Source organism: Aquarana catesbeiana, linkage group LG10, assembly GCF_042186555.1.
Source record: "Aquarana catesbeiana isolate 2022-GZ linkage group LG10, ASM4218655v1, whole genome shotgun sequence".
In the NCBI taxonomy this organism is placed as follows: domain Eukaryota; kingdom Metazoa; phylum Chordata; class Amphibia; order Anura; family Ranidae; genus Aquarana; species Aquarana catesbeiana.
Window position 1 is genome coordinate 204,610,175 of NC_133333.1, and position 144,179 is coordinate 204,754,353.

General features: G+C 45.7%; 1 protein-coding gene across 2 annotated transcripts; it reads right to left on the reverse strand.

Moving 5' to 3' along the window:
- Nucleotides 1-351: 351 nt before the first annotated feature.
- On the reverse strand, nt 352-83,855 carry MTHFR (methylenetetrahydrofolate reductase). Of its 2 annotated transcripts, none has more exons than XM_073603171.1 (12): nt 83,690-83,855; nt 74,001-74,238; nt 45,397-45,635; nt 26,773-26,883; nt 26,491-26,684; nt 24,949-25,199; nt 24,702-24,836; nt 23,992-24,172; nt 15,523-15,705; nt 14,198-14,299; nt 13,936-14,055; nt 352-4,602 (listed from the first exon to the last, which is right to left on the reverse strand). In XM_073603171.1, the coding sequence occupies exons 2-12, from the start codon at nt 74,216-74,218 to the stop codon at nt 4,405-4,407; spliced, it is 1,932 nt and encodes a 643-aa protein (XP_073459272.1). In that variant the 5' UTR covers nt 74,219-74,238; nt 83,690-83,855; the 3' UTR covers nt 352-4,404. The 2 variants fall into 2 exon arrangements, with proteins under 2 accessions (XP_073459272.1, XP_073459273.1); XM_073603172.1 differs by lacking the exon at nt 83,690-83,855 and adding an exon at nt 80,961-81,113.
- Nucleotides 83,856-144,179: the final 60,324 nt, after the last annotated feature.

Below are 144,179 nucleotides of genomic sequence, written 5' to 3' on the forward strand. Positions count from 1 at the left end.
ACCAATCAATAAACGCTTATTGCGATTCTTTTTTAACCAAAAATATGTAGAAGAATACGTATCGGCCTAAACTGAGGAAAAATGGTGGAGACTACAAGCAGCTGTACAAAACAATGATGGCCAGCCAAAGCTGGAGAAAGGAATTGGTTGAAGGAGATCAGCAGCATGGAGACCCAACAAATGGAGAAGAGAAAAAAAAAAAACATGGAAATAGTTTGATACACAATGCTTTAGCAAACTAAATGCACACAATAAAAATAACATATCCTGTAGAAATTAGATTTTCTATGAAAGCTCAAATAAATTACAAATTTACAAATAATGGAGAAAAAAAGCGAGCACACAATCAAATCTCACAAAAAGATGTATTTTTTTTCCCACTGTAAATCACTTTACACAACATCTTAAAAATATATTTCAAAAGACTTCTCTTCAGAAAATCTGCTTAGAAAATGTAAGAATCATACAGGTTTTAACAGTATAAGGTCTTGTGTAGATGTGAGTTGTCAAATGTTTTGCATTTGAACACAGAGCTGCTAAAAACCATGCACACAAAAAAACACAGCAAAAAGCCACAGTCAGCGTGCTTTGCCAGCAAAACAAATCCCTCACTGGGACCTGCAACTTCCAGAGAAACGCAATTCTGGTCAAACACAGCTTCAGATCTGTCATCCACACTGCACCATAGAAATAAGTGGGACTTTGCTGGCCTGTGTTTGATGTGTGTTTCAGCACAGGAAAACAACACCCTTCTCCACCAGCCTTAAAGCCTAAGTGTAGCTAAAAATCATCACAAGTGACATAACCTACAGCTAGTATGATGTGAATCATATCAAAGCTACAAATGAAGGGGGCAGAGCTATCAACCATTTACTTGTCCCCCATTCAAGGATATTGTGCCATTTTTAGAAGCTGTAGTACAGCTTCTATGAATGGTGGATCTGGCAGGAAAGGGTGGGCATAGTCACACTTCTGCCATCCCCTTAGTTGTATCATCTCCTGCAATACTGGAAGATTACAGGGGAAGGGTGAAGTGCAAGGCAGAGGAAGATTTCTCCTAAAGGAAAAGTCAGCACAAGGGACACAGCCTACTAATTGTCAGCTATGTCCCTTATGTTGATTGTATGATTTTAAATTTAGCTAAACTTAGGCTTTAAGATCAGCTTGTGTAAAGGACGATCTGGTTTTCCTGTAAACAAATGAAAAGCTGCTATCTGGAGCACAGGGAAATGTACTATGTAGTGACATCACTCATGATTAATACTCCCAGTTCAGATAGAAGGAAATCCCTTTCCTGCGTGCCCCTCAGGCACAACCTATTATAAAGTAGTGTTAATTAATATCTTTACAATATTTTTTTAATATGTATTTCTAAGTATCGTTAGTAAGGTGGAAAAATCCAGAGTTCCATTCAGAATCCAGTCAGCTCAATCTGGGAGTTACAAAACAGGGTGCCTTTCCACAATTTTGTTTAGGCACTTCTCACCGGGAGGGCGTACATGGACATCCTCCCGTTTCAGTGGTTATACCGGGATGATGATTGCACCTACAGGCATCAACCTGGTATCGTTCTCTTCAGCTGGCGATTCTCTGCACCATAAAAACAATCATATCGGCAGTTCAGCTGCTTGATTGTTCGTACAGGTGGCGGGAGGGGATGTCCTCCCCCCCTCCGGTGCTTCTACCGGCTCACCCGTGTGAGCCGGAGAAGGAATCCACCGGCGCCAGAAGTTGACCATAGAGATTTCCGAGGAAAAGATGGTCCCCGGTCATCTCTATGACTCCGAGGCCTGGGCGCGACGTTATGACGTCACACCTGGCCTGGTAGTTGTAAATACTGCCAAATACTCGGCTAGAAAGCCGAGATAGTCCTTTTTCTAATCTCAGGCTTTTCAGCCTGGAGGAGAGATGTGGAATCTTTTTGACCCCACGTCTCTCCACAAAGAGGACCTGTCACGCACTATTCCTATTACAAGGGATGTTTACATTCCTTGTAACAGGAATAAAAGTGATCACATTTTTTTTTTTTTTAAAGGGAAAGTGTAAAAATCAAAAAATGAAAACAAAACAAAAAAAAATATATAATTTTTTTTTTTTTAATTCCTGAAACTTTTTTTCCCCCCAAAAAATGATGATTTTTACATGTAGGAGCGAAGTGGTTGAAATCCAACAAACGATATTGCGTGTAGTGTAAACCCGCAAAGCCAGACTGTGACACATTGCTCAGTGTCAGACCCTCTCCTATTCCTTAAGACAGGTTAAGTCACAAAGATGAAGTACTGGAGTAAGGTAGGGAGATTCATTTAGAGACACACACGCCACCTCCTACCCATGTGACTAAGGAGTATGAGAGGGCCTGGCACTGAACAATGTGAGAGTCGGGATTTGCAGGTTTGCACTAAATACAGCCTGCGGAAGAGCAGCCTATTTGTACCTGCATGCAGGAAGGAACATATCCCAGGATGTATGCAACTGCAGACAGCGGATAATCTGTGAGACCAACTGGAAAGGCAATGGGGTCGATTTACTAAAACTGGAGAGTGCAAAGTCTGGTGCAGCTCTGCATAGCAGTCAATTGGCTTCTAAATTCAGTTTGTTCGATTAAAGAATAGGTTCACCTTTCATAACATGTTACACCAATATTCGGGGTGTAACATGTTTTGAATGCATCGGCTCCCGCTCCCCCGCTGTACCAACTAGATTCCTTCTACCCAAGTCAAGGTCCGCGCCCCGGTCAGCTAGCCGCCGCAGGCGTGCATTCCGTGACAATTGGTTTCTATGCACAGCTGTACCAGATTTTACACTCTCCAGTTTTAGTAAATCAACCCCAATATCTTTATGCATGTCTGGGAGTTGTCAGACACACCTTTGTGGCCCAGGCTTTTGGGCCAGTAAGTAACAACAGGTAAAACATTTCAAGACAACAAATTAGCAGCTGTAATTATTTTTTAACTATATTACCGGGGATTTGTTAAGCACTGGTAGTAGTCTATTCCTTGATACAGAGTTCCACAAGTTAACTTGTTCACAGTCTAATAAATTTATAAAAAACAGATCGGAAAATAGTTCTGAAATGCATACTTGTAGTGTATTGTGATAAGATAGTTAATGTAGTCCATAGAGCAGTTTCTTTAGGTAGAATTTTGGTAAATATTGCACGGTTTCTGTATTAGAGTTGGTTTCTTAAAACCAGAAAGACATCCTATTTAAAAAAACAAACATACACACAGCGAAAAAAATTAACAGTTTGAAACTTCGAAAACACTATATGGCCAAAAGTATGTGGACACCCCTCCAAATGATTGAGTTCAGGTGATTTCAGTGAAGGGTACTACTAATACTACATCACGCAAAGATATTGTGCATTTTGAACCCTGTGGGGAAGACCCTTTCCTGTTCCGGTATGACTGTGTACAAAAGTCAGCTCCATAAAGCCATGGTTTAACCAGTTTGATTTAGAGGAACCTGAGTGACCTGCACAGAGCCCTGACCTCAATCCTACTGAACACCTTGGGGATCATTTGGCACATTTGCTTGTTAGGCAGGTCTCATCATCCAACCTGACCACACAAATGGGCACAAATCCCACAGACACTACAAAAATCTTGTGGGAAGCCTTCCCAGAAGAGTGGAGGTGGTAATAGCCACATAGTAGGGAATGCCCATGGTTTTAGAATTAGATGTCCAACAAGCTTATATAGGTGTGAGGGTCAAGTGTCCATAAACCTTTGGCCACATATCTGGCTCTTTCGAGCAGTCCTCTTTACATTCACCTTTGTATTAAAACACACTAATACAACGGTTGGGGAAATCGGCTTTTGGACTGTGGTTAAGCTTTGACATTCCATTACAGTCAACCATTAGTATATTTTCTTCCTAGATGCAGGATTTAGTTATATTGCACATTGCAGGGGAGGCTTTGTATCTATTGTTGGCTTTCTATAGCATGGGCCACACAACAATAGCAACAACAATGGCTCCAAATCTAAGAGCCATTTCTAAGCTTACTTTATAAGAATCAGTAACTTGGCTCTTGGGTAAAGTCAGTCTTGACGAAGCCATCTTGTTCACACCCCAAAAAAAAAAAAAAAAAAAAAAAATGCATTCATAGGAAGAGCTGGGAAAAAGGTTTGTAGTAGTGGTAAGTCAACCAACAACATGATCTGTTGCTCAGTTCCTTTGATTAGGATGTAGTGTTGCATAGTATATTGGGCTTTGTATCCCAAGACCAGGTGTAATCCTGTTGGACGGACCAGATCACAAAATAACAGGAGAGTTGCTTAAAGTAACCAGATGCAGACGTTTTCCATAGAAATGAGGAACAGGGCTGGGCATCCCTACCACTGGGCAGGGTTCTGCTCCATGCACTACGAGGTAGTAGTGGCAGCTACAGGATTCTCAGTATCACTGTTCTGTTGGGTTGTCATGTTCTTGAAATGTGTCCTCTATCACTTGCCACAGGCAGTTCTCCAAGGGGAAGTCATTGTCCACCAGGTTAACCAGGAAGTAGTTATCATGGATGTACTGGATGATCATTCGAGATGGTGATTCCTCCTCATAGAGCTTTGCCCATTGCTCGATCCACAAGGCAAAGGCTTCATCCTGTGCAAGAAAGGTTTCAACAGATACTTAGCTTAAATCCTAATTAAACCTCTTTTTTATACTAGAAAAAAAAAAAAAAAAAAAAAGTAGCCAGACTACAGATACAGTCATAAATATAGGGCATTTTTAGCTGCCGAATACTGAAGCAAGGGTTAAAAGGAGATGTCCATCCTGAGCTTTTTGGCAGGGCCTCTCCTATAGGTCACAGGAGTGACCCGTTTTCAGCAGAGAGCGGACTGAAGTTCGCTCTCTGCTGACGTCACCAGGATCAGTCCAGGCACTGCGTCATCACGACAATGAAGTCTGGATCCGCCAGGTGCCTGGACTGACACCCATCTCATCCTCTCAGTGAGCCGCTGAGAGGCTGGGACGGCCGATCCCCGCCCCTCCACAGCTCAGTGCTTCAGTGAGTGTGGAGAAGCAAAGAGGAGAACACTGATTGACAGTCAGCAGCTCTCTGCTTGGGGAGCTGTGAGAATTGAGCCATCGGCGGTGTTAGACGGCTTGGTTCTCAGTGTAGAGATGCCGGGGGACAGATGCAGCATCGGTCCCATGCTGCATCCACCTAGGTAAAAGTAAAGAAGGGGGAACCCTCCCTCCCCATTCTTCTCTTTTAACCACTTCAGCCCCAGAAGGATTTACCCCCTTCCTGACCAAAGCACTTTTTACAATTTGGCACTCGCTTTAACTGCTAATTGCGCGGTCATGCAATGCTGTAACAAAACAAAATTTGCGTCCTTTTTTTCCCACAAATAGAACTTTCTTTTGATGTTATTTGATCACCTCTGCGGTTTTCATTTTTTGCGCTATAAACGGAAAAAGACCGAAAATTTTTAAAAAAATTTATATTTTCTACTTTTTGTTCTAAAAAAAAAAAAATCCAACAAACTCAATTTTAGTCATACATTTAGGCCAAAATGTATTCGGCCACATGTCTTTGGTAAAAAAAAATGTCAATAAGTGTATATTTATTGGTTTGTGCAAAAATTATATCGTCTACAAACTAGGGTACATTTTCTGAAATTTACACTGCTTTTAGTTTATCTCATTTCTTAAGGTGCTAAAATGTCAGGGCAGTACAAAACCCCCCCAAATGACCCCATTTTGGAAAGTAGACACCCCAAGGAAATTGTTGAAAGGCATGTTGAGCCCAGTGAATATTACATTTTTTTGTCCCAAGTGATTGAATAATGATAAAAAAAAAAAAAATTACAAAAAGTTGTCCCTAAATGATATATTGCTCACACATGCCATGGTTATATGTGGAATTGCGCCCCAAAATACATTTAGCTGCTTCTCCTGAGTATGGGGATACCACATGAGTGGGACTTTTTGGGAGCCTAGCCACATACGGGGCCCCGAAAACCAAGCACCCCCCTTCAGGATTTCTAAGGGCGTAAATTTCTGATTTCACTCCTCACTGCCTATCACAGTTTTGAAGGCCATAAAATGCCAAGATGGCACAATGACCCCATTTTGGAAAGTAGACTCTGCAGCTGAATGGCGTACCTGAAAACAAAAAAAATGGTTAACAATAAAACACAGTAAAGTATAAAAAAAATTGCATACCTGAAAAGCAAACATGATAAAACATAACAATAAAACATTGCAGAATAGAATACAGTAAAAAAGAGCAGAACAATAGAGAGAGAATAGAGAGAGAACAATAGAACAACTATTTTTTGTTTTTTTTTTATATTTTTTTGGTTTTTTTATTACACTTTTTTTTGTAACTAACTTTTGTAACTGTAACCGGTTCCAGGTTCGGGTCTCTCAAAATGCGATGGCATCTTGGGAGACCCTGTGAAAGTGTGCCTAGTCTGTGCAATGCTGTACCCTACACTAATACTCAACTAGTGTATGGTAGCGTTCAAAACATTCACCAATGCAAAGACCAGGATTGTCAGGACAGGAGGGAAAATAATAGCGGGTGTCACGCCTATATCCGCGCTTGCTGCAGACACGACATCTTTTTTGGGGGGCTCGTTGGGTAGGGGTACTCGGAAGGACATAAAGAAAATGCCTCTCATGCAGCCGGCTTACTGCATTTGGTTGGGAAAGGTGAGGTGGAGCACTGTCTGGAAACAGAAGGGCTCCGACGATCTCTTCCTGGAATTTAAGGAAGGATTCAGTCCGTCCTGAAGCTCTGTACAGCACATGAGCGTTCAGCAAAGCCAATTGAAATAAACAGACACTTTCTTGTACCAGCGTCTGGCCTTAAGGGCAACTAGGTACGGCGCCAACAACTGGTCGTTGAGGTCCATCCCTCCCATATTTTGGTTATATTCGTGGACACAGAGGGGTTTCTCCACAACACCAGTCGCCGTAGTAATTTGGACCGTTGTGTCTGCATGAAGGGAGGTAAGAACGAAAACATTCTTATTATCCCTCCACTTCATAGCGAGCAAGTTATTACACTTGAAGCAGGCTCTCTCCCTCAGCCTAAGACAGGAATCTACAAGCCGCTGGGGAAAGCCCCGGCGATTAGGTCGCACGGTGCCACATGCTCCAATCTGCTGATCACACAATTGACTAAAAAGTGGCACGCTCGTGTAATAATTGTCCATGTACATGTGGTACCCCTTTCCGAATAAGGGTGACACACCAAGTCCCACACAATCTTGCCAGCGCTTCCTGTGTAGTCAGGGCAGTTTGTCGGCTCTACGTGACTATCTTTGCCCTCGTAAACCATAAAACTACATGTATAGCCTGTGGCCCTGTCACAGAGCTTATACATCTTGACCCCGTATCTGGCACACTTGCTGGGAAGGTACTGTTTGAATGACAAGTGGCCAAAAAACTTAATCAGGGACTCATCAACGCAAACAACTTGATGGGGAGTAAACAAGTCTGCAAAACATTGGTTGAAGTGGTTTACGAGGGGCCGAAATTTGTAGAGCCGATCGTATCCAGGGTCTCCACAAGGACGACAGAGTTCATTGTCATTGAAGTGCATGAACCGCAAGATTTGCTTGTATCATGCCCTGGTCATGGAATCAGAGAACAGGGGCATATGGTGAATTGGGTCAGTGGACCAATATGACCGCAACTCACTCTTTTTAGTTATGCCCATGTTGAGGGAAAGGCGCAGTATCAGCTTGAATTTGGAAACCATAATTGGTCTATAATCTGACAAGGGAGGACTGGGGAATAGTGGCGATGTGTTGACCAGTGTACAAATTGCTTTGGTCCACAATAGATCTATAGAGATCTTCGGTGAAAAACAGCGAATAAAAATCAAGTCATGTAAAATTAACTGTTTCCACCTGAATGCTGGGTTGGCCAGTGAATGGGGGAAGTACGGGTGCTGCAGAAGTGGTGGGTTCCCAATTAGGATTGGCGAATGGAGCAGGAAGGGCACGACGGGCCTGTTTTCGTCTTCTTGGTGGCAGCGGGACACTACTTGTGCTTGCCACTTCACCAGCTTGAACTGCACTTATGGGACTCGCCACGTGATACTGCAGTGCTGGATTGACTACGACCACGGTGTACTAGGCCGCTGGTGCTTGCCAGTTCACCAGAAGGAATAGTGGCACTAGTACTTCTCTGCTCCATACGAGGGACCTGCGGTTCTTGCACATCAACAACAAAAGAAGAAGTTCGGGGTCTGGTATGCCTGACCTTGGCAGTGACCACAACTCCGTCGTCAGAGCTATCTGTCATGGAGCTGCTGTGGTCTACAGGATCATATTCTGAGCCTGAATCTGACAGATGAGTGACTTCCTCTTCACTATCTGTCATGCTCAGAAACATGTAGGCCTCTTCACTAGTGTACCTTCGATTTGCCATTTTGGGCTCTAAATTTAGTGGTACACTAGTGAGACTCACAGGTAAAAAAGCTCCTGACTGTTAGCGACTGTATCAAAACGCTACCAAAAAAAACTGTTAGCAATCGCAGGGATCAGGCCTGACTCTGCGAACGCTGCAGCTATGCGCGTTTAGTGTTTTGTAAGTGACAGTGATCGATCGATACTGCACTTGGGTGGGCTGGGCAGAGGGGCAAAACACAGGTGCTAGATGGTATCTGGGCTGATCCCGCTAACACTGCGTTTTTGGGAACCCTAAACTGCTGGGGACGCTAGTATAGATCTGATCAGATCAGATATTGATCTGTTCAGATACTATACCACTAAGGGAGGTGTATGCTGCGTGCGTGGGTGTTACTGGCACTAACCTGACGCTGCCTAGGGCGACGTAGACCCTATCTGACCCTAAAACCCAACTTGTATCACCCGCCAGGTGATCAGAGGGTTAAACCTTTATTAGGTAATAAACGGCGGGTGCCCTGACACTATAAAAAAAAAAAAAAAAAAAAAACAGTGTCACCCGTAACAGTTATACAGTGATCACTGGTGAAAGGGTTAACTAGGGGGCAATCAGGGGGTAAAAACCTTTTATTAAGTAGTATATGGGGGTCCCTGACGCTATAAAACGCTGACGGCGAACCCAAATACTTACCTCCCTAACTAGCGTCACCTGTAAAACTAATACAGCGATCAGAAAAACGATCGCTTAGTGACGCTGGCGACGGGGGGTGATCATGGGGTTAAACCATTATTAGGTGGGGTTAGGGGGGTACCCTAGACCTAAAGGGGCCTACCACTAACTGCCCTACCACTTATAACGGTCACAAATTACAGAAAAAAAAAAAACTGCTATTGGTGTCACTGTGACAGGGGGTGAAAAGTGTGCCTAGAGTGTTCTACTGTTAGTGTAGTGTTGGTGCACTTACTTGGATGTCTTCTCTCCTCGGCGCTGGAACGAAAAGACCGTCACGAGGAGAGATAACATCACTTCCTCTGCCACTGTTTACATTACAGCAGCAGAGGAAGATTGTCATTCGTTGGGAGCGAATGAGTGGCCTCCCCCTCAGCATGGAACACTCCCCTAACGATGCCGACCGCCTCAGGCACCGGGGGGTAGCGAAGGTGCGTTGCGCCCGTGGGAGGCAAATCACGTGTCAGATATACGTGATTTTGCCTGCCCGTGCCATTCTGCCTCAGTATATCTGCGTTAAGCGGTCTGCAAGTGGTTAATATACCCCATCTTAGCAGCACATTGGAGAGTCTGACCACAGCTTATGTTTTTATACTCACACACAATACAGTTCTCCAGCATTTAACAGAAGCTTCCCCCAAACACAGCTCTAATCAACATCACCGCTCAAGAAGCACTGTTGATTAAAGCTTTTTTTCTAATGGATACTGGCTCCTACTCACTCCAATGGCAACTCCCTTGACCTTGTTTTCTCTTATCTATGCGCTCTGTGCAACCTCTCCAACTATCCTTTGCCATTCTCTGACCACCACCTGATTAGTTTCGCTCTCTCCTTCCAACCGCCTAACAGTTACCCATAGAAACCTTCACCACCTCAGCCCTTCTTCTCTTCTCTGCTAGTGATCACCTCCATGACAAAATCTCTCCCCTGTCCTGCCCCAATCTAGCCACTTCTGTCTACAACAGCTCACTGTCATCCTTCCTAGACAAGCTTGCCCCACCTCACTACATGAAGAATCAGGTCCCAATCTCTACAATGCTGGCAAACAGACGACACCCGAAGTTCTCAGAAAACGTAGTCGCACGTTTGGGCGCCTGTGGCATAAGACCCAGGAAGACTTCAATCAATATAAATCTGCTCTCCAAAAATACTATTCCCGCCACCTCACAGGCAAGCAGACCTATTTTATCACATTCTCATCCAGTCCCCTTCAACTCTTCTCTACCTTTAACTCTCTACTTCGTCCTCCACTGTCTCCACCCACTAACTCATTCACTGCCCAGAAGATCTCCAATCACTTCAAAAATAAGATTGATTCAATTCGTGAAGAGATCTCTAATGCGCAAACCTCCCCATTTAACACCCCCATGTCCACAGGTACAATCATTACTTCCCTCATTCAACCCTGCTATTAACCACTTAAGGATTGCCCCATGTACATTTACTGCGGCAATGCGCCCCTTAAGCACAAAATCACGTACCTGTACGTGATTCTCGTGCATGGCTGTGGGGCGCGCGCCCACGGAGCCGCGCTTCCTCTGTGATTGGATACAGCGGGAGCTGAATCAGTGGATCTGGCGGCCATCTGCGATTGCTCTCTGGAGAACAGCGGTTGGCCTATGTAAACAAGGCAGAGCCTCATTCTGTCAGACAGGAAAAGAGACATGCTAATCAGGAACACAGATGTCCCTCTTCCGAGTCAGTCCACCCCCCACACAGTAAGAAAACACTCCCAGGGAACAGTTAACCCCTTCCCTGCCAGTGTCACCAATCACTGTATTGGTGTCACTGGTCCCCAAAAAAAGTGTTTCAGATTCGTCCGCCGCAATGTCGCAGTCCTGCTAAAAACCGTTGATTGCCACCATTACTAGTAAAAATAATAATAACATTTTTTTTTTTAAAGTCTATCCCATAGTTTGTAGACGCTATAAAACTTTTGTGCAAACCAATCAATATACGCTTATTTTTTTACCAAAAATATGTAGCAGAATTCATTTTGGCCTAAATTGATGAAGAAATTAGATTATTTTTATTGAGAATGTATTATAGCAGAAAGTGAAATATATTTTTTTTTCTCAAAATTGTCTATTTTTTTTTGTTTATAGCGCAACAAATAAAAACCGCAGAGGTGATCAAATACCCCCAAAAGAAAGCTCTATTTGTGGGGGAAAAAAGGACATCAAATTTAATTTGCGTACAGCAACAAATGCGCAATTGTCAGTTAAAGCAACGCAGTATTGCAAAAAAATGGCCTGGTCATGGAAGGGGGTAAAACCTTCCAGAGCAGAAGTGGTTAAGGAGGTTGCTAATGCTCACCTAACCACCTGCCCCCTGGATCCTGTTACCTTGCAATTGCTATGCTCACCCTCTGACTCTCATTTTCAATTTCTCCCTCTCTTCTGGCATCTTCCACAACTCTCTAAAACATGCACTAGTCAGCCCCAGCCTTAAAGGGCCCTCACTGGACCCCACCAATCTTAACAACCTACGCCCCATCTCCTTACTCCCCTTATCCTCCAAACTCCTTGAACGACTGGTCTACAACCGACTAAGCAACCATCTGACTAACAAACCTCTTGATCCCCTTCGGTCCGGATTTCACCCTCAACACTTCAAGGAAACTGCTCTCCTTAAACTCACAAACTGCCTACTAAAGGCAAAAACCAACAGACACTAGTCTGTACTACTCCTCCTGGACCTCTCTGCTGTCTTTGATACTGTGGACCACCCCCCTCCTCAAAAAACGCCACTCCTTAGGTCTCCGTGACTGTACTCTTCGCTGGTTCTCAGCCTACCTATCCCACCGCACCTTCAGTGTCCCTTAGGCCCCTTTCACACGGACGGACTGTCTATCCGTTTTTCTTCCATCCGTCGACGGACGACAATGCATTCCTATTGGCAAACGGATGACCATCCGTTACCATCAGTTAACCTCCGCTTCCGTTTTTATCCGTTTTTTTTAATGTACAAAGCTACGTCCAGATCCGTCAAAACGGATATTAACTGACAATGTCCGTCAACGTACGATCAGTTAAGATCCATTTTAAAGAAATAATTCAAAGTTCATACTTTGACAAATGAAAAAACAAAGTGAAAAAACCTTTATTTTAAAAGGGTTATGCAGAATAATAAAACTAAAACTGTTTTGAACATATCATGCGCTTTTGTGTCTATGAGATTATATATATATATATATATATATATATATATATATATATATACACATACATACACACACACTGTATATATACATACTTATATACTTATATACTTCTCCTGATAGAGATAGAAAGTAGTTGGCAAATTGTTCACGCATGGCAATGTAGGATGGGTGGAGCAAGGCTTTCTGGGTAATTTCCTTAAATGCAAAGAAACTGCTGTAAACGGATGAAAACGGATACAAAAACGGATGAAAAAACGCATGTAAACGTGTACATTAACGGATGAGAACGGATATTAACGGAACGGAAGACGGATGAAAACGGAGATTAACGGGTGCCCGTGTGAAAGGGGCCTTACAAGTCTACTGCCTCCTCACCTCTTCCTTTCTCCTTCGGGGTCCCCCAAGGTTCTGTTCTTGGCTCTCTCCTTTTCTCAAGCTACTTCTCACTTGATCAGTTGATTGCCTCCCATGGCTTTCAATACCATTTCTATGCGTATGACACCCAAATCTATCTCTCTACCCCTCAGCTCACTCCATCTGTCTCCTCACGCATCACCTAACAGATATATCAGTCTGGATGTCACATGACTTCCTCAAACTCATCCTATCCAAAACCAAGCTGATGATATTCCCCCCCCCCCCCCCCCACATGCCTCTTCCCCTGATTTCTCTGTCAAAATCAACAGCTCAACTATCAACCCGTCCCCGCATGCCAAGGTTCTAGGTGTAATCCTGAACTATCCTTTCAGCCCCACATCCAATCACTGTCCAAAGCCTGCCGCCTAAACCTCAGCAACATCTTCAAGCTACACCCCTTCCTAACCAATGTCACCACAAAGCTTCTAACCCACTCCCTGGTTATCTCCCGCCTCAACTACTGCAACGCCCTTATCACTGGCTTACCTTTAAATAGGTTATTCCCCCTTCAGTCCATCATGAATGCTGCTGCCAGGCTCATCCACCTTACAAATCACTCTGGTGTCTGCTACCCCCTCTCCGCCAATCCCTCCATTGGCTGCCATCCAACAAATTAAATTCAAGATACTAGCAATAATTTACAAAGCCATCCACAACTCGGCCTCCAGCTACATCACTAACCTATTCTCAAAATACCAAAGAAATTGTTCTCTTTGTTCCTCCAAAGACCTCCTTCGCTCTAGCCCCCATGTCATCCCCTCCCATGCTCTCCTACAGGACTTCTCCTGAGCCTCTCCCATCCTCTGGATGGCTGTACCCTAATCTGTCCGACTATCTCCAACTTTGTCCACTTTTAGACGGTCTTTGAAAACTCATCTCTTCGGAGAAGCCTATCTGGCCCCCACCTAACTGTAAATTTATTTTCTACATCAGCACCTCCCCCACAGTTATTACCTCTTGACCTTCCCTCTTAGACTGCAAGCTTTAACGAGCAGCGCTCTCTGATTACTAATTTATTAAAGTGTATTGTAGTTGTACTGTCTACCCTCAAGTTGTAAAGAACTGAGTAAACTATCAACGCTAACTAAATCCTGTATAATAATTAATACTTCAGGTAATACTGCAGTCTGCCAAACTAAACTTTCCCTTTGAGTTTGCTTTGTGGCCGATTCTGAAGTATTTTATTCCCAAGGGCAAAAACAGGCACATCGGTTTTCATTTAGAAGTCCAGTAGAACTTCAGAATTGGTAGGTACCTTCCAGTACATGAAGCTGTCTGGGTCCACCACCGTAGGCTGGATAATTTCACGCCCAGGAAAGATGCCCCACGTCACAGCATTTGGTTGGAGGTCGGGGGCATTGGTGATGTTTTTACCCTGCGGGGAGAAAGAATAAAACTCATTTTATAAAATCATTTTCATAAACCGCTCTGAATGTCTTCATTTAGTTAACACACGCAACCCATGATGGAGGAGAGTCATGTTTTAATATACATGACAAGAGGACATATATACATACATGTACATCGACAATATGGTAGTTGACACGAGGTTCATATGTCTTCAGGACTTTGATCAGAGCCGTCACCATCTCGCTGGATGTAAAGAACTCCAGGTAGGCCTGTATACACAGAGAGCATTCAGTACCTCACATGATATTATTACTCTTATACGGAATTGAAACCAAAAGTTTGCTCATCGCTTTACAATATAAAAGGGAGACCGTACAGTTACAAATCAAGACAAAGACAAGGAGGACCCTGTTTGAGAAAGCTTAACATCTAAAAGAAAAGGCACGCGATACAAAAATAAATACTTTTGGGGCGAGATGGAAAAAATTCCATACAGGCTGGTGATGCTAATGTATGCCTTACAACGTTGGCAACGGAAGGGTTACAGAGCAATAATCCCCATTTCTGGATGAGCACACCTATCTATTACTGATGACAGGGGGCCTGTCACATTTAATGAAAGGCTCTGGTTTCCCTCAGCACAAGCTGGTCTGACTCTCCACTAAGAGCCAGGCCTACAGCGTCCAACTAAAACTATGCCTAACCACCAGCAATTAGTGTGTCAGGCACCTGAGGAGTGGTCTCTGATAACGAGCAGTGAAGGGAGAGGGTGGCTTTGCTAGAATGGATATGGGAATTAAAAATAAATAAAGGGACATATTAAGACAAAGACCTGCTGCATGACTGTCCTTACATAGATCCTGTGGGCCTGATTTATGTATAGGTTGTACAAATAAATTGGTTTAAAACATTTAACATGCTTCAAACCAAGGTTTCACAGCTGTTTAAAATGAAGTCCACATTTTAGACTATGCTTCATGTCACAGCCTTTTTAAGGGTGCAACATGAAGCATGGTCACATCCCAAAATTAAAGGGTACTACTTTTATCCAAAAAGTGTTACAATTTGAGGTTAGTATGGCTGCCAACAAGTCTGACTGCAAAGAGATGCCCATCAGGTCTGGAATTGTCTACACGGAAGCAGATAGTACCCATCTCTCACCAGCATCTTCTTCTGTGTGCCGGTCTTTGGCCATCTTCATTGGTTGGCGTGGGATGACCTCACTCCAGCGCATGACCAGGAGCCAGTAATCCCAGCACACAGGGATCAGCCTGGCACTGTAAACTGAGCTGCACATGCACAGCTCAGATTGCATGCCGGAGATTGCTGAGACCAGGCAGGTAGGTGCATATTATTGCACCCGCAAAACTATTTACAATTTTTTTTTTTTAACTCACACCGATCATGAGATTAAGGTTGTTGCATTTACTACTTTTTTTTTTTTTTTTTTGAAAAAGGTGGATTAACTCTCCTCCTTGTATTAACAAGATACCTTCTGGAACACATAGCCCTTGCTGGGGCCCCAGCCAACAATTGGATCCGTGGAGGGCTTCCCGTTCACATTAGGCTGCGAGTTAATGGTCAGGATTCCTCTTTTGTTGACCTTCTCAAGCTGTTCCTTCAGCAAGTTGGTTTCTGGGGCCAGCGGATCATCGTTCCAAGGCAAACAGGTCACCTGTGGAGGAGGAGGGAAAAATATGGTCAGTTACCTTCAAATCTCTAACACAAAGCTGGGGGATGGAGGGAGCAGAGTTTGGAAAAAAAGAACAACCAGACCACCCCGATTCATCAAGAGACAGTGGGATACAACACCTACTCCATTACTAGGACAATATGAGATAATACCACAGAGCACCTATATCAGTGGTGGTCAATTCAGTAAATATAGAAGGCTTCAAGTGCTGCACCCAACATATCACGAAGGTCGCACAATAACTTTTTTTTTTCTGTCATCGGTTTGGCATGAATAAGATAATTCATTAATTTTATTTTTTTCTGTATACTGCATATTGCTTTTAGGAGGTATTTAATAAAATCAGGAAAAAAAGGATCAAAGAGAGCTCCTTCACTTTAAAAACTGGGTGCATACTTCGGTTTGTGTACTTTTTACTTTTTGTGAAGAAAAACATTTCATAATAAACACTCCAAAAATATCACAAAAAAATTGAAAGGGACATACAGTGTGCGTGTGTGTGTGTACAAATCCATTCATAGTACTGGAGGTGTGAAGGGAGTACAGAGGTGAATTGCTATTGTTCTTACTTTATCTGCTGGCATTCATTCGTATAAATGGAGTATAAATACTGGAGTATCTGTACATAGGACGACAATAAGCCGTACGCTCCATAGAGTTATGCTTAATGGCAGAGTAGCCAGAAGAAATCCATTACTTTCAGCAAAAAACAAAATGGCATGTTTTGAGTTTGCGAAAAGGCATGTGGGAGACTCTCAAAATGTATGGAGGAAGGTGCTCTGGTCTGATGAGACTAAAATTTAACTTTTTGGCCATCAAAGAAAACGCTATGTCTGTCGCAAACCCAACCCATCACCCAAAGAACACCATCCCCACAGTGAAACAGTGTGGTGGCAGCATCATGCTGTTGGGATGTTTTTCAGCAGTTGGGACTGGGAAACTGGTCAGGGTTGAGGGAAAGATGGATGGTGTTAAATACAGAGATATTCTTGAGCAAAACCTGTACCACTCTGTGTGTGATTTGAGGCTAGGATGGAGGTTCACCTTTCAGCAGGACAATGACCCCAAGCACACTGCTAAAGCAACACTTGAGTGGTTTAAGGGGAAATATGTAAATGTGTTAGAATGGCCTAGTCAAAGCCCAGACCTCAATCCAATAGAAAATCTGTGGTCAGACTTAAAGATTGCCGTTCACAAGTGCAAACCATCCAACTTGCAGGAGCTGGAGCAGTTTTGCACGGTGGAATGGGCAAAAATCCCAGTGGTAAGATGTGGCAAGCTCATAGAGACTTATCCAAAGCGACTTGGAGCTGTGATAGCCACAAAAGGTGGGTACAAAGTATTGACTTTAGCGGTGTGAATAGTTATGCACATTGACTTTTTCTGTTATTTTGTCCCATTTGTTGTTTGTGTCACAATTAAAAAAAAAAAAATCATCTTCAAAGTTGTGGGCATGTTTTGTAAAGTAAACGATGCAAATCCAAAAACAATGCATGTTTATTTCAGGTTGTGAGGCAACAAAACACGAAAAATGCCAAGGCACTGTAAATAAAAAAAAAAAAAGAAGTGTACTCATATTGGCTCCTGTGTAAAAATAGGATTTTTATATCAGCTTACCTTTTAAAATCCTTTTCTTTGAAGTACATCACGGGACATAGAGCCATAGCAATTACTACGTGGATTATAGGCCACCTCCAGGTGATTGACACTGGCACACCCCAAGACAGGAAGTCCACTCCCTATATAACACCTTCCACTACTGGGAGTACCTCAGTTTTTGTAGCAAAGCAATACACATGTATACCAGAAAGAAGGGAGGGACCTCTCTGTGTCCCGTGATCTACTTCAAAGAAAAGGGTTTTACAGGTAAGCTGTTATAAAAATCCTATTGTCTTAATCGTACATCACGGTACACAGAGACATAGTAATTACTATGTGGGATGTCTCAGAGCAATGCCAACTGAAAGGGGGGGGGACACAACAAAGTTAGGGCACCAAGAGATTAGAGGATGTATACTGCAGTTTGCAGTACACTGCGCCCAAAGGCAATATCCTCATGACTTTTTACATCTACCTAGAATCTGGTAAATGTATGGTCTGAACCAAGGACCAAGTTGCGGCCTTCCAGATTTGAGCCATGGAGGCCTGGTGATACTGCCCATGAAGCACTAACAGCCCTTGCGGAGTGCGCTTTGATTTAAAAAGGTGGAATCTTCCTCTTTAAACCATAAGCTTGAACAATTACTTTTCAAATCCATTTAGAAATAGTAGATTTCGATGCTGCCTGAGTTCATTTTAGGACCTTCAGGCAATACAAACAAAACATTCATTTTCCGAATCTGAGCAGTCGCCTTCAAGTAGACTTTGACTGCTCTCACTACATCAAGAGAATGTACTGACTTTTCTTCCGTAGAACCGGGTTCTGGAAAAAATGAAGGTAGAACAATACCCTGGTTTAAATGAAAACTTGACACTACCTTCGGTAGAAAGTTAGGATGAGGACGCAAAACTACCTTGTCCTTATGAATGATTAAATATGGCTCTTTACAAGAAAGAGCAGCCAACTCTGATACCCTTCTTGCAGAAGATATGGCTACCAGAAAAACTAGTTTCCTTGTCAAAAGGACCAAGAGAATAGGTCGTATCAGCTCAAAAGGCTGTTTCTGTAATGCTGACATAACTAAATTCAAGCCCCAAGGGTTCAGGGGTGACCTAACCGGAGGATTAAGCCACGTTACCCCCTGAATAAAGCTACGAACCAAAGTGGTCGCTGAAATAATACTAAGGCCGAGACCTGGCCCTTGATAGTACTCAAGGCCAACTTCATTTCTAACTCCATTTGTAGAAAGTCAAGGATTCTACCTATGACATACTTCTTGGGGTGCCAACCCTTGCATTCACACCAGGATACATATGCCTTCCAGACTCTATAATATATGATTCTGGAGGCCGGCTTCCTTGCATTAACCAAGGTAGATACCACTGAACCTGACAGCCCAAGCTTCTTCAGAATGTGGGTCTCAATAGCCAAACCGTTAAATTTAGCGTTTGTAAGGTAGGATGCAATACCGGAACTTGCGAGAGACGGTCTGGACGTGGTAGTAGGGTCCATGGGTCCCCTACCGCCATCTTTATGATCTCTGCAAACCAAGATCTCCTGGGCCACAAGAATCACCGACTTCCCTTCCTGCTTGATCCTGCAAAGAAGTCGTGGAAGCAGCAGAGCAGGAGGGACTGCATAAATCAGTGAACTGATTCCACGGGAATACCAAAGCATCTGTTCCGCACGCTAACGGATCTTTTGTTCTTGACACAAAGTTGTCGATCTTTTTGTTGAACCTGGACGCAAACAGATCTACGTCCGGAATCCCCCATCTTTGACATATTGTCAGGAAGATATCGGGGTGAAGAGACCATTTTCCCGGAAACAACTGCTGGCGACTCAAGTAGTCTGCCTGCCAATTCTCTATTCCTGGAATGAAGACTGCCGATAGGCAAGGTACATTGTTTTCTGCCCAAGTTAGGATATGATTCACCTCTCTCTGGGCCACATGACTTCTCGTGCCCCCTCGGTGATTGATATAGGCCACTGCTGTGGCATTGTCGGATTTGATCCTGACAGGACGATTCCTTAACCTGAACGTCCAGGCCATCAGGGCCAAGCGCGCTGCCCACAAATCTAGAATATTGATGGGCAAGGTCATTTCTGATCTGGAACATTTCCCTTGGGCAGTCGCCTCTTCCAGGACTGCTCCCCAACCCGAAAGGCTGGCATCTGTTGTTACTAACTTCCAGGTAATTGGTAGGAAGGATTTTCCCTTCTGCAGATTCTTGGTTATCAACCACCAACTGAGGCTCCGGCGCACCTTTGGAGACAAACACATTGGAAAATCTAAAGCTTGGACCTTCTTGTTCCAAGCCGATATGATATGGTTTTGCAGCAGTCTCGAATGAAACTGAGCATAAGGAACGGCCTCGAATGAAGCCACCATCTTTCCCAACAACCTCATGCAAAGTTGAATAGAAGGATTCTTCTTTGCCTTGACTACCTGAATCAGCTCCTATATGGCACTGATCTTCGCCTGGGGTAAGAATACCCTCTTCTAGACTGTACTTATGATCAGACCCAAGTTTTCCAATCTCCTTGATGGTTTTAAGGAAGATTTCTCTAGGTTGATAATCCAAAGCGGGCTACCAACTGTTGTATCAAGAGCAGATTGTTTAGGTATGCTATAATCGTTATACCTTGGGCCCTTAACCTCTTCCCGCCGAGCGTATGCAGATGTGCGTACGCGGCTTTCCGGGGTTATACCGGGATGATGCCCGCAGCTGCAGGCATCATCTCGGTACAGTTTTTTACAGCGGGCGATCGGCTACCCGAGTATAACAACCGATGCGGCTAAAAGCCGCTCGGCTGTTATACCGGAGGACGCCCCCCCCCCCCGCCGCTCTTACCGTGCCATCGGAAGGCCCGGTGACCAATCGGATGCCTCCGGCGGCTGGGGGCGGGTTGGAACGAAGCTGTGGGCGGCTTCGTTCCAGCCTCCTAATCGTAAACCCGTTTACTTGGCTGCCAATGGCACCGGTTTTAAAAAAATACACAGTATTCAGAATCGCCGATCGGCGATCTGAATACTTTGAAGTGCAAAGTCAACAAAATTTTTTTTTTTTTTTTTTTTTTAAACACAATTTTTAAATATAAAAATAAATAAAATAAATAAGAAAACGCATACGGAAGTCGCGCCCGCATATGTAAACAGTGTTCAAATCACACAGGTGAGGTATTGCCGTGATCATCAGAGGGAGAGCAATAATTCTAGCACTAGACCTCCTCTTTAACTCTAACCTGGTAACCGTAAAAAAAAAAAAAATTTAAAGCGTCGCCTATGGAAATTCTTAGGTACCGTAGTTTGTCGCTATTCCATGAGTGCGTGCAATTATAAAGCATGACATGTTTGGTATCTATTTACTCGGCGTAACATCATCTTTCACATTATACAAAAAAATTGGGGTAACTTTACTGTTTGGATTTTTTAAAATTCATGAAAGTGTCCCTTTTCCCAATTTGCGTTTAAAACACCGCTGCACAAATACTGTGTGATATAAAATATTGCAACAATCTCCATTTTATTCTCTAGATTCTCTGCTTAAAAAAATATATATATAATGTTTGGGGTTTCTAAGTAATTTTCTAGCAAAAAATACGGATTTTAACTTGTAAACACCAAATTTCAAAAATAGGCTTAGTCATGAAAGGATTAATCTGGCTAGAGGAGGGGCCAGGACTTTTGTAAACACTTGAGGTGCAGTAGCTAGACCGAAAAGCAGAGCTACAAACTGAAAATTTAGATTTTCTACCTCGAAGCGCAGATATTTCTGGTGAGCGGGGAAAATCGGCAAGGTATGCATCCTTGATGTCGATTGACGCCAGAAGTTCTCCTCCTTGTAGGATGGAGACTACTGATCGAATTGACTCCATGCAAAAAGAGCGGATATTCAAAAACTGGTTTAGATCTTTGAGATCTAGAATGGGTCTCCATTTGGTACCATGAAAAGGTTTCAATAAAACCCCAATGCCTGCTCTTCTATGGGGACCACCGATATCACCTTTTGAGATAAAAGATGGTCCAATGCTTGAAAGAGAGACTTTTTTTTCTCTGGATCCCTGGGAATGTTTGATCTGAGAAAACGAGGAAACGGGGACTCTCGGAACTCTAGTTTGTACTCTAGAGTAATTGAGGAAGCCACCCATTTGTCTTGACACTCTTCCTGCCAGACCCTTGAGAACTGCAGAAGTCTTCCCCCCACTCAAGCGAGCGTGGGCGCCCCTTTATAAGGAGGCTTTAGTATTTTGTTTTATAAGTTTTCTTCCCCAGGACTTTGTCCCTGGGGTTGACCCTGAGGTTTACCTCATGAACTTGACGATGGAGGCCGTCGAGACTGCCTGGAGGCTGATCCTCCTGGCACTGGAGAAGAGGCTCATTTAAATGAAATACGCTTACTCCTTTTCCTAACTGGCAAATGGGTACTTTTCCCATTAGAAATTTTTTGGATGCACTTATCCAGATCATCCCCAAACAGTCGTTCACCACGAAAAGGAAAACTAGCCAGGAGCTTTTTGCAGGACCTTTCAGCTGACCAATTTTTCAACCATAGTATTCTACGCATATGCACCAGCCCAAGTGTAAGGCGCGAGGTCTGGAGAATAGAATCTCTCATAGCGTCTATTGCAAAACCTAACGCCCCCGTAGCTCGGCCAAATCTTGGGCCTGCTAATCAGGAATAATTTTTAGCACTTGTTTAAACTGGTCTCTCAAGGATTGACACACACCAATTGCTGCCAGCGCAGGCTGAGTTACTGAACCTGCCAGAGAAAAAGTGTTCTTTAATAGGAATTCCAACTTTTTATCCGTTGGATCCCTAAGCATTTGAGCATTGTCTATCGGACAAGTCAAACTTTTATTCACAGAGGATATAGCAGCGTCAATTGCTGGTATCTCTCATTTTTTATTAAACTTTTCCTCCATAGGATAAAGTGTTGCAAACTTTTTAGGAGGATAAAAATGCTTATCTGGGTGATCCCACTCACCCAGAATGCACAAGCTTTTCCAGCAAAGAATGGATAGGAAAGGCATACACAGCTTGGGGGGCTTTAGCGAACCCAAACAAGAAGTAGGTTTATCAACCGACTCAGTTAAGGGTAACATAAATGTGGAGTGGACCAATTCAGCAAGAGATTGTACCATTAATCTTTCAGATTGTGAACCTGATCCCTCCGTATCTGACCCCTCAGAGGAGGGGTCATCAGCCTCTTCCTGGTCCCCTGAGAAAAATGTATCATCTCCCGCCCCCGGTTCCTCGGTTTGAGGGTCCTGGGTAAAGGAAGGGGACCTATTGCACTTAGTCCCACTCTAGGTTGCGATTAAAGCCGCTAACCTCTGCTCCAAACCTAATATGGTTGAGGAAAAAAATTCTTCAGTAACAGACAGGGGCTGCAGTGTGTGTGTGTGTGTGTGTGTGTGTGTGTGTGTGTGTGTGTGTGTGTGTGTGTGTTGGTGGTGGTGGTGGTGGTGGTGGTAGGCGAGGAGGAGATCCGGTAATCCAACCGCCATGCAGGTGCGGTAAAAAACAGAGCTGCATCGCCAACCATTCTGGCTTCCCACTATTTAGAGAGAGGGGGAGAGCTTTATCTAGGGAGAGGGGGAGAGCTTTTTCCAGGTAGGGGGTGTTTTTGTAAGAAAATCCCTCCCCCCAATCTTACTGGAGTTCTGGGACTGCTCGCTGGAGGAATCTGCAGCTTCTACTGAGACAGCGTGACACAGCGTAGGAAGCATGACAAGGTACGTGCTCTATACAGCCCCTAGTGGTGACTTTTAGGCATGACAACATTTACTTTTTAAAGGAGGCAATTCATTAAAAACTTAAAAAAATTCCTAGAAATCTCCACTTACCTTTCCCACCGCAGGGTTTTCTGTGGTAAAACCAACAGACCCAATCTTCACCACTCACGGTGGGCTCAGTTAAAAAAACATTCAGGAACTGGGGCCCTTTAAACCAGATACCATTGAATTCGGCCAAAAAGACACTTTGAATGGATCCGGCTGCATAGCTTGCCCCAGCAAGGATTGCTCCAGTGGAACTCAGCACAGCACATCTTTACTTGTGACCAACACCACCCTAGACACTGGCGAAAAAACTGAGGTAATCCCAGTAGTAGGAGGGGGTTATATAAGGTTATATAAGTGGACTTCCTATCTTAGAGTGTGCCAGTGTCCACCCTATAACCCATATAGTAATTACTATGGCTCTATGTCCCATGATTTACGATTAAGAAACAATACGGGAGTACTATCAACACTCCTAAACCAGGGACTCAGCAGTCACTTGGATAGAAAATTTCAGGTGGCAATTGGAACTGTTCTGGGTGGATCACACAAAGTAACAGGGGGGCGAAGTACATCGGACAACATCTTGCGCATGGGTAGGATGAATGTAGCCCATGGGCCACGTGTTGGGCAACAGAGAATATGGCTGGTGATATAGCAGTTTATAGTTTGCAGACAATAAAACAGTCCCATCCTCAAATATCCTGTAAAAAAGGGTAAAGCTTGTGAATAATCATAGGTCATCCCCCTTTGCATTATTTCCTGCTACTGTGATACAACTCCCCCACCCCCCCTACTACCACCCCTTACCCTGGCCCTGTACTGTTCATTACCCAGGCAAGGAGAATTTGTGACTCGTTACTCCACCTCATGATGAACATACTTTGTGTGCGTTCTTGTTGGGGTTCCCGGATATATAGCTGGTGAAGACCTCATATACGCTCTCCTCACTGCTTAGCTCCTCCCCCCACATTTTCAGCAACTGATCTCGTGGGGACTTGCTCTTCAGGTAGAAAAGGTAGTAATCCTTCAATTCTCCAAAGGCCGGAGACGACGAGTTACCCCTATATAATCAAACAAAACATTATAAAAAGGAAATTATATAGGCATTTTAAATATCTTCAAGGTATGTTGCTAGGTAAAAAAAAAAAAAACAACAGCAAATGCAAAGTTTTTTAATTGATGCAATATTCCAAGCTTATACTTCAGTTCAAAGCTATCCCCCTCAGTACTACTTTTTTGCTATCCCATGTCTCTTTAGTCATCCAGGTTAAACGATAGCTAGATTTATTCACCCCACTTTCTCTAAGCCCAGGCCGTCATGGATCCACCCCTAGTCTTTGCCAGGACAGTGAAGAAGCATCATCATGTATTTCTCACAGTTTTCTACACTCATCAGCATGCTTCTTTTAAAAGTGCTGTGTAATAAATGTCACAATATAAAATACTGGAAATACCAAACCGTACAACACTGATATACAGGATATTATAGAATCCTCCCCCTGCCCTTTTAAATGGTCTCATTGCCTGCCCCAGAAATATACGCAAAGTAATTTCCTTCTACCAATCCAATCTTTTCACCCGTACACGTACCAGCGCCCGTTCGGGAAGTCATCCCACTCCTGTGTCCTATGAATGTAGCTCTTCGGTCTGGAGGCCCAGAAAATAGGACGAACATCCTCCACCCTCCTCTTTGGATGTGCGCTGACCGCCCACGGCAGAGGCCGTCTGATGTGTATTGGGAAGAAATGTTCAACAAGAAAAATCATAAAATGAACCCAGAGGCGGACATGAAAACAGGCACACTCATAACATATATAAGAATAGCAGCATCACCCACCTGGGGTCCTCCTGCCATAACCCCAGACGCCTCAAAACCTCTATGGTAGCCACCTCCCGGTTCAGAGTGTAGAAGTGCAGCCCATGCACCTCTCCGCTGTCTAGCAGCTCCCTGCACATAGACACCGCCAGGTCAATACCGTAATTCCTGATGGCAGCATCATTGTCCTTTATGGGTTCAATCACATCTGTGATTTCTTTGGGTACCTCGAGCTTGGAGAGTTTCACCAACTGCCGCAAAGAACAATAACCCTAAAGAAGGGCAGAGGAGGAGAGGTCAGATGACATCTTATTGACTATTAAAGACTATTTAAACTCTTACAGTTAACTTCTGTTATTTGCTGCCTTTTGGTCTGCTAAACCAGAACTCCAGCCTTCCCTTCAGTCTTGCACAGCTGTACATGCTCCTCTGTCCTGTACTGAAATTGCTTACTGCGATTTTATTGCACACATTGATGGAGTCTGCCCCATTTCCTGGCTGGAGAATTCCAGCATCATCTAGCCCTTTCCTCACTAGCCTGACTGTCCGTTGCCCACCTCTTCCATTCACCTTATATCAGTTCTTTCAATAGTGGAAACTTAGCAGCACATGTGGATGTTACCTAGGGGGATCTGCATGCAAATACATGGCGCTGAGGAATGCCCACTCTTCCAGACTGGTATCCACTCATCAAGGCATTTTAATATTTGTAACTCTCCTTCCAAGAGCCAGCCCACTGCTTACATTAGGGTCGAGAGCTCTGAGAGAGAAGGTCGAGAGAAGTCATAGTGCTGTGATATTTTCCGGAAGCTATGCACAGCAACCTGCCAGCCCCTCCCACAAACTATGGTCTGATGTATTGTAAATAGAAGCACAAAGACCCAATAACATCACTGGGTCAAAAATAAAACAACTGATATGTAATGAAAATGGAAAAATTTAAATAAAAAAAACTCTCACATGGAGGCATCTTTATAAAAAGCATAGTGAAGTCCAGTGGAACGTCAGTCTCCGTAATGGCTGGCAACATCAGTGTCTTCCTGTAGTGCCGTGTAGAGAAGAGCCAGCGTCCTGTGATGCAACGCGCTGAAGCGCGTTGCATCAAGTCCGTGACATCATCCTGCCATACGCTGCGTTGCAGCCCTCTTCCTAGGCCTGCTGACTACGCTCCAGACCTCATTCTGGTTCCCGCCAGAGAGCCAGAAGACACCTGGTGGACAGGATGCCGGCTCTGCTCTACATGAAGCCACTGATGTTGCTGGCCATTACAGAGACTGACGTTCCACTGGACTTCACTATGCCTTTATAAAGATAGCTCCATGTGAGAGTCTTTTAATGCATCTTGTGCATTAAAATTGTACAGTTTTACTTAAGTGGCACCTTTTCTCTTTGTTTCCTTTTTCACGTGTTAACAGACAAGTCAGTCGTAAGAACAGCAAGACAGCCACACGGGTGAAATATTTAGAAAGGGTTACACATAGCATTCGCAACACAGTTTTCCTTTAAAACTCATGCAGTGCAAAAAGGTGAAGACAGTCTGAGGATTTCCCATCACAGACGCACCTGGATGGGGAAGATTCCCGGCATGATGGGACAGGTTATCCCTATGGCTCTGCAGTCCTTCAGGAACTTTAGGAAAGTCTCTGCATGGAAGAAAAGCTGCGTGATGATGAAGTCGGCCCCAGCATCTATCTTCTCTTTCAGGTGCATCAGATCTTGTTCATAGCTTTTTGCCTCAGGGTGGCCTTTGGGGTAACCTAAACAAACAAACAAAAAAAAAAAATCTGCCGTCTTTACTGTCAACACAGAATCTCGATCATAAACTAAAGGGAGTGCTAAACTTACCAGCAACACAGATGTCAAAGTAATGGTCAAACTCCTGCCGGATGTGTTTTACCAGGTCAACTGCATAATTAAATCCTTCTGCCTCATCTTCCCATTCTTCTCCAACAGGATCTAGAAAAGAAATCTATACAATTACAACAATGAAGCCAATTCAATAGATTCAATGATTTTGTTTGGGTACTAGTGTACTATCAGCTCCAGGGGAACTATACGACTCAGCATGTCAAAACACCCATTAAAAAAAAATAAATAAATAAACTGAATTCCTTAGTCAAGTAGGACTTCTACTTAAAGTGGTTCTAAAACTCAAAATGTTTTTGTACCTTAATGCCTTCTCTGCATTAAGTTAAACAAAAACACCCAGTACTTGTTCTAGCCCCCCCCCCCCCCCCCGCCCAAATCCCTAAACACTTCACTGAAACCTGTCACCAATCGAGCACTGTCCTGGCTGCAGCACTGCTCTCCCGTCTCCCTGGTCTCACAGAAGAAACTGAGGGTAGGGGCAGCCTTAGGCCCCTGCTGCTGTCAAACTCCTGTGGGCGGGCGATGGTTTGCCAGCTCTGTGTGTCCATGGATGCATACAGTCCATCTTGGAAGGGAGCCTGCATGGATGCCCCCATAGCATAAATCGCAATCTTGCTAGGGGGCACTCAGAGGAAGGAGTGGACAGAGCCAGAAAGTAAATCACTGCTCTGCACAGAATCGTTGCACAGAGCAGATAAAATAAAAAGGAGGTTATACTTAACTAAAAAAATAGAATTTTTAATACAGCTTACCTGTAAAATCCTTTTCTTGGAGTACATCACGGGACACAGAGCAGCCATAGTAATTACTATGTGGGTTAAACGCCACCTATAGGTGAATGGACACTGGCACACCCAAAGACAGGAAGTCCCCCTCTATATAACCACTCCCATACAGGAAGTACCTCAGTTTTGTAGCAAAGCAATGTTTATTCCAGCAAGAGGGGAGGGACCTCTGTGTCCCGTGATGTACTCCAAGAAAAGGATTTTACAGGTAAGCTGTATTAAAAATCCTATTTTCTTTATCGTACATCACGGGACACAGAGCAGCCATAGTAATTACTATGTGGGGTGTCCCAAAGCAATGCCCTTGAGGGGAGGGAGACATATCAAAGCAGGCCGCCATCAGACGCAAGGACTTACGCTGCTGCCTGCAGTACACTGTTCCCAAAAGCGGCATCCTCTGGTAAAATTTAGTAAATGTATGTACTAACGACCAAGTCGCGGCCTTGCAAAGCTGAGCCATAGAGGCCTGGTGATGCACTGCCCATGAAGCACTTACTCCCCTGGTAGAGCGTGCTTTCTAATTTGAAAAGTTGGAACCCTCCATTTCAATCCATAAGCCTGAACTATAACCTGACAAATCCACTGGGAAATAGTCAATTTTGACACAGCCTGCCCTTTTCTGGGCCCATCTGGCAGCACAAATAAAGCATCAGTGTTCCTTATCTGAGCTGTCACCCTTAGATAGTTCCTGACAGCTCTCACCACATCGAGAGAATGCAACAATGTTTCTTCCGCAGAGCGAGGTTCTGGGAAAAATGAAGGCAGGGAGACATCTTGGTTCAAGTGAAAACTTGACACTACCTTGGGCAAAAATGTTGGGCGAGGAAGTATAGCTCTTTACAGGAAAAAGCTGCCAATTCTGGACACTCTCCCTGCCGAAGTTACTGCAACCAAGAAAACCAACTTCCTTGTCAAAAGGATCAAGGGAACATGGCGCAAAGGCTCAAAGGGTTGTCTTTGCAAGACCGATAAAACTAGATTCAAATCCCATGGGCACAATGGCTGCCTAACTGGCAGAGTTATACGAGTTACCCCTTGTATAAAGGCCCAAGTCAAAGAATGAAGCAAGCGGTCTTTGAAAAAATACTGCCAAGGCTGAGATCTAACCCTTGATGGTACTCAAGGCTAGCGTCATTTCTACTACCAATTGGAGAAAGGCAAGAATTCTCCCTATAAAACACATTTTCGAGGATGCCATCTTTTGACTTCACACCAGGAAACATGGGACCTCCAGATCCTATAATAAATGGCCCTAGAAGCCGGTTTTCTTGCATTAATCAGGGTACTTACCACTGAGCCTGAGAGCCTCCGATCCTTTAAAATGTGGGCTTTAATAGCCAAACCGTTAAATTCAGCGATTATAAGGCATGATGTTACACCGGTCCTTGCGAAAGCAAGTCTGGGTGGAATGCAAGAGTCCACGGTTTCCCTACTGCCAACCTTATGATCCCAGCATACCAGGCTCTTCTGGGCCACGCTGGGGCTACCAGTATCACCGGCTTCCCTTCCTCCTTGATCCTGCGTAAAAGCCACGGTAGGCGCTGAACTGGGAGGAATGCATAAATCAGTGAAAACTGATCCCAAAGGGGTCAATAGTGCATCTGTCCCAAATGCGAGTGGATCCCTTGTCCTTGACACAAAGCTGTCCAACTTATTGTTGAACCTGGATGCCAATAGATCTATGTCCGGAGTACCCCATCTTTGGCACATGGCTGAAAAAACCTTGGGATGCAGGGACTATTCCAACGGGGACAACTGTTGGCGGCTCAAGAAGTCCACCTGCCAATTCTCCTCCCCCGGAATGAAGATTGCTGACAGAAAAGGCACATGCTTCTCTGCCCATGTCAGAAAATGGTCCACCCCCCTTTGGGCCTGACTCCTGGTACCCCCTTGGTGGTTGATGCAAGCCACAGCTGTGGCATTGTCGGATTGTATCCTGACAGGACAACCCTGCAACCTGAAAGTCCATGATATTAGAGCCAGACGCACTGCTCAAATCTCTAGAATGTTGATGGGCAAGGCTTTTTCGGTCTCTGACCACTTCCCCTGGACAGTGGCCTCCTCCAGTCCGTTGTTACTACCTTCCAGGCTATCGGCATGAAGGATTTCCCCTTCTGCAAATTTCTGGTTATCAACCACCAATTAAGACTCTGGCGAACTTTTGGGGACAGATACATTGGGTAGTCCAAAGCTTGGACCCTTTTGTTCCAAGCAGACAGAATACTGTTTTGTAACAGTCTTGAATGAAACTGGGCATAGGAAATAGCTTTGAACAAAGCTACCATTTTCCCCAGCAACCTTGTGCAAAAGCGAATGGAGGGGACCCTTCTTTCTCTTGACCACACGGACCAGATCTCTTATAGCCCTGATCTTTGCCTGAGGCAAAAACTTTTTCTTGGACTGTGTCTATGACCAGATCCAGGTATTCTAGCCACCTTACTGGCCATAAGGCTGACTTCTCTAGGTTGAGAATCCAACCCAGGTTCTCCAAATACCTGACCGTGCTGGACACACTACAGTCTAGCCGCATGACTGACTGATCTATAACCCCTTCCCGCCGACCGTACGCACATATGCGTACTCGGCTTTCCGGGGTTATACCGGGATGATGCCCGCAGCTGCAGGCATCATCCCGGTACCGTTGTTTCCAGCGGGCGATCGGCTACCCGTGTATAACAACCGATGCGGCTAAAAGCCGCTCGGTTGTTATACCGGAGGAGCGGGAGGGGACATCCCCCCCCCCTCCCGCCGCTGTTACCGGGCCTCCCGTGCGATCGGGAGGCCCGGTGTCGAATCGTGCATCTTCGGCGGCTGGGGGCGGGCTGGAACGAAGCTGTGAGCAGCTTCGTTCCAGCCTTCTTGTTGTAAACGCGGAAGCGACGTCATGACGTCACTTCCCGTTTACTCGGCTGCCAATGGCGCCGAATTTAAAAAAGTACACAGTATTCAGAATCGCCGTTTTCGGCGATCTGAATACTTTGAAGTGTAAAGGAGGGATGGGGGGTCTTTTAGACCCCCCATCCCTCCATAAAGAGTACCTGTCACCACCTATTACTGTCACAAGGGATGTTTACATTCCTTGTGACAGCAATAAAAGTAAAAAAAAAAAAAAAAAAAAATTTTTTTTAAAACACAATTTTAAAGTAAAAAAATAAATAAATAAAAATTTTTTTTAAAGTGCCCCTGTCCCCGCGAGCTCGCGCAGCGAAGAAAACGCATACGGAAGTCGCGCCCGCATATGTAAACGGTGTTCAAACCACACATGAGGTATCGCCGCGATCGTCAGAGCGAGAGCAATGATTCTAGCACTAGACCTCCTCTGTAGCTCAAACCTGGTAACCGTAAAAAAAATTTTAAAGCGTCGCCTATGGAAATTCATAGGTACCGTAGTTTGTCGCCATTCCACGAGTGCGTGCAATTATAAAGGGTGACATGTTTGGTATCTATTTACTCGGCGTAACATCATCTTTCACATTATACAAAAAAATTGGGGTAACTTTACTGTTTGGATTTTTTAAAATTCATGAAAGTGTCCCTTTTCCAAAAATTTGCGTTTAAAACACCGCTGCACAAATACCGTGTGATAAAAAATATTGCAACAATCGCCATTTTATTCTCTAGATTCTCTGCTAAAAAAATATATATAATGTTTGGGAACTCTAAGTAATTTTCTAGCAAAAAATACGGATTTTAACTTGTAAACACCAAATTTCAAAAATAGGCTTAGTCATGAAAGGGTTAAGCTGCCGGTAGTCTAGGTATGCCATTACTGATATACCCTGGAACCTTAATCTTGCTAATACCAGGGCCAAAATCTTTCTGAACACCCAAGGGGCGGTGACTAACCCGAAGGGCAAGGCCACGAACTGAAAATTATGCTGTTCTACCTCAATCCACAGAAATTTCTGGTGAGCGGGGTAGATTGGCACATGCAGATATGCATCTTTGATGTCTATTGATGCTTGAAATCCTCTACCTCTCAGAGGACGCAACTGACCGGATTGACTCCATGCGAAAAGAGCGGATGGTTAGGAATCGATTTAGATCCTTGAGATCTAGAATGGGTCTGACATCTCCATTTGGTTTTTGCACCGTGAAGAGATTTGAATAAAACCCCATACCCTGCTCCTCTGTTGGAATTTCTGTAATCACAACTTGTGATGTCAACCAGTCCAGTGCTTAGAACAAAGAACTTCTTTTTAAACGGGTCTCTGGGAACATTCGATCTTAGAAACCGAAATGGTGAAAACTCCCGAAACTCTAGCTTGTAGCCTAGATATACTGTGGAGATAACCCATCTGTCCTGGATCTCTTCCCGCCAAGCTCCTGAAAACTGCAGAAGCCTTCCCCCACCTGACAGCGGAGGCCGTCAAAACTGCCTGGAGGCTGCACCTGGTGCTGGGGAAAGAACAACGTTTAAATGAAGGACGCTTACTACTCCTTTTAACCGGTAAAAGAGCACTCTTACCACCTGAAATTGCTTGGATATACTTATCCAAGTCATCACCGGAACAACCGTTCCCTATGAAAAGGAACACTCGCCAATAGCTTTTTGCACGGCAACTCAGCTGACCAACGCTTCAACCAGAGAATTCTGCGCATATGCACAAATAAGAGGGCAATGTGTGACACCTGTTAAATAGAATCTTTAAAGGCGTCCACCTCAAAACATAAGGCCCTTTGCAGCTCCGCTAAATCGCGGGCTGCTTCCCCTTGAGTAAGGACTTGCTTGAGTGGTCTTTTAAGGAATGACACACCCCTATCGCTGCTACGGCAAAGATACCAGCTTCTTGTCGGCTAGATCTTTGAATTCCTGCACATTGTCTACTGGACAAATTAGACTCCTATTTACAGAGGAAATAGCAGCATCCACTGCAAGCAAACTCCACTTTTTAGTGAATTTTTCCTTTGGATAAAGAAAAGAAAATCTACCAAGAGGGATAAAATGTGTATCTGGGTGATCCCAGTCTGCATATACTAGTTGTTCCAGTAGTGGGTGTAAAGGGAAAGCATGTGGGCCCTGTGAAGGCCTCAAAGAACCCAAAGAAGAAAAGGGGGCCTCAGCCTCCGCTGGGGGCAATTTATATGCCGAACGGACCAATTCCGTAAGGGATTGGACCAGCAGTTGTTGGGATTGCGAGGTTGAGAAGGGCTCCTCTGAGATTGAGCCCTCAGAAGAGGAGTCATCTGCCCCTCTTCCCGGTCACCCAAAGGCACCTCAATGTCATCTGCCCATTCCTGTTCCAAAACTGGAAGGTCAGGAGGAGAAGGGGACCTTTCGCATTTTTTCCCAGACTAGGAGACAGACGCGATCATGTTGGCTATTTTTCCCTCCAACCCAGCTAATGCTGAAGCCAAATCGTCCTTGGTGACGTATGCAGAGGCTGAAATGTTAGATGTAGCCACTATGCCTGATAGCCTCAATGGCTCAGACTGGACAGTTGCACCTGGCCTTTCAGGGAGGATAGTACTGTAGAAGCATGACTAGGATCCTCAGACCCTGACAGCGGCGCTCTTGGGCTCCTCCCTGCTGTATTCCTCCCACCTTTCTTTTGGAAAGACATAGTCCTAAGCACAAAATGCAGAGGTACTCACAATATGCATTCACTGCTGAGCTGTAGTTCAGCAAAAAAAAAAAAAATAGCACTATCACTGCTCAGCCTAATGGCCTGTAGACGTGCCTTTACATGTATATTGTAAAATGAAGCTTACATATACTTCAACAGCTCCATTTTTTTCCCACTGACCTGGTCACATGACTGCTCTGACGTTACATAGATGGTCATGTGACCGCTCTCCTCCTCCAAGCTAAAGCTCGGAGGCGAGCAGCCAGAAAAAACTGAGCTATTGAGATATTTACAGGCTTTGTTTCATAATGACACTGACACAGGAGGAGCGGTGTATGAGAAGGGGCGGGCAGGTGATTTTTTAAAATAAACTTTAGACTATGCAGGCAGCGCTGTCCCAGGGCCAGCTGAGGCGGGACGGCTCAATGGGTGGCTCCTGGGGCGGACCGCCTGATCCCTGCCCCCTGTTGGTAAAACATAGTATCGGTGTATAACACGCAGGCACCTTTTACCCTCTGTTTTATGGGGGGAAAAAAGTGTGTGTTATATGCCAATACGGTATTTTTCCTAACAAATTAATTCAAGAACATGTTGCAAAAATGATTACACCCCAATGAAAGTCTTAGGGGCAAAGCTACATTTTAGACAACAAAATCCTAACAAGAATTTAAATACAGGCGAGTCTGATTCATTAAACATGTGTCCAGCAGACAGGTGATTATAAAAGGACGTTACTTAAATAAAACCCCTTTTCAATTCATGCTGTCAGCAATGGCATCACATGGAAGAGAAACAACAAAGAAAATAATATTTTTTACACAAGAAAGGTGAAGGCTACAGGAAGATCAGCTTTACTTTTTAGACAGAATACTGTAGCAAAAGTAGAGCTGCACAATCTGTTGATTCACCCTCTCGGACAATCTCTCCTGCTGAGTTTGAGGATTCTTTCATATAAACAAGTGCAGAGATTATCCACTCACTCAGCTGTCAAAAGAAAGCATCTGGGCAGTCTGCCAAGTTTATAACTTGAAACACTGTAACAAAGCTTCCTTCTTAGTTCAAAGGGATTAAACTTCTGTGTAAATAAATAATCTGGGCAGTCTGCCAAGTCTTCAACAACCTGTAAATGCAGAAAGTTTAACCACTTAAAGTCAAAATCTTTTTCTGACACTTCTTTCTTAAGTTAAAATCAGTATTTTTTGCTAGAAAATTACTTGGAACCCACAAACATTATAAATATTTTAGCAGAGACCCTAGGGAATAAAAATAGGATTTTTTATTACAGCTTACCTGTAAAATCCTTTTCTTTCGACGGACATCACGGGACACAGAGCCACAGTAATTACTGATGGGTTATAGGGTATCACTAGGTATTGGACACTGGTCACACCCTAATCAGGAAGTTCAACCCCCTATATAACCCCTCCCCTTCCAGGGATACCTCAGTTTTGTAGCAAAGCAGTATAGGTGTATTAGAAGAGGGGCGGGACCTCTGTGTCCCGTGATGTCCGTCGAAAGAAAAGGATTTTACAGGTAAGCTGTAATAAAAAATCCTATTTTCTTTTCTCGGACATCACGGGACACAGAGCCACAGTAATTACTGATGGGATGTCCCAAAGCAATGCCAACTGAGGGGGGGGGAATCACAACCAAGTAGGGTGCTATCAGACCTGAGGACCTTGTACCGCTGTCTGCAGCACACTACGCCCAAAGGCGATATCCTCATGCCTTCTCACATCCACCTGATAGAATCTGGTGAATGTATGAACTGAAGACCAGGTTGCGGCCTTGCAGATCTGAGCCATAGAGGCCCGGTGATGCACTGCCCAAGAAGCACCAATAGCCCTTGTGGAATGTGCCTTGATCTGAAACGGGGGAACCTTCCGTTTCAAACCGTAAGCTTGAATAATCAACTGTCGAATCCATTTAGAAATGGTCGCTCTTGACGCTGCCTGTCCTCTATTGGGACCCTCCGGCAGCACGAACAAGACATCCGTCTTGCGAATCTGAGCAGTTGCCTCCAGATAGGTCTTGACTGCTCTTACTACATCCAAAGAATGTAATGACCTTTCTTCCGAAGAACAAGGTTCTGGAAAAAAGGAAGGTAGCACAATGTCTTGGTTTAGATGAAAATCTGAAACCACCTTCGGTAAAAAAAACTAGGATGAGGGCGCAGTACCACTCTATCCTTGTGTATAATCAAGTAAGGCTCTTTACAGGGAAGAGCTGCTATTTCTGATACTCTTCTAGCAGAAGAGATAGCTACCAGGAAAATTAGTTTCCTCGTCAGTAAGACCAAAGGAATCTGACGTATTGGTTCAAAAGGTTGTTTTTGTAACACCGATAGAACCAAGTTCAAGTCCCAGGGGTTTAGGGGCGCCTTAACCGGAGGATTAAGACGCATCACCCCCTGTATAAAGTTTCGGATCAGAGAATGCGAAGCAAGTGGCCGTTGAAACAACACTGATAAGGCCGACACCTGGCCCTTGATGGTACTCAAGGCCAGCTTCATCTCTAATCCTAATTGTAGAAAATGCAGAATTCTACCTATGACATATTTCCTGGGATGCCAACCCCTGGATTCACACCAGGATACATAAGCTTTCCAGACACTATGATAAATCATTCTGGAAGCTGGCTTCCTTGCCTTGATCAAGGTAGATATGACAGGACCTGAAAGCCCACGATTTTTCAGAACATGGGATTCAATAGCCCACCCGTCAAATCTAGCATTTGTGAGGCAGGCTGGAACACCGGACCTTGAGCTAACAGGTCTGGGTGTATCGGTAGGGTCCACCGGGAACCTACCATCATCCCTGCTATTTCTGCTTATCAGGTTCTTCTGGACCAAACGGGGGCCACCAGAAGTGCCGACTTCCCTTCTTGCCTGAGTCTGCGAAGGAGCCGTGGCAGTAGCAGAATGGGAGGGAATGCATAAATCGGTGAGAGCCGATGCCACGAAATCACCAACGCATCCGTCCTGCCTGCAAGAGGATCCCAGGCAACCGGTAGGAAGGATTTCCCCTTCTGTAGGTTTTCGGGTATGAGCCATCAACTGAGGCTCTGACGCATCGCATGCGATAGGTGCATTGGAAAGTTTAATGCCTGCACCTTCCTGTTCCAGGTCAACAGAATACTGTGTTACAACAGTTCTGCTTGGAACTGCGCATAGGGAACTGCTTCGAATGAAGCCACCATCTTCCCCTGCAGCCTTATACAAAGGCGGACAGAAAGACCCTTCTTGGCCCTGACTGTCAGAATCAGCTCCCTTAGAGCAGTGATCTTTACCTGCAGACACTTCAGTTAAGCAGGAAAACTGGGCACATATAGGCCTGCATCTCTGATGCCTATTGATATCAGAAATTCTCCTCCCTGCAGGACGGAGATTACTGTCTGAATTGATTCCAAACGAAAGGACTGCATCCTTGGGAATCGTTTCAGATCTCTCAAATCCAAAATGGGTCTGTCGTCCCCATTTGGTTTTCGGACCATAGAAAGATTGGAACAAAGTCTCAATCCTTGATCCTTTGTGGGAACCCCCACAATGACCTCTTGCGACAAAAGTCGCTTTATCGCTAGAAGGAGCGACTGCTTCTCTTCTGGCTTTCTGGGAACACCTGATCTGAGGAAACGAGGAGAGGGACATTCTTGGAACTCCAGTCTGTACCCTAAGGTTACCGTGGAGATCACCCATCTGTCCTGGAAGTCCTTCTGCCAGGGCCCTGAGAGCTGCAGCAGTCTTTCCCCCCACTCGAGCAAGCGGGGCGCCCCTTCATGAAGAGGTCTTAGTGTCTTGCTTAGAAGACCTTTTCCCCCAGGATTTCTTGTGTCCCTGGGGTTGACTCTTGTTTCTTGCCCCATACGGAGGAGACCCTCGTGACTGCCTGGAGGCTGATGCCCCTGGCGCTGGGGAAAGAGTCCGTTTAAAAGAGGGACACTTACTCTTCTTCTTATCAGGTAAGAGAGTGCTTTTCCCACAGGAGATCATCTTGATATAATTATCCAAGTCCTCTCCAAACAACCTTTCACCACGGAAGGGAAACCCAGCCAGTAGCTTCTTACATGGTGCTTCGGCTGACCAGTTTTTCAACCATAAGATTCTACGTATATGCACCAACCCAAGCAAGAGGCGAGAGGTTTGCACGATAGAATCTCTAATGGCATCAACAGCATAACATAAAGCCGCAGGAAGGTTAGCAAACCCCTGGGCCTGCTGTTCAGGTAATACTTTGATGACCTGTTTAACATGGTCTCTTAAGTATTGACAGACTCCAATCGCTGCTATTGCAGGTTGGGCCACTGATCCTGCTAAAGAGAACACATCTTTCAATAGGAAGTCCATCTTTTTATCCACAGGATCTTTGAGCATCTGAGCGTTGTCTACAGGACAAGTCAGATTACTATTTACAGAGGAAATGGCCGCATCAATGGCCGGTATTCCCCACCTCTTAATAAACTTTTCTTCCATAGGATAAAGTGTAGAAAACTTTTTCGGCGGAAGAAATCGCTTATCTGGGTGATCCCACTCAGAATAAAGCAGCTTTTCAAGTAAATTATGAACAGGAAAAGCATGTGCTGCTTGGAAAGGTTTCAGTGACCCCAAAGCAGAAGAGGTTTCTGTAGTAGTTTCAGGTAGGGACAACTTAAATGTGGAGCGGACCAAACCAGTGAGGATCTGCACTAAGACTTTCTCCTCTTGGGAAGTCGCAGAGGGTCGCTCTCCACCTGAATCCTCCGAAGAGGAATCATCTGTCCCATCCCGATCCTCTTAAAGGGATTCATCTCCTTTATCCCAGAGCTCCTCTGACTGAGGGTCTTGGGAAGCAGAGGAAGGCCTTGTGCGTTTTCTTTCACTGCGTGAAGATGTAATCGCGGCCATTAGCTTTTTCTCTAATCCAGAAATGGTTGAGGAAAAAACTTCTTGTGTAATATACACAGGGGCTGAAGTGCCGGCAGCAGATGTAGCCCCTAACCCCAATGGCTCTCCCTGTCCAGCTGCCCCTGGTCCCTCAGGAGGGGATGGTGTAGCAGACAGGGGGTCCTCAGAACCTGAACGAGACCCCCTAGTGCCTCTGGTTCTTGGGGTGCTTGAACCTCTTCTACCCATAGTGCAAAGCAACAAGGTGTGAGGTATCAAAAGCGAACACTGACTGCTGAGCGATGTAGTCTGGCTAAAAGCCTTGCTACCAAATGCCCAGTCCGGTGTTCTTTAGTAAATGCAGCCTAGGGGAATGCCTGTGTCCCACCTTACATGCGACTGTCAGCTCTGTGTCTCTCCAAAGCTCAGAGCACCTGTACAGTGTGCTTTAAATGGCCATGCTTTCTGGCACTGTGGGCGTCTGGGCACGCTGACGCTGTGCTGACGCCCCGCCCCCCCTCCCCCCCCCTCGTTTTTGAAAAACGAGCGCTTCCCGCACGAGCCGACCCTTTCTGACAAGCCTGAAGGGAGGCTGGGGTTGGGGGAATAAGGAGGAGGCCGGCAGTGATGGGCCCTGCATCGCAATGCGGCTTCGGTGGCGGCGGCGGCAGCGACAGTGCGGTCTCACCCGCCTTACAGCATACCTGAGCCTTTCCCTAGCCTGGGGGGACCATCCCAGCAGAGAAAACCCCCCACCATCTACCTTTGGAGCTGGAGGAAGAGCTAATGCAGCGGATGCTGAGACAGATCAAACATGAAAAGGTTAGTGCTCTTGGCAGCCCCCGGTGGTCACAATAGGCACAGCATGCATTCACCTTAAAGGAGAAAAGCCACTAGAATTAAAATTCTGTGGAATCTCCTCTTACCTTATCCAGGCCGCAGGGTTCAGTTTACACAGACCCAGCCTTCGCCTCTCACGGTGGGCTCCGTTTGTGGAAAAACCGTCAGAGACTGGGGCCCCCATCAGTAGGGGGATCCTTCAGTTCTGGGCCTGTAAAGCACCTCGCCAGAAATTAGGAAGTTTAAAGCCATTTTCTGATCCGCGGGTCCAGCTCTCTAAAAAGAGAAGCGTTACAGGTAAAACCTCGTTTCTTCGGACACGAGGCCCGGGTACCATCCAATTCGGCCATGAAAAGACACTTTGAATGGATCCGGTCGCCTGGCTTGCCCCAGTATAGGATCTTAGAATATTCCTTTTGGAGCTTCAGCACAGGACATCTTTACACGTCCAACACCTAAGACACTGGTGTAAAAACTGAGGTATCCCTGGAAGGGGAGGGGTTATATAGGGGGTTGAACTTCCTGATTAGGGTGTGACCAGTGTCCAATACCTAGTAATACCCTATAACCCATCAGTAATTACTGTGGCTCTGTGTCCCGTGATGTCCGAGAAAAGAAATGGCAATTGCTGCAATATTTTATGTCACACTGTATTTGCCCAGCGGTCTTTCAAATGCAATTTTTTTGGGAAAAAATACACTTCAATGAATAAAAAAAAAAAAAAAAAATGAAACAGTAAAGTTAGCCCAATTGTTTTTGTTTTAATGTGAAAGATGATGTTATGCTGAGAGAATCGTGGTCTATCTTCTAAGCAAAAAAATCGTGATTCTCATTTTAGCCAGAATTGTGCAGCTCTAAGCAAAAGTGATATAAAAATTTAACAAAGATGGAACTGCAACCATCTCACAGACATCCCGGCTGTACACGGAAGTTAACACCTCGAGAGGAGCATCTTCTAATGAGAAGGGTTGAAGAAAATCACCATGCAATTTCACTGCAGTTAGCCTGCCTCTTCTTGGGTCCTTTTGGTAAAACAAAAAAAGAAGGAGTCTGATCCTCGGATCTCTGCAGACAGACAAATAAACCTTGACTGCCCGGACAACGTCCGACGAGTGCAGTCATCTCTCTTCCGCCGAGCGAGGCTGAGAAAAAAGAAACCAAAATAATGTCCTGATTTAAATGAAAGGCTGACACCACTTTTGACAAAGAGGATGGAACAGATATGGTATGATCAAGTACTGCTCCCTGCACGAAAGGGCCCCCAACTCCGACACCCTTCTAGCCGAGGTGATGGCCATCATGAAGGCTAGCTTGCGTTAAAGCAAGTCTAATGGAATGTCCTTGATAGGTTCAAATGGTTGCTTCTGTAACACAGACAACACCAAGTTCAAGTCCCAAGGACACATAGGTGACCTAATGGGGGAAGCAAGCGAGTTACCCCCTGCATGAAGGTATGGATCAGTGAATGGGAGGCTAAAGGCCTTTGGAAGAATACTGATAGGGCTGAAACTTGACCTCTGTACTCAAAGCCAATTTGATTTTCACAGCTGACACTAGAAAAGAGAGAATTCTTCCAATCACGTATTTCCAAGGATGCCATTTTCTGGCTTCACACCAAGCAATATAAGTCTTCCAGACCTTATGATAAATTTTCCTAGTGACAGCATTCACTAGAGTAGACAATACTGGTCCTGAGATGCCACGGTCCTTTAGCACCCTGGCTTCAACAGCCATGCCTTCAAATTTAGAGACTGTAAATTGGGGTGAAATATATAAAATATTGAGACAGTAGTCTGGGGTGACGTGGAGGCGTCCATGGCCCGTCTATATATATATATATATATATATATATATATATATATATATATATATATATATATATATATATATATATAATCTAGAATAGCCGAATACAGATCGAACCTAGTTTTAGAACAATTGTGTTCAAAGAATATTTCAGTCAGTCACGCAATCTCCGGGAACCAGGGCCTTTTGGGCCAGGCTGGTGCCACCAGAATGACTGGAACCCCCTCTTTACGAATCCTGCGCAACAAATGTGGAAGGAGAGGGATCGGAGGGAAAGCATAAACCAGGGAGTACTGGCTCCATGGAACTATCAGAGCATCTGTTCCGATTGCCAGAGGATCCCTTGTTCGGGACACAAAATTGCTGTAGCTTGTTGAAACTGGATGCCAATAGGTCAACCTCTGGCCATCCCCAACGCTGGCAAATTTCCTAGAACACCCCTGGGTGTAGGGACCATTCCCCCGGGCAGATCTGCTGGCAGCTGAGATATCTGCCTTCCAGCTCTCTACTCCCGGGATATGGACTGCCAATATAAATCGGCACATGTCCCTTGCCCAGGCTAGTATGTGGTTCACCTCCTTCAGAGCTGAACGACTCCTGGTACCGCCTTGGTGGTTCATATAGGCCACTGTAGTGGCATTGTCGGACTAAACCCTGATAGGGCAGTTTTGAAGCTCCACCGTCCACCCAGATATGGTGAGATACACATCTCAGGCAGAACCAAAGTTTCAGAGCAGAAAGGAAATGTTACTTGCTTACATTGTAAGAAATGTGACCATGTACAGAAAGAATGTTTAAAATATAAATTAGATTCACAAAGAAACACTTTGGAATTAGAAAATGAGGAAATTTCTGAGCAATTAATTCATCCTTGTCCAAACAATAGATTGATTGATGTGCCTTATGCCAGAAGTACTGCCCGTAATTCTAGGTTGTTGATGGGCAGGATCTGTTCTGTCCCTGACCATTTCCCCTGAGCTGTGAGCCCTTCTAGGGTTGCTCCCTAGCCTGAGAAACTGGCATCTATAGTCAGTATTCTCCAAGTTACCGGGAGAATTTTCCCTTTCGCAGTTTCTGATCCTGCAACCACCAGTTTAGGCTTAAGCATACCTGAGGAGATAAGCAAATTGGATAATCCAGGCCAACAAGATGTCTTGATGTAATTGCCTAAAATGGAACTGGTCATAGGGCACTACCTCGAAGGAAGATACCATCCTCCCTAGAAGACTCATACAGAGCTGAATGGAGGGTTGTCTGGTGCCCCTTATCTGATGCACCTGAACCTTCAGGGCACAGATCCTTACAGGTGGCAAGAATACTCTAGCTTGAACCGTATTCTAGGATCAGACCTAAATATTTTAGACTTTGAGCTGGTTTTAAGGCTGACTTTTCAGCATTTATGATCCAGCCTAGAGCCTGTAGTGAGTGATCTCTGAGCAGGAGGTCGTCCAGATACCCGAGCACTAGGATCCCTTAAGGTCCTTAAAAGACCCAGTACTGGTGCTAGGACCTTTGTGAATACCCAGGGAGCTGTAGTAAGCCAGAAGGGTAGAGCCACAAACTGAAAATGACGTTCCTCTACTGCAAAACGTAGGAACCTTCGATGGGGATGAAAAATAAGTATGTGTAAATACGCATCTTTTATATCAGAGGCAAGAAAGTTTCCCCTCTGGAGTGAGGCTACTACTGAGCAGACAGATGCCATCCGAAAGGACCGTATCAGTAGATACTTGTTCGGGTATCTTAGGTCCAAAATGGGCCTTGTATACCCGTTTGGTTTCTGCACCGTAAACAGGTTTGAGTAAAACCCTGTGCCCCTTTCGGATACCAGAACCTCTACAATCACTCCTTGATGCACTAGATGATGTAGTGCCTGAAGCAATAAAGGTTTCTTTTTGGAGGATCCGAGAGAATGCTGGTTCTTAAAAACCTCTGAGGGGGAACCCCCCGCAACTCCAGCTTGTAACCGCGAGATATAATTGAGGTGACCCACTCGTCCTGAATTATTGTTCTCCAAATGTCCGCAAAGTGCAGCAGCCTTCCCCCTACTCAATGGAGTGGGGAGCGTCCCCTCACAAGGAGGGCTTGGTGCTGTGTTTAGAAGAATTTTGGATCCAGGGCTTCTCCTGGCCCTGCGGCTTGCCTCTGGCCCTAGCGTCTTGTTGGCGGCAGAACCGCCTTGACACTGAGACATTGGAGGAAGCAGTCCCTGAGGTTTTAAACGAGGGACGTCTGGTGCTTTTCTTCACAGGAAGTAGAGAACTCATCCCTCCAGAAATCTTTTGGATATATTTGTCCAAATGATCACCAAATAAACATTCCCCATGAAAAAATAAACCTGCTAATAACTTTTTACAAGGAAGCTCCACTGACCAGTTCTTAAGCCACAAGAGTCTGCGCATATGTACAGACGAGAGAGCCAAACGAGAAACCTGTATTGAATCCTTTAAGGCGTCAATAGCAAGACAGCGCTCGAGAAATATCTTACTTTCAGGCAGATCATCCTCCTGGTTAAGCCTATCAGGCCCTTTGACATGATCCTTTACGGACTGGCTGATACCAATTGCTGCAACAGCTGGCTGAATAGCTGAACTGGCCAAAAAAAAAGGAAGCCTTTAATAATGACTCCAATTTCTTGTCAACAGGGTCTTTCAAACCCTGTGAGTTATCTACTGGACAAGTTAAGTTCTTGTTTAAGGAAGAGACTGCTGCATGTACTGCGGGCATGCTCCATTTTTTAATGAACTTTTCATCCATGGGATATAAAAGGGAAAACCTGTTTAGGAACAAAAATCCTGTCAGGATGTTCCCAATCAGCATACACCACCTGTTCCAACAGGGGGTGTAGAGGGAAAGCCTGTGCGGCCTGAAGAGGCCTCAGGGATCCCAAAGAGGACCAGAGGGGCTCAGTCACCTCTGCAAGAGGCAACTTAAAGGCAGAACAAACCATTTCGTTCAGAGTGAGGATCAAAAGCCTCTGTGACTGAGAGGCAGACATCAACCAGATATCTTCTTGTCCTGATTGCTCGGAACCAGACTCATCTGCCGGGCCCTCCACAGAGCCCTGAGCTTTAAGCCCTTCCCCATCCCTGCTCCAGACTAGGTGACTCCGGGGAGGGGGATCTATCATGCTTCCTGCCACCCTGCGGGATGGAGGCAATCATGTGCTTGAACCCAGCTAGGGCAGAGGACATCCTTGGTGATAAAGGGTGAAGCAGCAGCGTTGACTATAGGCACAGCAGCCCCTGGTCTTTCAGGGGAAACAACACTAAGGATACGACTAGGTTCATCAGGAACTACTGGAGGAATTAGGTGTGCCCTTCCCTGTAGTGTTGATCCCGCTCCTCTTTTCTGAAGACATTTACCAGCTACAAAAAGAGTACTTGGGTGTAGTATTAAAAACACCTCAGAAGGGAGACCCCTTAATAGTGCTCGCCAAGCCCCTATGTAACAATCCTGCCAAGCACCTTTAGCCTGCCAAGCAACACTTGGTGACTCACATGAACCTGGGTAAGGAAAAATGAACCGCTGCAAGTGTCTGTTCAGAGCCTGCTCTGTGTCCCACAGCTGCCTTCTAGAAGCACCGCATGCTTGGCCTACACAGCTTAAATAAGCTAGGTGTGCGTTCTGGAATGTTCTGTGCGTGTGCACGCACGTGGTCCCGGCGAACAGGCATGGCTGTATTCACGTATGACACGAATCCTCGTGCGCCCAGATAAAGGCTACTGCACATGTGCGGTGAAGCCGAGAGCGCCAAGGCCACCAAAAAAAACATTGGCTAAGTCCAGCTGCGCTTTTGCGTATGCACATACGCCATGGCCAACAAATAACTGCTCAGCACAGTGGCACTCTTGCGAATGCACACATGCCATGGTGAACCAAGGCAAAATGGAGAACTGTCGTGCGCCTTCATACAGGTAAGAAACAGCCAGACACAAGCAAAGGTACACTTTGCAAACACCCACAGCTAGCCCAAACCCCCCCCCATATGTTCACTGCACACAGGTGTGCAGCCTCTAGCTAGCTTGACTGATTGTTACAATCACTGGGACAACCCACAATAACAAGTAAAGGGTTTTCACTTACCTGTCCTGGCGCAGGGCAGCTTAGAAACTAAGAGCCCAAACTTCACCCATCACGGCGGGTTCCTGTCACTTGAGGACCTTCAAGGACTGGGTACCCTTTTCATGTTTGGGGTCCACTCCCTTGGACCTGTACAGTACCCTGCAGGAATGCCTTAGCGCTGTGGTGTCCAGGATACCACTTTGCAGGGTCCAGCACCCGGAGGCTGCATTGCAGGCAAAACCTTGCAGAACCTCGAGTCTTCTTTGCAAGGCTCAGGTACCATTTATCTAAGCATACAAAGCCTATGTCAAATGGATCCAATCGGTCAAACCCTTGATTCATTTAAGAACCGTTTGTGGGACTAGAGACCTGGCGCTCAGAGAGCTCAAACAAACCATGCCATACACCTTGCAGACACTGGTAAAAAAAACTGAATTGCTTCCTGTGTGGGAGGGGTTATATAGGGGAACACTTTCTGTCTGAAGACCTTTGGTCTACTGTGTCCATTTACCTGGAGATGGAGTATAACCCAGTAGGTAATGAATATTAGCCCGACTCTTGTGTCCCATGATGTATGAAAAAGAAATGTATTTATTTTATTTAACCACCAAGAACTACAACCATTATCGTGTGCATCTACTAAAATCATCTTTCATTACTGCCAGTCACATCATCTCACCCCCTCGAAGAGCCATAATATTCTTCAATCCATGATGTTTGGCCTTCTGTAGGTGCCTTGTTATCTCCTCCTTGGTTTGTTGACAACAGGTCATGTGCAAAACTGTCTCAAGGCCACAAAATTTGACAGCCGTGCTTGCAATCATCATGGAAGAGGTGTCCTTATCAGAGCCAGGGTCCCCTGCAGGGTGCCAGGTCACATCGATAAAGAGGGGTCCACCAGAGCCCATTCGATCAAACCTGCAAAACAGGAGGAAATATTTAGCTAAATACACTAGAAAGTTTTACATTCAGTTTATCATTGACCTGCTACATTTATGGATTCTTCTGGAGGCTAGAAGGACACATGATAACTCTTAAAAGGTTTAAGTTGACCTCTTCTAACATTTTAAACCTGTATTCAGGTTTTTAATATGTAACATGTGATATATGATCCACTAGAGAGAATACTCAGTGTGAAAGTGATAGACAATAAAGTAGCAAGTATAAAAAAAAAAAAAAAAAAAAAAAAAAAAAAAAAGGGGAAGAAGGAGTGTCTTAATTTACATACATTTCAAAAAAACAAATGAATTGATGTGAAGTCCAAACAATGAAGTTAAAATCTCCGTGATCATAAATAATATTTAGTGCAAAAGTTCTCTCAGGCTTACAAGATTGGCTAATGTATGGCACAAAGGCAATGTGGGCTGCATGCACTAACAGTTGTTTTCCAATGGAAAGACCCACCAGTGAAAGGTGAAGTAAAAAAATCCTACTCATCAGACGTTGTTGACTCTCTTTGCCTTATGGCAAGAGTCGTCCAATAAGAAAGAAAACCCACCAAACAGTGTTCACACGCTCTCCTCACAGTAGTATGCGGTTCTGGGTTTAGGATCCCTTAGTAGTTCAACGGGTTTTCTTCCATGGTCGCAGAGACCATTAAGCCTTATTTGGCAAAGAGTCAACAACGTCTGATAAATAAAGCATTTTTACTTCACCTTTCACTGGTGGGTCTTTCCATTGGAAAACAACTGTTTGTGCCATACATCAACCAATGTGGGCTGCATGCACTAAGGCGACCTTGTAAGCCTGAGAGAACATTTGCACTGGATATCACTCATGATCATGGAGATTCTAATACTGCATTGTTTGGACTTTACATTTCAAAAACAAACAAATGAATTGATGTGTGTACATTAAGACACTTTTTTGAATGAATGATGAGCTGCCCAACTCAGCTGGAAATAGTGGAATGAGAAAATGGTGTCCCCTAACGGAACCCTCAAAAATGATAAAAATGGAATCTGGCTGCCTAAAAGAAACTGCAGTGGATAGAAAGACTCGAGCAGCATGTACTATGTCCAGCCAGTGGAAAGAAATAGTACTAGATTGTTCTGGAGCAATACATAGAAAGGCATGAAGGTAAAAAAAAAAAAAAAAAAAAAAAAAAGGAAGGATATCCCAGATAGGTCCAATGGATGGTTTCTGAAGGACTGACAAAACCGGGATGAGATCTCACAATGTCGCTGGCGAATGCATACGGGGAGCCGATTTGAAATGCTCGCAAAATACTTTGCAACATCACAGCCAGGGAAAGGATATGGTTCTCTTATCTTCAGGTCCCGAACACCTGAGGTCTGCACTGGTTCAACGGCTGGATGGGATTCTGGACGGGCCGGCTCTCAGGCTTTTACTTGTTTCTTATTTTCCTTCCTCTTAAATTTTTACTTTGACGCATTGCATTGTCAGCTCTACAGTTAGACTTTTATCCTCATTTTAAAAGGTTAAAGTGTTTGTTACACAAGAAAAAAAATTGATATATATTTTTTTATTATTATTATTACACACACAGTATCTCACAAAAGTGAGTACACCCCTCACATTTTTGTAAATATTTTATTCTATCATTTCATGTGACAACACTATAGAAATGACACTTTGCTACAATGTAAAGTAGTGAGTGTACAGCTTGTATAACAGTGTAAATTTGCTGTCCCCTCAAAATAACTCAAAGCACAGCCATTAATGTCTAAACCGCTGGCAACAAAAGTGAGTACACCCCAAAGTGAAAATTTCTAAATTGGGCCCAATTAGCCATTTTCCCTCCCCGGTGTCATGTGACTCGTTAGTGTTACAAGGTCTCAGGCATGAATGGGGAACAGATCGGTTAAATTTGTTACCACTCTCATACTGGTCACTGGAAGTTTAACATGGCACCTCATGGCAAAGAACTTTGAGAATCTGAAAAAAAGAATTGTTGCTCTACATAAAGATGGCCTAGGCTATAAGAAGATTGCCAAGACCCTGAAACTGAGCTGCAGCACAGTGGCCAAGACCATACAGCGGTTTAACAGGACAGGTTCCACTTATTACAGGCCTCTCTATGGTCGACCAAAGAAGTTGAGTGCACGTGCTCAGCGTCATATCCAGAGGTTGTTTTTGGGAAATGTATGTAGACATATGAGTGCTGCCAGCATTGCTGCAGAGGTTGAGGGGGTGGGGTCAGCCTGTCAGTGCTCAGACTATACGCCGCACACTGCATCAAATTGGTCTGCATGGCTGTTGTCCCAGAAGGAAGCCTCTTCTAAAGATGATACACAAGAAAGCCCACAGTTTGCTGAAGACAAGCAGACTAAGGACATGGATAACTGGAACCATGTCCTGTCGTCTGATGAGACCAAGATACATGTATTTGGTTCAGATGATGTCAAGCGTGTGTGGAGTACAAAGCATGGTGGTGGGAGTGTCATGGTCTGGGGGCTGCACGAGTGCTGCAGACACTGGGGACCTACAGTTTATTAAGGGAACTATAAATGCCAACATGTACTGTGACATACTGAAGCAGAGCATGATCCCCTCCCTTCGGAGACTGGGCCGCAGGGCAGTATTCCAACAGGATAACGACCTCAAACACACCAAGACTATCACTGCCTTGCTAAAGAAGCAGAGGGTAAAGGTGATGGACTGGCCAAGCATGTATCCAGACCTAAACCCTATTGAGCAACTGTGGGGCATCCTCAAACAGAAGGTGGAGGAGCACAAGGTTTCTAATATCCACCAGCTCTGTGATGTCGTCATGGAGGAGTGGAAGGAGGACTCCAGTGGCAACCTGTGAAGCTCTGGTGAACTCCATGCCCAAGAGGGTTAAGGCAGTGCTGGAAAATAATGGTGGCCACACAAATAATTGACACCTTGGGCCCAATTTGGACATTTTCATTCAGGAGTGTACACAGTTTTGTTGCCAGCGGTTTAGACATAAATGGCTGTGTGTTGAGTTATTTTGAAGGGACAGCTAATTTACACTGTTATACAAGCTGTACACTCACTACTTTACATTGTAGCAAAGTGTCATTTCTTCAGTGTTGTAACATGAAAAAAAATAATAAAATATTTACAAAAATGTGAGGGGTGTACTTACTTTCGTGAGATACTGTGCGCGATATCTATCTATCTATCTATACACACAGTGGGGACAGAAAGTATTCAGACCCCCTTAAATTTTTCACTCTTTGTTGTATTGCAGCCATTTGCTAAAATCAATCAAGTTCATTTTTTCCTCATTAATGTACACGCAGCACCCCATATTGACAGAAAAACACAGAATTGTTGACATTTTTGCAGATTTATTAAAAAAAAAGAAAAACTGAAATATCACATGGTCCTAAGTATTCAGACCCTTTGCTGTTACACTCATATATTTAACTCAGGTGCTGTCCATTTCTTCTGATCATCCTTGAGATGGTTCTACAACTTCATTTGAGTCCAGCTGTGTTTGATTATATTGATTGGACTTGATTAGGAAAGCCACACACTTGTCTGTAAATGAGGTCAAAGGAACTGCCTGAAGAGCTCAGAGACAGAGTTGTGGCAAGGCACAGATCTGGCCAAGGTTACAAAAAAATTCTGCTGCACTTAAGGTTCCTAAGAGCACAGTGGCCTCCATAATCCTTAAATGGAAGACGTTTGGGATGACCAGAACCCTTCCTAGAGCTGGCCGTCTGGCCAAATTGAGCTATCAGGGGAGAAGAGCCTTGACTAGAGAGGTAAAGAAGAACCCAAAGATCACTGTGGCTGAGCTCCAGAGATGCAGTCGGGAGAAAGTTGTAGAAAGTCAATGATCACTGCAGCCCTCTACTAGTCAGGGCTTTATGGCAGAGTCGCCCGACGGAAGCCTCTCCTCAGTGCAAGACACATGAAAGTCCGCATGGAGTTTGCTAAAAATACACCTTAAGGACTCCAAGATGGTGAGAAATAAGATTTTCTGGTCTGATGAGACCAAGATAGAACTTTTTGGCCTTAATTCTAAGTGGTATGTGTGGAGAAAACCAGGAACTACTCATCGCCTGTCCAATACAGTCCCAACAGTGAAGCATGGTGGTGGCGGCATCATGCTGTGGGGGTGTTTGTCAGCTGCAGGGACAGGACGACTAGTTGCAATCAACGGAAAGATGAATGCGGCCAAGTACAGGGATATCCTGGACGAAAACCTTCTCCAGAGTGCTCAGGATCTCAGACTGGGCCGAAGGTTTACCTTCCAACAAGACAATGACCCTAAGCACACAGCTAAAATAGCAAAGGTGTGGCTTCACAACAAATTTGTTACTGTTCTTGAATGGCCCAGCCAGAGCCCTGACTTAAACCCAATTGAGCATCTCTGGAGAGACCTAAAAATGGCTGTCCACCAACGTTTACCATCCAATCTGACAGAACTGGAGAGGATCTGCAAGGAGGAATGGCAGAGGATCCCCAAATCCAGGTGAGAAAAACTTGTTGCATCTTTCCCAAAAAGACTCATGGTTGTATTAGATCAAAAGGGTGCTTCTACTAAATACTGAGCAAAGGGTCTGAATACTTAGGACCATATATTTCAGTTGTTCTTTTTTAATAAATCTGCAAAAATGTCAACAACTCTGTGTTCTTCTGTCAATATGGGGTGCTGTGTGTACATTAATGAGGGAAAAAAATGAACTTAAATGATTTTAGCAAATGGCTGCAATATAACAAAGAGTGAAAAATTTAAGAGGGTCTGCATACTTCTCTCTCTCTCTCTCTCTTTTTTTTTTCTAGGTGGGACACCTCTGCTGTGTCTTTCAATTCCTTTAGGGATTCACATCCAATGTGGTGCTCCTGCTTCCACCACACCAGATATTTAACAAAAAATTGGAGATGCAATCTCAGTTTCTGTTCAAAAGAATTTTACTTCAATCTTCATGCATACTGAGGAAGGCCTGTGATTGGCCGATATGCGTCTAGAAGGGAGGAGCTGATAGTCACGTTCAGCCAGGCACTGTGTATGTGGACACGGCAGTGCTACTCTGGAGGTTTATATGTGATTTTAAAAGTTTTTATCTTGCAAGTGCAACTTGTCTGTTTGGGGGCTTTGAATAATGGAATCTTGAGCCAAGCTGGGAGATGATCTGTTTCTTTGGATATTAATGAGCTGAGTTACCATTAAGAAAAGAGCCATCTGGATTAAACACCATTGATTGGGAAGAGGAAGTGAGAGCAAGGAGCTCGTGGGGAGATCCGCATAGGAGTTTTGACTCATCTGGGAGGTTAGCGCACATTTATACTGGTGGTGGTGTGCACTCCTTTTGGAGGACGAACAATCACTGTGATGGAATTGTGTGGATACACTGATCACAAGAAGAGTTTTTCATGTTTTATATCTACATTTTTTCATTTTATGGACTATTGATTTAGATATAGGATTTATTTACATATATATATATATATATATATATATATATATATATATATATATATACATACACACACACATACATACATACATACACTCCCAAGCGACACAATCTAACCTGTGAAGATGTATAGGGAGTTCAGTGTTTGCATTGACCAGCACTATGGAGGAGGACAAAGAATCTTCCAAATGTGCAGATGAGCAAATTATAGGTTTCAGAAGTATAATCCATTAATACACAGGTGACAAGTTCCATGTGTTCCATTTAGCACCACAACTCACATTTAGGGATGCACCAATACCATTATTTTTTTTTTTTTTTTTAGAAAGCACTGATACTTTTTTTTTTTTTTTTAGTACTCGCCGATACCAATTACAGATACCTACCGCAACTGTTTTGTTTTCACTTCAGCTGTCAGCAATACAAAGCATTGGAAAAATATTTACAAATGAAATGATTTTTTTTTTTATTTTGCGCTTTTTTTTTTTGCAATGTGAAATGTGTAAATATATGTTAATATATATGTGTAAAAATATTCACTAACAAAGCAAACAAAAAAAGTTTTAATTGTTTATAAAACTGATGTGAAGAAAATAGGATTTTTATAACAGCTTACCTGTAAAATCCTTTTCTTTTGAGGTACATCACGGGACACAGAGCCTCAGTAATTACTGATGGGTTATAGGGTATCATTAGGTAATTGGACACTGGTCACACCCTAAACAGGAAGTTCAACTTCCCATATAACCCCTCCCCTTCCTGGGGATACCTCAGTTTTGTAGCAAAGCAATATAAGTGTATTAGAAGAGGGGCGGGACCTCTGTGTCCCGTGATGTGCCTCAAAAGAAAAGGATTTTACAGGTAAGCTGTTATAAAAATCCTATTTTCTTTCTCGTACATCATGGGACACAGAGCCTCAGTAATTACTGATGGGATGTCCCAGAGCAATGCTATTTGAGGGGAGGGGACCACTCAACGTAGGGTGTAATCAGACCTGTGGACCTCGTACTGCTGCCTGCAGCACACTACGCCCAAAGGCGATATCCTCATGCCTTCCCACATCCACCTGATAAAATCTAGTGAATGTATGGACTGAAGACCAGGTTGCGGCCCTGCAGATTTGAGCCATAGGGGCCTGGTGATGCACAGCCCAAGAAGCACTAATAGCCCTTGTGGAGTGTGCCTTGATTTGAAAAGGTGGAATTTTCGGTTTCAAACCGTAAGCTTGAATAATCATTTGTCAAATCTATTTTGAAATGGTAGACTTTGACGTTGCCTGTCCTCTATTGGGACCTTCTGGCAGTACGAACAAAACATCTGGAAAAAAGGAAGGCAGAACAATATCTTGGTTTAGATGAAAACCTGAAACCACTTTCGGTAGAAAGCTAGGATGAGGGCGCAACACCACTCTATCCTTGTGTATGATTAAATAAGGCTCTTTACAGGGAAGAGCTGCTAATTCTGATACTCTTCTAGCAGAAGAAATGGCTACCAGAAAAATTAACTCTTGTCAATAATACCAAGGGAATTTGATGTATTGGTTCAAAAGGCTGTTTCTGTAAAACTGACAGAACCAAATTCAAGTCCCAGGGGTTTAGGGGCGCCTTAACCGGAGGATTAAGACGCGTCACCCCCTGCATAAAGCTTTGAACCAAAGAATGTGGAGCAAGTGGCCGTTGAAATAATACTGATAAGGCTGAGACCTGGCCCTTGATGGTACTCAAGGCCAGCTTAATTTCTAATCCCATTTGTAGAAAGTCAAGAATTCTACTTATTACATATTTTCTGGGATGCCAACCCCTGGATTCACACCAGGATACATAAGCTTTCCAGACTCTATGATAAATCACTCTGGAAGCTGGCTTCCTTGCATTGATCAAGGTAGAGATCACCGGACCTGAAAGCCCACGACCCTTCAGAATGTGGGTTTCAATAGCCAAACCGTCAAATTTAGCGTTTGTAAGGCAGGATGGAACACTGGACCTTGAGATAACAGGTCTGAATGTGACAGTAGGGTCCACGGGGAACCTACTGTCATCCTTACTATTTCTGCATACCAAGCTTCTCCTGGGCCAAGCTGGGGCCACTAGAACTACCGACTTCTTTAACTGCCTGATCTTGCGAAGGAGTCGTGGCAGTAGCAGAATAGGAGGGAATGCATAAATCAGTGAGAACCGATGCCACGGAATCACCAACGCATCTGTCCCGTATGCAAGAGGATCCTTTGTTCTTGCCACAAACTTGTCGATCTTTTTGTTGAATCTGGATGCAAAGAGATCCACATCTGGAACCCCCCATCTTTGGCATATGGCCCAAAAGACGTCGGGGTGAAGAGACCATTCCCCTGGGACTAACCGCTGGCGACTCAAAATAGTCCGCCTGCCAGTTCTCAATCCCCGGAATGAAAACTGCCGAAATGCATGGCACATGCTTTTCTGCCCAGACTAAAATCTGGTTCACTTCCCTCTGAGCTGCCCAGCGGCATTGTCGGACTGGATCCTGACCAGGCAACCCTGTAGCCTGAGAGTCCAGGCCTTTAGGGCTAGATATGCCGCACGGATCTCCAGAATGTTGATGGGTAATGTCCTCTCGGTTTTGGACCATTCCCCTTGGACCGCAGACTGTTCCAGAACTGCTCCCCAACCCGAAAGACTGGCATCCGTTGTTACCACCGTCCAGGTAACCGGTAGAAAGGATTTCCCTTTCTGCAGGCTTTTGGGTATTAACCACCAACTGAGGCTCCGACGCACTGCATCGGAGAATCTAATGCCTGAACCTTCTTGTTCCAGGCTGACAGGATACTGTGTTGCAGTAGTCTTGAATGAAACTGAGCATAGGGAACTGCTTCAAATGAAGCTACCATCTTTCCCAGCAGCCTCATACAAAAGGCGGACAGAAGGACCCTTTTTGGTCCTGACTACCAGAATCAGCTCTCTTAAGGCAGTAATCTTTGTCTGAGGTAAAAATACCTTCTCTTGGCTTGTATCTATGACCAGGCCCAAATACTCCAGTCTTCTTACTGGTTTTAAGAAAGACTTTTCTAGGTTGAGAATCCAACCTAGGTGTTCCAGGTAATTGACTGTGGTCATCAAGTTTCCGCTCAAACAGGCTACCGACCGGTCTATCAAGAGTAGGTCGTCTAGGTATGCTATGACAGTTATACCTTGAGCCCTTAATCTGGCCATAGGAGAAGCCAAGATCTTTGTAAACACTCGAGGGGCAGTGGCTAGCCCGAAAGGCAGAGCCACAAACTGAAAATGGCGCCCTTCTATTTCGAAGCGCAAGTACTTTTGATGAGCTGGAAAAATGGGTACATGCAGATACGCATCTCTGATGTCTATTGATGCCAGAAATTCTCCTCCCTGTCGGATGGAGACCACTGACCGAATTGATTCCATGTGAAAGGATCGAATCCTTAGGAATCGATTCAGATCCTTTAGATCCAGAATGGGTCTCACATCTCCATTTGGTTTTTGTACCGTAAAAAGGTTGGAATAAAATCCCAATCCTTGATCTTTCGTGGGAACCACCATGATGACTTTTTGCGACAATAGTCGCTCTAACGCTAGAAGGAGCGACTGCTTTTTCTCTGGATCTCTGGGGACACTTGATCTGAGGAAACGAGGAGAGGGGATTTCTTGGAACTCCAGTTTGTAACCTAGAGTTACCGTGGAGATTACCCATCTGTCCTGGAAATCCTCCTGCCAGATCTTTGAGAACCGTAGCAGTCTTCCCACACCCGAGCGAGTAGGGGCGCTCCTTCATAAAGAGGCTTTAGCGTCTTGTATAGTAGGCTTCTTCCCCCAGGACTTCTTTTGTCCCTGGGGTCGACTCTGAAATTTATTTCTAGACCCTGATGGAGGAGGCCGTCGTGACTGCCTGGAGGCTGATGCTCCTGGCACTGGGGAAAGAGCCCGTTTGAAAGAGGGACGCTTACTCCTTTTCTTAACAGGTAAGAGAGTGCTTTTCCCACTAGAGATCTTTTGGATATAATTGTCCAAATCCTCTCCAAACAGCCTTGCGCCACGAAATGGAAATCCAGCCAGAAGTTTCTTACATGGTGCTTCGGCTGACCAGTTCTTCAACCATAAGATTCTACGCATATGCACCAACCCAAGTGAAAGATGAGAGGTTTGGATGATAGACTCTCTGATGGCGTCAACAGCAAAACATAAGGCCACTGGAAGGTTAGCCAACCCCTGGGCCTGCTGTTCAGGTAGAACTTTAAAGGACCTGCTTAACATGGTCTCTTAAGTATTGACAGACTCCGATCGCTGCCACTGCAGGTTGAGCTACTAAACCTGCTAAGGAGAAAATATCCTTCAACAGGGATTCCATTTTCTTATCAACAGGATCCCTGAGCATTGTCTACAGGACAAGTCAGACTTTTATTTACGGAGGAAATGGCGGCGTCAACGACCGGTATCCCCCACATCTTTATAAACTTTTCTTCCATAGGATAAAGTGTTGAAAACTTTTTAGGTGGAAAAAAACGTTTATCTGGGTGATCCCACTCAGAATAAATGAGCTTTTCTAGCAGATTATGAACAGGAAAAGCATGTCTTGTTGGAGGAGGCTTCAGCGACCCCAAAGAAGAAGAGGGTTCTTTAACTGACTCAGATACGGGTAAATGTGGAGCGGACCAATCCAGCAAGGATCTGTACTAAGACCTTCTCATCCTGAGAAGCTGAAGAGGGCCCTTCTCCACTTGATTCCTCAGAGGAGGAATCATCAGTCCCATCCCGATCCTCTGAAAGGGATTCTTCTCCTTTTTCCCCCAGAGTTCCTCTGCCTGGGGGTCCTGGGTAACAGAGAAAGACCTAGTGAGTTTTCTTCCACTGAGTGAAGATGCGATTAAGGCCATTAATCTTTCCTCTAATCCATTAATGGTTGAGGAAAAAACCTCCTGCGTAATGTATACAGGGGCTGAAGTGCCAGAAGCAGATGCAGCCCCCGACCCCAACGGCTCTCCCTGGCCGGCCATCCCAGGTCCTTCAGGGGGGAAGGCACTGCAGAAGGGGGGTCCTCAGAGCCTGAGGGAGATCCCCTAGAGCCTCTGGTTTTTGGGGTATTTGTACCTCTTCTACCCATAGTGCAAACAACAGGGTGGAGGTATCACACAAATGAAACACTGACTGCTGAGCAATGTTGTCCAGCAACTTGCTACTGCTACCAATGCCCAGTCAAGTGTTTCTTAGTAAATGCTGCCTGGGAGAATGCCTGTGTCCCACCTTCGATGCGACCGTCAGCTCTGTGTCCCTCCATAGGCTGTGTGCACCTGAAAAGTGTGCTTCTTATAGCCTGTGCAGCCGGCGATGTGGGCGTCTAAGCACGTCGGACGTCGCGCTGACGCTCCGCCCCCCCTCCTCTGACCACAACCCCCCCCGTTTTATTAAAAAAACGTGCGCTTTCCCGCGCGAGCCGACCCTCCGGGACCAGCATGGAGGGGAGGCTGGGGTGGAGGAGGAAGGAGAGAGGCCGGTAGATGATGGGGTCTGCCACATGGTAATGGCGGCGGTGGCGATAGTGCGGTATACTACCGCCTCACAGACCACTGTGGCTCCCCTAATCTTGGGGTGGGGGGGGGGGAATATCCCTGCAGGAAGAGCCCCCCATCCCATCCTACCTGGAGCTCGGCTGGAGGAGCTGTGCAGCTTGAAACACTGAGACAGACAATTAAGCATGTGAAGGTATGTGCTCTTGGCAGCCCCCGGTGGCGACAATAGGCATAGCATACATTTACTAGGAGAAACCTACTAGAATTAAAAAATTCTGTGGAATCTCCCTTCCCTTATCCAGCTGTTCTGTTATACAGACCCAATCTTCACCTCCCAAGGTGGGCTCCGTTTGGAAAACCTTCAGGAGACTGGGGCCCCCTATGAATAGAGGGATCCGAAGTTCTGGGCCTGTAAAGCACCCGGCCAAGAATAAGGCTAGAAAAAACAAATTCTGAAATGCGGGGTCCAGCTCTCTAAAAAGAGAAGCGTTACAGGTAAAACCTTGTTTCTTCGGACACGAGGCCCGGGTACCATCCAATTCAGCCTAAAAAGGACACTTTGAAATGGATCCGGTTCGCCTGGCTTGCCCCAGTATAGGATATAGGATATTCCCTTTGGAGCTCAGCACAGGACATCTTTACACGTCCAATACCTAAGACACTGGCGAAAAAACTGAGGTATCCCCAGGAAGGGGAGGGGTTATATGGGGAGTTGAACTTCCTGTTTAGGGTGTGACCAGTGTCCAATTACCTAATGATACCCTATAACCCATCAGTAATTACTGAGGCTCTGTACCCCGTGATGTACGAGAAAAAAAAAAAAAAGCATGGAGGAGAATAGGAAGTTAATTAAGGCTGATTAGAGTAAATTAAGGGTTTATAAGGGTTAAAACAGAGGAACAATTGTTCATCCCTTTGATCTGCAGGTGAAGAAACAGAAAGATTAAAAAATAAACAATGTTTCTTTTTATTTTAGTGTTTCAGGGCTGAGCAATGTTGTTAATAAACATTGCCAGCTGCTTTTTTTTTTTTTTACAGCCCCAATTACCGGACTTCTTTAACACTTCAGCTGTCAACAGGGGAGACTCACTGACAGCTCAAAGAACCGAGCCTGAAAGTATCGGTTTCAGGTATTGGTGCATTTGCACGAGTACCAATACTTGTGCAAATACTTGGTATCGGCACCGATACTAGTATCGGTGCAACCCTAGTCACATTATTTGGATCAAAAACACTTTAGCCAATTTACACAATGCTGCATAAATGGCTTAACGCACACCTAAACCTAAAAATTTAATAATTGCAGCTTACCAGTCCTTGGTATGGTGGCTGAACTTGCTTTCTTTTTTCAAGCTTCTTTTGTTTTACTTTCTCCTGGCAATCCTGCAAATAACACACTTTCTGTCCTTAGGTGTATCGATGGAGAAAGCCAAGTTTGTTACACTAGGCCAGGGATCTGCAATTAGCGGACCTCCAGCTGTTGCAAAACTACAAGTCCCATCATGCCTCTGCTTCTGGGTGTCATGCTTGTGGCTGTCAGAGTCTTGCTATGCCTCATGGGACTTGTAGTTCTGCAACAGCTGGAGGTCCGCTAATTGCATATCCCTGCACTAGGCTGTTCTTCTGATATGGACTACAGACTGTCCACATTTCATCATCTCCATCACATGTGGAGGCAGGACAACTGTTATATTACAGAACATAGCTAGGAGGGAAGATGTTCTACAGTACAACAACCACATCTAAGGACTGTAAACTACAACATTTTACATTTTTGTTCTTGGGTTTCATTAAAAGTGATACTAAAGTTCTTTTTTTTTTTTTTTTTTTTAGTTAAAAAACAAACAAGTCACACTTACCTGCTCTGTTCAAAACCGTTGCACAGAGCAGCCCAGAACCTCCTTTTCTCAGGTCCCAATTCGGTGGTCCTGGCCCTTCCTCCTGTTGAGTGGCCCCACAGCAAGCAGCTTGCTATGGGGGCACCTGAGCCGAGTTGCAGCTCCCTGTGTCCATTCAGATATGGAGCCACAGCCCAGCCCCCTTTCTCTCCTCTTTGGCTGGCTGACTTTGACAGCAGTGGGAGCCAATGGCGCCGCACTGCTGTCTCAGTCAATGAGGAGGGGAGTCCCGGGCAGCCGAGACACTCCTGCAACATTGCTGGATCTAGATGGGACTCAGGTAAGTATTAGGGGGACTGCTACACAGAGAAGGTTTTTTTAATCTTAATGCATAAAATGCTCTGTTTAAAACTGTTGCACAGAGCAGGTAAGTGTGACTTTTTTTTTTTTTTTTTATTTTAGTTAAAAACAAACAAGAAAAGAACTTTAGTAATCCTAATGTTGACATTGTTTGTCTTATTGAGCATGGTTGATTGGCCTGCAACATTTTCATCGCCTCTTGAATTTTTTGTACTTTCTCCCTGGGTAGAAACACTTTTTGTTGTGCTGAGTCTAGGACATACCCCAAGTATGTTATTTGCTGAGTGGGGTCTGGGTTGGATTTTTCTATGTTCACCAACCAACCTAGGTTTTCTAAAAAGGCCTGTGTGTACTTCAGGTTCTCTAGTAATTTCACGGGAGAAGTTGCAAATAGTAGATCATCTAGATAGGCGATGAGATATGCTCTTGATTCGAAGTGTAGCCAGGGCTTCCGCCAAAACTTTTGTAAAAATTTTGGGGCGATGAGGAGAGGCCGAAGGGAAGGGCCTGAAACTGAAGGCACATGGTTTCCTTCTTTGTTTTTATTGATAAACTTAGAAATTTTTGGTAGCTATGAGCTATCGGGATGTGCAAGTACGTACCTTTAGATCCAGGGAAGCCATATAGCAGTTTGGAGATAATAGTACCTTTACTGAATATATGCAGTCCATCCTGAATCTTTTGAAGGTTATGGATAGATTTAGAGGTTGAGTATCGGCCTGAACTTTCCTGAGGGTTTTTGTACCCCAAATATGTGGGAGTAGAAGCCCTGACCTCTTTCTTCTTGTGGTACCTTGGATATGACTTTCTGTTCGAGTTCTTTAATGCCTTTCATTAACCACTTCCGGACCGCCGCACGCCGATGTACGTCCAAACTTTTATGGTGGATATCGTTGTTATGGCAGCAGCTAGCTGCCATAACCCCGGCATCCCCGTTTTCGAGCGGCGGTCGGCTTTGATAAAAAGGGTCCCTGCGGCTGATTCGCTGCGAGATCACTTTTATCGGTGGCGGGAGAGAGCCCCCCCGCCGCGATCCGGTGCTCTCCGCCGCTTACCGGAGCCGTCAGTAGCGGCGGAGGCGATCGCATCTGTCTCCCTTCTGTGCCTGATGACGCGTGAGGATAAGATGACGCCCACTCGTCTCCATGACACTGCCAAGCGGAAGCGACGTCAAAACGTCACTTCCACCCACGCCTCGTAGCCTTCCTGACGGTTTTCCCGAGTGTGGCTCGGGGTTAAATTTCAGTCCCATTAGCGGTAACCCCGAGCCACACTCGGGATTACATTGCAGGATCCTGGCGCGGCATTACTTACCTTGTCCCCAGGATCCTGCGATGTCCCCCGCTGTGTCTGCGGGCTCTGTCTCCTCCAAAGCCTCTCCGTGCCAGGCTCCGTTCCTTGCGAGCGTCGCGACACACGGGGGCGGAGCCTGGCGGCAAATTTAAAAAAAAATGTACAAACCATAACACATACAGTACTGTAATCTTACAGATTACAGTACTGTATGAAATTATTTCACATGCCTTTTGTCCCCAGTGCTTTGGCTCATGCCCTGCATGCAGTTTTATGTTATATATACTGTTCTTTCTGCTTGGAAACTGGAGATTGTCCATAGCATCCAAAAAGTGTCCCTTTACGTCAAAAGTGGCTTTAGATCAGCTAGAAAACAGCGATAGTAAATTAGAACACTTGCAGAATTGAGCGTTAGTGAATCGTGGGAAAATTTATTTTATTATTATTATTTTTTTAAAATTATTTATATTTATTTATTATATTATAATTTATGTTTTTGTGTTTCAAACTTCATCACACCCGGGATATCTACTAGACTCTTGTTTGGACAGCTTTAAGTGTGTTATTGTTAAGAATTATAGTCCTACAATATAAAAACACCAAATTTCCATGCAAAATAATTGTACCGCTTTCAGCACCTAAAATCCGATATAATCATACCACCAGGGAGGTTAAAGGCATATTTTTTTTCAATGTCATTTTTTTGAATGACTTTTTTTTTTTTTTTTAATTGCATTTTAGTGTAAATATGAGATCTGAGGTCTTTTTGACCCCAGATCTCATATTTCATAGGGGTGCTGAAATTAATCATTGCATCGATGCATCGCGATTCGGGTGTCCCCGATGCGGCATCGATGCATAAGGACCGGAAAATCGATGTCCGGTGACGTCATTACTAGCATTTGACGGGCACAGTAAGGCTGCGCTTGACGGGCACAGTAAGGCTGCGCTTGACGGGCACAGTAAGGCTGCGCTTGACGGGCACAGTAAGGCTGCGCTTGACGGGCACAGTAAGGCTGCGCTTGATGGGCACAGTAAGGCTGCGCTTGACGGGCACAGTAAGGCTGCGAATGACGGGCACAGTAAGGCTGCATTTGACGGGCACAGTAAGGCTGCATTTGACGGGCACAGTAAGGCTGCATTTGATGGGGGAGGTTCAGTATTTTTCAGTTTGTTTGCACCCCCCAAAAAAATTTTGAGCACCAGCTGCCACTGGTCCAGCACAGAGACAGTACAGGGAACTTCACAGGGCTGTTTGTCATCTGTGGATTCTGTCCCTTCTGACTTCCAAGCAGCCGTGTGTGTGTGAATCTCTGTACCCTGTAGTGCACCGGATTAGTGCACTTTTTAGGGAGTGAGGTTATTTTTAATTCAAAGCAGAGTTCCAGTCAATTTTTTGTTTATTAGAAGTCAGCAGCTACAAAAAAAGTGCATCTTCTGACTATTAATAAAAAGACACTCACCTGTCCCACAATCCAGCGACGTGGCCACCCAAACCCTCCATTCTCTCCCCTGCCTGTCCACAGCGCTGGGAATACTACTGTGGGCATCAGGCTGTGACAGCTTGCAGCTTCACATCCGGGTGCGCATGTCTCACTGCGCTTTCCTGCATAGCCGGGCAATCTTTTGGGAACTGTGATGTGTCCCAGAAGATTGCAGGGTGGAAGGGCCGTCTAGGCGGCCCAAGCGGAAGTAGGAGCTCGTCAGTAATCGGGATGCATCATGATGCATCGCGGAATCGAACTGAATCGAATCCTTGACCAGATAATCGTAATCGAATCGAATCGAATCGTGAGACCAGTGAAGATGCGCACCCCTAATATTTAAGGGGTCCTGTCATGCTTTTTTCTATTACAAGGGATGTTTACATTCTTTATAATAGGAATAAAAGTGACACAATATTTTTTTTTTTTTTAACAGTATAAAAATAAAATAATGTAAAATAAATAATACAAATTTTTTTATTTTTAAAAAACCCCTGTCCCGACGAGCTTGTGCGCAGAAGTAAACGCATACGCGAGTAGCGCCCGCATATGAAAACGGTGGTCAAACCACACACGTGAGGTATCGCCGTCACCGGTAGAGCGAGAGCAATAATTCTAGCCTTAGACCTCCTCTGTAACGCAAAACATGCAACCTGTAGAATTTTTTAAACGTCGCCTATGGAGATTTTTGAGGGTAAACGTTTGACGCCATTCCATGAGCGGGCGCAATTTTGAAGCGTGACATGTTGGGTATCAATTTACTTGGCGTAACATTATATTTTTCACACAATTAAAAAAAAAATTGGGCTAACTTTACTGTTCTTTTTTATTAAAAAAAAAATATTTTTTTCCAAAAAAAGTGCGCTTATAAGACCGCTGCGCAAATACGGTGCAAAAAAAAGTATTGCAATGACCGCCATTTTATTCTCTAGGGTGTTAGAAAAAAAAAAAAAACATATATAATGTTTGGGGGTCCCAAGTAATTTTCTAGCAAAAAAACCTGTTTTAAACATGTAAACACCTAAAATTCAAAACGAGGCTGGTCCTTAAGTGGTTAATCCTCTGCCCTTTTTTGTTTTTCAGGAGTTCAGTGATGCAAAACCTGTTCAGGGGTGATCTTGAGAACTCCAAGTGATGCCCGTTCCCTATCATTCTCAATATGAACTAGCTGGAGGATATCTTTTTCCACTGTGGGAGGAAGGCCCCCAGTCTTCCCCCCACCATGACTGGTTTGCCATTGCTTGCTGCGGGCTTGCTCATGACGACAAAAAATTTCCCCTCCTTTGCCCAAGGTCTTTTTGGTTTTCTGCCTTGGGTGCTCGAAAGTGAGATATTGTGTCCCCTCTTTGTCTCTGTTTTGCTGTGGCTGTCCCCAGGCTGGTTTACGCTTCAGCGGAAATGTTTTTTTCTTATCCGCCGTGCGATCCAGTACTTTCTCCAGCCCTGGTCCAAATAGCAAGTCCCCTGTAAATGGAATCCCGCGAAGTTTCACTTTGGATGCACAGTCCCCCTGCCATGTCTTTAGCCACAGGGCTCTTCTTGCAGAATTGGATAAGGCCGAGGATCTAGCTGCCATCCGTACCGATTCCGCTGATGCATCTGCGATGAGTGATGCCCCGAAGTAGCATGGGGAAAGAGGACAGAATTTGCTCTTTTGGTGTTCCCTCCTTAATGTGGGCCTGTATCTGAGTCAGCCAGAACTCTACCTTTCGGGGCACTACAGTTAGTTACTGCCATAGCTGGTTTTAGGCTCCCCACTGTGAAGTCCCAAGACTTTTTAAGAGGGAGTCCATCCTTTTTGTCCATTGCTTTGGACAGGACCCCCATGTCCTCGAAGGCCAAGTCTGTGTGCCTCGAGACTTGGGAGAAAGCTGCGTCTAGCTTTGGGGTCTTTTTCCAAACCGACACCGGATCATCCGCAAATGGAATCCTTCTTTTCACTGCTTTCAAAAAGAGTTTCCTTTCCAGGTCCTGCCATTCTTTCTTTATTGCCTCTACTAAAACATCATGGACTGGAAACATTTTATTTACTTGTTCTTCCAGGCCCTCGTACATTTGGTCATGTAGAGATAGGGGTTTCTTCTCTGTTTGCATACCTAGTGTGGTATAAATCCCCCCCCCCGGGAGGGCCTGCACTAGTTGCTACCTGCTGCATTTGAAAAGAAGCAGTCGGAGGCTGCAGGATCTGAAACCCCGCAAAGAAGGTTTTAAGGGACTCAAACGTATTAGAAAACCCCAATTAGACTTACCGGTAACGGTATTTCCAGGAACCTTCCAGGACAGATACTTGAGAGATGATCGGCTCCGCCCTCTACAGGAAACACAAAATCACATAGAATTTAAAAGGCCCCTCCCTTTCCTCTGACCCTCAGTTGTTTAGAAGATCAAGTAACCTCCACCAAAAGGTGCACTCAGCAGAGGAAAAAAATAGAAACATAAAACACACCACCACCAGGAAAACATGGTTGACCAGTGAAAAAATAGAATAGGGTGGGAATATAAACGCTGTCCTGGAAGGATCCTGGAAATACCGTTACCGGTAAGTCCAATGGGGGTTTTCCCCCCCTCACCTTCCAGGACAGCTACTTGAGAGGATAAGCAAGATTTAATACCTTAGGGAGGGACGACAGCCTGAAGCACGTTCCTACCAAAGGAAAGGTCCTGGCTGGAAAGCATCTGAACTCTATAACGCATGACAAATACATGAGAGGACCATACGGCAGCTTTAGAGATATCTTCCCAGGAAGCTCCCGCTCTTTCTGCCCATGTTGTGGCCATGGATCTCGTTAAATGGGCCCTAATTCTAAAAGGAGGGGTGCGACCTGATGCTTTATATGCCTCACAGATAGCTCCCCTAATCCACCTAGCAATAGAACTTTTAGATGCTTTGGACCCCTTCTTGGGGCCACTGAACAAAACTAACAGTTGGGAGAAACTCCTAAACCCACTGGTCTTTTCTAGATAAAGCAGAAGACATCTCTTTACGTCTGAAAGACCAAACCTTTCCTCTTCCGCATTTTTGGGAGAGGTGCAGAAACTAGGGAGGACTACCTCCTGGGACCTATGAAAGTTGGAAGAAACTTTGGGTAAATACAGTGGATTGGGTTTAATCACCACCCTGTCCTCTAAAATCCTCAGGAAGGGATCTTTACAGGAAAGAGACTCTAGATCAGAAATCCTTCGCCCTGACGTAACAGCCAAAAGGAAGGACAACTTCAAAGAAATCATTTTCAGGGAAGCCTCATGCAAAGGCTCAAAAGGAGCCCTTGTTAGTGGATTTAATATCAATGACAGATCCCAGGGAGGAACATGTTTGAAGATCCTGGGAGTATATCTAGATCTGGCTAAAAGGAACCTCCTGACTAAGGGATCTTCTGCTAGTCTTCTCTCTGAAAATAAAGATAGGGCAGCAACCTGAACCCTAAGGGTGCTGACAGAGAGCCCCTTTTCCACTCCCTCCTGCAGAAAATCTAAAATACAGAGAGTGGAAAAAGAATCTAAACCAGATTTCCTTTGACAGGAAATAAAAGTTTTCCAAACTTTCCCATAGATTCTTCTTGTGACCAACTTACGGCTGTCCAGGACAGTATGAATAACCCTCTGTGAACACCCATTTAACTGTTGGATGCGCCGTTCAGCCTCCAGGCCGTCAAATGGAAGGTCTAAGGGTTTGGATGCAATACCGATCCCTGATGGAGTAGATCCTTCCGAACTGGTAGGGGCCAGGGAGGATACACATTAAGGGCCTTCAGAGAGGAGAACCAACTCCTCCTGGGCCACCAGGGGGCAATCAGAACAACTTCTGCTCTGTCCTGAATAATTTTCCGAACCACTAGGGGCAAAAGGGGAAAAGGAGAGAAGGCATAGGCCAGGCTGAAATCCCATGGGAAGGACAGTGGATCCGTCCAAGGACTCTGTTTCTCTCTCCAGAGAGAAGAACACCGGTAGTTTCTTGTTGAGACTGGAGGCAAAAAGATCCACTGTGGGGAGACCCCATCTTAGCACCACCTCCTGGAACGTGCTTTGATGTAGTTCCCAACCGCTGGAACTGATGCTCACCCTGCTCAGAAAGTCCGCCAGCACATTTTCTGACCCCTTGAAGTGGACTGCCCTTACTGAAGTGACATAGATCTCTGCCCAGGACAGAAAAAAATAAGTGCTTTCCTCACCGCCAGAAGCTCTCTGAAATTTGAGGAGCAACCTGCTTCCTCTGGCAACCAGACTCCTTGAGCTTGCCAGCCCTGTGAGTGAGCACCCCAACCCCACAGACTTGCGTCTGTGGTAATCTTGACCGGGCAATGTTGTGTCCAATCCTTCCCTCTCTGCAGATGTTCTCGCTGCTCCCATCAGGCGAGATCTAGAAAATTCCCTTCTGGTAGTTTTACCAGCTGATCCAGAGAATTTTTCCTGCGATCCCAATGGAGCAAAAGAAAAGCCTGAAGGGGTCTGGAGTGCAATTGGGCCCAAGGCACCCCTGAAATGGCCGCAGTCATTAGGCCCAGCAATTGCATGATCCGCCAAAGGGAGGTCTGAGGGAGCAGTTTGAAGGCCTGCACAGAGAGAAGAATTTTCACAATTCAGGAAAAGTATGCTCTGTGAGGGTACTAGGCAAGACTTCTGCTAGTTGACCTTCCACCCTAATTTTTGAAAGGTCCGCAAAACCAACTGTAGGTCTTGAATAAGGGACTCCTTGCCCTGAGAAAAAAAAAAAAAAAAATCAAAAAATCGTCTAGATATGGGACGATTGATACACCTTGAATCCGAAAAAAGGCCACGACTTCAGCCATGATTTTTGTAAAAATACTCGGTGCTGCAGAGATACCAAAAGGAAGGGCATTGAACTGCCAGTGAGACGGCTGGTTTCCCACGAGAACTGCAAACCTGAGGAACCTTCGGTGGCTCTGGCAGATTGGTACATGAAGATAAGCGTCCTGAAGGTCCAGGGTCACCATGAAGACCTTTGGTAACAACAGATTTCTTACCGAAAAAATGTTCTCCATACGGAAACGTCTGTAAACTATGTATTGGTTCAGGATGCTTAAATTTATGACCATACGAAAGCCGCCGGAAGCTTTCTTGACCAGAAAGACGTGAGAATAAAATCCCCAGAACTTCAGAATTTCTGGGACAGGAGAAATAACTTCCTCTGTTTCCCACACAGACACAGAGATCAAATTTAACATGGCTTGCCGTCTCTCGGCAGGTGGGTAAGAAAAAACTTCTGGGGGGAGGGGGATTTTTGAATTCCAATCTGTAACCCTTTTCCAGAGTTTAAAGGATAAAGGAATTGGTGGAAATCTCTGCCCATTCCTTGATGAAATGGCACAATCTTCCCCCTACCCCTAACCTGGCGTCACTGGGTATTTTTGGAAAGGGCTGAAGGAGCAAAGGGAGTTCCCCTTTTTGTTTGTCTTTGTTAAAGGACCATTTCTTTTGAGTCTGTTGCCTGTTGGCTTTAAAATTAGCCTTGTTTTGGAAGCCACGAAAAGGCCTCTTATTCTGGGGCTTATTCCTTTGGGAAGAAGGGAATCGTTTACCTTTCTCAGAGGAACGAGATAAGACTTCTTCTAAGGAAAAACCAAACAATAGTTTGCATTTGAAAGGAATGCCACAGAGCTTATTTTTGGAAGTAAGATCACCTTCCCAAGATTTAAGCCAGATAGCTTGCCTAGCTGAATTAATGAGAGCAGAAGCCCTGGCTGCGGATTTCACTAAATCTGCTGCTGTGTCAGCTAAGAAGGCAACTGACTTGGTAATTAGTGGGAGGGATTCTCTAATCTCTTCCTTGGGGATGTCAGATGCCAGAAGATCATCTAGACGCTGAACCCATACCTCTAAATTTCTAGCCACACAGGCGGATGCTATCGCTGGGCCTAAAGAAAAAGCTGAAGCATCCCAGGCCCTATGCAGCAATGAGTCAGCCTTCCTATCCATTTGATCCTTAAGGGCCCCAGAATCCTCAAAAGAAAGATCTGATATTTTGGACACCTGCAACATAGGCGCATCTAATCTAGGACACTTAAAGAAAACCTCCTCAAAATCAGGCTGAAAAGGAAATCATCTTTTGTGTCATCTGGATTGGAACAACCTTTTTTCAGGTTCTTTCCATTCCGACAGAATCATGTCTCTAAGAGACTGCTGTACCGGAAAGGTTTTAGATTTCCGTCCCTGAAGGCCCCTATACATTTTATCCTGTACAGACTGGGCTTGTTGTGGCATCTCAATCTGCTCTGAGGTATAAATTGCTTTTAATAGTTCATCAATATCCTCAACTGGAAAAAGATACTTAGATGAGCTACCTGTATCTCCCTCTGATGCAGACTTTTCATCAGATGAAGAGACTGGATTCTCACCTTCTTCCAGATCAGAGGTATCGCGTGAACTAATAGTCTCAGATACTAACAAGGGAAGGGACTTGGCAGAGGTTGAAGGATCTTGAACTATGGGTCTAGAAGAGGGAGGGCCTATGCTAGTAACCCTGTCATTTAGTGACTGAAAAGAGTCCTCAACCTCCTTCATAGAAGTCATTAACTCCCTAAGGGAGGAAGACTCTGAACTAGCTCTGGGTGGGATACAATCCTCACAAAATAGCTTTTTATAACTATCAGAGAGCCTGGCCCTACAGTTCCTGCATTTCTTCTTCACCGGTTTGGCCTAGAAAAAGAGTAGAAACAAGGACCATAAATTAAAAGGATCCATACAAAAGAAGTCCCTTGCTGTAGCTATCCACAGACAAGGGCTTACCTTGGGGGCAGTATGGGACCCAGATGCTGCTGCTGGTTCAATACGAACGGACGTTCCATCCTCAGACCTGTCCTCAAGCTCCATGAAGCAAGCGGAGAACGGTCGCAAAGACTGCACCTAGAATGGCGTTTTTAGCAGGCCATTCCCCTGCAGCATGTCCTCAATGTCTCCACACCATGCTCCTTATAAAAACTCGGCGTCCGGAAGTGCGTCACGTGACTTCCGGTTCCGGCGCCATCTTGCTGCATCACCAGAAGTCCTCCTGACGCCATCTTGGTACACCAAAATGAAGCATTTAGGAGGACACAGTTCCACACAGCAGCACTGGGGAAAAAAGGAAGGGAGTTGCACAGGAAAGTAACCCTTAGAAATAGGAAACCCTTCTGGTACAGACCATCATCCAGGACTTGGCCACAACTAGTCCTGGATGAAACCAGAGAAGGGGGGTCCACCAACCACAGTTACCAGACCTTAAGAAAACAAAAAAACGTGTCGGTGCTCCTGGAGGTTCTGGAAACACAAAACAACTGAGGGTCAGAGGAAAGGGATGGTCCTTTTAAATTCTATCCGATTTGTGTTTCCTGTAGAGGGCGGAGCTGATCATCTCTGAAGTAGCTGTCCTGGAAGGTGAGGGGGGAAAGTTCCTTTATTGATGCCACTAGCTCACCTCCCAGCTCAGTGGTATGTTCTGCACTAGTTTGTTAATACATTCTCCAGTTTGAGACCCCTGCTCTACATAGTTTTTCCCCAGGAGTCCCTAAGTGTAGCTTTACAGGAGGGGCACCTCTTCTTTGAGGGGTTCTGGGTTTGTCTATTTTGTTCTGAAAGGATTACTTTACACCCCCCCATCCCCCCGCAGTTAGCTGCAGGTGCACAGCCTTTCTCATGCAGGCTTGCCTCTTCAGGGGCCCCATGAACTTTCCCTCTTGCAACGGAAGGATTCTTTCACCCCTCCCGGCACTGGAAGGATTCTCTCCCCCCCCCCCCCACAGGGAGTCCCAAGGGGGGGGGGGGGGGGGTCTGGCAAGGGGAGCTCCACACTAGGTTTCCCTTACCTTGGCTAGAGCTGGAGCAGTCTGGTCCCTTCCTTCTGCCTCTGACATGTTGGTGCCGCCACCAGAACTTGTGCTGTCTCCACAGCAATTACAGCTCCTCTCCAGCCCAGGCCTGGCTGCTTTTCAGTGTCCCGCGGCCAGAACCGGAAGCCGTGGGGCAAACGGAAGTGGCCGCCCCTTACGCCGGACGTGGGGTCGCCCGCCACCCAGCTCCGTGCGGTCTCAGAGCCTGGCGTGGCTTCTCCACACTGCAGGATGCCGAGTCCATTGCTGGGGTCCGGAACCGCTGTATGGGGTCTGCACCCTCGTCTACTGAACTCAGTAGTGAAAAAGGAGCCCCCCCAACCTACAGCTGCCATCAGAGACGTGGGGGCAGCGATCTGCACCAGGTAACTTCCCTGGCCATGTCCAAGGAGCCTCTGCCCCCTTTCAGGACTTTCTGCCTGAGCCTCCCTGGCTTTCCTGGCTTGGTTCCAAGTGATGTCTCCCTTCTGGAGGAAACACAAATAACTGAGGAGCCAGCAGAGGAGGAAGAAATGTAAAGATGGCTGGCGCGGTGTTTTCTACAGAGGGGAGGAGCCAAGGTGTCTCAGGTGGCTGTCCTGAAAGACAATCTAAAACAGTTTTCCATTTAAGATACATTATTAATTTAGTTTATTCAGCATGAAATGGAGCTTAGTAACATAGCACAAGGCTGTACATGCTGCAATATTTACATTTTTGGGAAACTCATTCAATGAATCCAAGCTCTGCAAGCTGAGATACCGTGCACTGCATCAATGCACTCACACAGTGTCCCGGTAACAATGAGATAAACCAAAGGAATATTCCTTTATCCCATTGTTTTACAAATCTATGTACACAACAAACTGTATGATTAAATGGATTCTGATATCACTGTTTTACTAACCTGACAGCTTATTATTCTAAATCGGAAACCTTCATTTTGTTTGTAAATATTAAAGATTTTAACTAGCAGCAAGAATAAGTCCTTACATTTAAAGAGCACCTGTAATTTCAGATCCATCATGGCAGCGTCTGTTAACGGGTATCCACTCACCTGCTCCCGCCACGTCCCTCATCTTGTTGTGTAACTTCAGCATCACCAGACATCCCATTAAAGTGAATAGGACTGTCGGTGAGTCAACAGCGGGTCAGGAGGAGGAGCCACTGTGGGACAGAGATGACAGTTGCTCTTTAAAAATTATGATTTAAATCGACTTGATTTAAATCAAATCCACCCTGTGCAAGACCACGCAATGTTCAGTTAAAGCAGCGCAATATAGCAAAAAATGGTCTGGTCAGGAAGGTGGTAAAACCTTCCGGAGGTGAAATGGTTAAACTCTAGGTTCTCTGTTGAATATCATTTCAGAAGGTGGCAGTTGTGCATATTTACACAGCCTTCAACAGTAGGTGTGATAAGGAATTTGTTTTTCAAGGCGATTCACTTCAAGAAGGCTTGCCTTCAAAGGGTTAGGTGACATAGCTTTGCAACCCATGCATTATAGCCATAGATAATGTGGTAGCGTGGTACCCCACCAGTGTATGGACGCAGGATTCTCAACCAGGCAGGTTGAGGGGCTCCAGTTTATTTGCTTATTTGAGAGGAAACTGGCTTTTCAGTTTCCTCATTATTTACTAAAGTCTACTTTGGGACTTGGAGCCTGGGGATTTTGTAGAGATCCAGGTGGGGTGAAATCCCTAGACCTGCGTCCTGATTTTGAGACTCACAAGCTCTCTGACTGGTCAGGTGTGTGCTGGACTATTTGTAGACACCTGACCATGGTTCTGGGCTCCACCCTCCCGAGGAGTCCAGGCGAGCAAGGGAGAAGTGTGCATGTCTGCACAGTTCCGTCTGTCAGAGCAGAGGGTCCAAGCCGGTGGACTGGAACAGCAAGGAAGCTTGAGTGCTGAGGTACAGGAACTCTGTTATAGAGCCAAGAGGGCTGAAGCATAAGCCTGCGCAGCGGTGCTGCTCGAGAGCCAGGTGGCTTGGTATTTTTAGTTTATTACTGCTGTGAAGTTGAAACCCCTGTGTGGGAATTCTGGATGGACATTTTCTTTGTTTAATAAAAGTGGGCCTACAAGCCCTTAAACGGCATATCTAGTGTGGACTCCGCTCACTGGTAGGCTCTACACTGAGCTAAACAACCCCCAACTTTACAACATGTATGTGCCACACATTCAGAAGAAAATCATTTACTGTATATATTGTTGCAGCATCTGCACATAATATAAAGGCCTCTTTCACACAGGCGTACCCAAGCATACACCCGCGCGAGGGCCGTGTTTGCACAGCTGTAGGCAATGTAGGCACAGCTGTTTAGGTCTATTGGGAGCAGCGGCTGCACAGACACAGTCACTACTCCCAATTTGAAATCTGTGCAGGTGCGTGTGGGCATGTATCCCCGAACTCACAATATCTGCATTCGGGTACATGCACCCAACAGAAATAAAAAAGGGACTGCCTGCACACAGAACACCTATGCATCCCATGTGTGTAGGGTTGCAACTAACGATTATTTTCATAATCGATTAGTTGGCCGATTATTGTTTCGATTAATCGATTAATAACCTTAAAAAAAAGTGTAGTGTATAATTTAGTTAATATGTAAAGTTTAAAAAAATGACATTTATTCCTAAATATCTTATACACAGGGGTAAATATAAAATAACCAACTATATGGTTAGAGATAGAGGTTGACCGATATGGGTTTTTCTCTGGCCGATGCTGATATTTAGAAATCTCGGTGGCCGATGGCCGATATGTGATGCCGATTTTTTTGGGCCGATATATTAGGCCGATTTTTTTTTTTTTCCTTCATCTCATAAAATTTAACAAAATTTAACAGTTAGACCCCTTTCACACTGGGGTGTCTTTCAGGCGCTTTTGGGCTAAAAATAGCGCCCGTAAAACGGCTCCCCTGCAGTCTCAGTGTGAAAGCCCGAGTGCTTTCACACTGAGGCGATGTGCTGGCAGGATGTTAAAAAAAAGTCCTGCAAGCAGCATCTTTGGAGCAGTGTATACCGCTGCTCCACCACTCCTGCCCATTGAAATGAATGCGCACCGCTGCCAAAGCGCCTGCAAAAGCGTTTCGGCATCGGCGCTTCAGGGGCACATTTAACCCCTTCCTCGGCTGCTAGCTGGGTTATAAGCTCCCCGCTAGCAGCCGAATAGCGCCGCTAAAATGACCGTAAAGCGCCACTAAAACTAGCAGCGTTTTACCGTCAACGCATGCCCGCTGCAGTGTGAAAGCAACCTAAAGTGATACAGAAAATTTTTTACATTTAAACATTTATTAAACAAAACAAACCTCCAATCAGTTCACTTGTATGTAGAATTTAGATAAAAAAAAAATATATATATAAAAAAAACTATATCTTAAAAATAAATACACAAAAATAGGTAATCAAAACTTTTGGACGAAAAAAAATGGGCCATCTTTACTGCTTAGTTTTTTTTTTTAATTTATTAGTGTATTTTTTTTTTTTTTTTTAATTGCGTTTGAAAGACCGCTGCGCAAATACCGTGTGACATAAAATATTGCAACAACCACTATTTTATTCCCTAGGGTCTCTGCTAAAAAAAAATATATAATGTTTGGGGGTTCTAAGTGATTTTCTAGCAGAAAATACAGGATTTTTACTTGTAAGCAACAAGTGTCAGAAAAGATTTAGTCTTTAAATGGTTAAAATGAGAGCTTCTACACACAGAGTTCAGCTCATTCAGAAGTGTAAACATTGTATCAATTCAGGTTCTTTTTATCAGATTTGGCAGGCTGCCCAGAGAGGGGAGAGAAGTGCTTCACAGAAGAATACAGGCAACTTGTATTGACTTCAGAAGTCATTTGCAAGTCATGTTATATCGGCATTTTTTATCAGCACAATCGGCCGATGCCGATTAAGAAAAAAACGTCAAATATCGGTCAAATATCGGCCGATATATCGGTCGACCTCTAGTTAGGGAGTAAAATCTTTAATCCACTCTGAGAATAACAGACAGAAGAGATATACTCTATATACTATTAGAGGTTGAATCTTATAAATATCATCAGGCTCAGATCAAATTTTTTTATCTAAAGAAAAAAAAAAAAGTTCTAGACTGTTTTGCAGATTTTCAAACAGAACTGTAATATTACATGCTTTTCTGCAGCTTCTCCATTGAAGTATATTGAACCAAAAAAGCACAGTTTTGCATTGAAAAAGGTCCTTGACCCTTTCCAAATACACAGCAGCTGAAAAACATATTGATGTGAACGTTAAATAAACTGTAGTGCATTTCTGCAAAAAGCACCAAAAAAAAACACATGGGTGGGAACCAGGCCTAAGACATTTAGTAACATAATGGAGTTAAAAAAAAAAAAATTAGCCCTTCGTTTTTTTTTACTGTGCAACAGTGAAAGTAATGTTTACAGTAGAGATTATTTGCTCTTTTAGTACCTGTACTATAAAGGGCTAATTTTAGCTTTTTTAACCCCATTATGTTACTGGCCGATTAATCGATTATGAAAATAATCGATTAATTTCACAATCGATTAGTTGTCGATTAATTGATTAGTTGTTTTGGCCCTACATATGTGCGAACACGGCCCTTCACACCAGGTGTACGCCTAAGAAAAAACCTTTATGAGAGCACCTCATCAGTGTACGTACCTGGAGATGAGGTTGACGGCACCGCTGGCTGTGCGTGGAGGGAAAAACTCCAACGAGAACCACTTGTCTCCAGAGTCGATGCGCCTGCGCATTTTATCCCTGAGACGCTCATGCCGTTCAAGGTCGAGGATGGGGGTTGAACATCGCGAGCTTTCCTTGGAATCTGTGCTGCTGCTACAGCTAGCACTGCTGCTGTCAATGAGGCTGGCGTTCACCATGGCGAGGCCTGCAGATCAGTCTGAAGAGGGAAGAAACAATGGGAGTAAGAATTAGAATCATGGTGTTTTATAGACACATCCTTAAAGAGGCACTCCAGCAAAAAGTGATAGTTCAGTTTTTGGCAGCTGCTGAAACATTAAAAACCCAAACTTCAGCCAAAACTTTTTTTATTATTTTGTTTCGGATAGAACAAAGGAAAAGTTACAGTCAGTTAGGTTTTCATAGCAGTGTCCCCATGGGGATTACTTTGACGCAGTTGGTCAGCTTAAACATGTATTGCAATATATGCAAATTAAATATCCCCGTTTGTTTTTCATTGCATAGTTTGCTGGAAAGGGTGTACAGCAGTGTGCAGAGGGTCCACCCAGAATTTGTAGTGTTAATATGCGGTCACGCCCCTTTAGCGCCTGATAGTTTAAATACATGTACAAGCTATTGTATATCCTTTCCCATGGGGGAGATTTCACCCCATTTCCTCTCAGGACAGGAAGGAGGTGGAAAAACAACCACAGTGACAGGCAAATATAAAAAAAAAAAAAAAAAAATCTGTGGAAGGATCAGAACTGCAGACAACTGTCATTGCTGTCCATGGCTTATTGTCACAACAACAACCACCAATTTTTGAAAGGCTATCAAAGAAACAGGAAGTGACGAGCGAGATCTCATCACTGAAGTCCTCAGACACCAGACAGAAGCAATTGACTGCCCACCAACTTGACTCCACCTCTAGGTTATGCTGTACATGTAGTTTTCAAGGCCCACTTTGTTTCACCCTCAAAGAGGGAGGCAAGCCCAGGATTGTATCATGTGACAACACGCAATCATGTGACAAGATATCCGCTAAATGTGTCTGTAGTTGTATAAACACGTTTAAAATACTGTATATCTAAAGCCATTTTTTTCCCTTTTTTTTTTTTAAGTTCTGGATGGAGTGGTGAGGGATTAGAACCTGTCAGTTTGTATAGCTGTCTGTGTCCACACCAGGGAGATTTACTTTCTGAGTGCCCTGGCAATCACTGGGACTGAGAGTGAGGCAAAATGAAAAGTTTCCCAGGTGGAAAATTAATTATACCTCTATTCCTGTAAACTTGTTTGCATTTCAACAGTCAAAGACTTCCATTAATTTTAGAGATATTTCTCGTACGCTCTGTTGTGGCACCAAGAGAGGCCTGGGCAGGCACACAATGTCTTTTTTTCAGGGGCATGTAGAAGCAACACTGCAATAGGTTGTAACTGACCAGTCACTAGGCTGTAAAAGCCTGGCCTGGTCATCTGCTCATAGTCCATCCATCTCTCTTATGTCAATGACATTCAGGCTCGGTTCACACAGGGGCAACACGACTCTGGCCGCGACTTTGCGAGGCGACCTGGACACAACTTGAGCGCGCATCACAGCGTGACTTGGGGCAACTTACAAGGCGACTTCAAGTCGCCTCCAGGACAGGCGACTTTCCAGTGGCCAATCAAACCACAATCAGCTCTGTGGGAGGGAGGGGTTTGCCTGAGAAATCTATTTTCTCTTCCTGTATTGTTGCTTCAGTTAAGACACGATTCGACTTTGGAGGCGACTTCCATTGAAATCAATGGGTACAAGTCGCCTAGAAGTCGGATTTAAGTAGTACAGGAACCTTTTCTGAAGTGGGAGCGATTTCAGTAGCGTACATTAAGACGGCTCTCATTCACTTCAATGGAAATTCTGATGTCAAGCGACTTGAGGTCTGACAAGTCGGATCCCAAGTTGCGGTAGTGTGAACCGAGCCTCAGGAGCCTGCCTTTCTATCTGTACCAGCCTAGGCCTTCCGGTGGCTACAAACATCGGTGTGCATCACGAAGCCGCCCATTAGCCTATCCTCTTATTCATCTAAGTGGAACTGCCAGCTGCAGCAGGTACAGGTGCATCTCAAAAAATCAGAATATCAAAAAGCTAATTTCAGTAACTCAATTCAAAATGTAAAACCAATATTTTTTTTATAGATGCTTTACACAGAGTGATATATTTCAAGCATTTCTTTCTTTTAATTTTAATGATTATGGCTTACAGCTAGTGAAAACCCAAAATTCTGAATCTCAGAAAATTAGAATATTACATAAGACCAATAAAAAATAAAAAAAAAGATTTTCAATACAGAAATGTTGGCTTACTGAAAAGTATGTCCATGTATAGTATAGTTTGCACTCAATACTTGGTTGGGGCTCTTTTTGCATGAATTACTGCATCAATGCAGCGTGGCATGGAGACAATCAGCCTGTGGCACTGCTGAGGTGTTATAGAAGCCCAGGTAGCTTTGATAGCAGCCTTCAGCTCATCTGCATTGTTGGGTCTGATGTCTCATCTTCCTCTTGACAATACCCCACAGATATGGAGTTTAGGTCAGGCAAGCACAGTGATACCATGATCATTAAACCAGGTATTGGTACTTTTGGCAGTGTGGGCAGGTGCCAAGTCTTGCTGGAAAACAAAATCAGCTTCTCCATAAAGCTGGTCAGCAGAAAGCGGGAGCATGAAGTGCTCTAGAATTTCCTGGTAGAGGGCTGCGCTGACTTTGGACTTGATAAAACACAGTGGACCAACACCAGCAGAGGGCATGGCTCCCCGAGTCATCACAGACCGTAGAACATTTTGCATTTCATTTGGAAATCAAAGTCCAGAGTCTGGAGGAAGGGTGGAGAGGCACAGAATCCAAGTTGTATGAGGTCCAGTGTGAAGTTTCCAGAGTCGGAGATGTTCGGGAAGCCATGTCATCTGCTGGTGTTGGTCCACTGTGTTTTATCAAGTACATCATCAGTGCAGGATTTGGGTCTGATCTGAAGGTGCATGAATTTGGTCTGATCTGAGGGCTAAGGGTTTAGGAACAGGGGCTAATCCTGGGGTCTGAAGGTGAAAAAATTAGGGAAGTTTAACTTACCATTAGCAATAAAAACTGAGTGCAAAAAATTAAAACAAGGCATACAAATGCAATGCACTAAAGTTCACTGGCTGTCTAATGTGTGCAAATGAAAACTTAAAGTGGAAAAGGTTGCTGACGCCTGCCCTACTCTATCCAAAAACTACAGATAGCTAACTTTGAGCTGATTGGACTATCTGATGTTACACGACTGCAAGGTTTCCAGCCCAGCTGTTCACCGACTGATATTACTGGTCGCTCTTTAAATCACGCCAGACCGCTCTACTGCAATAAAACCACGAGTGTTCAAAAGGCAGTTACAGCAATTAGCATACTGCATGTTCTTGATGCCGGGTGGGAGTCACTAATCAAAGTTTATCTCTGACAGACAACAGTGCAAGTGATTCTGGGATAACAAACTATTATTAGCCTGATAGAAAGCTGGTCACATTAGACTTTACCCGCTGACTTGTCATTTTTCTGAGGTCCTTCAGTTCACATATATATATATAGGATTGGAGGGAAAAGGAAAAAAAAAAAAAAAATCAACCTTCACTAGAGGCCCAGTATAGTATCATCCTTCCTGAGAGGAAACCACGTGGAGATAAGGATGTCATTGATGATATGAACCAAGACAAAAAAAGTGTCCAGTGACTTGGAAAAGACTACGAGTCATGACAGCAAAGTGTTTTGCAATATAAAGAATTAAAAAAAAAGGGAGTGAAAATATTTGCAGTGCCCCTATCATTTAATATATTTTTCATGTTAAATACTAAATTTACCCTTGCAATGGGACACCCCCCCGTACAGCAAGGGTTAAATGCTCATTAGGTCGAGAGGGAGCAGAAAAGGCTGCTTTACTTACCTGACACCCTGCTCCAGCACTATCGTCCTATCCCCCGGCGTTCTGGGCTGTGAGCGGTTCCTACATGTCATCACGTACAATGCAGTGCTATTACCCCTGTATTGTACGTAGGGGAGGCAATAGTGTTTGGGCGCGCCTTATAGAGGTGGCTTTGTGTAACCCGTCGCACCGCTGGGAGGTACCCTACGGATGCAAAGAATGAGCATATATTAAATCTTATGCCACAACTTCTAGACTGAATGAGCAGCTAATCCTTACAGTGTAAGGGGGTAGGCACTGCAAGGACAGATTTTGTCTAATTACTGGAGTTGGGCTTTAAAGTGATTGTAAAGTCTCAATTTTTGCTATAAAAATAACAAACATGTAATACTTACAGTGGTTCTGCACAGAGCAGCCCAGATCCTCCTCTTCTCGGGTCCCTCTTTTGTGATCCTGGCCCCTCTCTCCTGCTCAGTGACCCCACATCAAAGCTTGCTATGGGGGCACCCCAGCCAAGTCACAGCTCCATGGCCAGACACAGAGCCCTGCCCCAGCTCCACCCCGTTTAAATGCATTATGTTCAGGCAATTTAGTCATTGTGAATGAACTGTCAGCCCACTACAAGAGTTGAAACAAACCTGCATGAACAATGCAGTGCACCTCAATGCACAGTATGTATGTTTGCTGTGGTGCGCTGTGGTGTGTTGTGCTCTTCTGTACAATGTGTCGGGGGGCCATTCACAATGAATAGCACTGCAATCACGTGTTGTGGCAGCATGCAATGTTTCACATGTGAATGGGTAAAAGATGCAGAATAAAAACAATGAAATGCACACATGATAAATGCCAGGAATAAAAAAAACAAAAAGAAAAGAACGAGTGTTCATGCTGAGGTAAGACTACAACGGGCTACAGAGCTCCCAACATGGAGAGGAGGTTTGGTTGCTATTTTCGTGTCAGGTGATATTTGATCCTGGTGAAGTCCTAACTTAGTTCTGTTTAAACATCTTATCAGTACAGAATTTTCTCAGAATTTCTAGTTCTTTTCTCAGGTATGCAGTATTAACCCTTCACATCCCCCTCCCCCTTTATCCCTTCAACTTGTAGCCTGCACAGACCCACCAACAGCAACCAGCACAGATCTCGGGGCTCGTTCACATAGCTGAGCAACGCAGCATTGCACTCGTACATAACATAGAAGTTTAAAAAAAAAAAAAGTGGAAAAAGTAATCACTACAATCCATTGCAGTGTGTGCTCAGGCTGAAATGCAGGTTTGTTGGGATGCCAATAAGAATTAAAGGCACCGCAGCACAATACCAAACACAATGCCAAAGTGTGAACTGAGCCTGAGCTCACACTTGCAGTGTCAATCGCATGCAATGTCTGTGCAATGAGATTTCAGCCATACAGTTGTATTGCTGAACTTGCATTGGATTTGCAGGAAAATAGTGCAGGGTTCTCACCCATGCGATCCGATTCCTGTGCGAGTTCACAGTTCGCACTGCGATCTGTGAATCGATCTGGGGGAGTCATTAACAATGTATGGACATCTACAGCGGTTCGCAGAGGGCAGTGTGAACCGCCTGCAGGAGAGATGCGATGCAGGAACCGGCGCTGTAACCGCTCTGGTTTCCGCATTAAAAGGCAAGTCTATCAAATCTCCTCAGATTGAAAACAGGGTCTCTGTGGCCAATTGATTTTATCTCAGCATGTATTTTGACCAGTCCTGTGTCCTTGGGGGCTTATTCCCATCATCTTTTTTTTTTTTTTTTTTACTTGGCTCAAGCCCACCTGAGCAGACTTCAGATCTCTGAGATTATCCACTGTGACCCAAACACCGCCCAACTGTTTTGCATATTGGGCCCTTTCACACAGGCAGCAAGGGGGTGGTAAAAACAGACAGTTGCACTGCATTTTTACTGCCTACCATACATCTGGAGGGGGTGTTTTCATACCTTGGCTGTGATGCTTTGCGTTGCAGCAAATTTAAACTCACACACTTAAGTCAATGAGACTGCGCAGGAACTGTGAGGCCCACACTTGTGGCACATTACTGCCATTGAAAATTGCAGTTTGTCTATCCAGCCAGAGATGGACACACCGATGCACTGTTTGGGAACCAATGTACAACAGTCCATGGTTTTTTTCTTCAGCGGGAACATAGGGGTACATAGTTCCGGCACCTCCAGCACTGAGTGGGGTGCGCTGGAGGGTCTATTGATTCCGGTTGCTGGGGGGGGGGGGAATCTATTGTCGCCGGGGGTGGGTCACTTGTTGCTGGAAGAAATCTATTGCTGCAGGGAGATCTACTGTATTATTACATTGGGGTCTATTGTTGCTGGGGGGGGGGAATCTATTGTCGCCGGGGGTGGGTCACTTGTTGCTGGAAGAAATCTATTGCTGCAGGGAGATCTACTGTATTATTACATTGGGGTCTATTGTTGCTGGGGGGGGGGGGGGGGGAATCTATTGTCGCCGGGAGTGGGTCACTTGTTGCTGGAAGAAATCTATTGCTGCAGGGAGATCTACTGTATTATTACATTGGGGTCTATTGTTGCTGGGGGGGGTATTGTATTGTTGTTGGGGTAATATCTTGTTGCATGGGATCTATTGTAGCTGGGGGGGTTGTATCTATTGTTCCCAACTGCAGGGGATCATGCTCGGAGGTGGGTAGGGGACGGAGACAAGCGGTGAGAAAAAGTGCCCTGCAACAGTCAAAATAGAAAAGACACAAAAAAAAAAAAAAAAAAAGGGAAGAAGGTGGTCCTGGTATGCGCAGTGAAAGTTCTGGGTGAATTTATTCTGGGTTCTTCTGTATGCGCAGAGACACGGTACTTGTGTATGAACAGGGGGGCACAGGGACTACTCTGGATTCCTCAGCTGTATGGCATGTGTATGGATGTGGAGCTGTATGGCACGTGAATGGAGCAAAGTTACGCTGTTTACCTGGCTCCTGAGGATCTTCCTGATCTGCAACAACACTGAACCACAGAGAAAGTCCCTATACTCACTTGCACCTGACGTTGACTGCAACAACAAACCCGCATGAGATCTCCAAATCGCTGCGAGGCACAATACAGCTCTGCTTTGGTTGTCCTCCCTCGGACACACGAGTGTTTCCAGCAGAGACTGCAGACATGGAACTAGGGCAAAAGTCAGCGCACCGTGCCAAGTATTGTGTGCTTACAGCGCTGGAGCATTCAAAGCAGCCAAATCCAACTATTTCAAGCACGTCCGAGCAACCTGCCTAAATCTCTAGGTGAAGGAGTTATCCTGCAGGCTGTAATGACAATCACTAGGGCTAAACACATAAAAGAAGCTCTATATCACAAGCAGCCAGAAAGAATAGTTCTCAGCTGACCATCCTGGTCCTACCACCGAGGGTAGCTGAGACGCTCAGGTCCTGCCATGTCAGCTGGCTATGTAAAAGTTCACATCCCTCCACTAATCTGGAGAAACCTTTTTTTGGTGTACAGCTTCCTGTCGCCCCCCCCCCCCCCCTCCCCCGATATTCCCGATCCCACCGTGGCATCTGTAGCACTCAGACCACCAACCTTTAGGCTACAGAATGGCTGAGGTACAGCTTTGACCCATGACATGGCAAGATTTAAAGCTGAACTCTGCCCGCAACACAAAGGTCAACTGCTTGTTTAAGTCTAAGGAATGACAAGAGCATTTGCTTACCTGATCCCCCGCTCCCCCGGTGGACCGTGGCTCCCCTACAATCTGGCGGTGGAATGTCCCGTGTCCCCATGTCCAATGCAGGGCTACGGTCCCTTCTTTATGATGTCAGAGGACCTTAGACTGCCGAACTTCAGGGGAGAAAAAGGCCGTAGGGAGTGGAGGATTGGGTAGAGCCCCTTTCACACTTGTGGGAACTTTCCTGCGACTTTGGAAATCAGAGTCAGATTGACAAGTGGTACCCCATGATTCCCAATGAGTATCATTAATATCTGTGCGACTTCAAGTCGCACTGACTCCAAAGTAGTTCCTGTAATACTTTGGTCCGATTTTGATGCAATTTAACACAGGCATTCCCTGAAAGTGTCAAAATCGCATCAAAATTGAGGCCACAAAATCCTGCAAATTTCAGGTCGCGGCGGTGTGAAAGGGGCCTAAGTAAAATATACTTTTCATGGTCCCCCTAGACGTAAGCGAGCAATCAACCCCTGCAGTGTAGGGCAGCCCCACTACAAGGGAGGACTTTTTAGTTTTCTGGAGTTCAACTTTAACTCTACAGATGTTATAAATGTGGACCTTGGGTGCTCCACGGTCCTGTGACAGCCCCTCCCCCGACCAAATGTCTATGAAACTGGTCATGTGACTTTATAATAGAGGATGGACAAATAGGACTCATTTATACAGGAAATTCAGCCGCACTTTGCAGAATCCATGGACCGGTCATATCAGTCAGTGGTTGTCCCAGTGCGGTCCGTGGTGATCCTATCATGGTAGTCCCTGGACCTCCTTAGAGTCTTTCTTCTGCTTTTTTGCCATATCTATGTAATTCAGATGTCTATAGCCACCTATTGATTCACATTTTTAATTGTTTATATTTCAATACATTTTCATTCATCCCAAAGGTCAGGACTCTGTGCAGGCCAGTCAAGTTACATAATTGGCAAGGTTGAAAAAAAAAACACAAGTCCAACCCGTGTGTGTGCTTTTATGTTAAAAAGGAGTAAACTCCGATGGTTTTACTTCCTCTTCTGCTCCCCTCCAGTGCCAGTACTACCCCCCCCCACCCCCAATGTGGCCCTTCCAGTGCCAGTACAACCCCCCCTAACCCCAGTGTGGCCCCTCCGGGGCCAGTACGACCCCCAGTGTGGCCCCTCCAGGGCCAGTACGACCCCCAGTGTGGCCCCTCCAGGGCCAGTACGACCCCCAGTGTGGCCCCTCCAGGGCCAGTACGGCCCCCAGTGTGGCCCCTCCGGGGCCAGTACAACCCCCGCCCCCAGTACGACCCCCGCCACCAGCGTTGCCCCTCCGGGGCCAGTACGACCCCCCCCCCCACCCCCAATGTGGCCCTTCCAGTGCCAGTACAACCCCCCCTAACCCCAGTGTGGCCCCTCCGGGGCCAGTACGACCCCAAGTGTGGCCCCTCAAGGGCCAGTACGACCCCCAGTGTGGCCCCTCCGGGGCCAGTACAACCCCTGCCCCCAGTACGACCCCCGCCACCAGCGTTGCCCCTCCGGGGCCAGTACGACCCCCCACCCCCAATGTGGCCCTTCCAGTGCCAGTACGACCCCCCCCCCAACCCCAGTGTGGCCCCTCCGGGGCCAGTACGACCCCCAACCCCCAGTGTGGCCCCTCCGGGGCCAGTACGACCCCCAGTGTCAGTACCCTCCATGTGTCCCCCCCATTATCAGTGTGTCCCCCTCAGTCACATTCCAGGTGTAGTCCCTCAACAGGACAGCCCCCCTCCCCCCCATGTGCTCCTGTTATGTAATCCCCATACATTATATATATCTTCATTCATTCTTTCCCTCACACATGTGGAGTCCTAGGGAGGACTACAATTCCCAGCATTACCCCCACATATGAAGAGCCGCTTTGCTGGGACTTGTGGTTCTCCATTATCTGCACCCCTTTAATATCACCACACGGTTCATTCAATGAATGGAGGAGCCGGGAACGGGCACAGATAAGGGGCCGTTTCCGGAACCCCCCCAACACCCGCTGTGCCCCGCACTCAGGGAATGACCCCTCATTAACCCCTCCAACGCCGGGTCCTCCTTACCTCCTCCACTCTCCTCACAACACTACTACACCAGGCTCGCTCCCGCAGCCACCATGTGCGCGCACTACCCCCGGGCCGCCCAGAACACACACACGTGACCATCACAAGTCCGTACAGCGACATGTCCGCCTCCTGTCCGTACACAGGGGGGTCATGTGACGCGCGGTGGGCGTAAATTAGCGGATTGTACGCAGAGATGGGAAGCTTGCGGGGAAGAATTCTGCGGCTCTGTGGTTACATGGTGACCTGCGGCTGAACCTGAAAGAGGAAACCCAGAAGCTGTTATTTTATTGTGTGAAATGATATCAACACACGTGTTTATCAAACACACATTTTCTTTTTCAAATCTTCTTTTCTATTCTTTTATTTTCTAGTCTGTTTTATTCTATTCTTTTATATCCTATGCTGTTCCTTTATGTTATATTCTATTTTTTTCTACTCTGTTTGTTTCTATTCTTTTTTCTATTCTATATTATTATTTTTTTATTCTGTTGTATTCTATTCTTTTATGCGCTATTCTATTCCATTGTTTTATTTTATTCTATTCATTTATGTTCTATTCTTTTATGCACAATTCTATTCTGTTTTATTCTATTACATAAAGCAGCCTAACTAGGAATCATCATCATATTTCACCTTTATACCTTACTGTATTTCTTGCAATATTTTTCCATTTTAAATTCAAATTCAAATGTGAAATGGAATGGGTGGCACAGTGGTGTAGTGGGTAGCACTCTCGCCTTGTAGTAAAAAGGGTTGCTGGTTCAAATCTCAACCACGACACAACCTGCCTGGAGTTTGCATGTTCTCCCACAGAGAAAACATATTTATTGTAGCCCTGCATTGCAGGGAAAGAAAATCCATCAGGTCCCTGCTGACAGAACAGAGCTCTGCCTTGTTTACATATGCAGAGCTCTGTTCTGTGACTCCCCTTGCTGATCGGTGGGTGCAGGTGGACATCCACTGGCCGGCACCCGCTGATTGGCTTGTGCTGTGTCTAATCACAGCCGCAGCGTGTGCGCCCCCTACCCGGAAGTGTTGGATCACATACTAGGTACATGATCCAGCACAGGAGAGTCGTCTTGCTGCCGTACATCTAAGTGATGCGGACAGCGAGCGGTTAATGTGTACTATCGCGCACTGGGGTCACTGGAAGACACAGGGTGCTCTGCACTGAATTCATGGGCACACAGTTGTCACTAGTAGACACATGAGGCTCTGCAATCTAGTCACAGATGCCCAGAGGTTGTAGACTGGCATGGATGCCAATGCAGTCATGATGATTACTAGGAGTACAGTAGCAGGAGGGGGTTCAGCAGAAGCATAGCAAGGTATTGCTTGACTACCAAGCCACGCATCACTTTGCAATTTAGAGTGACACTAAACAATATCCTTATTCTCCGAAAATAATCCATACACATCCATTACTTAACTGCTTGCTATCCGCCCACTATACATTTACTGTGGACGGGCGGCACAGCCATGCAAGGCAACGTACTGGTACGTCACTGCCTGTTTTCAGATGTGCATGCTTGAGACCCCTGCTGCCCCGTGCTATTATTGGCTACAGCATAAGTTTGTCTGCTGGTTTTCGCCCAATGATTTTGGGCATGAACCTGCTGATCCGCTGTAGCCAATCGGCTGTATCTTGTTTGTAAACAAAGACACAGGATCTGGACTGTTCTACTTTTCCTGAGCCCCTTCTGGTTCAGGAAGAGAAGAAAGCAAGACCACTGTGAGTAAAAGCAGCAGATTTACACTCGCATACACCTGTTAGGCACATTTAACCCTTTGATTGCCCTGTCAACCAGCTAGTGCCACTAGTATAGAGTCTGTGTATAGTATTTATCACTGATCACTGTATTAGTGTCACTAGCGAAGTCCGATAGTGTCAAAGTTAGTTAGCATTCCTCCATGCCAAGTGTCAGTTAGTGCTAGCTTGACCACCACACTATCGTAGTCACACTATAAGTCGCTGTTCACCGCCATTGCTAGCATAGTCTGTACGGGTCAGTATTTTGATCACAATCAGAACTATACTAGTGTCCTCAAAAATGCAGCGTTAGCAAGATCAGTCCTGATCATTGCAAGAACATGTGTAGCGCCCTCCTAGGTAGAGTGAGTGTAAATAGTTTTTGGTTTCTCTGCACAACAGGGAGACAGCTAGACAAATGTAAGTGTTGTCTGTTTAACAGAGGCTGTGATTGTTTAGCAGAGGCTGCTTAGTGTGCACTGGTACTGCTCATTCTATCTTGATGTTTAACACTGGTCTAGTAGCCATGTGAGGTACTGGGCAGTGGGTGGAAGCCTTACAGAAGAGAGCATAAATGTCCATACAGCTGTGGCCATTTAGAAGGGGATGTGCCCAATGCATGCTGGGTGACTGTATATATATTTGATGAACACGTGAGTTCTGGGCCTTCCTCTACAGAGAGAGGTCCAAGTGGGGTGGGGGCTGCTGCCTCTCCCCAGCACAGGCTGCCACACGGCCTCAGGTTTGTGACCTGGGAGCCTGAAACACTGAAGCTGCAACCCATGGTTCTCTTGCAAGCTGAGGGGGGATGTTCACGGATCCTGTCTGGTATCATGAAGGAAGGTGACCTGTGGCCAGGGCCTTGTGAGTACAAACCCCCTAAAGGAATCCTGGAGACTGTTGTTGCTAAAATCCCCCTCTTGGTCCTAGAAGTCAGTATACTGGGTGTAAGCTAAAGGGGACACTGGCTAGTGTCTTGAAGGAGCACATAGTTGCCAACAGTCCCGATTTTCCCGGGACAATCCCGATTTTGGGACCCTCGTCCCGATTGGAGGCTGTCCCAAATCGGGATTTTCCATAAGGAAAATCGGGAATGTTGTTTTTTTTGTTTTTTTGGAGCAGCGGGCTCCAGCAAAATGGCGGCCGGTGCCGCCGCTCTATCTTCCCCTAGTGTTGAGTGGAGAGAGGAAGGGGGCTCGATCCGTGCAGCCAATGAAGCGGCTTCTTTAGCTGCACAGCCCCTCCCCTCTCCACTGAAGCGAGCAGAAGACACGTCGCCGTCGCCGTGTCTTGCTGAAAGTTCCCCAGCCCCGTACTGCGCAAGCGCTGCGCCTGCGCAGTACAGGGGGTCCTCCATTACCGAAGGGAACTTTCTCGGCAGAACACCAGCCGCTCCTGCACTGAGCGGGGGCCGGGCTGCATTGAGGGGGGGCTGCACTGAGGGGGGGGCTGCACTATCTGAGGGGGGCTGCACTGAGGGGGGGCTGCACTAACTGAGGGGGGCTGCACTGAGGAGGAGGTCTGCACTAACAGAGGGGGGGGCTGCACTAACTGAGGGGGGGGTCTGCACTAATAGAGGGGGGTCTGCACTAATAGAGGGGGCTGCACTAATAGAGGGGGGCTGCACTGAGGGGGGCTGCACTAATAGAGGGGGGGCTGCACTGAGGGGGGGTCTGCACTAATAGAGGGGGCTGCACTAATAGAGGGGGGCTGCACTAATAGAGGGGGGCTGCACTGAGGGGGGGTCTGCACTAATAGAGGGGGGGCTGCACTGAGGGGGGGGGTCTGCACTAATAGAGGGGGGGTCTGCACTGATGGAGGGGATCTGCACTGATGGAGGGGGTCTGCACTGAGGGGGTCTATACAGACTCTGGCGGGGGCACCTGATGCAAGGACAGACTCTGGCGGGGGCACCTGATGCAAGGACAGACTCTGCTGGTGGCACCTGATGCAAGGACAGACTCTGCCGGGGGCGCCTGATGCAAGGACAGGCTCTGGCGGGGGCACCTGATGCAAGGACAGACTCTGCTGGTGGCACCTGATGCAAGGACAGACTCTGCCGGGGGCACCTGATGCAAGGACAGACTCTGGCGGGGGCACCTGATGCAAGGACAGACTCTGGCGGGGGCACCTGATGCAAGGGCAGACTCTGCTGGGGGCACCTGATGCAAGGACAGACTCTGCCGGGGGTACCTGATGCAAGGACAGACTCTGCCGCGGGCACCTGATGCAAGGACAGACTCTGCTGGTGGCAGGCAACGTGGCTAGTGACACGCTCAGGGATCCCACTGATTCGGCATTATGGTGAGTTGAATGATTTAATTTTATATTACAATGTAATAATAAAAATAATGCGCTTCAATCATCCTGACACCATAACAACCATGGTGCCAGGATGATTGAAGCGTTAACACCAGGCGTTTGTAGTATCTTTATCTGCTGATTGGTAAACTTTCTAGAATACACATATTTCTATTGTCTAGGATCTGGGGCTGCTGTCCCGTCATTTCCCTCTCCCCCTTTCCTTCTCCCCCTTTCCCTCTCCATCCCTCATTCATCTCAGACTCTAACCACACCCTCTTGAGCCACGCCGATTTAAGCCACACCCACTTTCACGTAAACCACGCCCACTTTCACATAAGCCATGCCCACTTTTGACATAAGCCATGCCCATTTTCGCCGCGGTGCGCTTCGCGCTCCGCACCTATACATTTTTGCTAAGCCAAGCCTACAAATGAATGCCCGCCCCCTAATTATTGTACGGCTCCGCCTACAGCCAAACAAGTGTCCCACATATTTTTTTTTCAATGTTGGCAACTATGGGAGCAAAGTCCACTAAATTCCTTCTGCTATAAAGGGACTTGCTTTATTCTGTACAGCCTGCTGTGCAGCCTGTGCTACTGACAGTCTGCTACACCAGCCTTTTTCAACCAGGGTGCCCAGGCACCCTGGGGTGCCTTGGGGCTTCTTCGGGGGTGCTTTGGCAAAATGCCTAAAAATGTATAAAAAATTGTATACAAGCCAGCAGGTGGATGAATCCTGATATTTAGTTGCACAAAGCCACAGGTTTCATTATGCACCATCACAATTTTCTAGACACTGGCATCCTAACAACCAATGATGTCACTAGTTAAGGAGGATGTCTGTCGCCTCCACAGCATCCTTGTTTGACCCTGCTGTGCCCCTCTCCCTCAGCACTGGGGTGACATTAGCTGACTGATGGATAGAGATAGAGGGAAAAGAGAAACATTGGAATACTAGTCAGTTCCAATGTGCAAAAGTGTATTTGCTTTGAAAGAAAAAACACCTCTAGCGTTTAGTGTCCTACATGTGTGGATGCTGCTGCATTATGTAAAACTATTAAAATAGTTTTTTTACATTTCAGAATGGGGTGCCTCAAAATTGTCCATAAGTTTAAAGGGTGCCTTGACTTAAAAAAGGTTGAGAAACACTATGCTACACAGTTCTATTGAGAAATCTGTCCTCGCTTGTGAATAGTTGATTTGGAGTATCCTACTAAATTCCTTTTCCTATCCAAGTTCTCCAAATAAAACATAAAAAGATCCCCTAGACTGGTCATTGGAGACAACGAGCGGAAGAGTGTGTGCACCTGGCTGTGTGAAAATACCCTGTAGCTGGCTGTGGATTAATCAGTGGGAGACTCGGGCACAAAAATTCAAGGGGCTCCTCCGGGGATAGCTCTAAACTTGCATTTAGCCCCCACCTCCGCAACAAGTGCAGTGTCAGTATGTCGTTCCCATGACGACGTGTATTAGGACGAAACGTACGTCAGAAGGCTGACGCACTGACGTCATTGTTTCTATCTCGTCTCGAACGGGTGCATGCAGGCCGGCCGGCCGGCTGCTTTTATCTTCGTTTTATGCTCTTATCCGTATTCCTTGATGTAAGTGCATTTACTCTTTTTTAATAAATATATATATGCTGATTTACATTATGGAGAATTCATTTTTTATCCCTCGGGGTCCTCTCTGCTGATTACGTGGATTCATTGGACGGAGGGTTCCTGTCTGCCTCTCTCTGTGAGGAGATCGAATGTGTTGTCCCCTAATGAGTTGATATTCTATACAAGCTAATATAGAGCTTGCCTCTGGTAAGCGTTTATTCTTACAGGTGGTGGATTCCTCACTGGGTGTGTGTCGATGATATTTTGAATAATCACCGTGTGAACATTGATTTTGCTTCAGGGATTTTTGTCTTTTCAATCATCATTTTTTATTTACACAGTTTTATGTTATCTATTGTTTTCTGTCATTTTTCACTCACCAACGATTTGGTTTTGGGACTTTTTTTCTTTGACATTATCACATAATGTTTCAAGCTTAATTTTTATTAGATTGATTTCTAATATTTTAATTTTTACTATATTTGATATTATATATATTTTTTTGGCCTTACTTTCAGTAGTTTAACAATTCAATCCTGAGCGCGGTTACTTAGATTATTTTTGCAGTGTCAGTATAGTTTTTCTAAACACTGCAACCTCTGATACATTGTCCACAAAATCGCAGTGTTAGCAAGATTAGGCCTGATCTCTGCTAGCAATAGCAGTTAATTATATTTCTAGCACACAAGGACCTGAAGCGCCAAACTGTATTTTGTCTACCGGGTGCTCGGGTTCGGCACATCACGGATCTGGTGGACAGATTACTGGGAGGGGCTGGGGAAGACCCGGCTGTCATGGTGCATGTTGGCACCAAAGACAAAGTCAGAGGAAGATGGAGTGTCCTAAAAAACTATTTTAGGGACTTAGGAACTAAATTCAGGAAAAGGACCTCCAAGGTAGTATTCTCAGAAATACTTCCGGTAACTCGAGCCACACCAGAAAGGCAGCAGGAGATTAGGAAAGTAAACAAGTGGCTGAGGAGCTGGTGTAGAATGGAGTGGTTGTGGTTCCTGGAGAACTGGGCCAACCTCTCAGTCGTTTACCAGCTCTTTGGCAGGGTCAGACTTCACCTAAATGGGGAAGGTGCAGATCGGCTGGTAGAGAAGATGGCCAACAAGTTAGAGGGGCTTTTAAACTAGGCGACGGGGGGAGGGTCCAGAGGTAGAGATAGTCAGCGCGGAACAAATTCCAGAGGGTAGTATTGGGGGCACTAGTGGTAGATTGACTAAAGCACCTAAATCCGAGGTAAATACAGTAACAAGTCCTATTTGCAACCTCAGAACACTCAATAAGGAGATAGTATGTGTCCGAACTAAACTACGTGGCATGTTCAACAATGCCAGGAGTCTGGCGGACAAGATGGGAGAACTAGAGCTGCTATTGTACGAGGAGGATTTTGATTTTGTGGGAATTTCTGAGACTTGGTTCAACAGCTCTCATGATTGTCTGGCAATCATTCAAGGGTATTCCCTATATCTCAGGGATTGGGAGGGTAAAAAAGGGGGAGGGGTATGCCTGTATATCAAAAATGATGAACAAGTGAATGTGAGGTACGACATCACTAATGGAGCAAGGGAGGAGGTGGAATCCTTATGGGTAGAGCTACAAGGGGAGGAAAATAAGGGGAAAGTATGCTATAGGCCCCCTAACCAGACAGAGGAGGTGGAGGCAGATTTCCTGTCACAGTGTGGAATGGCGGCAAGGATGGGAAGTGTTATTATAATGGGGGATTTTAATTATCCAGACATAGACTGGTTGGAAGGAACCGCAAATTCATCTAAAGCTCGCCATTTGCTAAATGTATTGCAGGACAATTTCATGGGTCAGATGTTAAATGCACCAACAAGAAACAAAGCATTACTAGACCTACTGATTACCAACAATACAGACGTGATCACAGATGTGGATGTACAGGGCAATTTAGGAAACAGCAATCACAGGTGTCAGAAACCATGAATCAGACCGAGACAGAAGTACAGTTAATCACACTTGTTTAATAATAATAAAAAGGTAAACAGAGTAAGCTTGGTCTATACATAGCCAGGATTCAGTAACCAGATCAGGTAGTGAGCCAATGCCAATGTCAGAGAGCCAGAGATCAGCGTAGTAGTACAGCAAGCAGGATCAAGAGCCAGAAAGGACGTCAGCCGAGAAAGTCTTCCACAGGAACACAGGAGAAAGTCTCTGAGATGTGACCAAAGGCGAAGGCAGAGATGAAGTGAGCTGGATGGCTTTAAGTAGCCAGGACTGACGAGCAGATCATCAACAGCTGTGGAGTCACTGTGGAGAGAAAGGAGCTGGCAATTAGCCGACAGCTGAGCGGCCAGCTCAGAGAAGGACGGGCTGAGCCCAGCCCTGACAACAGATCAATTTGTTTCAGTATAATCACACAAATAGAAAACATAAGGGTAATACTAAGACACTGAATTTAAAAAGAGCCAACTTCCCTAAACTACGCTCCTTGCTAGAAGTTTTTAAATGGGATAAAATCTTAGGAACAAAGAGAACAGAGGAAACATGGGTGTGCTTTAAGGGCATATTAAATAAGGGTATTAGCCAGTGCATCTCAATGGGAAATACAGTATCTCACAAAAGTGAGTACACCCCTCACATTTTTGTAAATATTTTATTCTACCTTTTCATGTAACAGTGAAGAAATTACACTTTGCTACAATTTAAAGTAGAGAGTGTACAGCTTGTATAAAAGTGTAAATTTGCCGTCCCCTCAAAATAACTCAACACACAGCCATTAATGTCCAAACCGCTGGCAACAAAAGTGAGTACACCCCTAAGTGAAAATGTCCAAATTGGGCCCAAATTGTCAATATTTTGTGTGGCCACCATTATTTTCCAGCACTGTCTTAACCCTCTTGGGCATGGAGTTCACCAGAGCTTCACAGGTTGCCACTGGAGGCCTCTTCCACTCCTCCTTGACGACATCACAGAGCTGGGGGATGTTAGAGACCTTGCACTCTTCCACCTTTCATTTGAGGATGCCCCACAGATGCTCAATAGGGTTTAGGTCTGGAGACATGCTTTGCCAGTCCATCACCTTTACCCCCAGCTTCTTTAGCAAGGCAGTGTTCGTCTCGGAGGTGTGTTTGGGGTCGTTACTATGTTGGAATACTGCCCTGCGACCCAGTCTCCGAAGTGGGTGGATCATGCTCTGCTTCAGTATGTCACAGTACATGTTGGCATTCATGGTTCCCTCAATGAACTGTAGTTCCCCAGTGCCGGCAGCACTCATGCAGCCCCAGACCATGACACTCCCACCACCATGCTTGAATGTAGACAGTCTTTGTACTCCTCACCTGGTTGCCACAACACACAGTTGACACCATTTGAACCAAATAAGTTTATCTTAGTCTCATTAGACCACAGGACATGGTTCCAGTAATCCATGTCCTTAGTCTGCTTATCTTCGGCAAACTGTTTGCAGGCTTTCTTGTGCATCATCTTTGGAAGAGGCTTCCTTCTGGGATGACAGCCATGCAGACCAATTTGTTGCAGTGTGCGGCGTATTGTCTGAGCACTGGCAGGCTGACCCCCCACCCCTTCAACCTCTGCAGCAATGCTGGCAGCACTCATACGTCTATTACCCAAAGACAACCTCTGGATATGATGCTGAGCATGTGCACTCAACTTCTTTGGTCGACCATGGCGAGGCCTGTTCTGAGTGGAACCTTTCCTGTTAAACCACTGTATGGTCTTGGCCACTATGCTGCAGCTCAGCTCAGTTTCAGGGTCTTGGCAATCTTCTTATAGCCTAGGCCATCTTTATGTAGAGCAACCATTCTTTTTTTCAGATCCTTAGATAGTTCTTTGACATGAGGTGCCATGTTGAACTTCCAGTGACCAGTATGAGATAGTGAGAGCGATAACACCAAATTTAACACACCTGCTCCCCATTCACACCTGAGACCTTGTAACACTAACGAGTCACATGACACCCTGGGGAGGAGAAAATGGCTAATTCGGCCCAATTTGGACATTTTCACTTAGGGGTGTACTCACTTTTGTTGCCAGCGGATTAGACATTAATGGCTGTGTGTTGAGATATTTTGAGGGGACGGCAAATTTACACTGTTATACAAGCTGTACACTCACTACTTTACATTGTAGCAAAGTGTCATTTCTTCAGTGTTATCACATGAAAAGATATAATAAAATATTTACAAAAATGTGAGGGGTGTACTCACTTTTGTGAGATACTGTAAATTTAAAAGAGCTAATAAAAGTCCTGGGTGGCTTAACTCCAATGTAAAAATGCATATAAAAGCAAAGGAGAAGGCCTTCAAAAAATACAAGGCTGAGGGGTCATCATCAGCATTCCAACTTTACAAAGTATGCAATAAGAAATGTAAGGATGCAATCAGGGCGGCTAAGATAGAACACAAAAGGCACATAGCGGAGGAGAGTAAAAAATCCCAAGAAATTCTTTAAGTATATACAATAGTAAAAAAGGGAGGTCATATCATATTGGCCCCATAAAGAATGATAAAGGGAATCTGGTTACAAAGGATGGAGAGATGGCGACGGTATTGAATGTATTTTTCTCCTCAGTCTTCTAGCGGGAAACAGGGGGCTTCAGTAACCAAAACTGCAAGGTTTATCCTCATGACACGTCACAGGAAGCACCCTCATGGCTAACAGAGGATAGAATTAGGAATAAATTTGAAAAACGTAACATTAATAAGTCACCAGGACCAGATGGCTTGCACCTGAGGGTCCTTAAGGAACTCAGTCAAGTAATTGCCAGAGCATTATTCCTAATTTTTGCAAACAGTTCACTGACTGGAATGGTACCAGCTGATTTGAGAAAAGCCAACATAGCACCAATATTTAAAAAGGGACCAAGACATATCCCTGGGAAATACAGACCAGTTAGCTTAATGTCAATAGTGTGTAAGCTCTTGAAGGGGATGATAAGGGAATATATACAAGATTTTAGTAATGAAAACGGTATCATTAGCAGAAATCAGCATGGATTCATGAAGAATTGTTCTTGCCAAACCAATCTATTTACCTTCTATGAGGAGGTAAGCAGTCATCTAGATAAAGGAAGGCCTGTAGACGTGGTGTATCTGGATTTTGCAAAAGCATTTGATACAGTTCCCTGTAAATGTTTACTGTACAAACTAAGGTCTGTCAGCATGGACCAAACAGTGAGTACATGGATTGAAAACTGGCTGCAGAGGTGAGTTCATAGTTACATAGTTACATAGTAGGTGAGGTCGAAAAAAGACACAAGTCCATCAAGTCCAACCTATGTGTGTGATTATATGTCAGTATTACATTGTATATCCCTGTATGTTGCGGTCGTTCAGGTGCTTATCTAATAGTTTCTTGAAACTATTGATGCCCCCCCGCTGAGACCACCACCTGTGGAAAGGAATTCCACATCCTTGCCACTCCTACAGTAAATAACCCTCCACGTAGTTTAAGGTTAAACCTCTTTTCTTCTAGTTTTAATGAGTGGCCAGGAGTCTTGTTAAACTCCCTTCCGCAAAAAAGTTTTATCCCTATTATGGGGTCACCAGTACGGTATTTGTATATTGAAATCATATCCCTTCTCAAGCGTCTCTTCTCCAGAGAGAATAAGTTCAGTGCTCGCAACCTTTCTTCATAACTAATAAGCACCAGACCCTTTATTAGCTTTGTTGCCCTAATTTGTACTCGCTCCATTTCCAGTACATCCTGAGGACTGGTGCCAAGAACTGGACAGCATACTCTAGGTGCGGGTAGTTCAAAGGGTATGAATGCATTTCAATCATTAGGGGGAGAACCTCTAGGGGAATCTAGGATGGAAAAGGACCTGGGGGTCTTAGTAGATGACAGGCTCAGCAATGGCATGCAATGCCAGGCTGCTGCAAGCAAAGCCAACAGAATATTGGCATGCATTAAAAAGGGGATTAACTCCAGAGATAAAACGATAATTCTCCCACTCTACAAGTCTCTGGTCCAGCAGCACCTGGAGTATGCCGTCCAGTTCTGGGCACCAGTCCTCAGGAAGGATGTGCTGGAACTGGAGGGAGTCCAGAGAAGAGCAACAAAGCTAATAAAGGGATTGGAGGACCTTAGTTATGGGTAAAGATTACGAGCATTGAACTTATTCTCTCTGGAGAGGAGATGCTTGAGAGGGGATATGATTTCAATTTACAAATGCTGTACTGGTGACCCCACAAAAGGGATAAAACTTTTCCGCAAAAAGGAAATAAAAAAGATGAGCGGCTATTCACTAAAATCAGAAGAGAAGCGGTTTAACCTTAAACTGCATAGAGGGTTCTTTACTGTAAGAGCGGTAAGAATGTTGAATTCTCTTCCACAAGCTGTGGTTTCAGCAAGGAGCATAGATAGTTTCAAAAAAACTATTAGATAGGCACCCAAACAACCTTAACATACAGGGATGTACAATGTAATACTGACATAAAAGCACACACACAGGTTATTATTATTATTATTATTATTAACGATTTATATAGCGCCAACAGTTTACGCAGCGCTTTACAATGTAGTGGGGGGGACAGCACAATTACAGTACAATACAGAAGGGTCAGGAGGGCCCTGCTCGTAGAGCTTACATTCTAAAGGGAGGGGGTGGTGGTACAAAAGGTAATAGATGCAGGGAATGATTTGATGGGGGGTGGCTCAGGGACAGTTGTTAGGTGGGTGTGGGATAGGCTTTCCTGAATAAGTGAGTTTTCAGGGATCTCCTAAAGGTGGACAGGTTAGGGGCTGATCTGGAGAAGTCCTGAAGGCGAGTATGGGAGGAGGTAACAAGGGAGCTAAAGAGCAGGAGGTCCTGGGAGGAGCGGACGGGACAATTTGGGCGATATCTGCAGATGAGGTTGGTGATGTAGCTGGGGGCGATGTTGTGAATGGCCTTGAATGTTGTGGTTAGAATTTTGAATTTTTTACAGTGGGGTAGGGGAAGCCAGTGAAGAGACTGACAGAGAGGGGCGGCAGTCACGGATCGATTAGTGAGGTGTATTAGTCTAGCAGCAGCATTCATAATAGACTGAAGGGGGGATAGCCTACATAAGGGTAGGCCATTGAGGAGAGAGTTGCAGTAGTCAAGGCGGGAAATAATCAAGGAGTGAATAAGTTGCTATCAGGAATTGGTAAGACCAGACTGTGTGGACTGCACAAAGAGAACCAAAAACGCATGTGAGTGAAATAAAAACGTTTATTAAAGTAAGTGAATAATATGAATACAACCACCTCCAATGTGACACAGTGCAATAAACCAACCAACAGAGACCCACAAATAACAACAGACAGATATGTACAATAAATGGCAAATACCAGGATCATAAACAAGGCCAGTCCAGGGTCGTCAACAGGAGATCAGCAGCTGGGGAAAAGGAAACAAACAAGACAAGGAGCAGATGGATGGATGGATGACAGGAGGGATGGGTACAGGTACAAGGCTCAGGGTTCAGGGTTCAGGTAACAGACAGGAACAGGATCAGGTACAGAGCTACTCAAGGTCAGGGCACAAGGAAAGATACCAAGGCGATGAGAGCAATCATCAGCTGGGTATTTATGTGAATGCCTGTGATTGACAGTGACACCTGAACGCTGGAGGTGTTGTCTGCTCCACACTGCCAGAATCCATCCGCTGGTGGACGCCAGTACTGCGGCCCAACGATGACATAACACCAGCAGGGAAAAGCTCCCCTGACAGTTCCAAACTGCCAGGAGACACCTGCTGGTGGACCTCAGTACTGCATGCCAAATGATAGATATTACCAGCGGATGGAACCTTTCCTGACAGTTGCTTTGTGGTGTAATTAGTCAGGAAGGGTTGAATTCTGGAGATGTTGCGGAGGTTAAAGTGATTGGATGTGGGGGCTGAAGGAGAGGTCAGAGACAAGGATTACACCCAGCACCCTGGCATGTGTGGAGGGACCAATGGTTGTGCTGTTGATCTTAATGGTAAAGTCATGGGGGGGGGGGACCGGGAAGGAGGAAATATTACAAGCTCAATTCATGGAGAAGTGGCGAGCACCAACAGTGCTAGTGAGGTGGCTAGCACTCATAGCGTAATGCAACCGCATCCACAAAGAATTTGAGCATAGGCCTATACATTCCATAGTAGCCTTCCAGAGGTGTTTGCAAACCCTAATTGGTTGCCTCCAAATTCAGCAGCACCCGTTATCCCCCAATTCACAGCCCAGCCGGGCAGGTGGAAACAACAAACTTAATTAAACACCTTGACTTTTTTGATCTGTTTTTCACCAAAGACCTCTATAATCTGATTGTGGACCAAAGTAATCTTTTTGCCCAACAGTATATTGCCGCCAACCCAAATTCATACCTTGCCAGGCCATTCGGGTTGAAACCTATCACGGTTTCCGAATTTAAAACTTTTTTTGGGCTTAACCCTTAACATGAGAATGAATTGTGGTCATATTGGTCCACATGCCCGATTCTTCATATGCCGTGTTCTCTGCTGCAATAACCAGGCAGAGATATGAGACAATAATTTTTTTTACGCATTTCAGTGACGATACCCTCTGTTGTCTCTGGGGTGACCCTTACTATGATTGGCTCTACAAAATTCCTCCCTCTCCTCAAAATTTGCACACTTGTATATGCCCAACAAAACATCTGCATAGACGAGTCCCTTGAACATTTTACTGGCAGGTTTGCAATAAAGCAATATCTCCTCAGCAAGCATGCCAGATATGGGGTCAAACTGTATAAGCTTTGTGAGAGGGCAGCAGGCTATACATATTGCTTTAGAATTTATGAAGGAAAGACAGTCAGCTGGATAGCAGTGGTAAGATAGTGTGGGCCTTATTGTCACGCTTGTTCCATAAGGGGTACTATTTGTACACGGACAACTTTTATGCGAGAGTGCCACTTTTTAGACATTTGTTCGTTAAGGAAATTGCCTGCTGAAGCACCATGCAATCTAATTGCAGGGGCTTCCCCCAACAGGTCGTTAAGACCCCGCTTACAAAGGTGGAGAAAGCCTGCTTGCGGAATGAAGAACTACTCTTTGTGAAATGGAAAGACAAACATGATCTATTCAATAGACACGATGGTCCACATTTACACGGCGTCTGGTGTAGTTGAAAAGCCTCTCTTTGTCCACGACTATAATCTTTATATGGGAGGGGTAGAATTCATGATCAGATGATTAAGCCATTTTCTTTATCTTACATCACGGGACACAGAGCCATAGTAATAACTATGTGGGTATATAGGCCACCTTTAGGTGATGGACACTGGCACGCCCAGTTTTTTTCGCCAGTGTCTTAGGTGTTGGTCACGAGTAAAGATGTGCTATGCAGAGGCTCCACTGGAGTATTCCTTGCTGGAGCAGGCCTTTACAATCGGATTCATCCAAAGTGCCATTGAGGCCAAAGTGGTTGGTATACGGGCTTCGTGGCGGAAGAAACGAGGTTTTGGCTGTAACGCTTCTCTTTGAGAGCTGAACCCTGGGATTCAGTGCCTTGGTCATATTACAGTGTCATAAAGCTTACTGACAGGGTGCTATACAGGTCCAAGGCAGTGGAACCCCGATAAAAAGGGACCCCAGTCCTTGAAGGTTTTTTAACGGAGCCTGCCGTGATGGGTGAAGATTGGGTCTGTTTGGTTTTACCACAGAATCCTGCAGTGGGATAAGGTAAGTGGAGATTCCTAAGGGGTTTAAAAGCTTTCTTTGGATTTCTCCTTGCAGTAAATGTTGTCATGCCTAAAGTCGCCACTAGAGGGTGTAAAGAGCACGTACCTGATCCATGCTTTCAGATCTCGCTATGTGTCAGCAGAAGCTGCAGGCTTCCTCCAGCTATTCGTTCCTGGCCACCGGTAAGAGATTTGGAGGGGTGCTTTTCGGTTGGAATTACCCCCACCTAGGCAGTGTTTCCTCTCCCCTCTCCAGGAGCAGGCAGGGGGAGGCTAAAGGGTCCGGCGGTCTGCCGCTCTGCTCCCCCTTCCACCGCCCTCAGCAGCGGCGGCTCTCCTCTCTTCCCCAGTGCTTTCCTCCTCCACCAGCCTCCCCACCCCAACACCGATCCGAATGGATTCCCATATGCTCGCGTGAGCGGGAATCACTTTTTTTTTTTTAAAAAGAGAAGGGGGAAGGCATCGTGAGGAAGTAGGGGGGCCTGGCTTAGCGCAGCGTTGGCGTCACAGAGTAGGACGGCATTGTTTATAAAACCTCCATTGCCAGACTCATTTGGCTGACGGAGGGACACAGAAGCAGACCTGGGCATGTGAGTGTGGGACACAGGCATTCCCCAAGGCACATTTACTCTGCATCAGGCTAAGTGTTTAATAGCAGTAACAATTACTGGACTATTGTTCAGCATTTATTTGTAAGTACCTCTGCATTTGTGCTTAGGACTATGCATTCCAGAAGGGGATGTATAAATTCCTCAAAAAGGGGGCCAAAGGTATCACCCTCAGGCTCTGAGGACCCTAGTCTCACCTCAGCAATGCCACCCCCCCTGAAGATCCAGGGGTAGCTGATCAGGGTGAACCATCAGGTTTGTCATGTGTTGCAACTGTTTCCAACACTTCAGCCCCTGTCTACATTACTGAGGATGTTTTCTCCTCACCCTTGGTGGGGTTGGAGGAAAGATTGACTGCTCTAATCGCATCTTCCCAGCATGGGAGAAAATGCAAAAGGTCTCCTTCTACCGCCCAGGACCCTCAAACAGAGGATCAGTGGGCGGGGAAGGATGGGTCCCCCTCAGGGGACTGTGGGGAGGCTAACTCCTCTTCCGATTAATCAATTGTGGAAGAACCTTTTTCAGCTTCACAAACTGAAAAATTGCTGGTACAATCGCTTACAGAAATGGTTAGTTCCACATTTAAGCTACCCTCAAATGAGTCAGCTAAAAGGCCCACTTCTGCTTTGGGTTCCCTAAAGCCTCCCCAAGCTATGCATGCTTTTCCTGTCCATTCATTGCTGGAACAGCTTATGTATTCTGAGTGGGATCACCCAGATAAACATTTTCTCCCTCCAAAAAGGTTTTCAACACTTTATCCTATGGAGGAAAGATTCACAAAAAGGTGGAATATACCGGCAATTGATGTTGCTATTTCCTCTGTGAATAAAAATTCAACTTGTCCAGTTGACAATGCTCAGATGCTTAGGGATCCAACTGATAAAAGATTGGAATTCCTGTTAAAAAGCTTGTTTTCTTTGGCAGGAACAGTTAGCCCCGGTTCACACAGGGGCGGCACGACTTGCAGGTCGCCTCACCGAGGCGACCTGCACGCGACTTCCACAGTGACTTGCAAAACGACTTCAGTATAGAAGTCTATGCAAGTCGCCCCCAAAGTAGTACAGGAACCTTTTTCTAAGTCGGAGCGACTTGCGCCGCTCCTACTAGAACGGTTCCATTGCACAGAACGGGAGGCGACTTGTCAGGCAGCTAGGTCGCCTGACAAGTCGACCCTTGTGAACCAGCACTAACTCAACCTGCAGTGGTGCCAACAGGTGTATGTCAGTCCCTAAAGGACTAGTTGAGACAGGTACTCAAGGTCATCCCTGATCAACAGACACAGGATTTAGCCAAGTTGCCAGAGGCATTATGTTTTGCTATTGATGCTATTAGAGATTCTATTCTTCAGGCTTCACGCCTTACGCTTGTACTTGTGCATATGCGTAGGATCTTGTGGTTGAAAAATTGGTCAGCCGAAGCGCCATGCAAAAAACTCCTGGCTGGGTTTCCTTTTTCACGGTGAACAACTGTTTGGAGATGATTTGGATAAATACATCCAGAAAATTTCAAGTGGAAAAAGTACCCTTTTGCCAATTAAGAAAAGGAATAAACGTCCTTCATTTAAACGGGCTCCTTCTCCAGGGTTAGGGGCATCAGCCTCTAGGAATTCGCGATGGCCTCCGCTGTCAGGTCAAGAGGTAAACCTCAGGGTCAACCCTTCTTCTGTCCCTGGGGAAGGAAACCTACAAAGCAGAATCCTAAGGCCTCTTTATGAAGGGGCGCCCCCTAAATATCTGCTTGTTTCCCATGGAATCAATCCGATCAGTAGTCTCCATCCTGCAAGGAGGAGAACTTCTGGCATCAGTTGGCATCAAGGATGCATACCTGCATTTTCCCTATTTTCCCCACTCACCAGAACTAACTACATTTCGAGGTAGAAAAACTAAATTTTCAGTTTGTAGCTTTGCCTTTCGGTCTAGCCACTGCACCCCGGGTGTTTACAAAAGTTCTGCCCCTTCTCTGGCCAAACTAAGGACTCAAGGTAAAACAGTTATTGCATACCTAGAGGACCTGCTCTTGATAGACAGGTCAGTAGCCCGCTTAGACAAAAGCGTGGTCACCACAGTCAACTACCTGGAAGACCTAGGGTGGATCCTCAATCTAGAGAAGTCTTCCTTAAAACCTTTAAGAAGGCTAGAATACTTAGGTCTGATCATAGATACAGACCAGAAAAGAGTATTTTTGCCCCAGGCAAAGATCAGCGCCATAAAGGAGTTGGTCCAGATCGTCAGGGCGAAGAAGGACCCTCCTATTTGCCTTTGCATGAGGTTGTTAGGGAAGATGGTGGCTTCGTTCAAAGCCATTTCCTATGCTCAGTTTCATTCGAGACTGCTGCAAAACAGAATCCTATCTGCTTGGAGCAAAAGGGTCCAAGCCGTAGACCTCCCAATGCATCTGTCCTCCCCAGAGCCTCAGTTGGGGGTGGTTAACCAAGAATCTGCAGAAAGGGAAATCCTTCATACCAGTTACATGGAAGGTGTTAACAACAGATGCCAGCCTTTCGGGTTGGGGTGCAGTCCTGGAAGAGGCGACTGCCCAAGGGAAATGGTCCAGAACGTCCAGGTTCAACAAGAAGATCGACAACTTTGTGTCAAGAACAAGGAATCCTCTAGCATGCGGAACAGATGCCTTGGTGACCCCGTGGGATCAGTTTTCACTGATTTATGCATTCTCTCCTATTCTGCTGCTTCCACGACTTCTTCGCAGGATCAAGCAGGAAAGGAAGTAGATGGTTCTTGTGGCCCTGGCGTGGCCCACAAGATCTTGGTATGCAGAGATTGTAAAGATGGCAGTAGGAGATCCATGGACCCTACTACCATGTCCGGACCTGCTGTCGTAGGGTCTGGTATTCCATCCTACCTTACAAACACTAAATTTAACGGTTTGGCTATTGAAACCCACATTCTGAGGAAGCATGGGTTGTCAGGATCAGTTGTGTCTACCTTGATTAATGCAAGGAAGCCGGCCTCCAGAGTCATATATTATAGAGTCTGGAAGGCATATGTTTCCTGGTGTGAATCCAGGGGTTGGCATCCTAGAAAGTATGTCATAAGTAGAATCCTTGCTTTTCTGTAAATAGGGTTAGAGATGAAGCTGGCCTTAAGTACTATCAAAGGCCAGGTCTCGATCTTATCGGTATTGTTTTAACGACCACTTGCTTCGCATTCCCTGGTCCGTAATTTTATACAGGGGTAACGCGGCTTAATCCACCGGTTAGGTCACCCCTGAATTATTGGGACTTGAATTTAGTTCTGTCGGTGTTACAGAAACAGCCTTTTGAGCCAATTCGACATATTCCCTTGGTCCTTTTGACAAGAAAATTTGTTTTTTCTGGTAGCCATATCTTCTGCAAGAAGAGTATCAGAGTTGGCGGCTCTTTCTTGTAAAGAGCCATATTTGATTGTTCACAAGTATAAGATAGTATTGCGTCCTCATCCTAACTTTTAGGTTTTCATCTAAACCAGGATATTGTCCTACCTTCATTTTTTCCTGAACCTTGTTCTACAAAGGAAAAGTCGCTACATTCGCTGGATGTAGTGAGAGCAGTCAAGGTCTACCTGAAAACGATTGCTCAGATTGGAAAAACAAATGTTTTGTTTGTGCTGCCTGAAGGTCCTGGGAAAGGACAGGCAGCAGCAAAATCTACTATTTCTAAGTGGATTCGGCAAGTAATTGTTCAAGCTTATGGTTTGAAGAGGAAGATTCCACCTTTTCAAATCAAAGCGCACTCCACCAGGGCTGTTAGTGCTTTATGGGCAGTGCATCACCAAGCCTCCATGCCTCACTCTGCAAGGCCGCAACTTGGTCTTCAGTCCATACATTCACTAGATTCTATTATGTGGATGTAAGAAGGCATGAGGATATTGCCTTTTGGGTGCAGTGTGCTGCAGGCTGCAGTAAAGGTCCTCAAGTCTGATGGCGCCCTGTTTTGTTTGTGTCTCCCTCCCCTCAGATAGCATTGCTCTGGGACATCCCACATAGTCATTACTATGGCTCTGTGTCCCGTGATGTCCTGTGATAAAGAAAATAGGATTTTCATAACAGCTTACCTGTGAAATCCTTTCCTTGGAGTACATCACGGGACACAGAGGTCCCTCCCTTCTTTGAATACACGTATATAGCTTTGCTACAAAAACTGAGGTACCCCAGGTAATGGGAGGGGTTATATAGAGAGGCAACTTCCTGTCTCAGGGCGTGCCAGTGTCCATCACCTAAAGGTTGCCTATTTAGCCACATAGTTATTACTATGGCTCTGTGTCCTGTGATATACTCCAAGAAAAGTATTTTACAGGTAAGCTGTTATAAAAATCCTATTTTTAGCCACCCGCAGAGCCAGACACTGGTACAAAAAAATGTCTATTTATTTATTCCAATTGGCCCTATATAATGCTCTTGTTATTTACTAAGCTAGTGGAAGAACTGGATCTTTCTTAAAATTTCAGGAAGAGATCATCACAGCCTTTTTGTATCCAGAAGGTGCTATGGCCCAAATCCCAAATCCAGATGTAGTCAGCCCCCTGCATGAGAGGCATTTCCCAGATGTCCTCCCAGGTTTCCCATGTTCTCCCAACACAAAGGTCACCCCAAAAAAGATGTTGTGTGACTCATGTCTGTGGGAGACAAAGAATAAGACGTGACACCTATTTTTATTTATTTTTTGTCCCTCTTGTCCTGGCCAACCTGGCTTTTGGATCAAGGACTGCTTCCATCACTACCGCACACTAGTGAACTATTAGTCTAGGGTACAGCACGACACAGTCTAAGGTACAGCATGGCACACAATTCTGCATAAGAATGGTCTCTAAAGATGTTAGATAGTCAGAAAACTGTCTATCAAATTTTGAGAAACCCTAAAATCAAAGGCTGGAAAGGTTATGGTTCTACAAAGTTAAGTTACAAAAAGGAAAAAAAAAAAGGAAAAAAATAAATAAAAGATATCTTATTTTATGCCATAAGTGTGTGGAAAATGAAAAAATTTTTTTTTATTTTTTTCACAAAGCTTTACTGAGATATTTCCCACACACATCATGGATATACAAGGCATTACCACATGTGTGAGACTTTTTGGGAGCCCAGCCGCGTACGGGGGCCCAAAATCCAATGACCACCTTCAGGCTTTCAAAGGGCATAACTTGCACATTTTATTTCCTGACTACCTATCACAGATTTGGAGGCTCTAAAATGCCTGGGTGGTACAATTATCCCCAAAATCACACCTTTTTGTAAAGTATACACTCTAAGGCTAGGCTGTCAAAAAGTCTCTTACATGTGGTACCCCAATACTAAGGAGAAGTAGCAGAGTGTGTTTTGGGGTATTATTCCACATACTGTATACCCATGGCATGTGTGAGAAATATTTCATTAAAGGGACACACGTTTGTGTAAAAAAAAATTTTTGCTTGGTCATTTTCCAAAAACTTGTGGCAAAAAATAAAATTTTCCATGGACTCAACATGCCTCTCAGCAAATACCTTGGGGTGTCTGCTTTCCAAAATTGGGTAATTTGGGGGGTGTTTGTACTGTCCTGGCATTTTTGCGCCTCAAGAAATGTGATAGGCAGTCAGAAAGTCAGAGCTGCGTACATTTCAGCGTATAGACCATATAAATATATACTTATTGGGATTTTTTTTACCACAGACATGTAGCAGAATACATTTTGGCCTAAATTTATGAAGACATTTGATTTTATTGGATATATTTTATAACAAAAAGTAGAAAATATATATTTTTTTATTTTTGGGGTTTTCTTGTTTATAAAATAAGAAATAAAAAACCCAGCAGTGATCAAATATCTCAATCAAATACTTGTGTGAAAAAAAATGACAGAAATTTAATTTGTGTACAATGTTGCATGACCATGCAATTGCCCGTTAAAATAGTGCAGAGTACAATAAAATGAGGATCGTTACAATTTTTTATGTGACACAGTATTTGCACAGCAGTTTTTCAAACACAATTTTTTGGGGAAAAATATACTGGCAAAACACAATACATAACCCAATTTTTTGTAAAATATGAAAGATGATGTTACGCCGAGTAAATAGATACCTAACATGTTACGCTTTAAAATTGCGCACGCTCGTGGAATGGTGACAAACTACGGTACTTAAAAATATCCATAGGTGATGCTTTAAATTTTTTTACAGGCTACCTGTTTAGACTTACAGAGGAGATATAGTACTAGATCTATTACTCTCCCTCTAATGTTCACCATGATACCTCACATGTGTGGTGCGAACACCGTTTACATATGCGTGCGCGACCTACGTATGCGTTCGTTCTGCGTGCAAGCACGTTGGGATGGGGGCACTTCCAATTTTATTTTTTTTTATTATTTATTTTACTTTTTATTTTTAAACCGTCCCTTTAATTTTTTTTTTTGATTACTTTTATTGCTATTGCAAGGAATGTAAACATCCCTTGTAATACAAATAAGGATGACATGTCCTCTTTATGGAGAGATCTGGGGTCAAAAAGACCACAAATCTGTCCTTTACCTTTAATAGCAAAAGATCCCGAAAAATGTTTTTTTTTTGATCTTTTGCTTTAAAAAAAAAAAATTTTGTTTACTTCCACCCTAGACTAGAAGTGACATCATGACGTGCTCCAGTCCCTCAAGGCCATAGAGGAATGAGAACGTCCCCTCCCGCCACTTCTAAAAGCGATCCAGCGGCTAATGAGCCACTGGAACCGCTTTCATAAATAAAATGTGTGATAGGGGAACAGTAGCTCCCTACCTGCGCAAATAATTACATTTATAAAAACAGCTGCCCGTTCAAAAAGTTGATAAAACCAAGAAGATAAATATGTATGTGGTGAACCGTGCTAATAATCTGATGATTATCTAATAATAAAGTGGAGCCAATACAGAAATAAAACTACAGAACCACCAGATTAATTGCAATGGGACATACACAACAATTCAGATAATAACCAATATATCATCAACTGTGCAAAGTGAAAAAATATATAAGTGAATAAAAGTGAATAAATGTCTTTATCAAAAAATCTTTATCAAAAATGCTCAAGTCCAAAAAACTAAAAAGGATCGTCCAATATTTCCAATTTCTAAAGTGACTTTTCCAATGCTTGAGTGAATAAAGAAATCCTCCACAAACACTGACCAAATAGCCTACTCACCGGATGGAGATGATCCCTATTACAGAGATCATAACAACCTCTAGGTTATCAAAATGCTTCCAGGAATCCATCACTGCAGATGCGAATGATTTCTCTAATAAAAGGAATGGCCACACATATCCAGGTTAGACATAGGGTAAAGAACAATCTCCCATGGTGAAGTATGTAAAAAAACGAGGTTTATTTGATAAAAAATGTCGCTAAACGCCACCCGGCATGGTAACAAATTAAAAAACAAACAAGTGGACGCGGGGACGCCGTGGTGCGCTCCACCTGCGTTCCACTATGGGCGGAAGTGACGTATCATGCTCGACCACCCCCTACGCGTTTCATCAGTGCGTCTGACATCTTCAGGAGTCACTGAAGACATCAGACGCACTGATGAAACACTAACAGGAAGTCAGGTCACAGCAGGAAAAAAAAAGGAACTTGGAGATGTGGATGAGGCTGAGAGCAATTGAAGGTCCTTTTTGAGTTAAGAATACATGAATATATATATATTTTTTTTTAAATCTGAGTTTAGTGTCACTTTAAAGTCACACCAGTCATGAGAGCTGACTTCTGATTGGACGCAGCTCTGATCAGAACTGTCTACTAAATGATCATGGTGCTGACACTCTGGGTGAAGCCTGGAAGTGTCAGTGGCTGGACAGAGGACCTGGTGCTGGATCCTGGAGGTGGTAAGTGTGACACAGGTGTTCTAAAAAGTCTGATCTTGATGTTGGATTCCCAACTCTGCCCATCAGGGTCTCTCCCTTTGTGTCTAACTACACACACCCCCTGAGTGTTTAGAAAGAAATTGTTGAAGCCCCACTTCCATTTCAGAATACAGAAAACATTACAATCAGTTAGATGTGGATCTGAGCGTGATTCCTCCATGTGTTTAGCAGATCTTCTTTTATATTTCATTCCAACATATTTATAAAGACTTTGCCACTTTGCCGTGAATGGGCAGAGTCTGAACCTGAATCACTTCCTGTATCCCCTGAACCACTGCCGCATTCCCTCGCCCCATTCCATTACAAGCTTGGAATCAAAGCTAACACAGGGTTGATAGTGTCAACCCCTCACTGCACCATGGGAGGGGGTCACATGCTCCCTCATACTTAAAAGTTCTGGGTATTTTTCAAAAGCACTGACGAAGGAAGGAGGGTCAGGAAAGCGTGGGGAGTCTAAGTGGGTTGAGGGCTGCACCCTCTATTCAAGTTCTGAGTTCTATATTCAAGTTCTCCCTACCTGGCTTACAGACTTCCCACTCCATACTGTATAAACATAGCCTGATCATTATACTGTTTGTTCCTGAGCACTCTGCCCTATATTTATCATTGTATTATAAAGACTGTATGCTGCCAGTGTGCACAGGTTAGTGGAGTTAAAGGTACGGTTCAGTCCAACGTGGTTTATGCATTTACAGCTGGAGGCCCTTTCATTGAATTGGATGGAGGTCATGCCACTTGTACATGTACCTCCCAACTTTGTGAGATGAGAAAGAAAGACACCTTTTTAGCACACCCCTGCCCACTCCCCATTAGCCCATAAACAATCAATAAGCAAAAAATAATTGGGTAAACCCACAAGTCTTTTTTTTTTTGTCACTCCTACTTTTACTTTACACTCGCTTTTCCACAAAACAAGTGCAACAATTTAGATACTTGTGAGGTAACCTTTTACTGCCACGACATATGTCAAAAGTTGGTGCCAGAGGGGTTTTTACACACATACTTCTCGGATGCTACAGCAGCCAGGAGTGCATGTAAATCGGATGAGCCAAGTGTTGGCTTGCAGGTGGAAGGGATACAGCAGCTGTACAACTTCCACAGACCTGGTACATTGGCTCTCTCCCTCTGCGCCATGTTTCCCAAACTTTGCTATTCCACCTGCGAGCCTGGTAGGTGGCATGGGGGTCACCAGGTAGAGGGGAGGGAGAGGCCAGCTGTTGATCTGCCCTTTTCATTATCTTGGTGGAATGCAGGGCAGACATATTGGTCCTCTATGTGGTAGCAAAAAAGGTAAAGTACACTAAACTCTGCTTCAAAAAAAATATATTCAAGAATGTATTCTTAGCTCAGAAAAGTACTTTCTATTGCTCTCAGCCTCATTGTCAGGAAAGAGGCAAGTACCAGTCTCGCCAGTATCGCTGCCTTCCTTCACACATGCGCGGTAGAGCCGCACTCTGGCGCATCCCTGGGCACAATACAGCTAAACGGCTAATGCGCGTGCGCAGTTTGACTAAACGGCTAATGTTTGTGTGCAATTCAGCGAAACGGCTAATGCGCGTGCGCGATTCAGCGCAATGGCGAACGCGCGGACGCAATAGCGCTCACAACATGAGCATCCCACTGGCCTATAAAAGCCACTCTGTGCCATGACCAGATTGCTGGTTTGTCTTTCACCTCCCCGTGTGTTTCCTGCTTTGTATCCTGATTCTTGATTACCTGTTGTGACCCGGATTGACCTTGACCTGCTCTGATCTCTACCTGCATCTGACCCTCGGCTTGCCTAACGGACTTCTCCACATGCTTACTGTGTTTGACCCTCGGCCTGTCTATGGATATTGCTTCCTGTCTCCAGTGATTGACCCTCAGCCTGCTCTTGGACTTTGCTATTGTCTTCAGTGCTCGGCCCCTGGCTTGCTCACAGACTTTGCTTCCAGTCACCTGTGTTTGACCCTCGGCCTGCCTACGGACTTTTACTATCAATCTTCAGTACTAGTCATCAGCCTGCTGACAGACCTGCTAACAGTCTTTGCACTAGACTGTTTTTGCCTATCCAGAGACTTTTACTAGTCAACGGTGTTTAACCCCCGGCCTGTTGTTGGATCAGCTGTTCATCCTCCTTCCTGAGCTTCAGCATCTTCCAGTCCTGCACAGCTCTATCCCTGCCGGTGAACTTCACGCAAGACCTGCCCAGCCTTGCTGGTGACTCGTGCCTTTTTGTGCCCTTCACCCCCTGTATCATCTCCAGGAGTGGAGTGCGCTTAGTCGCAAGAGGTTACCGCTCTCAGCATCTCGGCCTCGGTGAGTACCCTTATCTGACAGAACAAACCAGCCATGTCAGAGGCCGACAGAGCGGGTTCTCCTCTTGAGGCCCTGTGCCAGCAGGTTGCAGCCCTCACACAAGTCGTCCAGAAATTGCAGGAGGGTTATGTCCAAATGGAGGGTCGTCTCCAGCATCTGTCCGGGTCGCCTGCTCCAGCTGCTATGCCTTCTTCTGTGGTCACCTCGCCTCAGGCACAGACCAGTTCTACCATGGTAATGGCCCTCCCTGAACCCAGGGTTCCTACACCTGAGCGATTTGTTGGCGACCGGAAGAAATTCAGAGCTTTCAAGAACGCCTGCTCCTTGTACCTGGCCCTCCAACCCAGAACTTTTTCTACAGAAGTTGTAAGAGTAGGATTTGTAATCTCCTTATTATCCGAAGAGCCGCAGGCCTGGTCTCATAACCTTATGGAGCAAAGAAGCCCTATACTGAACTCACTGGACTCTTTCTTTGAATCTATGTCTCAATTGTATGACGACCCCCAGCGCACCGCCACAGCTGAAGCCATCCTACACACCCTCTCCCAAGGGAAAAGACCGGTAGAAGACTACACGGTAGACTTCCGAAAATGGTCGGCTGATACAGCATGGAACGAAGCTGCCCTAAAGTACCAATACCGTCAGGGCCTTTCTGAGACTCTTAAGGATGAGCTGGCTCGGGTCGAGACTCCAACTACTCTGGAGGAATTAATCCAACTGGCCATCAAACTGGACAGGCGCATGCGTGAACGGCGCTCCGAGCGCTTTCAGTCTTCCCGACCTACCTGGATGCTTCCCAAGCCTTCTTCAGCCTATCCTCCATTCTCAGCTCCTTCTGCTGTTTCTGCTCCAGAGAGTGAGCCCATGCAATTAGGACTGGTCCGATCTCCTCTCACTCCAGATGAAAGACAACGGAGGCGGCAAGCCAATTTGTGCCTATATTGTGGGGGTTCAGGACACTTCCTACGCAACTGCCCCGTGAGACCCAGTAAGTCACGCTCCCAGTTTACCATGAACTCTCATGTCACTGGTGCTGCTCAAACTCATGTCATCCTTCCTGTCTCCTTACAGGTGGCGGAAGAGGGAATCCGGCTTCTGGCCATCATTGATTCGGGGACTTGCAGTTGCTTCCTAGATGCATCTCTAGCACAAAGACTACGCATTCCTCTCTTGAACAAGAAGCAAAGCCTCCAGGTCCACCTGGCTGATGGGTCTCTACCTTGTTCAGGACCCGTCACTCAAGAGACTAGACCCATCCTCACCACCACAGATTCCGGACATCAAGAACTCTTGTGTTTTGACATTATCTGCTCCCCAATGTTCCCCATCATCTTGGGTCTTCCCTGGCTACAGGCCCACAATCCCCAGATTAATTGGAGCAAGAAAGAGATTTCTTTTTCCTCGGATTACTGTTCTCAACACTGTCTAAACCCAGTTCCAACTTCCTGTTTGACTGTGCAACCGGTACCCGACAACCTTCAACATGTTCCTCCAGTATACCTTGAATTCAGGGACGTTTTTGACAAGAAAAAAGCAGACAGTTTGCCACCTCACCGGTCTTACGACTGTCCTATTGAACTTTTACCCTGCTCTGAAATTCCTTATGAGCGCATATTTCCGCTATCCGAGACTGAATTGGAAGCCCTGCGGATTTACATCGATGAGAATCTGGAAAAGGGCTTCATCCGCCCATCCTCCTCGCCGGCTGGAGCCGGCATCTTTTTTGTCGAAAAAAAGGATGGTTCTCTAAGACCCTGTGTTGATTACAGGGAACTCAATAAAATAACAGTGAAGAACAGGTACCCGCTTCCACTTATTCCAGAGTTGTTCCAGCGGTTCCGAACTGCACAAATTTTTTCCAAATTAGACTTACGTGGTGCATACAACCTCATCTGGATTTGTGCTGGTGACGAGTGGAAGACCGCCTTCAGATCCAGATTCGGACATTTTGAGTACTTGGTGATGCCGTTTGGGTTATGCAATGCCCCGGCCACCTTTCAATACTTGGTAAATGACATTTTTCGAGAGTACCTTGATAATTTCATAATTGTGTACCTAGACGACATCCTTATTTTCTCTGCTACTATTGAACTACACCAGACTCATGTAAAGAAATTTCTTACTATCCTCAGAAAACATGGACTTTACCTTAAAGCAGAGAAATGTGAATTTGAAAAAACTGTTGTTCAATTTCTAGGATTCATTATTTCCACCGATGGGGTCGCAATGGACCCGGAAAAGGTTAAAGCAATTCAAGAATGGCCGGCCCCTGCAGATAAAAAAGGTGTCCAGCGGTTCATTGGCTTCGCTAATTTTATCGAAGGTTTATTAAAAATTTTTCTTCCATTGTCTCGCCCATCACCCGTCAACAAAATCATTTTCGGTGGTCCCAGGAAGCTCAAGAGGCTTTTGAGGAGTTGAAGGCCCTGTTTACTGCAGCATCCAGACCCCGCACTACCCTTCATATTGGAAGTAGACACTTCAGAGGCGGCTACAGGTGCTATTCTGTCTCAGAGATGGGGTCCCAAGTCCCTCCTTCATCCAGTAGCCTTTGCTTCACGGAAACTAAGCCCTCCTGAAAGAAATTACAGTGTTGGAGACCGTGGGTTATTAGCCATCAAGTTCGCCTTGGAGGAATGGAGATATCTGTTGGAGGGTGCGTCCCATTCTATAATGATTTTCACAGACCACAAGAACTTGGAATACCTCAGAACAGCCAAGCGCCTAAATCCCCAACAAGCCCGGTGGGCACTCTTCTTCTCCAGATTAAATTTTCACATTTCTTACAGACCTGAAAAAGCGGACGCACTCTCTCGAATGTTCCCAGAATCCCCTCAAATAACAGAACCTAGCACCATCCTTCCCCCGCAGAATTTTTGCCTCATCACCCAGTCTGACCTCAGAATCACCATTAAACAAGCTTCTACCCATTGTACTGAGCCAGAGGTGCCTTTTTTGAAGAAACGGGATGACTTACTTTGGGCCCGGAATAAAATTTTTGTCCCGCTTGAGGTAAGACCTCTGATCCTGGAGACTTTTCATGACCACAAACTGGCAGGTCATTTTGGAGCTCTAAAGACCACTGAACTAGTCTCTCCTTCCTTTTGGTGGCCTGGTTGGAGACGGGACTGCAAGGATTACGTCTCCTCATGTATCTCCTGTCAGCAAAAAAAGGGGCCAAATGCCAAGTCTTGGGGTCTACTGAAACCTCTGCCCATCCCGGAACGACCATGGAAGGAAGTGTCTATGGACTTTATTGTTAAATTACCACCCTCTGAAGGGTTCTCTACCATTTTTGTCATTATTGACCGCCTCTCTAAGATGGCACACTTTCTCCCCATGGTGGGCACTCCCTCTGCCCTGGATACAGCTAATATGTTCATCAAGGAAGTAGTAAGGCTTCACGGGGTACCCAATAATATTGTCTCAGATAGAGGTGTTCAATTCACCTCTAAGTTTTGGAGGGAGCTTTGCAAAGCTCTGGGAATTAAAGTCAGTCTGTCGTCAGCTTCAGATTGGTCCACTCTCCTGCCCTATGCGGAGTTTGCTTATAATAATTCCATCCACTCAGCTACTAACCAAATGCCTTTCTGGTCTAACTTCGGGTTTCATCCCTCCTTTCTTCCTAATTCCTTCCCTGAAATATCAGTTCCGGCTGTGCAAGACCGCATAACTTCCATCCAGTCAAATTTCCAAAAAATTCAGGAAACCATGCAGAAGGCCCAGGTCAGTTACAAAAGACACTATGACAAGGGAAGAAAGGAAAATCCAGCCTTCAAGGTAGGGGATGAAGTCTGGCTATCCGCCATCAACCTTAGGCTACCTTGTCCTTCTCGTAAATTAGGACCGAAATTCATCGGCCCTTTCAAAATCAAAAGAATTGTGAACCCTGTGGCTTTTGAATTAGCCTTACCCAGTTCCTACAGGATACATCCTGTGTTTCACGCATCCCTACTGAAACCGGTGATTCCTAGCCCTTTTTCAGGAAGAAAAAGACCACCTCCTCCTCCGGTTAAAATCAATGGCGAGAATGAGTTTGAGGTAGAAGCTATAATTGACTGCAGGAAGAAGGGCAAGCAGCTCCATTACTTGATTAAATGGAAGGGCTACCCCCCTGAGGATAATTCTTGGGAACCTGCAAGTAATTTACACGCTCCACGCTTAATCCAAGCCTTCCACAAGAAACACCCGGGCTTACTGTCCAGATTGGGCGTCCAGAGGCCGCCCGTTGGGGGGGGGAATGTCAGGAAAGAGGCAAGTACCAGTCTCGCCAATATCACTGCCTTCCTTCACACATGCGCGGTAGAGCGGCACTCCGGCGCATCCCTGGGCACAATACAGCTAAACGGCTAATGCGCGTGCGCAATTCGCTAAACGGCTAATGTTTGTGTGCAATTCAGCGAAACGGCTAACGCGCGTGCGCGATTCAGCGCAATGGCGAACGCGCGTATGCAATAGCGCGCACAACATGAGCATCCCACTGGCCTATAAAAGCCACTCTGTGCCATGACCAGATTGCTGGTTTGTCTTTCAGCTCCCCGTGTGTTTCCTGCTTTGTATCCTGATTCTTGATTACCTGTTGTGACCCGGATTGACTTTGACCTGCTCTGATCTCTACCTGCATCTGACCCTCGGCTTGCCTAACGGACTTCTCCACTTGCTTACTGTGTTTGACCCTCGGCCTGTCTATGGATATTGCTTCCTGTCTCCAGTGATTGACCCTCAGCCTGCTCTTGGACTTTGCTATTGTCTTCAGTGCTCGGCCCCTGGCTTGCTCACAGACTTTGCTTCCAGTCACCTGTGTTTGACCCTCGGCCTGCCTACGGACTTTTACTATCAATCTTCAGTACTAGTCATCAGCCTGCTGACAGACCTGCTAACAGTCTTTGCACTAGACTGTTTTTGCCTATCCAGAGACTTTTACTAGTCAATGGTGTTTAACCCCCGGCCTGTTGTTGGATCAGCTGTTCATCCTCCTTCCTGAGCTTCAGCATCTTCCAGTCCTGCACAGCTCTATCCCTGCCGGTGACCTTCACGCAAGACCTGCCCAGCCTGCTGGTGACTTGTGCCTCTTTGTGCCCTTCACCCCCTGTACCATCTCCAGGAGTGGAGTGCGCTTAGTCGCAAGAGGTTACCGCTCTCAGCATCTCGGCCTCGGTGAGTACCCTTATCTGACACTCATCCAAATTTTCATATTCCTTTTTCATTGCCGTTGTCCATTTTCTTTCTTTAAAAATTATGGTAAAGACTGCAAGATAATAAAAACAGAATAGTCATTTAGATAACTATTAACACATGAATACCATATGTCATGGAACCCCGTCGCACTCCGCTTGAGTGCTTCTGTCAGCATACAGCCTCCTTCAGTCTGAACATCAGATATCAGATATTACAGCCCATATATTGTAACTAAGAACCAGTCAAGACTAGCTCAGTTACACAGCTTGAACATGGAATAAATTATTGGACAAGTATACAGCCTTTTTATACACTTGAAAAGTATGTCAGTCCCCACATACACAATAACCCAAATATTTATCCAAGACATCACACAATGGTTTAGCTAATAAGGTAGGGCTGACCCATGGCTAATCCCATCACAGAGGGTCTTTAATTCCACCTGGATGTTTCACTGCAGACAATACACATTATCATAAGCATAAACACAGCAAACCTTCAAACAATAGCAGAAGATCTAATTACAATTAACAATACAAACAGTGACCTCCCCCCTCCACAGCCTAATAGGCAACAGACTATAGCAGGAGTAGACTGTTCGGCTCCTACACAGTTCTAGAGGCCTGTGATCAGCTCTTTCAATTAACATGTCGAGTTCATAATCAAACAAACCAGGAATAGTCTTTATATATATCCTGGGAGATATTGTGGATAAATATTACTGTTCCATTTTAAGTAACCACCTTCTCATTGTCCATTAAACAGCTGTCAATCATTTTCCCCGCCGTCCCTCTCTCCACAGGTTCCTGGCTCTTGATTGGATAGATTGATGGCAGCGCAGCTATTGGCTCCCGCTGCTGTCAATCAAATCCAATGACTCGGGGGGCGGGGCCGAGTCCTGCATTCGGCCTCTATGGACGCCGAATGCTGGACTCGGCAGCGCGCCCGCAAGGTAACCTCCTCGGGAGAACGCTTCTCCTAGGGGGTTATCCAATGCGGGGAGGAGCTGCAAGAGTCGCCGAGGGACCCCAGAAATGGATGTTCAGGGCCACTCTGTGCAAAACGAGCTGCACAGTGGAGGTAAGTATGACATGTTTGTTATTAAAAAAAAACAAAAAACGATCCTTTAGTATCACTTTAATGCAGATAGTGCATTAGGATACAAATCCCTAAGCCTTTAAGGATCCTGCTAGGGTTCCTTCCCGACAGCTTTCCAAACGAAAAGGGGACCAAGTTCAGCTCTTATTTCAGGAAGATGGCAGGTGTATCAAGGAAAAACACCATGATTGATGTGTTAAGTGCACAAATGCTTTTTTTAAACACAAAGCCAACACATTCCTAAGGGCTCCCTTCATCAGGGCTAACAGGGCAAATTATATGACAGAATTCATCATCAGTATGTCCTTGGGGAAATTTAAAGCCCAGCTCCAGTATTTTTTTATTTTAGAAGCACATGATTAGAGCCCGAGGCTCTAATTGGCTTAAAAAAAGGGTGGGCTCGGGGCGCAGAGCACTGAAGAAATGACACTTTTCTACAATGTAAAGTAGTGAGTGTACAGCTTGTATAATAGTGTAAATTTGCTGTCCCCTCAAAATAACTCAACACACAACCATTAGTCCTCATGCACACGGACGTTTTTACAGCTGCTTTTTTGAGCTTTTTTTGCAGCTTAAAAAGGCCTGTCTATGTTAGTCTATGGCTTCATGCCCACCTAGGCGTTTTTGAGCTGCAAGTGGCATAGGCGTTTTTAAGCTGTAAAAAAAACCCAGGACCAGTGGGTTCTGAGAGACGATGAAAAACGCTGAAAAACGCTCAAAAACATCATTCACCAACGTTTTTTAGCGTTTTTGATCCATTGAAAAAAAAAAAAAAAAATTTGAAAAAAAAAAAAACGCTCAAAAACGCTAACGCGGAAAAACGCTCAAAAACGCTATTGCAAAAACGCTGAAAAACGCTAAAAAGGTAAAAAAAATCACTGCAAAGATACTGGCATTTTCATAACGTTTTTTTAACAGCCTGTGTGCATGAGGGCTTAATGTCTAAACCGCTGGCAACAAAAGTGAGTACAACCCTAAGTGAAAATGTCCAAATTGGCAATATTTTGTGTGGCCACCATTATTTTTCAGCACTGCCTTAACCCTCTTGGGCATGGAGTTCACCAAAGCCTCACAGGTTCGCTCTGTAGTCCTCTTCTACTCCTCCATGATGACATCACAGAGCTGGATGTTAGGGACCTTGTGCTTCTCTACCTTCCATTTGAGGATGCCCCACAATCTGCTCAATAGGTTTAGGTCTGGAGACATGCTTGGCCAGTCCATGACCTTTACCCCCAGCTTCTTTAGCAAGGCAGTGGTCATCTTGGAGGTGTGTTTGGGGTCGTTCTGTTGGAATACTGCCCTGTGGCCCAGTCTCCGAAGGGAGGGGATCATGCTCTGCTTCAGTATGTCACAGTACATGTTGGCATTCATGGTTCCCTCAATGAACTGTAGTTGCCCAGTGCTGGTAGCACTCATGCAGCCCCAGACCATGACAATCCCACCACCATGCTTAACTGTGGGCAAGACACACTTGTCTTTGTACTCCTCACCTGGTTGCCGCCACACACGCTTGACACCATCTGAACCAAATAAGTTTATATTGGTCTCATCAGACCACAGGACATGGTTCCAGTAATCCGTGTCCTTAGTCTACTTGTCTTCAGCAAACTGTTTGCGGGCTTTCTTGTGTATCATCTTTATAAGAGGCTTCCTTCTGGAACGACAGCCATGCAGACCAATTTGATGCATTGTGCGACTTATGGTCTGAGCACTGACAGGGTGACCCCCCACCCCTTCAACCTCTGCAACAATGCTGGCAGCACTCATATGTCTATTTCCCAAAGACAACCTCTGGATATGACGCTGAGCACGTGCACGCAACTTTTTTGGTCGACCATGGCGAGGCCTGTTCTGAGTGGAACCTGTCCTGTTTAACCGCTGCATGGTCTTGGCCACTGTGCTGCAGCTCAGGGTTTCAGGGTCTTGTCAATCTTCTTATAGCCTAGGCCATCTTTATGTAGAGCAACAATTCTCTTTTTCAGATCGTCAGAGAGTTCTTTGCCATGAGGCGCTATTTTGAACTTCCAGTGACCAGTATGAGAGAGTGAGAGCAATAACACCAAATTTAACAAACCTGCTCCCCATTCACACCTGAGACCTTGTAACACTAACGAGTCACATGACATCGGGGAGGGAAAATGGCTAAATGGGCCCAATTTGGACATTTTCACTTAGGGGTGTACTCACTTTTGTTTGTTTCTATTACAAGGGATATTTACATTCCTTGAAATAGGAATAAAAGTGGCACCATTTTTTTAAAAGAACAGTTTAAAAAAAAATTAAAGGTTAAATAAATAAGAAAAAAAAGAAAAAATTTTAAACGCGCCCCGCCCCGCCTCGCCGAGCTCTCGTGCAGGAGCGAACGCATACGTGAGTAGCGGCCGCATATGAAAACAGTGTTCAAACCACACATGTGAGATCTTGCCATGATCGGTAGAGCGAGAGCAATAACTCTAGCCCTAGACCTCCACTGTCAACTCAAAACATGCAACCTGTAGAATTTTTTTTAAACGTCGCATATGGAGATTTTTAAGGGTAAACGTTTGTCGCCATTCCACGAGCGGGTGCAACTTTGAAGCGTGACATGCTGGGTATCAATTTACTCAGCGTAAGATTATTTTTCACACTATAAAAAAAATTGGGCTAACTTTACTGTTGTCTTATTTTTTATTTCAAAAAAGTGTATTTTTTCCAAAAAAAGTGTGCTTTACGGTGTGACTAAAAGTATTGCAATGACCGCCATTTTATTCTCTAGGGTGTTAGAAAAAAATATATATAATGTTTGGTGGTTCTAAGTAATTTTCTAGCAAAAAAAAAAAAATTATTTTAACTTGATTATTATTTTGAGGGGACAGCAAATTGACACTGTTATACAAGCTGTACACTCACTACTTTACATTGTATCAAAGTGTCATTTCTTCAGTGTTGTCACATGACAAGATATAATAAAATATTTACAAAAATGTGAGGGGTGTACTCACTTCTGTGAGATACTGTGTATTGCCTTGTTAGATTGTGACACAATTATTTGCATGGTGACAATTTTGCGTGACTTGTTTCAAATTTTTTAATTTTGATTTTCAACCTTTGCAAGATGGCGGCAGCACATGGTGACCAGACAAGGATTGGGAAGAATATCAGGGATACCAGTAAGGATGGGAGTGTAAGATTTCCTAGTTGCTGCGCTCCAATTACACTTTCTTGGAAGTAACATTCCTGACATACTGCAAAGAGGCCCCACTGCACAGCCAGGAAGCTTCCAGTGGTGCTAGGATACCAAAAAAACAGCAAAAACCAATTAGCGCAATCCAGAATGACCAAATCTTATAAGTGAGAAATTACATATAAAATATACTGTATTCCAATGTGCAATTCGTGATAATAACTCTACAGTTGACAGCCTGCACTAAATAAGTGATTCCATAACACTAATGCTGGCCATACACTATACGAAAAATCGGCCGAAAAATCGTTCGTATGGACACTTCGTTCGTTTTTCGGCAAGTTAGTGGGTACAAATCGATAATCGTTTGTGACGTTTTTGTGGAAAAAAAACGAACGGCATGTTTGGAAAATTTCTGCCGAACGTACGATAAATTGCAAGGTTAATGTGTTTCCCGTCCGAACTGCCTGCACTAGGTATATGTAAAAAAACGAACACAAAATTATTTATTCATGTCCACTGAACAGATTATCGGACATTATATGATGGCACGATCGTTTGCGGTCACGGTCGAACGTTCGTTTTTCGAAAATGGGTTCGGCCGATTTTCTGTATAGTGTATGGCCAGCATTAGGGGTTGATTAACTAAAACTGGAGAGTGCACAATCTGGTGCAGCTCTGCATGGAATTCAATCAGCTTCAGGGTTTTATTATCAAAGCTTAATTGAACAAGCTAACTATAGAAGCTGATTGGCCACCATTCACAGCTGCACCAGATTTTGCACTCTCCAGTTTTAGTAAATCAACCCCTTAGTGACTAAATATAAATATGAAAAACTAGTGCAGCGCAACTATGTACACGTATATTTGTATAGTTGCGCTGCACTTGTTTTTGGTATTTAATAATATTATTATTATTATACAGGATTTATATAGTGGCAACAGTTTGCGCAGCGCGTTACAATATAAATGGAGATAATCAATACAAGAGAATTAGGAGGGCCCTGCTGGAACAAAAGATAATTACTGTGAGCGATGAACTAAAGGTAGGATAGGCCTCCCTGAAGAGACTAGTTTTCAGGGATCACCTAAAAGTGGACAGAGTAGGAGATAATAGCTGGTCAGAATGGGGTAGTGAGTTCCAGAGGATAGGGGAGGCTCTGGAGAAGTCCCGGAGACGAGCATGGGAGGAGGAGACAAGGGAGCTAGAAAGCAGGAGGTCTTGAGAGGAGCGGAGAGCAGTGGCGGCTGTCGCAACCCCCCCCCCCGGTGGTCGGTCGGGTCTCCCACATCCCCCCCGTCGGTCAATCGAACTTACCCTATCTAGGTGAATTCGGCCCTGAAACTGAGCCAAAGACGCACAGCACTCCTGTGCAAGCCGCAACGGAGATATGTGAACCGGCTCCATAGGGAGATTTACTAGAACTATAGTGTTCAAGATCTGGTGCATCTGTGCAAAGTAACTAATCAGCATCCAGGTTTTAGCCTGCGTTCACATTGGGCCGATTTGGCCTGCGATTTGACATGTCAAATCGCAGGCCAAATCGGAGTCTATTGCCGGCGACGGCACCGTCCAAATCGGTGTGGCGCTGAACCGATTCCCAAAAGTAGTTCCTGCACTACTTTTGGTGACTTTGGGAGCAATTTCAATAGACATCTGAGCATGAACCCGCACAGATGTCTCTCAAATCGCCCCCAAAATGCCGGTTTGAAATTGTGCGAGTTTGAACCTGCCCTCAGTGTGAACGAGGCCTTATTGTCAAAACTTAAAAGCTGATTGGCTACAATGCACAGCTGCACCAGATTCTGAGTGCTCCGGTTTTAGTACCAATGTATCTATGGATATACCATACCTGGCTGATCCCCCTGAAAGCTCGAAATCACTGAGGTAGGCACCACTACTACCCCAGGTGTCAGTATATCGCTGTCCTGTGACCCCAGGTGTCAGTAGATTACTGTCCTGTGATCCCAGGTTTCAGTATATCGCTGAGCTGAAAACCCCCGGTGTCAGTATATGTGACGGGAGTCACTTTGGGTGGGGGGCCCATGAAACCCAGAATCCCTTGGAGAGGTTGGGAAACCCATTTTTCAGCTCCCCATGCACCTCCTATGTCTAAGTTACCCTGTGTCTATTAGGGCCACAGGGTGACTGAGAAAATGATGGAACATTGTAAGAGGTTTTTAGACTGTTGCCATGCCATCTGCAATCCCTGATTAATCAAAGCATTGCTTGGATATGAATTTCATGGTCTTCAATGTAGGAGCCAGTCCGTCTGCTACTGGGGACTCCTGCTATTGTGTGAAGGTGTTCTGTGTTTATACTTATGATAATGTGTATTGTGTCTTCTGAGTTAGAAGACGGCAAGTCTGTAAATCACCTAGACTGGTTAAATGACTAGTTAATTAGCTCATGTTAATTTATGTTTCTGGTTACAGTTTGTATTGTTAGGGGATTATAAGATCAGGAGGGGGAACCTCCTTCTCAAGTGTATAAAAGCCTGTATTCTTGTTCAAATGAACAGTTCCAGCTTTGCAGCCATATGAGTCCTGCCTAGTTCTTGGTTGTAATATGCGGTTATAATGTCTAATATCTATTGTCATTCTGGTATATGACGGAAGCACTCAAGTGGAGTGTGGGATTTTCCGTTACAGTATATCACTGGTGTCAGTATATCACCGTTCTGTAACTCCAGGTGTCAGTATATCATTGTCATGTGATCCCAGGTGTCAGTATATCACTGTCATGTGATCCCAGGTGTCAGTATATCACTGTCATGTGATCCCAGGTGTCAGTATATCACAGTCATGTGATCCCAGGTGTCAGTATATCACTGTCATGTGATCCCAGGTGTCAGTATATCACAGTCATGTGATCCCAGGTGTCAGTATATCACTGTCATGTGATCCCAGGTGTCAGTATATCACTGTGCTGTGACTCCAGGTGTCAGTATATCACTGTGCTGTAACTCCAGGTGTCAGTACATCGCTGTCATGTGATCCCAGGTGTCAGTATATCGCTGTCATGTGATCCCAGGTGTCAGTATATCGCTGTCCTGTGATCCCAGGTGTCAGTATATCACAGTCATGTGATCCCAGGTGTCAGTATATCACTGTCATGTGATCCCAGGTCTCAGTATATCTCTGTGCTGTAACTCCAGATGTCAGTATATCGCTGTCATGTGATCCCAGGTGTCAGTATATCGTTGTCATGTGATCCCAGGTGTCAGTATATCGCTGTCATGTGATCCCAGATGTCAGTATATCGCTGTCCTGTGATCCCAGGTGTCAGTATATCGTTGTCATGTGATCCCAGGTGTCAGTATATCGCTGTCATGTGATCCCAGGTGTCAGTATATCATTGTCCTGTGATCCCAGGTGTCGGTATATCGCTGTCTTGTTATCCCAGGTGTCAGTATATCGCTGTCCTGTGATCCCAGGTGTCAGTATATCGCTGTCCTGTGATCCCAGGTGTCGGTATATCGCTGTCTTGTTATCCCAGGTGTCAGTATATCGCTGTCCTGTGATCCCAGGTGTCGGTATATCGCTGTCTTGTTATCCCAGGTGTCAGTATATCGCTGTCTTGTTATCCCAGGTGTCAGTATATCGCTGTCCTGTGATCCCAGGTGTCGGTATATCGCTGTCATGTGATCCCAGGTGTCAGTATATCGCTGTGCTGTGATCCCAGGTGTCAGTATATCTCTGTCATGTGATCCCAGGTGTCAGTATATCACTGTCATGTGATCCCAGGTGTCAGTATATCTCTGTCATGTGATCCCAGGTGTCAGTATATCACTGTCATGTGATCCCAGGTGTCGGTATATCGCTGTCATGTGATCCCAGGTGTCAGTATATCGCTGTCATGTGATCCCAGGTGTCAGTATATCACTGTCCTGTGACCCCAGGTGTCAGTATATCGCTGTCATGTGTTCCCAGGTGTCAGTATATCGTTGTCCTGTGATCCCAGGTGTCAGTATATCGCTGTGCTGTGATCCCAGGTGTCAGTATATCGCTGTCATGTGATCCCAGGTGTCAGTATATCGCTGTCATGTGATCCCAGGTGTCAGTATATCGTTGTCCTGTGATCCCAGGTGTCAGTATATCATTGTCCTGTGATCCCAGGTGTCAGTATATCGTTGTCCTGTGATCCCAGGTGTCAGTATATCGCTGTGCTGTGATCCCAGGTGTCAGTATATCGCTGTCATGTGATCCCAGGTGTCAGTATATCGCTGTCATGTGATCCCAGGTGTCAGTATATAGTTGTCCTGTGATCCCAGGTGTCAGTATATCGCTGTGCTGTGATCCCAGGTGTCAGTATATCGCTGTCATGTGATCCCAGGTGTCAGTATATCGCTGTCATGTGATCCCAGGTGTCAGTATATCGTTGTCCCGTGATCCCAGGTGTCAGTATATCGCTGTGTTGTGATCCCAGGTGTCAGTATATCGCTGTCATGTGATCCCAGGTGTCAGTATATCGCTGTGATCCCAGGTGTCAGTATATCGTTGTCCTGTGATCCCAGGTGTCAGTATATCGCTGTGCTGTGATCCCAGGTGTCAGTATATCGTTGTCCTGTGATCCCAGGTGTCAGTATATCGCTGTGCTGTGATCCCAGGTGTCAGTATATCGATGTCACGTGATCCCAGGTGTCAGTATATCGCTGTCATGTGATCCCAGGTATCAGTATATCGTTGTCCTGTGATCCCAGGTGTCAGTATATCGCTGTGCTGTGATCCCAGGTGTCAGTATATCGCTGTCATGTGATCCCAGGTGTCAGTATATCGCTGTCATGTGATCCCAGGTGTCAGTATATCGTTGTCCTGTGATCCCAGGTGTCAGTATATCGCTGTGTTGTGATCCCAGGTGTCAGTATATCTCTGTCATGTGATCCCAGGTGTCAGTATATCGCTGTCATGTGATCCCAGGTGTCAGTATATCGCTATCATGTGTTCCCAGGTGTCAGTATATCGTTGTCCTGTGATCCCAGGTGTCAGTATATCGCTGTGCTGTGATCCCAGGTGTCAGTATATCGCTGTCATGTGATCCCAGGTGTCAGTATATCGCTGTCATGTGATCCCAGGTGTCAGTATATCGTTGTCCTGTGATCCCAGGTGTCAGTATATCGTTGTCCTGTGATCCCAGGTGTCAGTATATCGTTGTCCTGTGATCCCAGGTGTCAGTATATCGCTGTGCTGTGATCCCAGGTGTCAGTATATCGCTGTCATGTGATCCCAGGTGTCAGTATATCGCTGTCATGTGATCCCAGGTGTCAGTATATCGTTGTCCTGTGATCCCAGGTGTCAGTATATCGCTGTGCTGTGATCCCAGGTGTCAGTATATCGCTGTCATGTGATCCCAGGTGTCAGTATATCGCTGTCATGTGATCCCAGGTGTCAGTATATCGTTGTCCTGTGATCCCAGGTGTCAGTATATCGCTGTGTTGTGATCCCAGGTGTCAGTATATCGCTGTCATGTGATCCCAGGTGTCAGTATATCGTTGTCCTGTGATCCCAGGTGTCAGTATATCGCTGTCATGTGTTCCCAGGTGTCAGTATATCGTTGTCCTGTGATCCCAGGTGTCAGTATATCGCTGTGCTGTGATCCCAGGTGTCAGTATATCGCTGTCATGTGATCCCAGGTGTCAGTATATCGCTGTCATGTGATCACAGGTGTCAGTATATCGCTGTCATGTGATCCCAGGTGTCAGTATATCGCTGTCATGTGATCCCAGGTGTCAGTATATCGTTGTCCTGTGATCCCAGGTGTCAGTATATCGCTGTGCTGTGATCCCAGGTGTCACTATATCGCTGTCATGTGATCCCAGGTGTCAGTATATCGCTGTCATGTGATCCCAGGTGTCAGTATATCGTTGTCCCGTGATCCCAGGTGTCAGTATATCGCTGTGTTGTGATCCCAGGTGTCAGTATATCGCTGTCATGTGATCCCAGGTGTCAGTATATCGCTGTGATCCCAGGTGTCAGTATATCGTTGTCCTGTGATCCCAGGTGTCAGTATATCTCTGTGCTGTGATCCCAGGTGTCAGTATATCGTTGTCCTGTGATCCCAGGTGTCAGTATATCACTGTGCTGTGATCCCAGGTGTCAGTATATCGCTGTCACGTGATCCCAGGTGTCAGTATATCGCTGTCATGTGATCCCAGGTGTCAGTATATCGCTGTCATGTGATCCCAGGTGTCAGTATATCGCTGTCATGTGATCCCAGGTGTCAGTATATCGTTGTCCTGTGATCCCAGGTGTCAGTATATCGCTGTCATGTGATCCCAGGTGTCAGTATATCGCTGTCCTGTGATCCCAGGTGTCAGTATATCGCTGTCCTGTGATCCCAGGTGTCGGTATATCGCTGTCATGTGATCCCAGGTGTCAGTATATCGCTGTGCTGTGATCCCAGGTGTCAGTATATCTCTGTCATGTGATCCCAGGTGTCAGTATATCACTGTCATGTGATCCCAGGTGTCAGTATATCTCTGTCATGTGATCCCAGGTGTCAGTATATCACTGTCATGTGATCCCAGGTGTCGGTATATCGCTGTCATGTGATCCCAGGTGTCAGTATATCGCTGTCATGTGATCCCAGGTGTCAGTATATCACTGTCCTGTGACCCCAGGTGTCAGTATATCGCTGTCATGTGTTCCCAGGTGTCAGTATATCGTTGTCCTGTGATCCCAGGTGTCAGTATATCGCTGTGCTGTGATCCCAGGTGTCAGTATATCGCTGTCATGTGATCCCAGGTGTCAGTATATCGCTGTCATGTGATCCCAGGTGTCAGTATATCGTTGTCCTGTGATCCCAGGTGTCAGTATATCATTGTCCTGTGATCCCAGGTGTCAGTATATCGTTGTCCTGTGATCCCAGGTGTCAGTATATCGCTGTGCTGTGATCCCAGGTGTCAGTATATCGCTGTCATGTGATCCCAGGTGTCAGTATATCGCTGTCATGTGATCCCAGGTGTCAGTATATAGTTGTCCTGTGATCCCAGGTGTCAGTATATCGCTGTGCTGTGATCCCAGGTGTCAGTATATCGCTGTCATGTGATCCCAGGTGTCAGTATATCGCTGTCATGTGATCCCAGGTGTCAGTATATCGTTGTCCCGTGATCCCAGGTGTCAGTATATCGCTGTGTTGTGATCCCAGGTGTCAGTATATCGCTGTCATGTGATCCCAGGTGTCAGTATATCGCTGTGATCCCAGGTGTCAGTATATCGTTGTCCTGTGATCCCAGGTGTCAGTATATCGCTGTGCTGTGATCCCAGGTGTCAGTATATCGTTGTCCTGTGATCCCAGGTGTCAGTATATCGCTGTGCTGTGATCCCAGGTGTCAGTATATCGATGTCACGTGATCCCAGGTGTCAGTATATCGCTGTCATGTGATCCCAGGTATCAGTATATCGTTGTCCTGTGATCCCAGGTGTCAGTATATCGCTGTGCTGTGATCCCAGGTGTCAGTATATCGCTGTCATGTGATCCCAGGTGTCAGTATATCGCTGTCATGTGATCCCAGGTGTCAGTATATCGTTGTCCTGTGATCCCAGGTGTCAGTATATCGCTGTGTTGTGATCCCAGGTGTCAGTATATCTCTGTCATGTGATCCCAGGTGTCAGTATATCGCTGTCATGTGATCCCAGGTGTCAGTATATCGCTATCATGTGTTCCCAGGTGTCAGTATATCGTTGTCCTGTGATCCCAGGTGTCAGTATATCGCTGTGCTGTGATCCCAGGTGTCAGTATATCGCTGTCATGTGATCCCAGGTGTCAGTATATCGCTGTCATGTGATCCCAGGTGTCAGTATATCGTTGTCCTGTGATCCCAGGTGTCAGTATATCGTTGTCCTGTGATCCCAGGTGTCAGTATATCGTTGTCCTGTGATCCCAGGTGTCAGTATATCGCTGTGCTGTGATCCCAGGTGTCAGTATATCGCTGTCATGTGATCCCAGGTGTCAGTATATCGCTGTCATGTGATCCCAGGTGTCAGTATATCGTTGTCCTGTGATCCCAGGTGTCAGTATATCGCTGTGCTGTGATCCCAGGTGTCAGTATATCGCTGTCATGTGATCCCAGGTGTCAGTATATCGCTGTCATGTGATCCCAGGTGTCAGTATATCGTTGTCCTGTGATCCCAGGTGTCAGTATATCGCTGTGTTGTGATCCCAGGTGTCAGTATATCGCTGTCATGTGATCCCAGGTGTCAGTATATCGTTGTCCTGTGATCCCAGGTGTCAGTATATCGCTGTCATGTGTTCCCAGGTGTCAGTATATCGTTGTCCTGTGATCCCAGGTGTCAGTATATCGCTGTGCTGTGATCCCAGGTGTCAGTATATCGCTGTCATGTGATCCCAGGTGTCAGTATATCGCTGTCATGTGATCACAGGTGTCAGTATATCGCTGTCATGTGATCCCAGGTGTCAGTATATCGCTGTCATGTGATCCCAGGTGTCAGTATATCGTTGTCCTGTGATCCCAGGTGTCAGTATATCGCTGTGCTGTGATCCCAGGTGTCACTATATCGCTGTCATGTGATCCCAGGTGTCAGTATATCGCTGTCATGTGATCCCAGGTGTCAGTATATCGTTGTCCCGTGATCCCAGGTGTCAGTATATCGCTGTGTTGTGATCCCAGGTGTCAGTATATCGCTGTCATGTGATCCCAGGTGTCAGTATATCGCTGTGATCCCAGGTGTCAGTATATCGTTGTCCTGTGATCCCAGGTGTCAGTATATCTCTGTGCTGTGATCCCAGGTGTCAGTATATCGTTGTCCTGTGATCCCAGGTGTCAGTATATCACTGTGCTGTGATCCCAGGTGTCAGTATATCGCTGTCACGTGATCCCAGGTGTCAGTATATCGCTGTCATGTGATCCCAGGTGTCAGTATATCGCTGTCATGTGATCCCAGGTGTCAGTATATCGCTGTCATGTGATCCCAGGTGTCAGTATATCGTTGTCCTGTGATCCCAGGTGTCAGTATATCGCTGTCATGTGATCCCAGGTGTCAGTATATCGCTGTCATGTGATCCCAGGTGTCAGTATATCGTTGTCCTGTGATCCCAGGTGTCAGTATATCGCTGTGTTGTGATCCCAGGTGTCAGTATATCGCTGTCATGTGATCCCAGGTGTCAGTATATCGTTGTCCTGTGATCCCAGGTGTCAGTATATCGCTGTCATGTGTTCCCAGGTGTCAGTATATCGTTGTCCTGTGATCCCAGGTGTCAGTATATCGCTGTGCTGTGATCCCAGGTGTCAGTATATCGCTGTCATGTGATCCCAGGTGTCAGTATATCGCTGTCATGTGATCACAGGTGTCAGTATATCGCTGTCATGTGATCCCAGGTGTCAGTATATCGCTGTCATGTGATCCCAGGTGTCAGTATATCGTTGTCCTGTGATCCCAGGTGTCAGTATATCGCTGTGCTGTGATCCCAGGTGTCACTATATCGCTGTCATGTGATCCCAGGTGTCAGTATATCGCTGTCATGTGATCCCAGGTGTCAGTATATCGTTGTCCCGTGATCCCAGGTGTCAGTATATCGCTGTGTTGTGATCCCAGGTGTCAGTATATCGCTGTCATGTGATCCCAGGTGTCAGTATATCGCTGTGATCCCAGGTGTCAGTATATCGTTGTCCTGTGATCCCAGGTGTCAGTATATCTCTGTGCTGTGATCCCAGGTGTCAGTATATCGTTGTCCTGTGATCCCAGGTGTCAGTATATCACTGTGCTGTGATCCCAGGTGTCAGTATATCGCTGTCACGTGATCCCAGGTGTCAGTATATCGCTGTCATGTGATCCCAGGTGTCAGTATATCGCTGTCATGTGATCCCAGGTGTCAGTATATCGCTGTCATGTGATCCCAGGTGTCAGTATATCGTTGTCCTGTGATCCCAGGTGTCAGTATATCGCTGTCATGTGATCCCAGGTGTCAGTATATCGCTATCATGTGTTCCCAGGTGTCAGTATATCGTTGTCCTGTGATCCCAGGTGTCAGTATATCGCTGTGCTGTGATCCCAGGTGTCAGTATATCGCTGTCATGTGATCCCAGGTGTCAGTATATCGCTGTCATGTGATCCCAGGTGTCAGTATATCGTTGTCCTGTGATCCCAGGTGTCAGTATATCGTTATCCTGTGATCCCAGGTGTCAGTATATCGTTGTCCTGTGATCCCAGGTGTCAGTATATCGCTGTGCTGTGATCCCAGGTGTCAGTATATCGCTGTCATGTGATCCCAGGTGTCAGTATATCGCTGTCATGTGATCCCAGGTGTCAGTATATCGTTGTCCTGTGATCCCAGGTGTCAGTATATCGCTGTGCTGTGATCCCAGGTGTCAGTATATCGCTGTCATGTGATCCCAGGTGTCAGTATATCGCTGTCATGTGATCCCAGGTGTCAGTATATCGTTGTCCTGTGATCCCAGGTGTCAGTATATCGCTGTGTTGTGATCCCAGGTGTCAGTATATCGCTGTCATGTGATCCCAGGTGTCAGTATATCGCTGTGATCCCAGGTGTCAGTATATCGTTGTCCTGTGATCCCAGGTGTCAGTATATCGCTGTGCTGTGATCCCAGGTGTCAGTATATCGTTGTCCTGTGATCCCAGGTGTCAGTATATCGCTGTGCTGTGATCCCAGGTGTCAGTATATCGTTGTCCTGTGATCCCAGGTGTCAGTATATCGCTGTGCTGTGATCCCAGGTGTCAGTATATCGCTGTCACGTGATCCCAGGTGTCAGTATATCGCTGTCATGTGATCCCAGGTGTCAGTATATCGTTGTCCTGTGATCCCAGGTGTCAGTATATCGCTGTGCTGTGATCCCAGGTGTCAGTATATCGCTGTCATGTGATCCCAGGTGTCAGTATATCGCTGTCATGTGATCCCAGGTGTCAGTATATCGTTGTCCTGTGATCCCAGGTGTCAGTATATCGCTGTGTTGTGATCCCAGGTGTCAGTATATCTCTGTCATGTGATCCCAGGTGTCAGTATATCGCTGTCATGTGATCCCAGGTGTCAGTATATCGCTATCATGTGTTCCCAGGTGTCAGTATATCGTTGTCCTGTGATCCCAGGTGTCAGTATATCGCTGTGCTGTGATCCCAGGTGTCAGTATATCGCTGTCATGTGATCCCAGGTGTCAGTATATCGCTGTCATGTGATCCCAGGTGTCAGTATATCGTTGTCCTGTGATCCCAGGTGTCAGTATATCGTTGTCCTGTGATCCCAGGTGTCAGTATATCGTTGTCCTGTGATCCCAGGTGTCAGTATATCGCTGTGCTGTGATCCCAGGTGTCAGTATATCGCTGTCATGTGATCCCAGGTGTCAGTATATCGCTGTCATGTGATCCCAGGTGTCAGTATATCGTTGTCCTGTGATCCCAGGTGTCAGTATATCGCTGTGCTGTGATCCCAGGTGTCAGTATATCGCTGTCATGTGATCCCAGGTGTCAGTATATCGCTGTCATGTGATCCCAGGTGTCAGTATATCGTTGTCCTGTGATCCCAGGTGTCAGTATATCGCTGTGTTGTGATCCCAGGTGTCAGTATATCGCTGTCATGTGATCCCAGGTGTCAGTATATCGCTGTGATCCCAGGTGTCAGTATATCGTTGTCCTGTGATCCCAGGTATCAGTATATCGCTGTGCTGTGATCCCAGGTGTCAGTATATCGTTGTCCTGTGATCCCAGGTGTCAGTATATCGCTGTGCTGTGATCCCAGGTGTCAGTATATCGCTGTCATGTGATCCCAGGTGTCAGTATATCGCTGTCATGTGATCCCAGGTGTCAGTATATCGTTGTCCTGTGATCCCAGGTGTCAGTATATCGCTGTGCTGTGATCCCAGGTGTCAGTATATCGCTGTCATGTGATCCCAGGTGTCAGTATATCGCTGTCATGTGATCCCAGGTGTCAGTATATCGCTGTCATGTGATCCCAGGTGTCAGTATATCGCTGTCATGTGATCCCAGGTGTCAGTATATCGTTGTCCTGTGATCCCAGGTGTCAGTATATCGCTGTGCTGTGATCCCAGGTGTCAGTATATCGCTGTGCTGTGATCCCAGGTGTCAGTATATCGCTGTCATGTGATCCCAGGTGTCAGTATATCGTTGTCCTGTGATCCCAGGTGTCAGTATATCGCTGTCATGTGATCCCAGGTGTCAGTATTTTGCTGTCATGTGATCCCAGGTGTCAGTATATCTCTGTCATGTGATCCCAGGTGTCAGTATATCACTGTCATGTGTTCCCAGGTGTCAGTATATCGCTGTCCTGTGACCCCAGGTGTCAGTATATCGCTGTCATGTTTTCCCAGGTGTCAGTATATCGCTGTCATGTGATCCCAGGTGTCAGTATATCGCTGTCATGTGATCCCAGGTGTCAGTATATCGCTGTCCTGTGATCCCAGGTGTCAGTATATCACAGTCATGTGATCCCAGGTGTCAGTATATCACTGTCATGTGATCCCAGGTCTCAGTATATCACTGTGCTGTGACTCCAGGTGTCAGTATATCACTGTGCTGTAATTCCAGGTGTCAGTATATCGCTGTCATGTGATCCCAGGTGTCAGTATATCGCTGTGCTGTGATCCCAGGTGTCAGTATATCGCTGTCATGTGATCCCAGGTGTCAGTATATCGCTGTCATGTGATCCCAGGTGTCAGTATATCGTTGTCCTGTGATCCCAGGTGTCAGTATATCGCTGTGCTGTGATCCCAGGTGTCGGTATATCGCTGTCTTGTTATCCCAGGTGTCGGTATATCGCTGTCATGTGATCCCAGGTGTCAGTATATCGTTGTCCTGTGATCCCAGGTGTCAGTATATCGCTGTGCTGTGATCCCAGGTGTCAGTATATCGCTGTGCTGTGATCCCAGGTGTCAGTATATCGCTGTCATGTGATCCCAGGTGTCAGTATATCGTTGTCCTGTGATCCCAGGTGTCAGTATATCGCTGTCATGTGATCCCAGGTGTCAGTATTTTGCTGTCATGTGATCCCAGGTGTCAGTATATCTCTGTCATGTGATCCCAGGTGTCAGTATATCACTGTCATGTGATCCCAGGTGTCAGTATATCGCTGTGCTGTGATCCCAGGTGTCAGTATATCTCTGTCATGTGATCCCAGGTGTCAGTATATCTCTGTCATGTGATCCCAGGTGTCAGTATATCACTGTCATGTGATCCCAGGTGTCAGTATATCGCTGTGCTGTGATCCCAGGTGTCAGTATATCTCTGTCATGTGATCCCAGGTGTCAGTATATCTCTGTCATGTGATCCCAGGTGTCAGTATATCACTGTCATGTGATCCCAGGTGTCAGTATATCGCTGTGCTGTGATCCCAGGTGTCAGTATATCTCTGTCATGTGATCCCAGGTGTCAGTATATCGCTGTCATGTGATCCCAGGTGTCAGTATATCGCTGTCCTGTGATCCCAGGTGTCAGTATATCACAGTCATGTGATCCCAGGTGTCAGTATATCACTGTCATGTGATCCCAGGTCTCAGTATATCACTGTGCTGTGACTCCAGGTGTCAGTATATCACTGTGCTGTAATTCCAGGTGTCAGTATATCGCTGTCATGTGATCCCAGGTGTCAGTATATCGCTGTGCTGTGATCCCAGGTGTCAGTATATCGCTGTCATGTGATCCCAGGTGTCAGTATATCGCTGTCATGTGATCCCAGGTGTCAGTATATCGTTGTCCTGTGATCCCAGGTGTCAGTATATCGCTGTGCTGTGATCCCAGGTGTCGGTATATCGCTGTCTTGTTATCCCAGGTGTCGGTATATCGCTGTCATGTGATCCCAGGTGTCAGTATATCGTTGTCCTGTGATCCCAGGTGTCAGTATATCGCTGTGCTGTGATCCCAGGTGTCAGTATATCGCTGTGCTGTGATCCCAGGTGTCAGTATATCGCTGTCATGTGATCCCAGGTGTCAGTATATCGTTGTCCTGTGATCCCAGGTGTCAGTATATCGCTGTCATGTGATCCCAGGTGTCAGTATTTTGCTGTCATGTGATCCCAGGTGTCAGTATATCTCTGTCATGTGATCCCAGGTGTCAGTATATCACTGTCATGTGATCCCAGGTGTCAGTATATCGCTGTGCTGTGATCCCAGGTGTCAGTATATCTCTGTCATGTGATCCCAGGTGTCAGTATATCTCTGTCATGTGATCCCAGGTGTCAGTATATCACTGTCATGTGATCCCAGGTGTCAGTATATCGCTGTGCTGTGATCCCAGGTGTCAGTATATCTCTGTCATGTGATCCCAGGTGTCAGTATATCTCTGTCATGTGATCCCAGGTGTCAGTATATCACTGTCATGTGATCCCAGGTGTCAGTATATCGCTGTGCTGTGATCCCAGGTGTCAGTATATCTCTGTCATGTGATCCCAGGTGTCAGTATATCTCTGTCATGTGATCCCAGGTGTCAGTATATCTCTATCATGTGATCCCAGGTGTCAGTATATCGCTGTCATGTGACCCCAGGTGTCAGTATATCGCTGTCATGTGTTCCCAGGTGTCAGTATATCGCTGTGCTGTGATCCCAGGTGTCAATATATCTCTGTCATGTAATCCCAGGTGTCAGTATATCGCTGTCATGTGATCCCAGGTGTCAGTATATCGCTGTCATGTGATCCCAGGTGTCAGTATATCGCTGTCATGTGATCCCAGGTGTCAGTATATCGCTGTCCTGTGATCCCAGGTGTCAGTATATCACAGTCATGTGATCCCAGGTGTCAGTATATCACTGTCATGTGATCCCAGGTCTCAGTATATCACTGTGCTGTGACTCCAGGTGTCAGTATATCACTGTGCTGTAACTCAAGGTGTCAGTATATCGCTGTCATGTGATCCCAGGTGTCAGTATATCGCTGTCATGTGATCCCAGGTGTCAGTATATCGCTGTCCTGTGATCCCAGGTGTCAGTATATCGTTGTCATGTGATCCCAGGTGTCAGTATATCGCTGTCCTGTGATCCCAGGTGTCAGTATATTGCTGTCTTGTTATCCCAGGTGTCGGTATATCGCTGTCCTGTGACCCCAGGTGTCAGTATATCGCTGTCCTGTGATCCCAGGTGTCAGTATATCGCTGTCCTGTGATCCCAGGTATCAGTATTTTGCTGTCATGTGATCCCAGGTGTCAGTATATCGCTGTCATGTGATCCCAGGTGTCAGTATATCGCTGTGCTGTGATCCCAGGTGTCAGTATATCTCTGTCATGTGATCCCAGGTGTCAGTATATCACTGTCATGTGATCTAAGGTGTCAGTATATCTCTGTCATGTGATCCCAGGTGTCAGTGATCCCAGGTGTCGGTATATCGCTGTCATGTGATCCCAGGTGTCGGTATATCGCTGTCATGTGATCCCAGGTGTCGGTATATCGCTGTCATGTGTTCCCAGGTGTCGGTATATCGCTGTCATGTGATCCCAGGTGTCGGTATATCGCTGTCATGTGATCCCAGGTGTCGGTATATCGCTGTCATGTGATCCCAGGTGTCGGTATATCGTTGTCCTGTGTTCCCAGGTGTCAGTATATCGTTGTCCTGTGTTCCCAGGTGTCAGTATATCGTTGTCCTGTGATCCCAGGTGTCAGTATATCGCTGTCCTGTGATCCCAGGTGTCGGTATATCGCTGTCCTGTGATCCCAGGTGTCGGTATATCGCTGTCATGTGATCCCAGGTGTCGGTATATCGCTGTCCTGTGATCCCAGGTGTCGGTATATCGCTGTCCTGTGATCCCAGGTGTCGGTATATCTCTGTCATGTGATCCCAGGTGTCGGTATATCGCTGTCATGTGATCCCAGGTGTCAGTATATTGCTGTCCTGTGATCCCAGGTGTCAGTATATCATTGTCCTGTGTTCCCAGGTGTCAGTATATCGCTGTGCTGTGATCCCAGGTGTCAGTATATCTCTGTCATGTGATCCCAGGTGTCAGTATATCGCTGTCATGTGATCCCAGGTGTCAGTATATCGTTGTCCTGTGATCCCAGGTGTCAGTATATCGTTGTCCTGTGATCCCAGGTGTCAGTATATCGCTGTGCTGTGATCCCAGGTGTCAATATATCGCTGTCATGTGATCCCAGGTGTTAGTATATCGCTGTCATGTGATCCCAGGTGTCAGTATATCGTTGTCCTGTGATCCCAGGTTATCAGTATATCGCTGTCATGTGATCCCAGGTGTCAGTATATCGCTGTCATGTGATCCCAGGTGTCAGTATATCGCTGTCCTGTGACCCCAGGTGTCAGTATATCGCTGTCATGTGTTCCCAGGTGTCAGTATATCATTGTCATGTGACCCCAGGTGTCAGTATATCGCTGTCATGTGATCCCAGGTGTTAGTATATCGCTGTCCTGTGATCCCAGGTGTCGGTATATCGATGTCATGTGATCCCAGGTGTCGGTATATCGCTGTCATGTGATCCCAGGTGTCGGTATATCGCTGTCATGTGATCCCAGGTGTCGGTATATCGCTGTCATGTGATCCCAGGTGTCGGTATATCGCTGTCATGTGATCCCAGGTGTCGGTATCTCGCTGTCATGTGATCCCAGGTGTCGGTATCTCGCTGTCATGTGATCCCAGGTGTCGGTATATCGCTGTCATGTGATCCCAGGTGTCGGTATATCGTTGTCCTGTGTTCCCAGGTGTCGGTATATCGTTGTCCTGTGATCCCAGGTGTCAGTATATCGCTGTCCTGTGATCCCAGGTGTCAGTATATCGTTGTCATGTGATCCCCGGTGTCAGTATATCGCTGTCATGTGATCCCAGGTGTCAGTATATCGCTGTCCTGTGATCCCAGGTGTCGGTATATCGCTGTCTTGTTATCCCAGGTGTCAGTATATCACTGTCCTGTGATCCTAGGTGTCAGTATATCATTGTCCTGTGTTCCCAGGTGTCAGTATATCACAGTCATGTGATCCCAGGTGTCAGTATATCACTGTCATGTGATCCCAGGTCTCAGTATATCACTGTGCTGTAACTCCAGGTGTCAGTATATCGCTGTCATGTGATCCCAGGTCTCAGGATATCGCTGTCATGTGATCCCAGGTGTCAGTATATCGCTGTCATGTGATCCCAGGTGTCAGTATATCGCTGTAATGTGATCCCAGGTGTCAGTATATCGCTGTCCTGTGATCCCAGGTGTCAGTATATCGTTGTCCTGTGATCCCAGGTGTCAGTATATCGTTGTCCTGTGATCCCAGGTGTCAGTATATCGTTGTCCTGTGATCCCAGGTGTCAGTATATCGCTGTGCTGTGATCCCAGGTGTCAGTATATCGCTGTCCTGTGATCCCAGGTGTCAGAATATCGCTGTCATGTGATCCCAGGTGTCAGTATATCACTGTCCTGTGATCCCAGGTGTCAGTATATCATTGTCCTGTGTTCCCAGGTGTCAGTATATCACAGTCATGTGATCCCAGGTGTCAGTATATCACTGTCATGTGATCCCAGGTCTCAGTATATCACTGTGCTGTAACTCCAGGTGTCAGTATATCGCTGTCATGTGATCCCAGGTGTCAGTATATCGCTGTCCTGTGATCCCAGGTGTCAGTATATCGTTGTCATGTGATCCCAGGTGTCAGTATATCGCTGTCTTGTTATCCCAGGTGTCAGTATATCGCTGTCCTGTGATCCCAGGTGTCAGTATATCGCTGTCCTGTGATCCCAGGTGTCAGTATATCGCTGTCCTGTGATCCCAGGTGTCAGTATTTTGCTGTCATGTGATCCCAGGTGTCAGTATATCGCTGTCATGTGATCCCAGGTGTCAGTATATCGCTGTCATGTGATCCCAGGTGTCAGTATATCGCTGTGCTGTGATCCCAGGTGTCAGTATATCTCTGTCATGTGATCCCAGGTGTCAGTATATCACTGTCATGTGATCCCAGGTGTCAGTATATCTCTGTCATGTGATCCCAGGTGTCAGTATATCACTGTCATGTGATCCCAGGTGTCAGTATATTGCTGTCATGTGATCCCAGGTGTCAGTATATCGTTGTCCTGTGATCCCAGGTGTCAGTATATCGCTGTGCTGTGATCCCAGGTGTCAGTATATCGCTGTGCTGTGATCCCAGGTGTCAGTATATCGCTGTGCTGTGATCCCAGGTGTCAGTATATCGCTGTCATGTGATCCCAGGTGTCAGTATATCGTTGTCCTGTGATCCCAGGTGTCAGTATATCGCTGTCATGTGATCCCAGGTGTCAGTATATCGCTGTGCTGTGATCCCAGGTGTCAGTATATCGCTGTCATGTGATCCCAGGTGTCAGTATATCGCTGTCATGTGATCCCAGGTGTCAGTATATCGTTGTCCTGTGATCCCAGGTGTCAGTATATCGCTGTCATGTGATCCCAGGTGTCAGTATATCGCTGTCATGTGATCCCAGGTGTCAGTATATCGCTGTCATGTGATCCCAGGTGTCAGTATATCGCTGTCCTGTGACCCCAGGTGTCAGTATATCGCTGTCATGTGTTCCCAGGTGTCAGTATATCATTGTCATGTGACCCCAGGTGTCAGTATATCGCTGTCATGTGATCCCAGGTGTTAGTATATCGCTGTCCTGTGATCCCAGGTGTCAGTATATCATTGTCCTGTGTTCCCAGGTGTCAGTATATCGCTGTGCTGTGATCCCAGGTGTCAGTATATCGCTGTCATGTGATACCAGGTGTCAGTATATCGCTGTCATGTGATCCCAGGTGTCAGTATATCGCTGTCATGTGATAACAGGTGTCAGTATATCGCTGTCATGTGATCCCAGGTGTCAGTATATCGCTGTCCTGTGACCCCAGGTGTCGGTATATCGCTGTCCTGTGATCCCAGGTGTCGGTATATCGCTGTCCTGTGATCCCAAGTGTCGGTATATCGCTGTCATGTGATCCCAGGTGTCGGTATATCGCTGTCCTGTGATCCCAGGTGTCGGTATATCGCTGTCCTGTGATCCCAGGTGTCGGTATATCTCTGTCATGTGATCCCAGGTGTCGGTATATCGCTGTCATGTGATCCCAGGTGTCAGTATATCGCTGTCCTGTGATCCCAGGTGTCAGTATATCATTGTCCTGTGTTCCCAGGTGTCAGTATATCGCTGTGCTGTGATCCCAGGTGTCAGTATATCTCTGTCATGTGATCCCAGGTGTCAGTATATCGCTGTCATGTGATCCCAGGTGTCAGTATATCGTTGTCCTGTGATCCCAGGTGTCAGTATATCGTTGTCCTGTGATCCCAGGTGTCAGTATATCGCTGTCATGTGATACCAGGTGTTAGTATATCGCTGTCATGTGATCCCAGGTGTCAGTATATCGCTGTCATGTGATAACAGGTGTCAGTATATCGTTGTCCTGTGACCCCAGGTGTCAGTATATCGCTGTCATGTGATCCCAGGTGTCAGTATATCGCTGTCATGTGATCCCAGGTGTCAGTATATCGCTGTCCTGTGACCCCAGGTGTCAGTATATCGCTGTCCTGTGATCCCAGGTGTCGGTATATCGCTGTCCTGTGATCCCAAGTGTCGGTATATCGCTGTCATGTGATCCCAGGTGTCGGTATATCGCTGTCCTGTGATCCCAGGTGTCGGTATATCGCTGTCCTGTGATCCCAGGTGTCGGTATATCTCTGTCATGTGATCCCAGGTGTCGGTATATCGCTGTCATGTGATCCCAGGTGTCGGTATTTCGCTGTGCTGTGATCCCAGGTGTCAGTATATCTCTGTCATGTGATCCCAGGTGTCAGTATATCGCTGTCATGTGATCCCAGGTGTCAGTATATCGTTGTCCTGTGATCCCAGGTGTCAGTATATCGCTGTCATGTGATCCCAGGTGTCAGTATTTTGCTGTCATGTGATCCCAGGTGTCAGTATATCTCTGTCATGTGATCCCAGGTGTCAGTATATCACTGTCATGTGATCCCAGGTGTCAGTATATCGCTGTGCTGTGATCCCAAGTGTCAGTATATCTCTGTCATGTGATCCCAGGTGTCAGTATATCTCTGTCATGTGATCCCAGGTGTCAGTATATCACTGTCATGTGATCCCAGGTGTCAGTATATCGCTGTGCTGTGATCCCAGGTGTCAGTATATCTCTGTCATGTGATCCCAGGTGTCAGTATATCTCTGTCATGTGATCCCAGGTGTCAGTATATCACTGTCATGTGATCCCAGGTGTCAGTATATCGCTGTGCTGTGATCCCAGGTGTCAGTATATCTCTGTCATGTGATCCCAGGTGTCAGTATATCTCTGTCATGTGATCCCAGGTGTCAGTATATCTCTATCATGTGATCCCAGGTGTCAGTATATCGCTGTCATGTGACCCCAGGTGTCAGTATATCGCTGTCATGTGTTCCCAGGTGTCAGTATATCGCTGTGCTGTGATCCCAGGTGTCAATATATCTCTGTCATGTAATCCCAGGTGTCAGTATATCGCTGTCATGTGATCCCAGGTGTCAGTATATCGCTGTCATGTGATCCCAGGTGTCAGTATATCGCTGTCATGTGATCCCAGGTGTCAGTATATCGCTGTCCTGTGATCCCAGGTGTCAGTATATCACAGTCATGTGATCCCAGGTGTCAGTATATCACTGTCATGTGATCCCAGGTCTCAGTATATCACTGTGCTGTGACTCCAGGTGTCAGTATATCACTGTGCTGTAACTCAAGGTGTCAGTATATCGCTGTCATGTGATCCCAGGTGTCAGTATATCGCTGTCATGTGATCCCAGGTGTCAGTATATCGCTGTCCTGTGATCCCAGGTGTCAGTATATCGTTGTCATGTGATCCCAGGTGTCAGTATATCGCTGTCCTGTGATCCCAGGTGTCAGTATATTGCTGTCTTGTTATCCCAGGTGTCGGTATATCGCTGTCCTGTGACCCCAGGTGTCAGTATATCGCTGTCCTGTGATCCCAGGTGTCAGTATATCGCTGTCCTGTGATCCCAGGTGTCAGTATTTTGCTGTCATGTGATCCCAGGTGTCAGTATATCGCTGTCATGTGATCCCAGGTGTCAGTATATCGCTGTGCTGTGATCCCAGGTGTCAGTATATCTCTGTCATGTGATCCCAGGTGTCAGTATATCACTGTCATGTGATCTAAGGTGTCAGTATATCTCTGTCATGTGATCCCAGGTGTCAGTGATCCCAGGTGTCGGTATATCGCTGTCATGTGATCCCAGGTGTCGGTATATCGCTGTCATGTGATCCCAGGTGTCGGTATATCGCTGTCATGTGTTCCCAGGTGTCGGTATATCGCTGTCATGTGATCCCAGGTGTCGGTATATCGCTGTCATGTGATCCCAGGTGTCGGTATATCGCTGTCATGTGATCCCAGGTGTCGGTATATCGTTGTCCTGTGTTCCCAGGTGTCAGTATATCGTTGTCCTGTGTTCCCAGGTGTCAGTATATCGTTGTCCTGTGATCCCAGGTGTCAGTATATCGCTGTCCTGTGATCCCAGGTGTCGGTATATCGCTGTCCTGTGATCCCAGGTGTCGGTATATCGCTGTCATGTGATCCCAGGTGTCGGTATATCGCTGTCCTGTGATCCCAGGTGTCGGTATATCGCTGTCCTTTGATCCCAGGTGTCGGTATATCTCTGTCATGTGATCCCAGGTGTCGGTATATCGCTGTCATGTGATCCCAGGTGTCAGTATATTGCTGTCCTGTGATCCCAGGTGTCAGTATATCATTGTCCTGTGTTCCCAGGTGTCAGTATATCGCTGTGCTGTGATCCCAGGTGTCAGTATATCTCTGTCATGTGATCCCAGGTGTCAGTATATCGCTGTCATGTGATCCCAGGTGTCAGTATATCGTTGTCCTGTGATCCCAGGTGTCAGTATATCGTTGTCCTGTGATCCCAGGTGTCAGTATATCGCTGTGCTGTGATCCCAGGTGTCAGTATATCGCTGTCATGTGATCCCAGGTGTTAGTATATCGCTGTCATGTGATCCCAGGTGTCAGTATATCGTTGTCCTGTGATCCCAGGTTATCAGTATATCGCTGTCATGTGATCCCAGGTGTCAGTATATCGCTGTCATGTGATCCCAGGTGTCAGTATATCGCTGTCCTGTGACCCCAGGTGTCAGTATATCGCTGTCATGTGTTCCCAGGTGTCAGTATATCATTGTCATGTGACCCCAGGTGTCAGTATATCGCTGTCATGTGATCCCAGGTGTTAGTATATCGCTGTCCTGTGATCCCAGGTGTCGGTATATCGATGTCATGTGATCCCAGGTGTCGGTATATCGCTGTCATGTGATCCCAGGTGTCGGTATATCGCTGTCATGTGATCCCAGGTGTCGGTATATCGCTGTCATGTGATCCCAGGTGTCGGTATATCGCTGTCATGTGATCCCAGGTGTCGGTATCTCGCTGTCATGTGATCCCAGGTGTCGGTATCTCGATGTCATGTGATCCCAGGTGTCGGTATATCGCTGTCATGTGATCCCAGGTGTCGGTATATCGTTGTCCTGTGTTCCCAGGTGTCGGTATATCGTTGTCCTGTGATCCCAGGTGTCAGTATATCGCTGTCCTGTGATCCCAGGTGTCAGTATATCGTTGTCATGTGATCCCCGGTGTCAGTATATCGCTGTCATGTGATCCCAGGTGTCAGTATATCGCTGTCCTGTGATCCCAGGTGTCGGTATATCGCTGTCTTGTTATCCCAGGTGTCAGTATATCACTGTCCTGTGATCCTAGGTGTCAGTATATCATTGTCCTGTGTTCCCAGGTGTCAGTATATCACAGTCATGTGATCCCAGGTGTCAGTATATCACTGTCATGTGATCCCAGGTCTCAGTATATCACTGTGCTGTAACTCCAGGTGTCAGTATATCGCTGTCATGTGATCCCAGGTCTCAGGATATCGCTGTCATGTGATCCCAGGTGTCAGTATATCGCTGTCATGTGATCCCAGGTGTCAGTATATCGCTGTAATGTGATCCCAGGTGTCAGTATATCGCTGTCCTGTGATCCCAGGTGTCAGTATATCGTTGTCCTGTGATCCCAGGTGTCAGTATATCGTTGTCCTGTGATCCCAGGTGTCAGTATATCGTTGTCCTGTGATCCCAGGTGTCAGTATATCGCTGTGCTGTGATCCCAGGTGTCAGTATATCGCTGTCCTGTGATCCCAGGTGTCAGAATATCGCTGTCATGTGATCCCAGGTGTCAGTATATCACTGTCCTGTGATCCCAGGTGTCAGTATATCATTGTCCTGTGTTCCCAGGTGTCAGTATATCACAGTCATGTGATCCCAGGTGTCAGTATATCACTGTCATGTGATCCCAGGTCTCAGTATATCACTGTGCTGTAACTCCAGGTGTCAGTATATCGCTGTCATGTGATCCCAGGTGTCAGTATATCGCTGTCCTGTGATCCCAGGTGTCAGTATATCGTTGTCATGTGATCCCAGGTGTCAGTATATCGCTGTCTTGTTATCCCAGGTGTCAGTATATCGCTGTCCTGTGATCCCAGGTGTCAGTATATCGCTGTCCTGTGATCCCAGGTGTCAGTATATCGCTGTCCTGTGATCCCAGGTGTCAGTATTTTGCTGTCATGTGATCCCAGGTGTCAGTATATCGCTGTCATGTGATCCCAGGTGTCAGTATATCGCTGTCATGTGATCCCAGGTGTCAGTATATCGCTGTGCTGTGATCCCAGGTGTCAGTATATCTCTGTCATGTGATCCCAGGTGTCAGTATATCACTGTCATGTGATCCCAGGTGTCAGTATATCTCTGTCATGTGATCCCAGGTGTCAGTATATCACTGTCATGTGATCCCAGGTGTCAGTATATTGCTGTCATGTGATCCCAGGTGTCAGTATATCGTTGTCCTGTGATCCCAGGTGTCAGTATATCGCTGTGCTGTGATCCCAGGTGTCAGTATATCGCTGTGCTGTGATCCCAGGTGTCAGTATATCGCTGTGCTGTGATCCCAGGTGTCAGTATATCACTGTCATGTGATCCCAGGTGTCAGTATATCGCTGTCATGTGATCCCAGGTGTCAGTATATCGCTGTCATGTGATCCCAGGTGTCAGTATATCGTTGTCCTGTGATCCCAGGTGTCAGTATATCGCTGTCATGTGATCCCAGGTGTCAGTATATCGCTGTCATGTGATCCCAGGTGTCAGTATATCGCTGTCATGTGATCCCAGGTGTCAGTATATCGCTGTCCTGTGACCCCAGGTGTCAGTATATCGCTGTCATGTGTTCCCAGGTGTCAGTATATCATTGTCATGTGACCCCAGGTGTCAGTATATCGCTGTCATGTGATCCCAGGTGTTAGTATATCGCTGTCCTGTGATCCCAGGTGTCAGTATATCATTGTCCTGTGTTCCCAGGTGTCAGTATATCGCTGTGCTGTGATCCCAGGTGTCAGTATATCTCTGTCATGTGATCCCAGGTGTCAGTATATCGCTGTCATGTGATCCCAGGTGTCAGTATATCGTTGTCCTGTGATCCCAGGTGTCAGTATATCGCTGTCATGTGATACCAGGTGTCAGTATATCGCTGTCATGTGATCCCAGGTGTCAGTATATCGCTGTCATGTGATAACAGGTGTCAGTATATCGCTGTCATGTGATCCCAGGTGTCAGTATATCGCTGTCCTGTGACCCCAGGTGTCGGTATATCGCTGTCCTGTGATCCCAGGTGTCGGTATATCGCTGTCCTGTGATCCCAAGTGTCGGTATATCGCTGTCATGTGATCCCAGGTGTCGGTATATCGCTGTCCTGTGATCCCAGGTGTCGGTATATCGCTGTCCTGTGATCCCAGGTGTCGGTATATCTCTGTCATGTGATCCCAGGTGTCGGTATATCGCTGTCATGTGATCCCAGGTGTCAGTATATCGCTGTCCTGTGATCCCAGGTGTCAGTATATCATTGTCCTGTGTTCCCAGGTGTCAGTATATCGCTGTGCTGTGATCCCAGGTGTCAGTATATCTCTGTCATGTGATCCCAGGTGTCAGTATATCGCTGTCATGTGATCCCAGGTGTCAGTATATCGTTGTCCTGTGATCCCAGGTGTCAGTATAT

Excerpts from the sequence above, each read along its gene's own strand:
- MTHFR (XM_073603171.1), bottom strand. The coding sequence starts at position 74,218 with ATGGTGAACGCCAGCCTCATTGACAGCAGCAGTGCTAGCTGTAGCAGC. Across the intron at positions 15,706-23,991 it reads CCAACAAGAACGCACACAAA|GTGACCTGTTTGCCTTGGAA; the intron begins GTATGTTCATCA and ends CCTCCTCCACAG. Across the intron at positions 14,056-14,197 it reads ACCATATTGTCGATGTACAT|GGTAAAAACATCACCAATGC; the intron begins GTATGTATATAT and ends TTCTCCCCGCAG.